Below are 124,167 nucleotides of genomic sequence, written 5' to 3'. Positions count from 1 at the left end.
GTTTCAGAGACTCTGTCGTATCAAGCTCCCTGAGATATATTGTGACGAGATATGAATGAAAATATTTATTGATTATTGATATACGTGGTCGATATATCTAAATATTGAGTTTAAGACCACATCAAGTGGTTCCTTTTTTCATGCAAAAAAATTGGAACTACGGATACAAATACAAAAATAAGTTTGCTAATAACAGGACGCAATTGGTACCCATGGGCATTCCAATCGTTGTAAGACTGCAATATCTACATTCGGCACTGCGTTTCATTGAGCAGTGTCAGTGAAGTATCAGGCCGGAAGATCATGAAGTATCTTAAGCATAAGTCAAAATCTTCATGTTGTACTTAAATATTGTGGAAGTCAAGCAGATCAAAATTAAAATATGTTTCAATATTGATTAATTATGATGTTGTTCAACTTATTTTTGATATTTACAGTAAAAATCGCGTGTTAATTTTTCTTTATAGTAGACTAAGACCTTTATGAGAAAGAACTGTTATTACATGTCAACAATTTATGGGGGTCATGTAGTCATCCAACTTCAAACTTAATGTTTCCTAAAAGTGTCAATCTCCACAAGCATATTTCTTAAAGCGGCAATACGGCTGCAAATCGTGTGCTTTTTCATTCAAATTTACCCAATATATCATTCAGGAATAAGGTAAAAAGTTGAAGTAAGCATTTTGAGAAAAATAAATATTCTCTCCTCATACAAAATTAACGTAATTAGAATCTGCCGGAAAATCAAGGGTCGTACAACTTAGATCTGTTTACTTTACCACGTGAATTCTAAAATGGCACGTGCATACAATATAGGGTTTACAATTATAAGGCTGTTTAAAATTAAAACTACGTTTAACGTCACCCGCGCGCGTAGGTTTCTGAGAAATTCGTCTTTGAAAAAAACAAACAATTCGGAATTCCGTATGTCCGTTTCGGTTTGGTTCTTCAATTAGCGACTGAATTCTGCTTCCCGTAGTGACAGAAAATGTGCTTTGAGTTTGATAGCCGCAGTTAAGGCAGTTGAGTTGGTCAACTTGGTGTCTTATTAGTGAAAAGTAGAGAATTAAAGAGTTTGGGACCATAAATGTAAGTAAAAAATAGATTATTTTATGATTATATGAATGACAAAGTCTTGTTTGTTGATTTTTTTTGTCAGTCTTCGAATCATATGTACAGACTGACAGTGACAGACTCTCAGTTCGTGATTCTATTGGCTGAACTTTTCATTGTATTTTGGAGAGAATCAAAAAACTTTTTTACTGAGTGGAAACTGTGTCAAAAACCAAGATTTATATACAGTGAAAAGCATCATTTAAATCTTACTAATATGTTTCATATTAATTAAACGTGTTAAAAATATTTCTGTGAAAATCGAAAGGAACAGTAATGAGTAAAGTAATTGATTTCTTCATAATTTATGTACCTACAAATAGCTACAATTTTTGGGAAAGATAATATACTTGTCATAACCTTTTGAGCAGGGAGAAGCTTACTGAAGATAGGGCCTATCAAGTGAAAGAGAGTAAGGAAAGTGGTTGGGTATTCCAAGATGTGAAGAATCCTGTCTTTTGTGTGGAATTCAAGGTATTAAAGATAATCTAACAGCTATCAGTATGGTCCAAATATTAGTATTCACACTTTCAAAACTTAATCTAGTAGATCTAGTACTAAGAAAAAATACGACATTATTCAATTTGAGGATATTTCAACATGAACACTTTTAAATATTGTCATCAATAATTTTGATTGTAGATATTGATCAACTTTTCCCACAAGAAGAAGCATTTGCCTCCAAGGTACCATGGACGTGTGGCAATATAAATCCAAAGGACAACTGAGGCCTAGTTAAAAGCCACTTTCCTGCACATTCAGTCTTACACTACATTGTTTGCTAACAATAGGACTCAAACTGATTTACATACTAAGGAAAAACTCTGCTAGGGAAATTAATCTTAGGTGTCATTTCAATTAAATGCTCTTATTACTTAATTGTAATGTTTTTAATGTACTGAATAGGTTAATTTGAATAAATTCACAATTGTTTGAAAATTTTGTTTGTTTATTTTTTTCCTCCCTCCCTCATAGGTTTTGAACTTTAGATGTGACGTTAAACGTAGAATTAACTTTAAACAGCCTAAAGGAATATTAGGTAAAAGCAATTCTCAGAATCAAAATAACTCTCCGGTATATTAATAATAGTTAACATTTTAGTCTGCATTCAGACGAATTTAACATTATTTAGTAAAAAACGTTTTGTGTATTGGGGTGCAGGAAAGGAAAATCCACCAAATCATACGTCATTGCGACAAAATGTCAAACAAAATATCTTTCTGCAGTTCCAATACAATTTGCACTTCAAATGGCAATAATCTTTATATGTCATAAGTGCATTTTTATGCTGAGTTTACACTGATTTTTTTTCCTTTGAAAGCCATGGAGATACGAGAAATGATAGCATGTATCAACAAACCTGTAGGGTAGAACCTTCGCGAGCCCCATATGAATGTCGCCGAGATCCCCTTTCTTCTTCATCCAATGATTATATTAATCTCCCAACTAAATTTTTGTGAGGAAACTTGCTTTTTAATTTCAAGCCCTATTTTTGGTTTTGTTTTTCGTTTTGGTCGACTTTGTCAATGTAGCAGGCCTACCGGGCTTCCCTCTCTTACCATGCTGTTTTGTTTATGAAAACTATACGCATGCGTGTATAGCATGGAATGTGGAACCTCAAACACGTTGCAGTGTATATATCTATGTACCATAAATAATTATTAATTTTAATGAAATAATCAGAATTATTTACTTATAAAATTTGTAAATTTCTGAAAGTGTATACATTTATGAGTATGAAAAATATTCCAAATCCTATAGGAAAATTTTAACAAGTCTGTTTTTGAAGAGATGCGTCGTACTGTCACTTTAAGTTTACTAGTATCAATCACATAAAAAGAAATCGATCATATAATTGTTTTTTGTTTAAAAAAGATTTCAAACAAGAGGACCATGGGCCACATAGCTTACCTGAGTAAGGCCATTCTGTCTTTTAACAGATTTCCCCCTTTGTAATACCTATCTTTACCTTGACAATCCTACAAGTAAAGTGTCATGATTCAAACAATTTTGAAACCAACCGAGGATGCTTCCACATAAGTTTCAGCTTTTTTGGCCCAGTGGTTCTTGAGAAGAAGATTTCTTTAAAAAAAAAATTCCTATATATTTCTATTTAAAACTTGAATTCCCTATTGTCTCCACGCCATACCCCCGGGGTCATGATTTGAACAATTTAGAATCTAAACTACCCCAGGATGCTTCCACATAAGTTTCAGCATTTTTAGTCCATTTGTTCTTGAGAAGAAGATTTTTTTTTAAAAATTTCCCATTATACTTCAATGTAAAATTTGGATTCCCTACTGTGACCCCGCCCTACCCCCGGGGGTCATGTTTTGAACAATTTAGAATCTACACTACCCCAGGATACTTTCATATAACTTTCAGCTTTTCTGGCCTAGTGGTTCTTGAGAAGAAGGTTTTCAAAGTTTTTTCCCCAATATTTTTAATTTTTTTCCATATACTTCAATGTAAAACTTGGATTCCCTATTGTGGCCCCGCCCAACCCCCGGGGGTCATGATTGTAACAATTTTGAATGTACACTACCCCAGGATGCTTCCACATAAGTTTCAGCTTTACTGGCCCAATGGTTCTTGAGAACATTTTTTAAAAAATTCTATACATTTCAATGTAAAATTTGGATTCCCTACTGTGACCCCGCCCTACCCCTGGGGGTCATGATTTGAACAATTTAGGATCTACACTACCCCAGGATACTTTCATATAACTTTCAGCTTTTCTGGCCAAGTGGTTCTTGAGAAGAAGGTTTTTAAAGATTTTTCCTGTATATTTATATGTAAAATTTTGATTCCCTATTGTGGCCCCGCCCAACCCCCGGGGGTCATGATTGTAACAATTTTGAATGTACACTACCCCAGGATGTTTTCACATAAGTTTCAGCTTTACTGGCCCAATGGTTCTTGAGAACATTTTTAAAAAAATTCTATATATTTCAATGTAAAAATTGGATTCCCTATTGTGGCCCGCTCTTCCCCAGGGGTCATAATTTGAAAAATTAAGAATTTACACCACCTCAGAATGCTTCCACATAAGTTTCAGCTTTTCTGGCCCAGTGGTTCTTGGGAAGATTTTTTAATGACCCCACCCTATTTTTGCATTTTCTTGATTCTCTACCCTTGGAAGGAGACTTGGCCTTTTATTTTAACAATTTAAATTCCCCTTTAGCCAAGGATGCTTTGTACCGAGTTTGGTTAAAATTGGCCCAGTGGTTCTTGAGAAGAAGTTAAAAATGTGAAAAGTTTAAAGACGGGCGGACGAACAGACGGAAGGATGACAAACAGCGGGTGATCAGAAAAGCTCACTTGAGCTTTCAGCTCAGGTGAGCTAAAGACTAAAGAGACAATTTTTAGGCTTTATTAGCCCAATTCATACGACTTTATTTAATACAACTGGTGAAAATGATACATCATTAATCAACTACATATATAGCATTTTTCACATAATTTCACATAATTTGATTCAATAATCAAACCACAGGGACACATGTAATAGAATCCGTGGATTTTTGAGCAGCAGACCTATTCATAGATTTAAGAGAGGAAAATGTAATACTGCTCTCAGTAGTGTTACAAAGTAACCTCCATAACTGGGTCAACACAATAAAATCATTTTTTAGATTGCTTCTAAGATTATAGTAACAAAACCAGTATTTCAGTTGGAATGTAGCTTTCACTTTCCTCAATGTTAAGGCTAAAAAACAAATGACAAGACTAAATGAATAATTTTAAAAATATTCCTTATAAAACGATGCCGCACAGTAATTTTTATCAGTTGAATAAATAAAACGACTACAGTTGTAATATTATCATAATTGGCTTGGCTTGGTTATTGACTGCATCAATATTAACTGATTAAGTAGAAGGTATCTAAACTTAAGCTTAGCAAAACAGAAGCACTGCGTGCCACGTCCATGCATCACAAACCTGTTAATTCGCCAAAGCTTGGATGCGTAGATTGATTGATTGTATACCGTTTAACGTCCCTCTCCAGAATATTTCACTGATATGGAGACGTCACCATTGCCGGTGAAGGGCTGCAAATTTAGGCCTATGCTCGGCACTCAGGGCCATTGAGCAGGGAGGGATCTTTATCGTGCCACACCTGATGTGACACGGGGCCTCGGTTTATACTGTCTCATCCGAAGGACCGCCGCATTTAGTCGCCTTTTACGACAAGCAAGGGGGTACTGAGGACCTATTCTAACCCGGATCCCCACGGGGCTTGGATGCGTAGAATGTTGTAGCTTGGTTTTCTAATCAAAAGAAATCGTTTTTTTTCTCAAAAGTTTTAATAATCCAAAAGTAAAGACATGAAATCCATGATATGTTACGATGCACACTTTTCAGATATGCATAAACTATACTTGAAAAATATGAAAGATGAAAAATTCAATAAAGTTATTACTATTAGCTTGATATAACAAACAGATCTACTATTGGACGTGAAGATCTGTCTTTTACATAATACAGCATGAACCACGGTCCCATAGATGTTGTTGTTACGAGAAAGTTCCCTCGCTGCTCAAAATGACAATGGGTGCTGAATATACTTACTTTCAGTATAGACGTCTCCAATATGTCTAAAAAATTCTCGGGATGGACGTTAAACAATAAACAAACATAGCGTACAACAAAACAGATAAAGAATACAAGTTAATTTAGAAAAATTGTGTGTGTCCCCCGCTTAAGGAAAAAAAGACAGACCCAAATTAATATCCCTCCACTTCTAGTGAAAGTGGGGAAACACATACATCCTCTGTATACCCGTTATTTCACCGTGAGCCCTCTGTATAAGATAAACGATGCAATAATACTCAACAATGCTTTCGTTGGTTGTGGAACTGATGTTGGATGAAACGTGCATAAAATATTATTTTTCATAAATGTTAGAGCAAGTACATATCTAAGATTTATTTATACTTTATATTTTTTGAAAAGCGGGAGGGTATATAGTAATCGGGATGTCCTTCCGTCTTCCGTCCGTCTGCCTGTTACGCTTTGGGGTACCCATCCCTTATCCTCAACTTCTCTCATACCACTGAATGAAATTTGATGAAACTTTCACAGAATCTTTATTGCATATTGCCATTATGTGCTCCTATTTTACTTTTTGATCCGACACCTATTGTAAATTGTAGAGCAAAGTACATATCTAAGATTTTTCTTACTTGAAACTTGTGTACCCAGGGTCTCAAAAGATACTGTTGGTTATTCTTTTTTATGTTGGTATAAAGCACGGGCCTTCGGATCGCTTAACTTCAAACACTTTGGGTTGTTAAAGGTGAATGTTTTAATATCCTATACCTTTTGTATGTTTGATTAAAGCAATCCAAAGGTCTGTAATATAAAGCGTGATTTCTTCTTTCAAATTCAAGCAAGAAAACAATTTTACTCTGGCTGGAAAAAGAGAATGAAGGATATTTGATGTCAGGCTTCCACGGCCACAAGGGCAGCTCTAGATACACGTGTATTGATGGAGATCCGCAGACTCTACATGGAGGATACCAACACTATCATGGGAAGCTCTTCTACCCCGTGGAAGCAAGATGTGGTAGCTTAAACTGCCCTCCCTACCATGATGGATGGGAACTCACCTGTGTCGTTTGTTCTAAAGGATAAGACCAATAGGAAACGTTACCAAATAAAATTGCCTATATTTCAATATTGTTTAAACATTTTGTTTAGAGTCGTCCAAAGTGAAACGTAAACATTGACAACAAAACAGATTGCGTTTCACCAGATCTGTTCAATATTTTAAATTCTGCACGCACCACTGAGTACGTACTGACAATACTAGTGGGTTGGATTTTCTATCTCACATATTAGCTGTGATTTTTCTGGATTACAGATTTCATTAATACATAATCTCCACTGTGCAGGCCACTTTAAAACGTAAATAAGAACACTAAAATTTTATTAAAATATAGCAATTAGTATGGAAAACGTCTATCAGTATATTTGACTCAATGATAAATTGTATTTGCTGACAAGGTCATTGTATCGACCTTGGAACTTACGAAATTATAACTTTAAACGAGACTGTTGATATTCTTGTCTCATCAACTTGTTTGTCAATAATTAACCTCATTTTAGAAATTGTTCATACGTAGAGCATGCTCTTGTGAGTTGAATCAACTGAGATATATAAACTCCGTATGCAGATGATGAAGGTATATTGCTTCATAAGTAAGAGTAGTTGACGATAGAAAAGTTAAAGTCATCACGTTTAGGCTGTTTAAAGTTAATTCTACGTTTAACGTCACATCTAAAGTTCAAAACCTATGAGGGAGAGAGGAAAAAAATAAACAAACAAAATTTTCAAACAATTGTGAATTTATTCAAATTAACCTATTCAGTACATTAAAAACATTACAATTAAGTAATAAGAGCATTTAATTGAAATGACACCTAAGATTAATTTCCCTAGCAGAGTTTTTCCTTAGTATGTAAATCAGTTTGAGTCCTATTGTTAGCAAACAATGTAGTGTACGACTGAATGTGCAGGAAAGTGGCTTTTAACTAGGCCTCAGTTGTCCTTTGGATTTATATTGCCACACGTCCATGGTACCTTGGAGGCAAATGCTTCTTCTTGTGGGAAAAGTTGATCAATATCTACAATCAAAATTATTGATGACAATATTTAAAAGTGTTCATGTTGAAATATCCTCAAATTGAATAATGTCGTATTTTTTCTTAGTACTAGATCTATTAGATTAAGTTTTGAAAGTGTGAATACTAATATTTGGACCATACTGATAGCTGTTAGATTATCTTTAATACCTTGAATTCCACACAAAAGACAGGATTCTTCACATCTTGGAATACCCAACCACTTTCCTTACTCTCTTTCACTTGAAAGGCCCTATCTTCAGTAAGCTTCTCCCTGCTCAAAAGGTTATGACAAGTATATTATCTTTCCCAAAAATTGTAGCTATTTGTAGGTACATAAATTATGAAGAAATCAATTACTTTACTCATTACTGTTCCTTTCGATTTTCACAGAAATATTTTTAACACGTTTAATTAATATGAAACATATTAGTAAGATTTAAATGATGCTTTTCACTGTATATAAATCTTGGTTTTTGACACAGTTTCCACTCAGTAAAAAAGTTTTTTGATTCTCTCCAAAATACAATGAAAAGTTCAGCCAATAGAATCACGAACTGAGAGTCTGTCACTGTCAGTCTGTACATATGATTCGAAGACTGACAAAAAAAATCAACAAACAAGACTTTGTCATTCATATAATCATAAAATAATCTATTTTTTACTTACATTTATGGTCCCAAACTCTTTAATTCTCTACTTTTCACTAATAAGACACCAAGTTGACCAACTCAACTGCCTTAACTGCGGCTATCAAACTCAAAGCACATTTTCTGTCACTACGGGAAGCAGAATTCAGTCGCTAATTGAAGAACCAAACCGAAACGGACATACGGAATTCCGAATTGTTTGTTTTTTTCAAAGACGAATTTCTCATAAACCTACGCGCGCGGGTGACGTTAAACGTAGTTTTAATTTTAAACAGCCTTATCATAGAGCTTGGTTGTTAGATTACCATTAACGTCATTTTCAAGTAAAATAGCCAGGTATGAAAAAGATGTAAACATTTTTATGTTTGTCAATCTATTTACAAAAATTGTTCATGAGAGAGGAATTCATAATCTTGCTATTAGGAAACCCATGCAGACGCCATACTGTCTGTTGTAGCACGTTCTTCTAGCGTCAAACGCCGCATAAGGTGTACCTTTTTTCTGCGTTTTTAATTAGTAAAAATATACACAAATACAAAGGAAAAAATATAATTTTTTACTTCGAAAATGGGATAGACAAGATTTTAATTTTTTCTATGTATTGGTAACGCTTCAGTAAACATTTTAATTATTTATAAGGTTTAACATTTATCTGCTTTATTTTTTTTAACAAAGGTAACATAATTGCCGATATTTGTCGGTTTTGCCCCTTTGCAGAAATATAGGTGGCGCCACAACCGTTTAGGTTCAACAACACTTCCGGTAGCAAGTAAACACGTCAAATCTGTGAAACTGTCAATTATACATCGATGTTTTCTAGGATTCCCAAGTGTTTCAGCTGTTGTTAATTAAGCTTTTCCGTAGATAAAAAGTTGGTGAAACGCTAGGTATCAGCCATACAAAGAGCCGATCATGAATTTCGCTACAAAAACCTCGATGATTTCAGACACCTGTGGTGGTGTGCCACATGCTTACGGGGAGACGTTCATCACAGCAACAACCGGGGTATGTTCCTCATTTATTTTATTTTTGGTATTCAGAAAGTGTTTTAACTTTAAAATTTATATTTGCTCAGTAAATCCTGTAAATTATGTGTCGTTTTCACATGTTTACATGATGGGGGGGGGGGGGGGGGTCAGTGTCAAACGTATCCGTGCTGTACATTACAATAAATTATTAAACTATGAACAGATATCAATCAATAATGATTTAATTGTGAAAAGCTACAATGCGAGTGTAAATGACTTTGATTAGTTTTATTCTTTTATTATCTATTGCTCCATGTTGATCTAAGTACTAAACTAAATACACATGAAGTTAAAATATAAATTTCACACTCATGTAGCATATTATTTTAATCTGTAAATTTATATTTTTCTTAACCATTTATAGGACCAGTATAATTAAAGGTTTTACAAGCCTTGATACCAAGAGCCTGATCCTTCCCATATTTGCTTGGAATTGAGGAAGATTTACCATAAGGCAAAAGAAGTACAAAGTTGGAATGTATATTTAATAAGGTATGTAATTAGAATACGTGTAACAGTTGTCAAGGATTACCCTCAATTTAATTAGTCAGCAGTTTACTTGAAAATTTTGGGACAAAACTGTAATCTTGGGGTCTGAGAATTTAATATGTGAAGAATATTTTTTGGCTTGCACTTTAGCTTTCATGTTAGAATTTAAAAGAAAAAAATGTTTAAAAAACTGTTTTTTAACATTGCAGGCTTTAATTATTTTGACCCTCTGCAAAGCTTTTTAAAGTCCTGTCATTTATCTTTATTTGGAGATACAAGGGCATTATAATAAATAATCTATTTATAATTTATGACATAAAAATTAATAATTAAATCTAATGTAAATTCGGTATTTTTCATGTTTTAGGAATTGACTGAAATATCAAGAAAAGCAGACACTCCCACAAGGTGGCCTTTTGTCTGGACAGAGAATCCGAGATTGTTGAGGAAATTAACCATTGAATTAACTTAGACTCATTTTACATCAGATTAGCCTGGGCAGTATATTGTAATAAGAGATATGTTATGGATTTGAAATGCTGTCATGACAGTTTTCTACAAAGATAAATGGAAGGATTCCTTAAAAAACAATGGATGTAATTCTTAATTATGATTGAACATACAGTATAGGACTTGAAAGTCTAAGATGGCTTTAAAAATTAGGTACAATATTTTAAGTGTATGATTTGTTATTCAGCATATGCATATTTAGTTGTTTTTGCACATGTCATTATAATAAAACAATAATATACAATATAACTGTTGTCTAAAATTATTTGAAAAGTTTTTATTGGGTAAATTATTACCTTTGCAGAATGAAGATATACAGGTCATATATACAGTTAAGGTTTCATTATCATGTAAATTACTTAATATATGTTTGGCTGTCAATATAATATAGAGTATGATCATGTATATAAATGTATCACTATGGGAACTTCAATCTGATTAAAGTCAGATCTTTGTAACCCCATGAATTTCTGATGGTCGCTACAATCTTTGATATGTACAGCGACCATCAGAAATTCGGAACATAACAAAGATCTGATTTAAATTAGATTGTGGGCACTAATACACACTCCTATTTAGAATTCTGCAGTAATACATTTTTCAAAATTTGTATACAATATTCAGCAGAAATTACTTACAGGTAACCTGGTTGTTTGTTTTAGGCACACCCATGATATTTAGAAAAAAAAAATTTGAAGAGGTACACCGAGTATCAGCTGGGTAAAAATGTTTCATAGGAATGTCAATTATTATTTCCTTAAAATGTTGAAATTCTAATTGATTAAGGGTAATCGTGATAAAGTTGGTGGTAAGAGCCAGAGGAATATTGCATAAGACAGTTAGAGAAAGGGACTTAGATGTCCTTGTCAATATCTTTTCAAGTTTGACTAGTTTCACTGGGGACTTGCTGCAGGTGTGTAATATTTTATTTATTTAAAAAAATCATACTAGTATATGTTATAATAAAACAATGGGTTGTTTTATTATTAAAGTTTTTTTTTTAGATAAAGGGAAGCAAGCCCTGTGCTAGATCTGACAAATCTTTAATCTGGCACCTTCACGTCTCCCACATCTCTCTCTCTCAACATGTTCGGTTACTAAAGGTTTTTTTTTAATTCTATGAAATGCTGCAGCTCAGAAAAATGTAAACCAAGCGAAATATTTTTCCTTGTTTAATTTCATACACTGAGTACTCAGGTACTAGGGGCGTCCATGCTACACTCTGCGTCACTGTAAATCATGCGTCCCAGGCATTGCCAGCTGATTACTACGTATGTGTAATGTTCATGCAAACATCACTTGTTATTCCCGTTAAAAAATAAAGTAAGACGAATAAGAATATGTTACAATAACATTGAATTTAATTTCTAATGTTCATAAAATACTGTATAATCTTATACCCTTCATCAGTGTTTATTTTTATGGTAAACGCGATTGCCATTTGACTGTGGAAATTACGATTATAATCTCAAAATACGGAACAGACCTTTCCACAAGCTCCAGTTTCGATCAAAGCATCGTGCACGTCGCCGATGTTATTCCTTTATGATACTTTAAGACACCAAATACCGTAATCAGTCGTTTTATAGCGTTTATTTCCCAACAGTTGATACCTTCGGATATTGAAAGTGATCTCTAATCGCGGAGGTAAAAAGATAGTTGAACGTTAACGGTGCTTGCGCCACCTACATTCAGGGGCGGGTAATTTGAAGTTTTATCTGCAATTGTATATCAAATACATTATAAACAAGTTTTCAACGTAAAATATTTTTTTTTAGATGGTGCGTTAGCATTTGTCTAGTGTATCTTCTTTAAGAGAAAGATTTACAAATGGACTTTTACGCGAAGCGCTGACTTTTACGGTTGACGAATTACTCCCACACTAGGACAGTGTACGGAAGCTCTTTTACGATATAATAATTTAGCTCAACATTTAATTCAACGAAAATAAGAGGCTATTTCAAAGCACAGATAAGTTGTCCTTGAAGAAAATGACAACCATCTTATCCTCAAATCCAGGCCGCCGTATAGAAGTGCCCCAAACACCGTAACCATGACCTCTAGAAAGATTTTCTTTTCCATTATCAATTCTGTACCTCCGTAGATGTGAATGTTTAAATGTCCAAGTAAACAGACAAATGTAAAAGTCAGTGCTTCTCATAAAAGTCCATTAGTAGAAGGTCAAGCACACGGACTTTCTGTGTTTTCATTATACATGCATGGCTTCCTTTTGTGTTATCTTTATCTTGATTTGTTCAGATTTTTAAAACTAACACTCGTAGATTATTAAGAGCAAGGTAAGACACATTTTTTCATCACAATGTTCACATGTCAAAAATGTATGTCATTTATCATTAACTCCACAAAACCTGCAGATTGATTTCTCGTGGGATTTTTTTTTCAATTATAAAAAAATGTTTCCTACGTCTTTTTAAAAAATAGTGATATACTTCATTTTGCAGTACATGTAAAACTATTCTGTCATCACTGACCTATTTTTAACATTATTATGTTATTTTGGGCGAACATACATTCATACATAATAAATAACTGAAGTGTGCAATCAAAGGGGCATTATTAAGAGACGGAACTCAAATTTATAGATCTCCATTCCAAAAAAAACTCAAGAAGGCGATTTTATGCATGCTTCCAAATTAGAGGATGGGACTAAACGTTTTCAAATTACGGAAAGACGATATAGAGAACCAAACATTTAGAAAAATGTGTTTAGAAGGGTATCAGATGACAAATCTTCCCAATTAACATAATCAAACATTATTGGATAAATGTTTTCCTTTCCTATTTCATAAGAACCCGATACCTCAAAAGAATGCTAAAATTTCATGTGACAGATCAATGAAATTTGCACTTTTCAAGTGAATCCAGATGAACCCTAGTGAACCTTAATGCCAAATAAATTAGCAATAGTTTTTTTTGTTGGAAAAATTAATGCCCTATTTCATAATTATGCTTGCAATGAAACATATAGAGAAAACGAACAGTACTCAAGCTCAAAAATCCATTAAACAATACAAAATAGAAGCAAAGCAAACATGGACCTCCAAAACATCAGAGGTGGAATCAGGTGCCATAGATAATTGAGTATCCCCTGACGACCAGTCACACTCACCGTGTGCCCCTTGACATGATCGGGAAATAACGAAAAATCCGTGAACAACTCAATGTGTATAAAAAAGCCTAACAGAGAGTTTGAAAAACTTTAGTCAGCATTTGACTTAATGATAAATTGTATTTGCTGACAAGGTCATTGTATCGACCATAGAAAATGAAGACTTTAAACGAGACTGATGATATTCTTGTTTTAACAACGTGTTTGTCAATGATTTACATCGTTTATGAAAAAAGCTGACGGGTTATTATATAAACAAATTATCATTTTTTTTAAATTGTTCTCTTTCATCAATTAGGCACACATTTTAATGAGATATATTTAGCTATATATTAAAGGAGCTATTGAAATTATATTGGTGATTTTTCACACTCGCTGGCTCTACAAATTCACTCGCAAGTTCAATAACCCTATATTTTTTTTCAATTCATAAAAAAAGACAATAAACTGCCCAGTTTTATGTTGTTTTCATTTACCAAACATAAATATTATTTTTTAATACGTTCATATTTTATGGGTCGGTGGTTAATGACATATGTATTTTAAAAACATACGATGATTAAAATCTTCTGATGCAATGAGGTGCCTAACAAAAAATAACACATTTATAGTAGCCCCTCCATGACACCATGGTCTAGTTCAAAGACACTTGAAAGAATTTTTTAACAATTTTTGAATTTCTGTTCCTCATTTGATTTTATCTTATGTTGAAGGCATTTATGACTTTTTGCTTACCTTTCATCAGGGAGAGAGATTCCTGATAAAATAAGGTCACCACTTCCCAAGAATGGTCGCCAGAGGCTTGGACCATTGGTCAGACATTGTCGTAGTGGTTATTTATTTTGTGCTTGTGCTATCAGTAGGATTATGGGTAAGTTTTATATACAGTGTATAATATTTTTATTAAAAAAATCGGTTAGAACGGATTCAGAAAATAAATGGATATTTATTACATGTATATATAAAGAAGTCCTTTTGGATCTTAAATAAAATTCTTAACAAATCTTTGAAAAAATTTAAGGTTATAAAGAAATCACATGTTCTAAATTTACGAATATATCAAATTGATTATATGTCCTATAAATAATAAATGTAAATAACATATGATTTTAAAAAGCTTTGATTTTTTTAAAGACATCAACAGGTTAAAAGAACATTTTTGTCCCACAAGTATTTTCTTGATAGAAATTATGTGTATTCAAGATAGCTATATACAATGTAATAGCCAAGTTTTACCGTAGAGATTAAGACATTTTTTTTAAATTTATATTTATCTAAATAACCGATTGAAAGCAAGGGTGTATATAGTGATAGGGTGACTGTCCGTCGGTTTGTACGTTCGTCCGTTACTTTTTGGGGTATCTATCTCTTATACCACTGACTGAAATTTATCGAGACTTTCACATTTTCATTGACTCTAGTACCTTTGTGACCTCCTATTTTACTTTATGATTCGACACATATTTTGGGTTTCCCATAGCTAAAGAGGGTCGCTTCTATTTCTTCGTTAATATTGAAGGGTACCCATTTCTTCTCTAAACTAATCCGATACCACTTAATAAAATTAAATGATAAGTTCACACCTCTAATTTTACTTATTTATCTGACACTTATTTCGGGTCTCCCTACAAGAAAAGATGGACTTAGCAATTATAATCATATGGGAGGCAGGGATATTATTTTCTGAGCTTATTGCTCACAGTACCTCTATTTTTTTTACTATGATTCACACTTGCACCGACCAGCTAATGTTTCCTTTTAGGCTTTTTGGAGACATACACGAGGCACAGTGAACAGTTACTTTTTAGCAGGACGACAAATGACGTGGTTTCCGGTAAGATTTCCTAAATTTATCTATCTGTGTGTCCCAGCTGCAGCATTTAAAACTTAAATTCAGTGATCTTATATTTTTTATACTTTGTTGTGGTATTTTAAACTAATACTAAATTGATTATGAAAAAGCTTATCAATTACGGTTACGTCATCATACTTAAAGTAATTTGTGCATACTGAATACCGGTATTAACTAGTTGTGGGATTTAATATTAAACGGTCGCTAAAGCAATGTTTATAATCTTATGATGTTTGTGCAATAATTGCATTGTGGGTTTTCGTGTCGTACAAAAAGTTCAGAGCATGTTCACTGGTAACAGGAATACTTCCGATTTGCACAAAAGTTTTGGTTATCCACTCTGTCAATGTAAAATTACCCATAAGGCAATTATTGCACATACATCACAAGATTATTGAACATACATCACAAGATGTACGGTATGTCGAAGATTTTGAATACTTGTAAACATCACAAAATTTTGAATATACATTTAACAAGAAATTGCACATACATCTGAAGATTTTGAACACACATGACAAGATTTCGAACACATATCACTAGATCATAGAACATACATAACAAGAGTTTGAACACATATCACAAGATTATAGAAGATACATAACAAGATTCTGAACACTCATCACACACAAGATTTTTCATATACGTCACAAGATTTTGCACATGTATACATCAAAAGATAACATATCTCACGAGATATTAAACATATATCGCAAGATTTTGCATATACATCACAAGATTTTGCATATACATCACAAGATTCTGTATACATCACAAGATTCTGTATACATCCCAAGATATTGAACATACATCACGAGATTTTGTATATACATCACAAGATCATCGAATAAAGCAACGTTTTACATGCCATAAATAAATTCCTGAGATTTGAATGTTATATCCCAAAAAATGATACACTGAGTTGAAATATTAAGCATCAAGTACCTATATCACACTAGTTAAGAAACCAATCCTGCCTTTCCTTTCGTCTCCTCAAAGAAACCTACTCTTAAAGTAAGCATGAGCAGTACACTGAACCCAAAGGTGTTTAAAAATGGTCTTTGCTTAGAAGAGAAAAAACGAGGGCCTATGTAAGAACTTCATTTCCTGACAAAATTAATTTTCTTAACTTTTAAATGAATTAGGCGTCTTTCAGATCGGAGCCTCTATCTACTCCAGTAATATTGGGACTGAACATTTCATAGGCTTAGCAGGATCTGGGGCGGCTGCTGGAATAGCCATGATATCTTACGAGTGGACGGTAAAATTCCAATGCAATCTAATTTTACATTAAAATTAAGAAATGATACAGCATAACATTTTTATCAATTTAATTTTGCCCATAAACCAATCGCCTTCTATAAACAGAATGTGTTGTGTTTTCTTTAAGACAATCCTGTTGCAATATTCTAAAAATATCTTAAATTTCAGGGTCTTCCACTGATTGCCCTTGCTGCTTGGTTCTTTCTTCCCGTGTGTATTTCAGCAAAGGTAAAACTGAATTTAAAGCTTTAAAGAAAAATCAATAGAAATTAAAAATTAAAGAAGACAAACAAGTGTCTTCTATAGTACGTACATGTATGTCATTCTCCTACGATCACCGTTTCTGTTCTTTAGGTCTATACTTTACCTGAATACCTTGGGAAAAGATTTGGGGGTCAGCGAATACGTATCTACATGAGTCTGCTTTCTCTTCTTCTCTATATCGTCACAAAACTGGCGGTACGAGGATAGTATACTTTCTTCTGGTTGATTGTAATTTGTGATTAAGTGAATCTAAGATATTTGTAAAGGGTAGCATTGAATCTAATGAATGCTGAATATTTCATGCACATTTAAACAAATAAGAACTGATTTTCGAACTTGTCTTTTAAATCATTTACATCAGGTTCAATAAATAAGCATTTCCATTTATAACGTATTATTTTCTAACAATACCTACACTATTAACTTATTTATCATTAGGTCAGCATCTTTTCGGGGGCGTTATTTATACAGCTGGCCCTGGGTTGGAATAGCTACGCCTCCATCGCATCCCTCCTCATCATCACGGGGATCTACACAGTGCTAGGTACAAAGCTGGGCTGACACTTAAATAGTTAACATTTTACAATCAGTAGGCTTTCATTCTCGACTTGATGAAACAAGAATATCAGCAGTCTCGTTTAAAGTCATCATTTCGTAAGTATGGTCAAAACAATGACCTTGTCAGCAAATACAATTGATCATTGAGTCAAAAATGCTGACTGACGTTTTTCATACTAATTGTTAGTCCAATATTTATACACTGAATTGACGACGGATTTTAGCGTTATTTCCTGATCATTACATGAAGCACACGGCGGGTATGACCGGTCGGAGGGGATGCTTACTCCTCCATGGCACCTGATCCCACCTCTGATGTTTCGGAGGTCCGTGTTTGCTCTGCTCTTATTTTGTATTGTTTTATGGACTTTGAGATTGAATACTGTTCGTTATCTCCATATCCTTCTTGATGATAATGTTACTATTAAGTATGTGGGTTTTTTTTACAATTACAGGTGGCCTAACGGCTGTTATTTACACGGATGCCTTGCAAACTGTTATTCTGACCGTTGGATCGTTTGCTGTGGTTGGTATAAGTATGTAATTTTTTGGTGTTTATCATATGTTTACTAATTGTTGTGCGCATCAGTAGTTCAACTTCAAGATATAACGTTTTGGACACAAATTAAGTCTTTAAATGCAGGACATTTTAAAAGAACTAACATGTCATTGGTTAATTTATGAAAATTTTCTAAAGTACCAGAGGATTAACTTTAGAAAGATAGAATTTTTTCATTTATTTTGCTAACGATAGTGCTCCCAACTCCTCATATATATTGATAAGAACTACATTGAAGCTAAATTTTAGGAGTGGTAGGTTATTCATTTGCCACTAGCATGAGAAGGATATGGAAATAACGAACAGTATTCATTCTCAACGTCCATTAAACAATATACAAAATAAGAGCAGAGCAAACACGGACCTCCGAGACATCAGAGGTGAGATCAGGTGCCATGGAGGAGTGTGCATCCCCTGCCGACCGGTCACACCCGCCGTGTGCTCGTTGTCATAATCAGGAAATAACGGAAAAAATCCGTCGTCAATTCAGTGTATAAATAATGGACTAACAATTGGTATGAAAAACGTCAGTCAGCATTTCATTCAATGATAAATTGTATTTGCTGACAAGGTCATTGTATCGACCATAGAATTTACGAAATGATGACTTTAAACGAGACTGTTGATATTCTTGTTTCATCAACTTGCTTGTCAATAATTTACCTCGTTTAAGAAATTGTTCATAAGTAGATCATGCTCTTGCGTATCGAATCAACTGAGATATATATACTCCGTATGCAGGTGATGAAGGTATATTGCTGCATAAGTAAGGGAAGTTGACGCTAGAAAGTTAAAGTCATCACGTTTATCATATAGCTTGGTTGTTAGATTACCATTAGTGTCATTAGTATTCATTTAATACTTCGTGCAAAGAAAAAAATCACGGAGGTAGCGAGGAATCTAACAATCAAATAAAAATGAGATTAATTTCCCCAACCCTAAAAGCTAAAATAAATGATGAAATTGAAACGATTAAAAATTATTATTTATCATTTTATATTTTTAATACCTTAAATCTGGAAATTTTTGCTGTAGATAAATTTTTAGCAAATTTGCGAGTATATTGCATTCGCAAAAATATTTTTCTTAAAAATAAATTACCAATAAGAAAGTGTAAACAAAGCAGTGGTAATTCGCAAAATTTTGAAATGTAAAAATTAATCAACACCATTTTGACCCGAATTCGCAAAATAAAATCGACGTAAAAATTTCCAGATTTACGGTAATAATAAACCCACCAAAATAGATTCCAGTCTGTCTTTGTCGCAGTGCCAGTCTACTACACACGGAGCTCCTCGGGTGGCTCGTTCCAACCTCGGACGTAGAGTTGTTCTACCGTTTTGTTCATACAGTCAGATGATCTCATTTGAAATTCCTCCTGTTTATACTTATACCTTTGAAATCTCAGTTACTTTGTGGCACGCCCAACACTATATATGTTCTTGCTTTCAAAGACGACTAACTTATGGGTGTAATCAAAAACCAATACACAAGGAAGAATAAGACAAGTTAAAAAAAGATTTTTTGAAGAACTTTTTATATGAAGGATATGGAGATAACAATCTGAAAGTCCATAAAACAATACAAAATAGGAGCTGAGCAAACACGGACCTCCAAAACATCAGAGGTGGAATCAGGTGCCATGGAGGAGTGAGCATCCCCTGCCGACCGGTCACACCCGCCGTGTGCTCCTTGTCATGATCGGGAAATAACGGAAAAATCCGTTGTCAATTCAGTGTATAAATAATGGACTAACAATTATATGAAAAATGTCAGTCAGTATTTGCCTCAATGATTAATTGTATTTGTTGACTAGGTCATTGGATCAACCATAGAACTTACGAAATGGTGGCTTTAAACAAGATTGCAGATAGTCTTGTTTCATCAACTTGTTTGTCAATAATTTACCTCGTTTTAGAAATCGTTCATACGTCGAGCATGCTCATGCGTATCGAATCAACTGAGATATGTAAACGCCGTATTCAGGTGAAGAAGGTATATTGCTGAATAGGTAAGAGAAGTTGACGCTAGAAAGTTAAAGTCATCACGTTTATCATAAAACGTGGTTGTTAGATTACAAGTAGTGTCTTTTTCAAGTAAGATATCCAATTATGAAACAGATGTGTCAGACTCTGTGGTATCTTTTATCTCAAGCTCAACAGGATATATCGTATCGACATATGAATGGAAATTACCATTGTTAATTGACAATACGTCCTCTTTTCACGCATCAGATTTTGCACAAATTCTGCTTCATATGAATACAAAATAAGTCTGCTAATAACAGAGCGTAATTGGTATTCATGGGAATTCCAATAGATTGCTGGAAGACCTGGTCTCCAAACACAACATAGATATTGTCAATCAGAAACTCAAGCATCTTTTTGATGTCAACTTTAGAGTACTTGTGTGTGCAATCAGAATGTGTTTGAACAAAATAATTTTGCAAATGACCAATGACGACGTACCTATGTAAGTAAATTTACGAGTTCCATTTTTATTGGAAAAGCAGCTGTCAATGATATCAAAAAGCCTTGACTTTAATCTATCGTGGAGAGTGGTTGAGTATAAAGATGTAAAGTCGTAAGTTTTAAGCTTTTGATTTTGGTGAAATCTTTCGATTTCAAATTGTCCAAAGTTCCTTGGAATTTTTTAGTATCCACATCTGATTCACACCACTTCTTGAATATATATAAAATCTTCTTCTTCCTTTGAATCACAAGCCACCTTCTGGTCGTAATTGTCACCATGTACACAAAGAATTAAAAATGTTGGAGTTAGGTAATTGCGATTGCTCCAGTGCTGTTCTTGAAACCCTTCAGGCTACAGGCGTTGACAGCAGTAGATGGTAAATTGTTCCATAATGTTATGGCTGATAGAAAAAAAAGACTACTGTTGACCCTGAATTTTGGAATAAGGGAGCAGGAACCTGAAGTTATGACCCCGTGTTGTTAAGTTAGGTTCCCTTGGTACAAGTTAGGTTTGCAACACGATGGTGAACAATACTGTAAAGCATGATGACCTTTGCTTTATGTCTGCGCTCTTTAAGTGATGTCATTGTAGATCTTCGAGCATCCTAGTCACACTTTTAGCTGTTCTTTAATTCCCAGTAACGAAGCAGGACACCGGCCTGGTGAACTGTGATGTCTGGAACAAGTGAGTAGGGACTGTGGGATTTCTCAGGTAAGTAAGAGTTGTCCTCTTGTGTTAATACTGAAGTTAACTGTTCTTTCAAGATATGGGCTTTAGTCGTAGTGTCTCTATAAAGTATCCCCTATTTAAGTAATGGAGCCACTCCGGATGTTTCCGTTCTCTTGCTTTTGATGAATCCCCCAAAACTTTTTGGATTGCTGGCATTATCCTCGCTAAGTATATCAGAGATGTAGGAGTTGTATGTTTCTTTACATTTCCTCTGGGTTTCTTTCTTAATTTCCTTAAAGTTATCCCAATGCTGTTGTTTTCCACTTCTTCTAGCTTTGTTGTAGCACCTCTTTTTCCTTTTGATATTTTTTTTTACTTTCCTGGTACTTGGTTTTCACGATACTTGGTTAAACTTTTCACTTGTGTTTTTGATGGTACGTGTTTCTCCAAAAAGGTAGCAAAATATGAAAATATGAAATGAGGTACAATGCAGAAATGCATTGATTGATGCATATTCCTCCACCGATCACATTCAAGGTTTGTATGGAGCGAAGCTGAGTCAGTAAAGGATTGTCATTTGAAACTTTTTTTGAAACATTTTGTTTCACTTTAATGTCTCATATGAGGCATAAAAGCACAAACAACGTATAAAACAATAATGAACAGGTAACAAAGAAAAAAAGATTTGACATGCAGGTAAACACACGTAAAATATTAATTTAGAGGCAATGGAATGGATTTTAAGAGTGAAATTTAGACAATACAATTTTACAATTTTTTCCCAAACCAGTTAGAGTAAACTATCATCACTGTTAAACAAGTCTGCAAAACTATTAAAGATTTTCAATTTGTAAATGTAAACTTTTTCATGTGCGTACTTTATTTCATCACTTAAAAATTGCAATTTAAAGAAAAGTACAATTCAAATCCAATTTCTCCAATATGACACTAGAGATATCACCCGACATGACACTAGAAAGATCACATAATATATCTGCTCCATCTAATTTAAAAACATTACATATTAAATAGGTAATCTGTCACTAACTACAGTCAGATGTTTGTCTTTAAAGATAAGGATTACTGTGGATTTTGCTCAGATGAGTGAAAATCCTCTCTCCATTTGTACTGGAAGTTTCAATTTTCCTTCTGAGTCTACTACGACGCATTTTGAAATACCGATCTCGATGTTTTTATATCATATTTTAAATTTCAATTCGTGTGGTTATTGAATACTATTCAGTTGTAAATGAGAGTCATGAGCTCACAAACATGTATAAAAATTTGCCTCGTATTTGTGAATTGAATATTTGGCTTACAAGTATCGGTAGAAATATTTATTAGAAGCCATCTTTTCTCATACAGTAGGGTCGACGAATGTCTTGGTGCCATGACAAGACCTTTATAAATGACCTTCTTGCTCGAAAATTAATATCCCGAGATGCACTTCGTACCGTTTTTGCAGAATTTGGTGATAACCAAAGAAGGCCATGAGGATGCGACAGAAGCATTATCCCAGTTCAAATTTAAATAACTGACAGCGATTGACTATCACTTCTTCTATAGTTATCCAGTGCCTTGGTGTCTATATCCAGTCCACCTAACCTCCGGTTGTCCCAATTTTGCGGAAAATTCTTGAAAAATTAAAACAAATTCCTCCATAAAAAGTGATCCCATATTGTCGTCTGCTCTGCAGGCGACACAATTAAGAAAAGAATATGAACACTGCATTGCAGAAATAATCAGTGGAAAGTTGTTTTCGTAGGCTTTAACAAAATTGGTGGATATGGGGAGTTTCAAAAGAAATATATGGAAGCCTATCCTTCGATAAGGAATGAGAACACTACTTGCGGATTGCCTCGGGATGATGCGTTTCACATTTTCCGTGACCCTGTGAACTCTGATAACCCTTGGCCTGGTTTGCTTCTGCAATCGAGTATTGGTTGTTTATGGTATTGGTGTTGTGACCAGGTAAACTGGCGAATTAATTTCAATTCCATTTGCTTAAAATATTGATAAGCTACAGAATATTGAATTAGCTACAGACAATTTATATAAAATCCTGTATTTTAAACAACCACTTTTTATTTTTCCATAAGGTTATAGTGCAGCGTTCTCTGGCTGCTAGGAATCTCTCCCATGCCAAGGGTGGGGCCCTGCTGGCGGGCTACCTGAAGATGCTTCCTCTTGTTATGATGATCTTCCCCGGAATGATCAGTAGGGCTCTGTACCCAGGTACACCTTTCCTCTTCTAACTAGTTAAAACAAAGAAACTTTAGTTTAAAATATATTTTATTCATAGAAATGGATTGAACAGCAGGCATAACTGCCTATGATCGTTCTCTCCATAAAACTTTGTTTTCATAAGTAGTATTTACAATTTACTTTGTAAAGAAGTGAAATGCAATTCTTTGTACCGGTATATAGGGTTGTCCCAAAAAGTCGTAGACAGGGAAACATAGTTTATTTTCTCTATGCTAAAGCAAATTTCTTTTCTTGTCAGAGCAAAGAGTAACATTTTATGATCTTGCATTTCAAGTTTCATGACGATACCACATTTAATAAGAAAACTATGAAAAAATAAAGAAACCATGTAAGTGTACATCGGCGCACGAGAGCAAGCGTAATTTACGTCTCATAACGTCATGGTCCCTTTTTCTGCTTCACATCAGGCTATTACATGTAACATACAAATGAATATTCTTTTAGTGAAAAACCACTCATTACTACGGGACTAATTTAAATTCACTACTGTCCGTTTTCTTAAGCAGATTCAAATTTTTAGACAAGATTAGATTAGTTGAAAGATCACCTTACATTTTAGGCAGCAGAGAATACACATTGTTTGACGACGTTCATGGCCCAGAACTTTCCCAAATGTCTGCGTTAAACGATCAGTACTCTACTTTACATGCAATAACTATTTTTTTTCGATATAGAGAAAAAACGAATCTTATGCTATTCAAAAACACCTTTTCTATTAAAAAAAATAGTGTGTAATCTCCTTCCTGTACTCTTTTCTCCGGTCGCTGGTGAATATAAAACATACCAAAAGCAATTTATTACATTTCCGTGCGCCGGGTACGCGTTCGACGACGTCATTTTCATCAATCTCGATTCGAACAACACTTTGAAAATCATGTCACCAGTCGTCTGTTTCTAATGCTATTTAAATGAAATTTTGAAATATTATTAAGCTTTTAGTTCTGGTTTTAGTGATTTAAATTTTAGTTCAATCTTTTACATAGTACCAAAGAAATAAAAGCAAAATAATATAATAGTCATATGCGTAAATTATTCCGGATTTTGGTCGTGCGCCGACAGACCATATCGGCCTTCAAATAAATCGTCCCAATATAATTAATATGAAAGATATTTATTTAAGAATTCACAGTTTTAAAGAACATTGAATGTATTATGTCTATGCAAAATTTGCTTAGTATTGGTTACGTGTTTAAAAAGTTATTAACATTGTCTACGACTTTTTGGGACAACCCTCGTATATAATTAGAAAAAAATGCAATAGTTCATGTGCCTATTGCCTAATAATCATGTTACAGACGAAGTAGGATGTTCGGATCCAAAGGAGTGTACAAAGTACTGTGATAACCCTGTTGGCTGTTCCAATATAGCTTACCCAAAACTTGTGCTTGAGCTTTTGCCATATGGTTCGTATTTTTATTATCATATATTCCTCGAAAGTGGTATATTCTAGCCATCCAATGGAATTTAACTTTTAGGTGTTTTAGATTTAGTGATAAGATGTCTTCTACCTATAAAACGTAAACTGTCCCAACAACGTTTAAACCGAATAAATTGGATAGCTATTTTTAATTCATTCTTTAAGTAATGTGAAGTATAAATTTAATAGATAAGAGACCAAAATTGAAACTTTAGCCGTAAGTCCTTAGTCTTTAAAATTGTTTTTGATAGGTGTCCGTGGATTGTTAATGGCCGTAATGCTGTCTGCCAATATGAGCTCACTAACGTCTATCTTTAATAGCGCAAGTACCATCTTTACAATGGACCTTTGGAGGCGCATGCGCCCAACAGCACGACAAAGGGAACTTTTGATTGTTGGGAGGTATTCGATGATATTACAAATATAAGTTAGAATTAAATCTCAATCTTTAACAAATATCTGTATCAGCATATTTTATTCCAGAGAATTAGATTTGAAAGAAACTTCTTGTATCTTGCATCTTTGATCAGCAATTGTGTGTTTATTAAACATGGCAAAAATCACGTCAACAGATTTAACTAATCATCAGAAATAATTAATAACAAGTAAGGAAGATAATACTATGATGCTTTTTCAGAATCTTTATCGTTGCTCTGTGTGTAGTAAGCATTCTGTGGATACCACAAGTGAGGTCTTCACAAGGGGGACAACTCTTTGCTTATATCAATGCAGTACAGTCTTATCTCGGAACACCCATTGGAGCACTGTTTTTTCTGGCCGTTGCTTGGAAACGAATGACTGAACAGGTATACAATTTTTAGTTGTTAAACTTACTTTCCTGTGCATTGCATTTGAATACAATAAAACCATTTGACGATCAATTTAGTTGTTGCATATTTTCTCCATAGGGGGCTTTCTGGGGGATAGCTATTGGTCACATGTGTGGGATCATCAGACTAGGTCTGGATATGGCCTACCCGGCGCCTGGTTGTGGTGAAGAAGACACGCGACCTTCAGTTCTCGCCAATCTTCATTACACGTACTTTGGGGCTCTAATGATAGTTATCACGTCACTATCCATTGTCATCATAAGCCTCCTCACAGAGGCACAAACAGAGGAACAAGTATTTAAAACCATACATTATTCAACGTACAATATACACGAATGTTAGAATATTTCAGCATGAAAGTACATCACAGATTTACAACTTTTTCATCTTGTTTAGATTAAAGACCTGACATGGAAAACTCGAATAACAACAGAGAAGAACAAAGAAGAAAGCGATAACGAAATGTTCACCGTAAACTCGGCAATCTCTGTAGAGAAAACAAACGGTAAAATAAAACATATTTTACAGCCGTCAAATGTTCGCCGTAGTTAACTCGACAATCTCTTAAGAAAAAAAAACTAACTTGAAATTAGACATACCGGTATTTTACAGCCGTCAAATGTTCGCCGTAAACTCGGCTATCTCTGTAGAAAAAACAAACGGTAAAGTTAGACATATTTTACAGCCTTCAAATGCTCTCCGTAAACTGAACAATCTCTGTAGAAAAACCAAACGGTAAAGCTAGATATAGATTATTCTGAAAATATAGGAGAATTGTTTGGTAATTTTGTGATTTTATTTTCCATTTTAGCATCAAATGAAAGTCTCCCGGCCGTTTCTGAGACTTCCCCCGACTCTCGCACTCTGTGGAAGCGCTGGGTAACGGAAATCTGCGGACAGTCATCCAAGAAAGACGCAAATGAGGACCTGGTTTTTGACGACAAGCAAACAAATGCATTCCTCTCTGAGAATCCAAAATGGAGGTCTACTCTGAATATCATATTTATCTTAGGAATGGTGGTGACTGGCTTCCTATACGGCTTTTTCAATTGAACATTAACCTCATTACATGTAGTATATTGCACTTAATAAACAAAAAATATTCTATTGTTTTCTCATATAGATATTATATGTTTAGAAGATAAAATCATACATTGTTGATCAGTTTCACTGTTGTCCCTGAATTTACAACAACGAATGGGAAAATGTTTACCGAGATCGTGTAAGACCAGACACATCAGCTTTTAGCGTATGTGCTATGTACTATTAACAGGTAAACTAGACGACTTCTGAAATAATTTATGCACTGTGTATAACATAATTTTACGATTCTTCAGAAATATGAATTGTGCTTTCATTATGACAAGAAAGGACAACCATAATTTAAGGAATGTATAAAAACGAAAAACTATATTTAAAATCTGTATAACATGTCTGATGACAAAGATTAATGATCACCATCTGTTTAAATTCTGAGGTCAAAAAAATTCCTCTACATAAATATGATTAACCCCAGGCACATGAACAATTTAACAGAGCTATATTTACAGAGCAAGTTACAAAGTTTGTTTTAGCTGGAAATGTATACAATTTTCATATTTATAAAAAATTTGAAGAAACTAGAAGGGTCTTAAGATGTTCTTAAGATACCGTCAAGTTTCGTCTTATTAATAGTATCCTACATTGTTCTTAGGACGTTCTTTATCTCCTTCCTTAGTCATATCTTAAGAGCAATCGTAGGATATATCTTAGGAAAGTTTTGTGAATATGCCTGCTGGTCCTCAAGTTAATTTTTTTTTGATTATGTGTGGATATAGAAAATGCTCTCAATCCTCTAAGAATGTTTAAATACCTAAACCCTACTATGCACCAATGTGGCAACGCACTTTAAAGGCAGAGATTTTTTACGAGTGGTAAATTCCAGGTGAGGGAGGGGCTTATTTTGTACAAGTGTGAATACCTTTATATGTATCAGTCGAAAAAGATATATTTAAAAACGGCTTGTAGAGACAAAAGGGTTATATTAACGATGCAAAGTAGTGCATATTAGACTACCAAAATAGTAAAAAGGTGTTTCAACCCTATATGAAAGGGGGGTCCAGCCCCCAAATTCCTGTTTTTTCGTGAGCTTCGCAGTATCAGTAATTCTTAGAGTTGTTGAGAGCAGTTCTGGTCGATACAATGACATTTTCAGGAAATACAATTTATCAATGAGTCAAATGCTGACTGACCAGAACATTCGAAATGATGACGATTGCAAAGTTAAAATCACCACGAGCTTGGTTGTTAGATTACCATTAACGTCTTTTTCTGGTAAAGTATCAAAATGTGATGATGTGTCAGAGACTCTGTCGTATCAATCTCACTTAGATATATTGTGTCGAGATATGAATGTTTTCTTCTTTTCATGCAAAAGATTTTAAACTAATTCTGGTTCATTTGAATACAAAAATAGGTCTTCTGATACGAGGACGCAATTGGTACCCATGGACATTCCAACCGTTGTAAGGCTGCATTTTCTATGCAGTGGGCCTACGTGACCTGCGACGTAAAAATCAACTGCTAAATCCACGACTCTAGAGCAAACCTCTAAACACTGTGCCAGGCGGGCCAAAATGAATTTTCATGCTTATACTCAAACCTCCGGAAAAAAATCTTTAATCAAATTTCTAGGTAAAACAAATTTTCTATAACAAAAATATTAACGGCTGTGAAGTAGAAAAATCAGGTGTGTTTACTGTACGACAACATATTCGAAACGTGTTCATCAAACGTTACCTCCAAGATTCAAAAGAATTAGAAATTTTGAAATCATATAATTTTGCCAAAGTCTTAGTCTCAAAATGTAGTAAGAGTTTACAATATTTACTGTGTTCAATATCCACTGATGATCACTTAACACTCTGAAGAAAAATATGAGATAACAATAAAGTCTTTTGAACTCATTAATTATTTTATATCGCTTGGCTCCTTGTTTCCTTACTGTTCAAAAAGCATCAGTTAATTCCTCTGGTTTTTATTTATTTATTTATTTTTAAATGTTTGCAACAGTGAGTCCCTACCAGTCAAAGTTGATTTTTATCCTCGTCCTCCTAACATTGAATGAAAGGTGTTACATCGACACACACGCAAAAAAATTTAATTTTGAACACGCACTAAATGCACATGTATATCACGCAAAGATATTCCTTGCAGCTTTCTCAAGCGATGAGGATTCTAATATTACATATATTATGTGACATATTTTGTCTTTATCTGAAATCCTTTTTCAAATATACATGTATTACTAATAATGAGGACTATTTCATAGTCACTCATCTCTTTCAAATCTTAATTATGTTACAAATATTGATTTCTATTTTCTTTTGCCAATATTTTTATTAATTAGTTATACATAATAGTTTACTTAAAACTTTTATACCAGTTCTTTAAACTGTTAAAATTGAGATATTTCTATCGTTTAACATAAAATCCTTTGAATAGAGCACTACAGAAATTACAGATGGGAGATTTCTGTTGAAAATATCTTTAAAAATCTTCTTCTGAAGAACAGCTAAGCCAGTAGTAGTCATATTAATATAGAAGTATCCTTAGGTAGTGTAAATTAAGGTTTGTCCAAATCATGACGCCATGGCGGTTCAAAGTTTTACATTGTAATCTATAGGTGTAATGGTTACGGACATCGTCGAAAACCACGGGTGATCTCGTCTTTACCTGGATCACCCGTGGGTTTCCAACAATTAATGGGTTACGGGGCATTTGCGTAAAACACGGTCAAGTGAATATTTGAGTATTGTGTGATTTACTCTCAGATGGAGCTTTGTTAGTAATCATTACAATCATTAACTCGGACAGAGTAAAACTAAAACCTACCTTTCCCTTGTAAGAACCTGATCATACATGTTACATAGGAAATATCATTAAAAAACTTTTCAGGACAACCAATTCATTATGTTGATACAGAAAACAATTTAGGTATTTTCTAATTATAAACCCCGGGTGTTGAGGGTTTTGGGCACAACAGAGGGTCAAAATTTTGCATAAAAATATGTAGGAATCATCTTGAAAAAAATTTCAAGGTTATATATATATATATATATATATATATATATATATATATATATATATATATATATTGTCAGACAAAATCTTTCTTTGGGTACCATTCTTTTTTTTTACCTTTGACCTTCATGGCTGACTTACTTTGTCCACACTTTAGAATGGATGAAGCCAGAGCTTTCTCATTTCAAAGGTGTTTTTTATGACAAGGCCTTTCTTTGTGTATCATTATTCTTTATCTTTTGACATTGACTTTGCAATTTGATTTGCATTTAAAAAACTTACCATACGAGGGTCATCAGTGTTTCACAAACACATCGTTTTTTCAAATTGTTTTAAAATATTCTTTACGGGCGAAAACTTTGTACAAATTAAAATATTTTTACAGATTATATTCTTCAATATGATTTCTTTGATCCTCGTCGTATTGGAAACAGTTCTAAAAGAAGTTTTGACTGTCCCATCAGGGGGAACTGTGTATACTCGCTGGGGTCGCAAAGATTGTCCCAGCAGTGCAAAATTAGTCTACTCAGGTAGGATATAAATGTACAAGAATACGATATTTATGTAGTATGTTATGAATTTGCTTAAGCTCATAGGAGTAAGATAATTCCAGATAAAAGTTAATTAAAGATAATGTAACATTGATATATATTATTGTGTTAGGTATACACAAGACATATATTCTTTTCGAAGGATATGCTGGAGTAGAACCACTTTGTTTACCAAGAGACCCACAGTGGGAAGGCTACAGCAGATATAACCCCTTTAGAGGGAGTGTGTTTGGGGCTGAATACCAAGTTGATAATAGTGATATCATAAACTCTAAATTGCATGACCACGATGTACCATGTGCCGTTTGTGAGATTGTCAGTGGATCACCCGTCATCGTAATTCCGGGTAAGTAATTCAAGAAGCTGTTTCAAACATATCTGGCTTAGTTGCTCAAATCACAATTACACGTTTACTGTTTCCATCAAAAGTAACATGTAGCAATTCTCCACATAGCAAAATTATACAATATCATTTCTTCATATTTTTCAAGTTTAAATTCAATTCTTCAAATTTTAAAAACATTAAGTAAGACTATCAAGCTACAAAACATAAGGGCGTATTGTGATAGATATACTGTACTGCGATTTAATTATTCCTGTTTTTATCTATATTTATTTACTTCTTGGGGGGGGGGGGGTAACAGAGTAGCCTCATCCTTGGACAATAAATTCTTATATCAACTGTCAAAAAATTGACGTCAAGTGAGATCTTTATGGATATTCACTATAAATAGTGGCTAAGATACATAAGTACCTGTATTTAAATCTATTGAATAAAAAGCACCAAATAATTAAAGTATCAACGAGGACACATCAATAATGAAGTAGAGCTTTGATGTATTCCTGTGAGCATGTAATTGAATTTAAATATTTACATCTCTTTGGGCCTTTTGGATATTGGTGATCAGAATACAGTTATTTTTTTCTTTTTAACTTCAAGCAAGAATACGCTGCTACCCCGGTTTGAAAAAAAAGTATGGTGGATACCTCATGGCAGGATATTGGAATCATAAAGCCGGCTCCACCTACTCCTGCGTGGATAAATATCCTCAGGCTCTGCATGGGGGATACCAAAATCATGATGGTAAACTGTTCTACCCAGTGGAAGCTTGGTGTGGTACCTTACCATGTCCTTCCTACAGAAATGAATGGGAGTTTACCTGTGTCGTTTGTTCCAAAAAATAGCATCAAAACACGTTACCATCTTCAACATTCTTTACAAAGCATCTTAGGGAAAAGCTAGTCAAGGCAGTGCCATGATTCGGAGAGAGGTAGGCGGAATGACTTAGTAGTAAAGTGACTGTTTGACTCTCGTTATTATGCCCCCGTAGTCAAAGATTCGGGAGTATATAGTTTTTGTCGTGTCCGCCCGTCTGTTTGTCCGCAAAAACTTTAATCTTGCCTAAAACTTTTGATTTAGTGGAGCTATAACTTTCATATTTTACTTGTGTATTCCTTGTTACAAGACCTTTTTTGGTACCACCAAATTTGACCTTTTAACTTTAACCTTGGCGTTTGACCCATTTTTTCACAAAAATTCAAACTTTTACTTTGGTCATAACTTTTGAATGGTAGATACTACGACTTTCATGCTTCACATAGGTATTTCTTTTGGCAAGATCTTTTATTGGATCCCAACAACTTTAATCCTTTGACCTTGACCTTGGAGATTTCTGTACTTACATATACGGAAACACTTTAACCTTGGCAATAACCTCTGGACGGTAAGAGCTAGGCTTTAATATTTCACATATGTAATTGTTGTGAAAAGACCTTTTATTTGATATCAAAACTTTGACCCTTTGAAAGTATCATTAAATTTTATTCATTGGTACAAGAGGAATTGCGGATAGGAGATGAGTACCCTTCAATATCATAGATTAGAAAGAATTGCCGTGTCCATGTTTTGCTCTGAGAAACCCAAAATTTGTCTCCGATCAAAAAATAAAATGGGAGGTACACAACTGCACTTTATTATAAAGAATCTGTAGAAGTTTCAATAAATTTCAGTCAGATGTATAAAGGAAGTTGCGGATAAGAGATGGGTACCCCAAAGCGTAACAGACGGACAGACGTACAGGCAGACAAATGGACTGACATCCCCATCACTATATACCCTCCTACTTTTCAAGTGGGGGGTTAAAATGTAACTTAAAATTGTGTCTTAGTTTGAATGACTTGTTTTATATCAATTTTTAGACCCTTTTATGCTGAATTGATTGAGGAAGGTTCCGTTTACCTTATCATTACATAGGGCCCACGGCGAGTGTGACTTGTCAAGAGGGGATGGTTACTCCTCCTATGCATCTAACCCTACCTCTAAAATTTCCAGGGGTGTGTGTTTATGTCTACTTCACAGCTTTGTATTTTTTTTAAATATAAATTTTTAAGATATATCACCCTTCATAATTTTCAATCGTAGGATACCAAGGAGGGTACCCACGAGTGATCTTGTCTTAAAAGACGTGGATATTCAAAAATTCCAAAGAACTTTTGGACAATTTGAAATCACAAGATTTTACAAAAATCAACAGATTAAAAAATTACGACTTTTCAACTTTATACACAACCATTCCCCACAATAAATTCAAGTCCATGCTTTTTGATATCGTTGACAGCTGTTTTTTCAATAAAAATGAACTCGTAAATTTACTTACCTGGTCATCGGTCATTTGCAAATCGTTTTGTTAAACACATTCTGATTGCACACACAAGTACTCTGAAATTGACATCAAAAAGATGCTCGAGTATCTGATTGACAATATCTATGTGATTTTTGGAGACCAGGTATTCATATGAAGCAGAATTTGTGCAAAATCTTATGCTTGAAAAGAAGAAAACACTTGTTGTGGTCTTCTACTCAATATTTAGATATATCGACGACGTATTGTCAATTAACAATGGTTATTTCCATTCCTAGTCGATACGATATATCCTGATGAGTTTGATATAAAAGAGACCACAGAGTCTGACAAATTTGTTTCAGACTTGGATATTTTACTTGAAAAAGACGTTAATGGTACATGTTATGTAACAACCAAGCTCTATGATAAACGTGATGACTTTAATTTTTCTATCGTCAACCTCCCTACTTATGCAGCATTATACCTTCATCATCTGCATACGACGTTTATATATCTCAGTTGATTCAATACGCAAGAGCATGCTCAACGTATGAACAATTTCTTAAACAACGTAAATTATTGTCAAACAAGTTAATAAAACAAGAATATCAGCAGTATCGTTTAAAGTCATCATTTCGCAAGTTCTTTGGTCGATACAGTAACCTTGTCAGCAAATACACTTTATCATTGAGTCAAATGCTCACTGACGTTTTTTCATACTAACTGTTAGTCCATTATTATTATACCCCCCGCTTGAAAAGCGGAAGGTATATAGTAATCGTTAATTCCGTTCGTCCGTCTGTTACGCTTTGGGGTACCCATCTCTTATCCGCAACTCCTCTCATACCACAGACTGAAATTTGATGAAACTTTCACAGAATCTTTATTACATATTGCCATTGTGCACCTCCTATTTTACTTTTTGATCCGACATATATTTTGGGTTTCCCGGCCACAGCAAAACATGGACTTTGCCATTATAACTATATGGCAATCGTAACTACTCGGCCATTTCCGTGAACGATAAATATTATTTCTCTTTCGGAAAATGGCCGAGTAGTTACGAATGAACTATATGGAGGCGGGGGGTATCATTTAGTGAGCTCATCGCTCACAGTACCTCTAGTTTACACCTGAATTGACGACGGATTTTCCGTTATTTCCCGATTAACAATGAGCACACGGAGGGTGTGACCGGTCAGCAGGGGATGCTCACTCCTCCATGGCACCTGATCCCATATCCGATGTTTTGGAGGTCCGTGTTTGACCTGCTATTTTTTATTGTTTTATGGACTTTGATATTGAATACTGTTCGTTTGCTCCATATCCTTCATGCATTTATGAATTTTCAATGTACGTTTACTCATTCCTCCTTTCCATACTATACTAGTATCAACTTCATAGTTGTTGTGTGTATAAAAGGATTGGTTTAACAGACTAATTTAGGAAATGGTCACTGACATAATGAGTAAATTTACAAGGTCTATTTTCAATGAAAAGACAGCTATGATGTCAAAAGCCTGAGACTTTAAATTTATCGTCAGATTGGTTACCGGTATATAAAGTTTTGAAAAGTCGTACGTTTTGATGATTTTTGTAAAATTGTGTAATTTCATGTTACTTTTAAATATCCACATCTAATTTATACCACTCCTCGAATGTATTATTGTACAGTACTCCTAAAGTTTCTCCTTCACTGCTTTAAGCATTATAATGAGGAGTAAAGAAAGAGGCTTGATAGAACATTTACTGGAAGCCGCTATATACTGTAGCATTTATCATGTTTATGTCTCTAATGATTTTATGAAGCACATTCATTATAACCCCCGCTTGAATAGTGGGAGGGTATATAGTAATCGGTATTTCCGTCCGTCCGTCTGTTACGCTTTGGGGTACCCATCTCTTATCCGCAACTCCTCTTCTACTACTGAGTGAAATTTAATGAAACTTTCACAGAAACTTTATTAAATATTGCCATTGTGCACCTCCTATTTTACTTTTTTATTCGACACGTATTTTAGGTTTCCCGTAGCAAAACATGGACATTGCCATTATATCCTTACCTATGACGTAACATATAGAAGCTTCTGGATAACATTTGATAAGACGAGTTATTCCTGTTTACACATTACTGTAAAACAATATATAGCAAAACATGGACATTATGGGAGGCTAAAATAAGTGATTTAAGGTTTTAATTATAAACTGATTTTTCAATTTCTTATTCATTTTTATCTGTTTCGTACCATGCGTTTAATATTACAGATTTTCTTTATGCAATCTATTTATGAATTTGTTAAATTTCCATCACAATACAATTTAACCATATATTTGAATAACTAAAACATCCAAGTATTTTTGTGGCAGATTTCATTGGTTAAAATTGTCCTCGAGAGGTCAATAAGGTGAGAAAATTATAGATTGAAGCCGGACAATTAATAGTTTATATGTATTCAAACTTTCGGCTTAGGTGCGCTAAATGAATTAGTTTTTTTCTGAGGAAGAGCAAAACCATATAATGATAAATATGCAAACATTTATATGATTGCTTAATTCCCAAATTATTTAATACCCAGGAATTAGACCAACATAGTGGATTACATTTTGGATACTGTTCGTTTTCTCCATATCCTTCATTGTTGCCCAGGGACCACTTGTTCTTCGACAAGACGAATCCAGCATAGAGAAATCTCAATTTTGAAATCATGTAACGGTGAAATACTTTTATGAAAAATGACATTTTTAAGCATATTAAATAAAATATCAAGTAAATCATCGTATTTGTTGAGTAAAATGAAGATAAAACTTAGATAGAACAGAGAAGACAGTGTGAAATTACGATTCTAAAATCGACTTCACTCAGAAATGATGACTTTCTCATGAATATCACGATGTGTTAGCCAGAGATTTTACATTTTGTCCGTCTGTCTGATCACATGAATCGTTCTTCTCCTGAATTTCCTTGTCTGGCTGTCCAGTAGGTTTTTCTGTCTGCATAATCTGGATTAAAAGAAATGAAAAGTAAGTATTTCAGGGAACAATCAAACTTAAAATGCCTCATTTAAGTTGAGGCGAACCATTATTCTTAAGGGTAAAACATGAGGAAAAGAAGGTGGGGGATAGGGCGGAGGAAGTGCCTATAGTGCGACAAACATGAAGCGAAAAATTAATAAAATCTCAATTATATCCAATTTTTCATATTTCATCTAACATTAAAGTATAATTAATGTAAAATCTTTTTAATTTACAAAAATCTCACAAAGAAATTATTTGCCTAAGAAAAAGCACACACACACTAAAAAGAACAAAAAAGACCACTTTCTCATACTTTTTTTTTCAATATGAGTGGATCTTCGCTCCATTTTTTTTTTTTTTGAAAGATAATCCTAAGCTTTTGCAATAAAATATACCTTTTGGGTTTACAAAAACATGGACCAAAACACACTTTACCTTAAAAGTACACTTTTGTGACATTACATTCGCATACAATGTATTTCCGAGACATACTTCGTCCATTATGTCAAGGGTCATAATACAAACATGATTTAATGCCCCAAAATATCATTAGCCATGTAGCGTATAGTGGTTAGCGCGTTAGTCTCAAAGCAATATGATACCCCGGATTTTTTTATTGTTTAGAGGTCGAATCTCTCGAATATCATCTGATATTTTTATAAAATAATAATTTTTTCCGATATTTTTTTTTCTTGCAGAAAAGGTTTGTTTCTCATAATTTCATAAATTTCAACAATGAAAACATAATTTAAATACTCAATTCACAAACTGAATATGATTTCTTACTATCTGAAGTTATAGGCATTCCTCCACCTTCTTACCAAATCTCCAATACAATTTCAATTTCAATTCTTTATTGCAAAAGACATACGTCTTATAGCATTTATACAATATGAACAAAAGAAATAAAGGAAATAATGGCTGGACAGTCTTGTAAACCCTTATGAAACATGCACATATATACATATAAACTCATTTTAACAGTCTTTACAGTTCATATGGAGAATGACATGTAATAAAGCAGATATAATCATATCAATCATATAATAATATATAGGAGTAACAAATCAGCAAATGACACACCATTACATTATTAAATCATTTCTAAGCGCGAGGGCTTTATAGATAAACTTCCCTAAATTACATAGTTCTTTTACATTATTCACACTTAGCAACTGTATTAATTTGTACATAGATGGCCTATACCAATAATATTTTTTCAAAAACTTTGTCCGCAATGTTGAATAAATTGGGCAAACAAGTAAAAAATGGTATTCATCTTCAATTTCTGTAGTACATATTTTACAGAATCTTTTGTCTCTTGTTATATTTTTATGCCTACCAGTTTCAATGAACAGATTATGCGAAGACAACCTCATTTTAGAAATACATTTTTTGTACACCTTTGGTATCGATTTTTCTAAATAATATTGCAAGCAAAAATTGTCAATTAAATGTTTATAAATATAACATTTTGATTCTATTTGCATTTTGCTATATAGGGTCTGTATAAAGTGATCATTGAGTCTTTGACGAATGATTGGCAGACAGATCCGACTATTCAAATTCCTTTGTTCGTTCCACATATACCCAAGGCCCAAACAATGTAATTGCTCCTTGATAAATTTTGCCCAACTTTGATAATTTTGCTTATCATTTTCACAACTACAATAAGACCAATCATAAGCAGCTCTTAATATACAATTTTCAGACTGTAATAATTTAAACCAGAATTTAAACATTCGATAAATACGAATAAGGTACATGGGTAGACGGCCTGTCTCAAAGTACAACATGGACGTGTTTGTAGTTTTACGAACACCTAGTACATATCGTATAAACTCAAGATGAACCTTTTCAATGTCTTGGCCTTTGTGGGATCCCCAAACTTCACATCCATAGTTTAAGATACTACACACAAAGGTATCAAAAATGGAAAACAAAGTACAATGATTTAAATAAAGCTGCTTCATTGTTGATTTAAGAGCGAACATAGCCTTGCGACCTTGTGCCGCTAATTGTTTTTGGGCATTAAGGAATTTACAGTTATAGTTAAGCACAATGCCTAAATAGACAAACTGGTCCACTATTTCTATATTTTCACCATTATAAGTCCATTTTTCATTTGCGCGGACTTTCCCACCATTTCTAAAAACAACAACTTTAGTTTTTGATGCATTTACATCTAGACCCCACTCGTGCGTATATATTTCTAGTGTATTTAACATGCTCTGTAATTCATCAATTGATTCTGAAAACAATACCATATCATCTGCATACATTAAAAGAAAAAGGCTTAATAGCTGCAAATCAGTAGGCGTGTTACCCTGCTTTATGAACTCATTCTCAAGATCATTAACATATAATACAAACAGCATGGGCGATAAAACTTCCCCTTGTAAAAGACCAACATGACTTTCAAAAAAATTTGATATACGATCAGAGGATTTTACACAGCTTCTAATTCTAGAATACATGGAACGAATAATTGTAAGAAGTTTCCCTTGTATACCATAATACTTCAGTTTTCTATGTAATTTTTCCCTAATGATGGAGTCAAAAGCCTTCTTATAATCAACAAAACAACAATAAAACCGTTTTTTAGTTTGGATTGCTTTTGATACAAGACAATGTAGAGCAAATATTGCTTCTGTAGTACCTAACATAGGTTGAAAACCAAACTGTGCATCTGTAATAACACTATTAGATGATGCCCATAATATAAGCCTTCTATTCAGTATTGAGGTGAACAATTTACAAAAGCAACTAATAAGACTTATACCTCGATAATTATTGGGATCGTCTGGATTACCCTTCTTAAAAACTGGCACAATAATTGCATCAGACCATTGTGTTGGAAAATAACCAGATATTAATATACGATTAAAAATAATATGCAAACATGGTAAAAAAATATCCTTGAATTCTATAAAGTATTCATTCAAGATATAATCAAGGCCATGAGATTTTTCTCGTTTAAGACAATCTATAGCGTCCGATATTTCTTTTTCAGTGATTTCAGTATCTAATTCTTCAAACACGGTATTTCCTGTGTCAACGGGGGATTCGTTATCCATATTGATAGAAGATGTTGATAAATCTTTGAAATGCCTTTGGAATATTTCCAAATCAATTGATGTATGAATTTGTTTTCTTTTTCGAAAATGCTTATAAAATATTTTTGGGTTATCTTTCCGGAGATGATCCAATAAATCGCCTTCTTTCCGTAAATACTGGCGTCTAAGTTTTGCTTCAGAATGCTTGTAATTTCTTTTTGCCTCGGTTAAATTCAAATGGTTTTCTCTGTTTTTCTTATTATTAAAACGGGTGAGTGCTGAGCGATATATCCTATACTTTTCTTTTAGTTCTACATTGAACCAAGGTTTGTCTGGTAATTTCACACATGAATGAGAGCTTGTTCCACCTGGATTTTGAACCGGTTTTGTAGGCCTTTTGTTAACTTCAAAATAAGGTCGCATAAGGTCAGTCAAACGTGTTGTAAACAAATCGATCGATACATCTATACTAGACTGGGACTCCGACGGGGTATTTTGTAAGCATGACACAAGATCTTCAGAATTCTCAATTAAATCTGACCTGGCTTGGGAAATCAAATTTTGATTCCAGACGAATTGAGTAGAAACTTGATGTTCACTTTCACTATGCACAATTGAGTTACATATAATATTTTTTGATTTCAATCTAAGATGAAGAGGTGCATGATCTGAATACATGTTAAAATTTGCAACAATAAACTGATCAATTTGCGGAAATACATCAGGGGTAGTTATAACATAATCTACAACACTCATGCCCCTTGGGCCAACAAATGTATAATCTTTGTCCATACCCAACTTATGACGCCCATTCAAAATTCTCAGCCCACTACTTTTACAAAGTGATAATAATTTGTTACCCAGATCATTAACAACCATATCAGGATTTGTTCTACTTTGTATATGTGTATCCACGCCATAAAATAAAACTTCACTCAATTCTCTCAAAACATCATCATGTAATATATCATGCATTATGAAATCATTTGCGCTTGCTGTTCTTGCATTAGTGTCACCAATCAACATAACTTTCCCAAAATTCATATATTCAACAATTTGGTTTTCGAGATCACTAAATATATCGCAATCATACGTTTGGTAGAAATTAGAACTGCTTGGTGGTATATACACACAGGCCATATACATATCTACAGGGCTTTGTAATATACATTTATCAAGCTTAAGCCATATAACAGTGTCATACATATTTTCAAGAACAGATACATATTGCTTAATATTTTTACGAATAAGAATAATACAACCTCCACCTTGCTTAGATTTTGAAAATTTTCTAGGAAAAACAAAACTATAAAACCCTTCCACCTCAACAGAGAACTCCTTTTCAATCCAACATTCTGTTAAAAGGATTATGTCATACGAAAGGATAAAACAACGGAAATTTTTATCGTTGAATTTAGACGAAAACCCTCCGTTTATGTTCCAACTTATTACTTTTACACTAACACAATCATTCTCCACTATCCCCTAGGTATCCTGTGTTTGGCACTCCACGGGCTCGTCTTCATCATGTTCATCTCTGTCACCCTCAGTTTCCCCTATGGTCCCTCCCTTGTACAGTTTACCGCTGATGTAGAGTTTATCGTACTTCAACTCTGCTTTTTTATTTTGTCCCAACGCTGCATGCAAAATGGGCATCAAGGCTTTTCGTTTCTCTACAATTTCCCTTGGGAATTGTTCACGCACACTGTAGTCGGTATTTTTAAGCTTGTATGCAGATGCCCTGACATTTTCCCTGATCCTGAAGTTGGAGAACTTTACAACAATAGGTCTTGTTTTGTTGTGGAGATATCTTCCGATCCTATGGGCACGCTCGATATTGGCCTTAATTCCATAAAGGTGTAATTCTGCTTCACAAAATTGATCAATGAGACTCGCGCAGTTCTCTCTGTTGTTTCCACGGTACTCGGCCAGACCGAAAAAAAGCAAATTGTCTCTCATACTCCTTGCCTGCAAATCTGTAATTTTACTTTGTAATTGTTCATTCACTGACTTCAGTTCCCTAATTTCCTTCACCGTTTCCTCAACATCACCTTTAAGACCCACCTGAGTTTTCTTGATTTCGCCTATCGAGTTCCCCAAATTTCCGGTAAATTTTTCCAGATGACCGACTTTAGACTGAATGTTTTCTATACGGTTACATAACAAGGACAAATTTTCACTTACTTTGTCTATTTTCGAAATTTTGGTGTCAAGGTCGTTGATTCGCATCATAAGTTGATCCACCCATGCAGGCTGCATAGTACTCGTGTTCGAATGTGCAGGCGGTGGAGTGTTTACGAATGTGCCTCGATCAATCATGCTATCTTGGTCGGCCATTTTGGTATTCTTCGACAACGGCTTGGGCGTTTGACCATCCGAGGACAGTCTGCGTTTATTTTCACCACTCATATTCACTCATTGTCTTTAACTGTTCACAATTTCAGACAATTACTCGCTGCTTAGACTTCAGAAATTAATAAAATATTCACAAATATTCACAAATATTCACATTTTCACATCACTGAAAAAATACCAACCATTATTCCCACGCATTAGAAACATCAGCTATGTATTTTCTAATTGAAAGATATTTTAGGTTAAACTAGAGGTACTGTGAGCGATGAGCTCACTAAATGATACCCCCCGCCTCCCATATGGTTTTAACTGGTGAAAAAGTCCATGTTTTCCTGTGGCCGGGAAACCCAAAATATGTGTCGGATCGGATCAAAAAGTAAAATAGGAGGTGCACAATGGCAATATGTAATAAAGATTCTGTGAAAGTTTCATCAAATTTCATTCAGTGGTATGAGAGGAGTTGCGGATAAGAGATGGGTACCCCAAAGCGTAACAGACGGACGGACGGACGGAAATACCGATTACTATATACCCATACATTGCCATTGTGCACCTCCTATTTTACTTTTTGATCCGACACATATTTTGGGTTTCCCGGCCACAGGAAAACATGGACTTTTTCACCAGTTAAAACCATATGGGAGGCGGGGGGTATCATTTAGTGAGCTCATCGCTCACAGGACCTCTAGTTTTTTATTTTATTTTCTTACTTTTATAAGCTACACATGACAATTTTTTACAAGACCCTCTCTAATACTTCAAAGAACCTTGAATCACATTAAGATGCAAAAAATGAAAACTGTTGCATGAAAAGTTTTCATTTCAAGCTTCATGTTGAGACATTTTAAATTAAATAATAATTTGAAGGACTATCCTTGGCCACTGACTGAGGATCAGATATCCTTTAAAAAATAAAATTATAAAATGCTGATCTGACTTCTCTTGATATGTTTTATAACATATTTAAATTGTGCAAAATTTAAACGCTTAATTATTTTATTTGCAATTAAAACAATTGTTCCATTTTCTCCAAATTAAAAAGCCCCAATAGTTTATTTCAAAAAATCAATTTAAGCTAATAGCATCCATCACATACTGAAACAATTTTTCAGAAGAGATGTGTTACAGATTTCTTAAAATTTTTAATTTCTTTTCAAGTAGCATTCCTTCAAAAACAGAAAACAAATCTATCAACCATATGTCATTTTCATTTTCAGTGTACATGCATCTTATTAGATTAGTAAATTTTGCTTTAGATAATTTTCATTCCAATTAAGCTTAACCAATCTTTTAAATATTATAACATTAAATGATACAGAAATCATTATACCCACGCTTGAAAAGTGGGAGGGTATATAGTAATCGGTATTCCGTCCGTCTGTACGTCCGTCCGTCTGTTACGCTTTGGGGTACCCATCTCTTATCCGCAACTCCTTTCATACCACTGAAGGAAATTTAATGAAACTTTCACAGATTCTTAAATACATATTGCCATTGTGCACCTCCTATTTTACTTTTTGATCTGACATATATTTTTGATTTTCCAGAGCAAAACATGGACAGTGCCATTACATTCATATGGGAGGCGGGGGGTATCATTTAGTGAGCTCAATGCTCACAGTACCTCTAGTTTTAGTTTGTATCATAAAACTCAACAAGAATTAGATCTAAATTCGGTTTGAAAAATAAAATATTTTGAATTTTAACCCCCATCCCCCACAAAGTAGGATTTTTTTTTAGAGACAAGTTGTCTTTTTTTTCAGGCTCCCTCCTTCAGAAATGATATTATCTGTCTGAACTTTGACGTAACTAAAACAGTGCTAACTTCCAACGAAAGATTCCGCTTAGCAACTTTTTTTTTTCTTTTTTGAGTGAGGGAAAAAAATTTGAAAGCAAAAATAAATTTAAAAAATAAAATAAAAATTACATATTTTTGTGTGCGTACATATATATCTCTTTAGGTTAATGAATACTGGTATTTTTATTTTGTTTATAAAACGATATTTTAAAAGTGATGTTCTCTCTTTTTCAATTTTTTTTTTGTGTGTGATCCGATGTTAGTGTCTGAATGCGAATGAGAAAGTGTGGGGCGCAAATATACTCTAAGCCGATGTTTTTGTAATTTTTTTTATTATGTACACATGCATGGTTACTTTAAAATCTTCGGTGTGACTTAATGTTTTTTTCATTACTTAAAAATGTCAAGAAAGAAGTATTTCATTAATTTCTTAAGAGTATCTAGATAAAACGTAAAAGGTAATCATGTGCTTTTAATAGACTCTATTTAAAATCCAAAAAATTAATATCAAACATTCTACATGGTCATATGTGAGAAATTGCGAAAATTAAATATGATTTTGCTTTTAAAATCACTTGATATGCAAAACAAATATTCTATATTTACATTCTAATTTACTTGTATATATATTACGTAGATTAAATCTCACATATCAGTAAATCTAAAGTTATAGCTATCATCTGACTTTTTGTGAATGCGTCTTGTTTATGAAATCTTCATTTCTTTATTTCCTCTATCTATTTATTTATTTATAAAAAATTCAAATCCTGATTCTTTTAGAATAGCAACCAAAATATTTGAATATAAACTCACGGCTTTTTTCCACTTCATGCGTCGGTTCTGATACCAGGTTTTGACCTGGACCTGTGACAGCCCGAGGGAGTCGGCCAGCTCTAGCCGGTCAGGTGTGGACAGGTACTTCTGGGACTCGAACCTCTTCTCCAGACCTATCAGCTGCAGCTCGGTAAACACCGTACGACTCCGCCGGCACTTCTTGGGTTTCAGGAATCCCGCGGTCTCCCCGGGGGAGCGGGATCGGATGTAGACCGGAAGCGGAATCGGTAGAGAGCTCGTGTCCTGCAGGTCCAGTAACGATTCCATAGGAAAGCCTGGGGTAAAAAATAAATCTGTAGTAAATTGTTACTAAGTTTCCTATATTTGTTTATTTATATATGTATGATTTTTTTAGCATACTGTAAATTAACGTATCCGCAATAATATTTGCAATCTATATTGTAAGTGATTACACGGAAAGTAGAAATTTAATTTATAAAGAAATGTTATATTTGAAAATTTACAAATTTGTCGGTCTTTCAACCTTTATAATAAAAGTTCAAAATTGCAAAATATTACATTCTTCCAGTAGTCTTTAGAGTTAATCTTTATTTAAAACATTACAAGAGATGACTATGATATTAAAATATATAAAATTAAGGTGAAGTATAATCAAGCGCAAAATTCCATTAAAAAAATACAAATTGTAGGTAGAACAAACGCGGACCTCTACGAAATCGGAATTTATTTCACATTCTAAGATTTTATATTTTATTCATTAATTTTTATTTCTTTTAATGCAGATTTTTCGGTGTCATTTTCTAAATAGAAGATTTCATACTTTAGGTAATTTTTATCTTTAAAAAAGAAGAAAGAACTTGATTTATTTTTTTTTAACTTAAGATTTTATTAAAATTTTCTGTAAGAAAACTACATGTATAGATTCATCAGCTTTTTTCATATCAATTATTGCCAAGATTAAACTAAGAAATTTCACACTCCAGGGTGTTACAAAATGTTTTAACAATATATCATCATTCAAAAAAAAAAAAAAAAAAAAAAAGAATAAATGAAGAAAAAAAATCTCGTAAGTTTTTTAATCTTACAATTGTATAAAATTGTATAAATGTGAAGATATAAATAAATTCAGTTCAGCGATAGATGGATATTAATTTGAAATTTCATGATTTCTTTTTATTATAAATGGAATAAATGGAGATATTTAATGTAATATTTAAATAAATGTTGTTCTTTCAAAATATATAAAAATTTCATATACCGGTATATAATCTGATATTGAAATTATTTCTTACAATTGAGAGGGTTTTTTTTCCTAATAATTTTTAATTAATAAGTTTCTTACTTTAATTTTAAAAAAGCATCAAAACTACAGAAATATGCTAGATCAAAGCTTTTAGATTTAAATGTAAGAGTATAGTTTTTGAACAAAGATATTTGATGAATGTACGTCTCTAATATGATAAATTACTCTTTCAAATTATTTTTACAAACTTTACTTATTCATTATTTATTATAATAAATAAAGTCAATAAATAATGGATTCTAAATTAACTGGAGTGTTACCCAAATTTTAATCTTGTTACACTAGTTGGAAAACTATCATACAAAAATACTACATGTATAATTTTTTTTAAATGCAGTGTAGTCATAAAAAATTGGCATTAAATTATTAAGAAAGAAATGTATATGCCTTTCTTTTTTTATTGGTGAAATCAATTAAGAAAACAATCAGGTTTTTAAAAACGAACTTCAGCGATTTATTATTCCGACCTTTGAATAGCATTCCCCTCAGTTGAGATATTACTTAATACAAAACCTATATTTTACAAAAAAAATTCTACTGAAATATTAAAATTTGATGTTCAACTACAAACCTTTCATATCAACTATTTAAATTTTGGGGACAAATATATATAAGAAAAAGAAATTAAAAAAAATAAATTCGCATAGTTTGTATTGCAGAAATTATATCAATATAACGCTTTGTTTGCATATTTATTTATTTAATTTGGAAATTCACTATTTACTGAAAAAATAATATCCTGATTTTTGTTGTAAATTACCTCTGTAGGCCAGAGAATGTGCCCTGGAGGAGGGGACCAGGGGTTGATGCTGCATCACGTGACTAGGGTAAGGGCCCGGGGGGTAAGTGGTCATGGACTGGTCCCTGTGGAGGTGCTCATATTCCGGGAACTTTTCCGCCGTCCCAATGGGCCTGGAATCAGGTCCTAGAATGTCCCTGATGTAGAAGGAGGAGTTCGGCGGTTGTCGTAGTGATTGTGAATTTTGACCAAACATCACGACATGGTTAATTATGCGATTATTCCAAAATATTAAAAATTATATTTCCTTTGCCAGGAATCATGAAAATTTCTCAAAAAAAAAACTTCGTTAGGACATGAAACCCCGCTAAGTGTATAATGCGGCACTAAATACATAAGCGATATTCTTAAACGCCTCCTAATGGCCACTCAGCGACTCAAAGAGGTGCTGCACGATGTTGGAACTACGATAAAATCAGGCGATCATATGTAATTTTCTCAATATTTGCTGACTTAATTCGCCAATCAAGAGTGATTAGTGTTAAACAAATAAAGAATGTGCAATACATTCCAGATGTGATGAGGATATGATTGTAAATGTTTATCTACATCTAATGATGCCCAGCTCAATCGGCAAAACAAACTAACGGGCACATGTCTTTTCCAGAATAAAGGAGGATCAAGTAGCCACTGGAACCACACACGGGGGGCCGCCAGGAGTTCCCACGTTCAACACCCCTCTTTTTGGGTTTTTGTCATGAGGTTTTACCAAGATTTTTTTGTCTTGTTTGTTTGTATTGCAATGGTTCAAACGAACTGGTTGACAGGTTGCCATTTCCCATTCTTAAAGCTTTTTGATGTTAGCTTTGAACATGGGAAATAAGTTGCGTTTTTAGAAACAGAAATGAGCTATTTACGTTTCCACAAAAAAATGTAATTTCATTTTCAATATAAAGAATAGAAGGTGTGGGCTTCGCGGCTAATAGTAATACATTTTCAATGACAGTGACTTTATACATGTAACATCATGTTATGTTAGTGTTTGATCGCTCAGCAGGCATGTACGTAACATTAAGGGGGTGGGGCTGCCTCCCCTTTTTTTGGACATAACTTTTTACTATAGAAAATGTAGTCCATTTGATCCCTTCACTTTTTGTTGCAGTATAGTCATGTAAGAGTAGTTTGGTATGTTTCTGTTAAAAAAAATTGGCACTGCAAGAAATTGAATTCCAACAAAAACATCCCCCACGAAATAGAATTTTCGAGTTTTGACAATTTTTTTTTTTTTGGGGGGGGGGCAATTTTTTTTCATGTAAGTTGATTTTTTTTCTCTGACTGCCTCCCTCCTCTTTCAAAAACGATACTTCTTCACTTATCAGGTAAAGCACATATATAAAACAAACAGACAGTTCACCTACAATTATAACCTCCAATCAAAAAGAATCCAATAAAATGTTCATTAAAGCTTCCGAAATACCATACTATTCTACATTTTCATTTCTTCAGAACTATAATACACACACGATTTCATTAAAAGATATGTATATATAATCACAATATCCATGGATTGCCTTTTTCCTAATATTTTTGGGGGCTCAAATTGTGCCGTTTCCAAAAATAGAAAATTGCTGTTGTTTTTTTTTTAGAATAGACAATTTAATGAAAATTCAACGTTTATGTGTTTTCTTTTTTTTTTTAATTTTAATTGATAGCGTATCCAGCAAAACCCCTTTAAAAATTCGCGAATTGAAATAACCTCCAACATTTTACTTTCGCAAGTAACTCCTGGTAAAATAAATCCTTTATTTTTGGCCAAAAAAGAAACTATATTCTGAAAAATATTTTTCCAACCTTAAATACAGTTTATCAAAAAGTTAAAATTTACTTCAAATACAATACTTTTCATATGAAAGCTCTGAAAAGAAGCAATGAATTCTGTACATCTTATGTTTTTTTTAAAAATGCACCCTTTTAAGTTTTTACAATCCTTTCTGAAGAATTACTCGAGGAATTATCCTTGGATACATTACCCCCGGATAAACACTAGCTGTTTAGATGAAGTTGATACTCGGCCAATTTGCCCAGTAACAAGCTCTGAGCCTGATTGTAAATATTGGAGTCGACAGGGACAAATTCTACTGTCAGTCAATGCTACAACCCGACACTGATAAAATAACGTGCCGCAACTTATACATGTATATCATAAATAAGGGGTCAGAGCTGGAGATTTCTCCATGTGTTTTAATAACAAATCCAATATTATATGGATACCATTAATTCACCTTACTTAGGACTTAAAAAAATTTAGGAATTGATTTCCACGTGGAAAATATCAGTTTCATACATTGCCTATCATGATCTAAACAAATACAATGTATAATGTTAACAACAATTAATATATTCTAAACCCTAGTTAGGTCTGAAAATGTTATTTAATGCTGCATGACATTTCAAACTGTTTTAAAACCCTAATGTGTCTCTCCATTTAGGTAGTTTCCAAAGTTTGAATACTTGGTTTTAATCTTTCACTTTACAAACTGCTATTTCGTGATTTTTTTACTTCCAAAACATTTTCATTTTTTTTGTAAAAAAAGAGCCCCATCCTAAGTTAGTTGATAAAGCCTGAAAATTGGACATAGGACATCAAAGTAATTTTTGTTTTCACTTTCCTCCACCATTCACAAAATTACTGTTTATATGTAATCCCTCCTCAAAATGATTTAACTGACCATTAACACCCCCAACTTCTTAGGATAACACAGTATATAAAATATTGTAATATAAATAATATTTATTAATAATACATTTTATGTACAAAAATTGTTCTGCATAGATCAAGACAGGGGCGATAACTTTTGTAGAAGCTTGTCAATGTGCCTGAAAAAAAGAAGCCACATATGTAAAATACTTGTAAACATTGTAAGAAAATAAAACTGATGCATGCAGATCTATATTTTTTCATACCATTAGAGTACAGTAGTCAGAGTTTTTAATGACTTACCCTAGCTGTTGTTCAAACTGTGATCGCTGGGCACGAAGGATCTGTAACAGCTGATCCTCAGGGAATTCCCCATCAGATTCATAACTCTCCTCTAAAACAGAAAAAAGAATTTATGAATGCATTTCAATACAATAAGGATATTATCTATTTTAATAATACAGTAAAACAAGACTCACTTATTGTTATCTAAAAGATACTTTTGACAGGAAGGATTTAAAACTTGCTTTAAACTTAAATTTTAGAATTCATTTAACTTCAAATATTCAGTTTATAATTTTCTGAAGTCTAAACTTTTTTCAAATTTTGTATTACAGTTATATTAATGTTGATGGATATTCGGCACATGTTATATGTATAACTATATCCTCACCATTCTCTAGCTCTGCCAGATTCCGGCCCCTCTTTGCCTCCTCTGCCAGATTCTGTCCCTTCCCTGCCTCCTCTGGGACTGATCCTGTCTTCACCTTTCTCTCTTTCTGTGTCCCCGTCCTTTGTTTTTCCTTCACTCTGGAATCAGGGGCAGACAATCCTGAGGGAGGCTTGGGATCAGGAGGAGATAACTCCGGAGGGGATATTCTGGTGGACTCTGTGATTTCTACACTCTGTCTATTTTGGTCTAACAAACTATTGTCCACACTGTCTATCACAGTACTCAGTGAAGATGTGAACAACCTGTCCTTGATAACCTGTTAACAACAAAGGACGACAATGGGTTATTATCAAAACATACAAAATCATATTGATTCCTTAAAACAAATAGATAGAATAGATAAACATGTATCTAAGTGATATACCTGTCCTATAGCTGAGTTAACACTCTCAAATCTCTTCATAGAAGGACTATGGCACTCTCTTGGTCTGGGAATGTTTTCTTCTCCTTCAGCTTCATCCTCCTGTGCCCTACTTTTACTTGAATGTTTAACATCAGACTTTACATGTTGGCTTTCGTGGTTTTTCTTTCTCTTTGGAATGTCACTTGCACTTTCTTTAGTTCTATTTTCACTTTCACTAGTTTTTGGTTTGGTTGCCTCCACATCTGGTCTCTCTGCTTCTAGGTATTTATATCTCCCTGTCTTTTCTTCAAGGTCAGATGATTCAGATTCACCTTTACAATTGTTGTCTTCTGACCTTGAACTTTGACTTATTTTTGACTGCCTCCCCTCCTGTTTTGACCTTTCTGTTGTAGGTGACCTTGGTGTTTTACCTACATACTGTTGAGAGTGCTGACAGGGAAGTAGGTCACACATTAAATGTAAATGAGGTTCCACTCCTGTCTGTTTCCCTCGCCTTCCAAGGGTGGGGCTTGCTATTGGAGGTATGTTATTTCCATATTTCTGCTCCAACTTTGGCTGTAAATAAGGAAACAATCTTAAAATGATATCCTCCTTAAACAAATAAGGAGTGTAAGTCAAATTGGGGAGATAATGTGACCATTAGATGTCACTACAACAGTAATTAGAAGTCAGATTTTTCTTAATTTATTGTTGACCAATACTATAAATTCCTAAATATATGCTAGGAATTAATTGTGTAATTTCGCGAGAAATATGACTGGCAAAATAAAATAACTCGCCTTCATTTTTATAATGCTGCAAAATCTCTTGATCAATTGTCTCCTCACCAATTCATGTTCTCATGATATGACATTAAAGTGCCATTTTGCAATAATAAATACTCGCGAAAAATAAGAAATATAAGGTAACTATATTATTAAAATTTTCATACAATCTTAAGATGAGTAACAAATAGTTTGACTATGATATTTTGATTACAAAAAGATTCTGAGTGCCAGTATAATTTTATTATAAATTTAGTCCTTTCAGTTTCAGTCAAAAGAATTTTAAACAAGAGGCCCATGGGCCACATCGCTCACCTAAGAATCTTTTGTCATATTGTTCTTTACCAGATTTCCCCCTTGTAATACATATTGTGACACCGCCCTACCCCAATGATCATAATTTAAACAATTTGAAACCTACACTACCAAGGATGCTTCCACATAAGTTTCAGCTTTTCTGGTCCAGTGGTTCTTGAGAAGAAGATTTTCAAAGATTTTTCCTATATATTTCTATGTAAAATTTTGATTCCCCATTGTGGCCCCGCCCTACCCCCAGGGGTCATGATTTGAACAATTTAGATTCTACACTACCCAAGGGTGCTTCAACATAAGTTTCAGTTTTACTGGCCCAGTGGGTCTTGAGAAGAAGATTTTCAAAGATTTTTCCTATATATTTCTATGTAAAACATTGATTCCCCATTGTGGCCCCGCCCTGCCCCCGGGGGTCATGATTTGAACAATTTAGAATCTACACTACCCCAGGGTGCTTCCACATCAGTTTCAGCTTTTCTGGCCCAGTGGTTCTTGAGAAAAAGATTTTCAAAGATTTTTCCTATATATTTCTATATAAAACTTTGATTCCCCATTGTGGCCCCGTCCTACCCTCAGGGGTCATGATTTGAACAATTTAGAATCTACACTACTCCAGGGTGCTTCCACATCAGTTTCAGCTTTTCTGGCCCAGTGGTTCTTGAGAAGAAGATTTTCAAAGATTTTTCCTATATATTTCTATGTCCACCATTGTGGCCCCGCCCTACCCCCGTGGGTCATGATTTGAACAATTTAGAATCTACACTACCCCACAATGCTTCCACATCAGTTTCAGCTTTTCTGGTCCAGTGGTTCTTGAGAAGAAGATTTTCAAAGATTTTTCCTATATATTTCTATGTAAAACTTTGATTCCCCATTGTGGCCCCGCCCAACCCCCGGTTTTAACAATTTAGAATCTACACTATCCCAGGGTGCTTCCACATAAGTTTCAGCCTTATTGGCCTAGTGGTTCTTGAGAAGAAGATTTTTTAATGACCCCACCCTATTTTTGTCTTTTCTTGATTATCTCCCCTTGTGAGGGGACTTGGCCCTTCATTTTAACAATATAAATTCCCCTTCACCCAAGGATGCTTTGTACCAAGTTTGGTCAAAATTGGCCCAGTGGTTCTTGAGAAGAAGTCGAAAATTTGAAAAGTTTACAGACGGACAGATGGACGGACGACGGACAAAATGTGATCAGAAAAGCTCACTTGAGCCTTCGGCTCAGGTGAGCTAAAAAGAGCTCTTAGCTAAGACTAGCAAGGCTCTAATCCATGATAACAAATTGACCTCTGACAAGATATGGTACCTGATACTCGGAGCTCTGATCAGCAGCGAAGTTTGGACTAGGGACAGGTGAGGGAGTGAACTGAACAGAACTGAGGACCCGCTGAGGCTCCTTAGGGGGCCTCTTCCCCGACAGTCTCTCTTTAAATTCTGATAACTTTGTCTTTACTTCCTCCTAGAAATAAGTATTTAAATGATTATTTACTCTTTCATTCAACTGCAATTAATTCAACTCTTTTGTTGAATTATGGTAATCATTATAAAAAATATCAATATTTTATACTTATTTCTTATGTTACAAACCTCATCAGGGTTTTGAGAAAGGAATCCAAACGTGTTTTTATTTGCCGGAGCTTTGTCGGCTTTGTCTCGAGCGGACTCGAGTCGTCGTTTTACTCTCCACTGATGTAGGATATCGTCTTCAGGTCGAGCAGGTTTTGTAGGACGAGGGAAGATGGGTGCCGTGTCAACGTCACGTGAATAACCACCTGGTTCCCGACTCAATCCAGGGTATTGTGTTCTAGGGGGACCAGCATCTAAATATTTTAAAATTTATATCAATTTGTTTAATGGTTTTAGGCATATCTTGCATAACTTTCTTTGTGTATTAATGTTTCTAAATGAAATTTTAAAAGGCATCATCATCAAAATCTCTGTACCAAAATTTTTAGCAAATGCTGGGCGGTATGGTTGTTCTTCAAAACTGGAAATGGTTCCGTCGTAAGAACTCCCAAGTCCATCTGTACTAACAATGGGCTCGGAAGAGGCAACAGTGCTAACACTGAAAAAAAATATTACTATCACCAAGTGATTCTATAGAAAGATAAATAAAATCTCATTAGATGACAGAAAGGTGACCTTCCTGACCTTCTTTCCAGTAATCTGTCGGCCCTGTCCTGTAGCTGCTGGGTGAGTTTGTCAGAAGGAGACCCCTCAGCCACCTACAACAGACAGCTTCATCATAAACAGATGTGACTCTCAACTTATTCTAAATGGTAAACATGATTAATTGTATCCCCTTAGTCCTTACATGTTCAGCAACAGATAATTTATATTGTATTAATGCATACTGTAAACGTATTACGTTTGGCGGTGTATTCTTTTTAGCGCTCTAGGTGGAAAGATACTTCCGCTAATTCAAGTACATAACTAAATGTCTTAAACAATGATACATGAATAAGAACAACAAGAAATGCACTAAATTAAATTTAAGCTAACTTTTTTAAAAATCATTTTCCGCTAAATATAGTACACGCTAAATAAAATACATTTACAGTATTATTTTAACATATGGCATTCTCTTTAATTTTTATAAAGAAATACAATGAGCGTACCTTTCCGACAGTAGGTGTCTTTCTATCGTCATTGTCTGATTTTGATGGGTCAATCCACCAGAAGTCTTTAGAGCTGGCTGCCGTTTGTCTCTCTCTCTCCTCTCTACTCATCGGCTCTCCCCTCCGAAATCTCTCCACATACCTGTCATTCATACAAACTTTTGTTTATAGGCCATTTTACTTCATGCTTACTTCATGTACCTTCAAATATCTAATGAAAAAATCCATAATACATTTAACTATGCTTTACTTAAAATAAGGAAGCACTTTAATAAAATTGTGTAACTGACCTCTGTAGTGTGGATGCTCCCTCCCCCGGGGGACCCTTCAGATCTGTCTCTGTGAATGACAGGGTCTGTTTGACATCGGAGTAATCTTCCGTTCTCTTCCCATATAGATCTAACATTTTGTGAAGTGAATATGGACTCCTATCATCTGTGCCTGTCAGACTGAAATCGATTTATTTTCCAATATATTGGTTTTATTCAAGACAAGAAAAAGACATCAATTTTTAATACTATCTTCAAGCTATTACAATACTTTCTTGTTAAACATGTTAAAATACAACAATTGAATTGAAGAAAACAACCCACAATGATGAAAATCAATTATAAACTATCATGTTAGGTATCACAAGACAGTCAGTACCCCACAGACGATGGTCTCTCGCTGCTCGGCCAGGATTCATCAAACTTTGAGGAAGCGTTATCATCAGGAGGAGGGGTCTTTGTTAAGTACCGATTACCTCCCTTGAGGAACACTTCATCCTCGACACTGGGTTGCTTGTCTCCTTTATCTTCCTGCTTTAATGGACTACCCAAAGCTGTCTGTCAAATAAAACATGAATATTTTATTTAAATACAATGAATATACTATTTAATCAGTAGTTATTGGTGAATAATTTAATTTTATTTGTATTCTCGCCTCTCATTGGTTGATTTCCAAAAAGGAACGCATAACATTTTGTATAATCTGGTTTGGTATGGGGACACACCCCCTTGACGACCAGCTTAATCATCATATCCATGCAATCCCCTCATTTCCAGTCCTCGGAATCCATGGAAAATTCCAGATTTAATAAATGTACCTTCAACTTTAATCAATTACTCGTTCTTACCTCATGTAAACAAACATCATGGCTGCTAGATCTATGAATCAGTCATTACCTCCCCTCGCTTCAAATCACTTCCGTTACTACGGTTGTATTATTGCGCGGTAAATTTGAACTTATAAAAAGCAACACAATTTTACATCAAAAGTTGTTTAATTATCTTAAAATTAAATTATAAGGAATGACTTTAATTCTTGGCCATATTATCGAGTATAATCTGGTTTGGGTCAGTTTACGCTTTTTTATAATCCGCTTCGCGGATTATAAAGCGTAAACTGACCCAAACCAGATTATACTCGATAATATGGCCAAGAATTAGAGTCATTCCTTAAAAAAGGTTGGTCTGCAATATATATCATCGTAGGCCATATATATTTGTTATGTATCAAGTATTTATCCCACATTTACCTCTTTATCCCGTGGATATGACTCATTGGATATTTTTTTTTATATCCCACACTTAAGTGCAGTTATGACATCACAATGGTTTTTGCTTTAGCGAGATAAAGTAAAATTAAGTGGAGTATTACATAAAACACAGTAAAACATCGGTTGTGAAGTATTAAACATGGGATAAAAAGAATCTCCCATGATTTGTAGCTGGATATGATTTTTTTTCCAACTCGTTATGTGTTTTTATCCCCTCGTCAAGGATCGGGGATAAAAAAAAAACACAACTCGTTGGATAAAAACCATATCCAACTACAAATTATTAGAGATCCTTTATTCATCCTGCCTCTGATAAAAATCATCAAACTTCATTGGTTGAGAAAAATACTGTATCAATCAATAATATGCTGTCTACCCACATCATATTACTACTGACCCCCCTCAACATGACCTACCCACCACACATCAAATCAATATGCCCCCTCCACATTTTTCAGCAGAGCACTAATTAGAATGCAGCAATCAATGTGAACACTAACTGGATATCTCTCACTTTACTCAAACATAATAATTAGGATTTTTTTTATGGGACTGAACCTTGATCTATTCTCTTACATGTACATTTTGTTTACCTTTCTTTGACTTTTGGAGAGATATTTGTGTTTGCTTGGATGATAATGTGCTTTTGGTAAAGGTTTAACTGCAAACGGGTCCCTGAAAAGAAATAGGCCTATCATGCATGAAGAAATGAGTTCAGAAAAAACCTTATCATTCATTTAAAGCATTTTTTAAACGTCTAAACAACGATTTCACCGTCAAAATAAACGACTATCAGGTTCATTCATGTTTTTATCTGCAAAATCATATTTCTAACATGGTCAGAAAATACAGTATTTCGAAAATATCAAAGATTTAAACTTTTTACACACCTATTAACTTTCTGAGTCTTTGATTCTAACACCATATTCTATATTTTGCTCCTCCAAAGAAAACCAAATTCACATGCACGAACAAAGTTTAACATTTTCCGCCATATTTAAACAAACGCGCACTGTTATATGAAAGAAACGAATAAAATATTTTATAGATTTTTATTGATTTTTTCAGACAATTGCTTCAAGATGAAAAAAATATTTGAAAAAAATACCTTTTTAAATTAACTAGAATAAAACGAATTTCTTCTCTTAATTATCCGTACAAGATATTTTATTTTCGTTTTGTGAAAAATTATGATCTGCGTTTTGTTTATCAAAATGGCGACTAACATTAACAAGTCGAAGGAACAAATTGTTGCTGGTTTTCAGGAATTAAGACAGCAACAGAGAGCCATAGCAACAAAAATATCGGAATTAGAAATGGATATGAAAGAACACGAGTAAATATTTCTTAAAAATCTCTAACGACGGCTCTTTTGTAACTTTTGATACATGTATTTGGAAACCACGTTGTTCTGGCACGCATTAGATAGCAACAACTTGTAATGGCAATGGAGTTTGATTTGAATGTGGGTGGTTATGTTGATTACTTGTTTGACCCGGGTGGTATCGACACGAATCCATGTTCGACCCGAGTGATTTCGTTCCAAAGCAATTTCACACTTTCACCAGTTTTACATTTTATTTTCTGTCTACATGGGATTTCTTTATATTTTAATCATTTGAATAGTGTTAGTTATTGTTTATATATTCTATGCAATTTAATTAATTAATACGTAATATCGCGACTACCAATAAGTACCTCACAGTTATCTAACTTACTACCGCTCTTTTGCGGGGGAGTCGAGGAAGGTCAAAATTTCTGGGGCACATGACATTGTTTACAGTAGTGACAATCGACTGATTCCAACAATTTAATGCCGAAATCATAATATTTGCCAGATATTGAACTCCAGATAGTAGATTGTCAAATAAGGAAAGTTTAGAATATTTTATATGCTTTAAAATGTGACGATTTTCAGTGAAAATTTAACGAGAAGAGTACGCTTACTTAAAAATATCGTTAAAAATGTAACAATTTAGGATTGGCTCCTCTCAAAAATTTATTAGGCTGGTTTAGCGATTGTTTAGCAATGTATTCCACCAGGATTTTTTACTTATCTGTCCTTATGAATGAAAAGAACAATGATCGATCTTGCATTGTATTAAATAGCACATTTGCCCCCACCCAACAGACATTTCCTACCTCCATCGCGAAAGAGTTCTGCTAAGTTAAGTAATCGCGATATCAAGTATTAGGAGAAACGTACATTTCTTAGACAGGGTATGTGATAGCGGTGCATTTGAAGAATTATATTTTTATGGAAAACTGTTCAAATATATTTCATTTCTAAATCAATTTTCAACATCCTAATGTTCTGCGGTAGTAGATCAAAATGTTAGGAAACCATCGTTGACTACACTATAGTACAGATACGGAAACAATCATCTCTGAAGTCATACAATATACAGCTACCAAATATCTTTTTTTTTTACCACATTGTGTACTCCTATAAGTATACTCAGGTACGCACCTGTAGGGTCATATACATAAATGCAGATCAAAACCACTTGGGTCAGAATAACCATGTGGGTTGAACACGGAATTGCAAGGTAACCACCCGACACCCTTGATGTATTCAGGATTTTTAAACATAATACTTTAAAAGAACAATCTGTATATTTAGAATACTTTATTTACCTTTGAAAGTTTTATGTTTATTGATATTTAACCTGATCCCTATTTACAAAATCATTCATAGGTATTACTAAGCCTTTTTTTGAACCATTGGGACTTCAGAAAGGTGCTTAGACAAGAACTGTGAACAGATATTCTTATTTAATGTTATTTTAATATTTTGTATATATTAATTTACTCACATTTATCCATGTTAAATTTCCCAATCTCAACAAGGAGCACATGACGTGTGTGATAGGTTGGCAGGAGATGCTCACTCCTCCATGGCACCTGATCCCACTTCTGACGTTTTGAAGGTCCTTGTTTGCTCTGATCTAGATTTGTATTGTTATACGAGGGGTGATCAAAAAGTTCGCAAACTAATTGAATAACTTCCATACAAGAAACAATATTTGGTTTTAATGTTGATTATATTTTAAATTAATCCTCCCCGATTTTAATGTACATCAAGCACCGTTCTGCGCATGCGCGAATCACGTGATATTGGCGGTCACGTGACCCCCTCTGTAGCGTTCTGTCACAAAAGTTAAAAGATTTTTCCGATTTTTATATTTCTTTCCATGTGAGTTAATTTTTATGACAAGAACTGTTAATTTGTCAGAAATGGTCATATCTCGGCAACAGAATGGGTGGATAATAACATCCTTTCCAAAAATAAGCATGGCGACCATTAAAACACAAATCTTCTGTCTCAGGAGAGACCTTTATTCAAGGTGGATAGAGAATGGGTGCATCCTTTTTATCATATCTAATATGTTTAAAATCTAAAGTAAACGATATCTTAGGTATTTAATACTTATATCATTGTTCAAATATTCAACTATTTTTCAAAGTGCTAATTGGAGGTCTTTGATAGCAAATTGCTTAATTAAAAATACATATCTTTTCAAACTTGCTTTCACTGGGTAAGATGACAAGTATCATTTTTAGCCATCAGCCTTCCTTCACTAAAACGATTAATCCAATCATTAATTGAATTTATAGGAACTCATTTATCTCAATAAACTGTGTACAAATTATTATATGATACTGTAGAGGGATTTCTAAGATATTACAATAAATTGTACAGTCGTTTGTTGAACGAGTCCACTGAGACAACCATTTTTCGTCACAAGTGACCTAAATATTGACATCATTTTCACATTGTGACGTCACAAACAAGGAGAGAAACTTTATTCAGCATATGCTATTTATAGACCTTGTGTATGGCTATGTGTGTACCGAATTTCATTCTAATCTGAATTGTGGTTTTGTAGATATAGAGATAGTTTGCGAACTTTTTGATCACCCCTCGTATGGACTTTGGGCTAGTGTGATGTTCGTTGTCTGACTCTCTATATATACTGAAAGGAAAAAGAAACACAGGGTAACATAATATTCGAAAAAAATTTGACCGCATGACCGATAATTACGAAAATTGGTCAAATGAGAAATTTAGTTATTATGCACCAGAATCAGTGTTCAGAATTACCCAACCGTAAAATGTATGACGTCATGTAGGGAAAATGCTAAAAAGCCCAAAACACGTGCAATTTGATGACGACATGTTTGCCAACAAATCCTGTTGCACTAATTGATGCACCTGAGGTATACACATCGTTTTTCAATATTTTGAGACGATATGAATTTCTTGCAATCTTGGTACAGTTTACGGACGTTCCTTGGGGTCTCGTTTTCAAATTGCCTAATTAATGAAAAAGGCAACAACGGGTTACTAAGCAGTTTCTTGTAAATTTTCCTCCATAAAACCATAGACCTAAAATGAAGGGTCCCTTCGTTTTAGGTCTATGATAAAACTTGTTATCCGTTGTTAGAGAGGGCCTGCAATGCTTTTCAATCAACCGTGACGATGACGTTAACGTGAAACAGAGTCATGTTGCGAGCGGGTTCTTCATCCTGCCATCTCTTAAATTTCCACCTTACTACCACAAAAACATCCGTTTATACAGTAGACTGTTATAGTCATTACATTTACATGAAAATTTAAAGAAAACAATTCCGCAGTTTGGTTTTCTTAGCCGATAAACTTAGTGTTGTGTTCCTCTCACTGGCGCATGCGCGCGTCGTATGACTAATTTTTTGACGTGGTTACACATGCCCAAATTAGTCAGTGATTGAAAGATAAAAACTCTAATGAATTCCATGCAAAGGAGAAATAAGGTTCCTGACAGATGCGCGGGAGAGACATTCAACATAGTGAGAATTTTCAATTTTCACTTTTGGGGAGTATCGTCAATATGAGCTTCAATAATTCATGAATTATTAGACAAAATCAAATGGGATTTTGGTTATATCTTTTTGAAAGATGATTTTAAAATTTAGATAGGAATACTGAAAAAAATTAAAGAGAAAAATAAATATAATTCACCTCAAAAGTTTACCCTGCGTTTCTTTTTCCTTTCAGTATATGTCATTGCAACTAGTATCTACTTGCCAGTTGGGCAAGCACAGTTGTTTTAGTTATTGGAAACCATAAAAAATTATAATACTATTTTAACTTAATTCTGCCTCTGTGCTTTGTCATATGCTTCATTGAACAACAAAAGATCAAGACTCTGTTTTCAATAAGTCATGATTGTCTAAAACAGATCATAATACCTACCAAAAATGATTGTCAAAATCTGAGTATCTTGATTATCTTATTTTAAAGTCTTTACTTGCTGCTTGTTTTAGGTTGGTTATAGAGACATTGAAAGACGTAGACCCGGATAGGAAGTGCTTTAGAATGGTTGGGGGTGTCTTAGTTGAGAGGACGGTCAAAGATGTTCTGCCAGCCTTAGTAAACAACAAGGAACAGGTAAATGCTGATTTACTTATTTCTATATTTTGAAAAACTGTAAAATCACATATTTTTGTAGGGTCAAATTTTCAGGGTTTGAGGAAAAAATATGGGTTTGTGGGGATTTAATTTTGTGGATGAAGAATTATTGAGTTGAATATCTGTAAAAAATTACATTTCATGGTGGACAAATTCATGGGTTTCTTTTAACCTCGAAAACCATGAAAATTAAACCCCCACAAAATTAGTGATTTCACAAATTCACAATATACAAAAACTGATTCTAGTCTTTAGTTAAGAATTTGCTGCTTCAGAATGTTTTGGAGGGACAGATTCACTTGAAGAATTTTTATGACTCATATTTATTATCAGTAAATGCAATTTGTCTGATATTAAAGCCTTGGCTCCAAGCTTACTTGAAACTTCTAGTTCTAGTGATATATATATGTATACATGGAACAAAACTTAATATGCTAAATTCTTCTCAAACTGTCTTTTACAGATGGGTAAACTTGTAGAATCATTATCAAAACAACTAGAAACTAAGGGAAGTGAGATCAACAAATTCAGAACAAAGTATAATCTAAAGATAAAGGGAGAGGAATCCAAGGAGATGGAGAAATCCAGTAAAGACGTGAAAACGGGGGGTGTTCTAGTGGCCAAGGAGAGTTAGCAAAGGGACACAACTCTAGGATGGAATGCTTCTGGTATAACTGCATAGTGTTCTGTTATTTCTACATCAGTGTAACACTGTAAAGAACTTCAACAAGACATAAGTGCTGGTTGTATTCATGAAAACAATGACATTGATCAGAATGTAAATTTAATCTCTCTTCACTTAAAAATGTTCATATAATTTTTCATCTTTTGTTTAATGGTGTTCAAAAAGACTGCACATATCTGTTCCAAGAGATTAGCACTTGTAATTCAGTGAATGTGTTCCTGATTAACTTACCTGTAATTAGGTAGATAATGTACACTTTTTATGTTGTCATTTTTTATTTTTTGACAGAGTGATACCTGTATATATTTAATACTTAATTATAGGGAGAAGAAGAAAAGCTTCATGTTCTAACTTTTTGGATGGCCTTTTTTTTTTTTTTTTTGTAAAACCTCATGTTAAAAAATTTATTCTTGTTTTAAGGAATAAAGAATGACATGTTGTTTTTGTAATGTTTCTAATTTGTTCTGTACTTGCTCAAGAAAAGAAAATAAGGAAATATGCTAATTATTAAAAGATAACTCCATGTGAATTTTAGGAATTTTATTTTAATACATTGTAGCTAATGTGCTCCGTTTACAAATAAACCCTGTATCTACAAATTCTGTTTTACATGGCTTTTTCTGCTTGTATTAATGTATTTGATAGTTAGTTTTATAATAGTTGAATGACTCTAATGTGGGTGTGGGGGGTTTTGAGGTATATTCCAGGCAAATAGCATTGGGGGAAAGGGGGGGGGGGCATTTTTTCCAGATACACCTGTATAAATTTTACCTATAGAAAATGTTCATTGAGAGTTGCCCCCCCCCCCCCCCCCCCGCCGTACTTCTTATTGCAAGATGGTCATCTAAGTGTATTGTATGCTTGAGTAAAACATTTGGTAGTGAAAAAATTTGGAACCTTACCCCCTTATTATGGCCTTTTCTGCTTGTGAAAATATATTTCATCATTATGATGCCTCACAGTGAAAGAAAAAGACGGCAACATGGGGCATTTTCTACATGAATATTTCATCGGAGGGGAGATCCAAACCCCCTGTCCCCCTCTAGGTCCGCGTATAGAAATTCCTAGACCTTGGGTATTTATCTGAGAGTAAAAGATGAAAGGGAGTTACGGAATTCGGATAGGACCATGTAATTCAACATCGCACCAAAGAGGTTAGAGTCGAAAGTACGAAGTGATTGCGCGATGATAATGATGTGGTGGAGGAACGATACAATGACGATGACGATGATGCTATAGCAGGATGAAGCGATATTCACCATCGTCATCGCGCCATGGCATTTTCTTTCTCGACCCCTTACGTACCCTTAGTCTTTGCTTGATGGTGTGATAGTGAGCTACGGAACACTAACATTGTGAATGTAACAAAAAGTTCATTTAAAGATAGATTGCTTAAGGTTGTTTCGTTCTAATCATCGGATTAAAACATCGGGTCCTTATAAATGCTTTCCTTGTCTTCTTTCTATTATTAATTATTTTCATGACGTATCAAAGATTTAATACTGATTTACACTAAACTTACAAGATATTTACGTAATATCATAAACATAGCAAAGTAAGATGTCATTATTAAAGAGCTGGGTTTAAAATCCAGCCTTTCCTATTGAACATAGTATCTGGTACCAAATCGTTTACGATAAATATTTGTCTGTTTAACACCAAAGCAAGAAGACACCGTGACCCCCGGAGATAGCGATCAGTTCATGTTGTACCAGGTCAATAATAAAAAACAAAACAACGGAAGACTCCTCGTAACAACTTAATTAAGTAATTAATGGCTTGAAGTAAGCAGTCATTGGACATATAATGATTGAGAAATGGATTTTAGCGGTGTTCTGTCTGGCTCTAAATGTCCATCTCTCAGGTATATTTCTTTTGTAAAGCAGCAAAGTCTAGGGTGTTTTTTAATTGTACATTTTACAATTAAATACTAAATCATTATTTAAAGCACATCGCTGAAATAAAAGATATTTCCTTATTTTTCTGTACGGTGTGTATATTTTCTTTAATTCATGTACGAAAATTGTGTAATCTACAAAACTCAAACCGTTAAACTTAAAAAATATTACCCTAGATTATCCGTAAAAATACAGAATTTTCTGGCAAATAAGGAGTGAATTTGCTAAAGAGTAGAGAAAATTCGTTTGGAAAGTATTTTGCTACATGTAGTCTGTAGCTGAATATCGTTTTGGTTACGATTATGTTTTAGGATAAGGAAACAAACGAGAAAGAAATACATGTATCTTTTTAGATTCAAATTCCTTTTTTAAAACATCTCGAACGCTAAAATATAGAAAGTTTATCATAATTTATTCAGATAAATAAATCATTTTAAAACGTGTAAAATATAAAATTTTAAAAATCTTTTCAGAGAGTACTACATTGTATTTGTAACGACATTCATAATATTTGTTTTCTACAAATTGAATATCAAGATTTTTTTTGTATTTGAATTATATGCTATACGATTGTGGAATCCAGGGGATGGGAATGGGGGATACCCTATGTTGAAAAAGATTAACTCAAAATTTTAATTTTTTTTATATATATTTCTCGAATCTGGCATTAAAAGAACATCGGTGCGCATATGTTGTGAGTAAATTATCTATTGTAGGCTTTAATTCTTTGTTTGCCTTCTAACACACCTTCCGAGTGTTTCCACTGAAGTATTTCAACTCTCCCAATAAACAAGTTGATTTAATAATATACGATTCCATTGTTAGGTTGATATAGCCAGATACGGAACAGCCACGCCTGATATTCATACGTGATAGAATTAATGAAAACTAACCCACCGTCAAGATTTTAACACGTCGTGAACAATGTTTGTAACCGTTATACTGTATTTAAGTTTAAATAGCACCGAATAATTTCAAAGTTTATTATCAGTGCAGTTCATCTTTAGGGAGGGAGTTTATGCATTAATTAGAAGATCTACATGCTTGTACAGATGGAATTTAGAAATAAGGTGTGTGATTTATAGATAAAGGTTTTAACTTCTTTTATCCAGATATATGTTTCTGTGTTTTCAATGTCATTGGTAGAACAGACAAATATAAGAGAGGTGCATTGTAATTGTAAACTTTTCAATCGACAACTTCCCTTACTTATGCAACAAAATACCTGAAAAACAAAATGTGTTTGTGAAACACCGATGCCCCCGTATGCAATCTGATTAAAATCAGATCCTTTGATCCGCTCACATAGATCGCTACACAAGGATCTGAAGGAACCCCATTCAGGGTCATCTCCTGGTGACCTTTGAATTATCCAATCAAATGTTCACTTTTGGAAATTGGAAAGTATCTCGGAATTCAGTTACAGAGGGGAAAAGCCCGGTGATGCACGAATGGAAAAACCGTGACCTAGTTCCTGTAGCCTGTCAAGAGAAGAACCAAAGTCTTTTCTGTACAGTAATATAATAAGTACTTGCTTTTGTCTTGTTTTTTAGCTCTTTGTTTTGTACGAAACGATAAGATCTTCTCCGCAGCTACTTTCACTTCTATATTCGTTTTCGCGAATGTCGCTTAAGTACGATCTCTCTGATTGGTCAAAATTTTCATGAATATTTTTTTTAGAAAGGTCACCAGGAGATGACCCTGGATGGGGTTTCTTCAGATCCTTGTGAAGCGATTTATGTGAGCGGATCAAAGGATCTGATTTTAATCAGATTGCCCCCGTATGGCAACATAGCGAAGGTTAAGCTTTTTCAAATGCATATCAAATATGTTGGTATCTAAAGTAAGACCTTTTCAGAACTACAAATGAGAAATATAAAACCCTAGCATCACCTGTTGGTTATGACTATGGTTAACATTTCTAAAGGTAGGAAAAACTCCGGGGTCAAGGTCAAAGGGTCAAGGTTGTTAGTTTCTAAAGAAAGGCCTTGTCTCAAAGATTATATATGGGAAATATGAAAGGGCTGGCCTTTACCGTTCAAAAGTTATGACCAAAGTTAAAGTTTGTAAAAAGAAAGTCGAACTCCAAGGTCAAGGTCAAAGGGTAAAGTTTGTAAACAGTAGATCAAACTCAAAGGTCAAAGTTGTTGAAATCCAACGAAACGTCTTCTCACAAGGATTACATATTTGAAGTATGAAAGCCATAGCCATTACCGTTCAAAAGTTATGGCCAAGGTTTAAGTTTTTTCGTAAGTACGGAAATCTCCAAGGTCAAGGTCAAAAGTCAAAATTCTTGGTTTCAAATGAAAGGTCTTGCCAAAAAGATTTGATATTTGAAATATGAAATTCCTAGTATCTACCGTTTAAAAATTAGGGCCAAAGTAAAAGTTTGCAATTTTTGTGCAAAAGTGGGTCAAACTTCAAGGTCAAAGGTCAAGGTTCTTGGTAACAAATAAAAGGTCTTCTCACAAGGATTGAAAGCCCTAGTCCTAACCTTTCAAAAATTATGGTCAAGGTTGTATTTTTAAAGTAGGTCGAACTCCAAGGTCAAAGGGTCAAAGTTCTTGGTATCCAATGAAGTGTCTTCTCACAAGGATTACTTATGTGAAGTATGAAAGCCCTAACACTTTCTGTTTAAAAGTTATACCAAAGGTCTTCTCACAAGGATTACATATGTGAAGTATGAAAGCCCTAGCACTTTCTGTTTAAAAGTTATACCAAAGGTTAAAGTTTTTTCATAGGAACTGAAATCTCCAAGGTCAAGGTCAAAAGGTCAAGGTTGTTGGTATGCAATGAAAGGTCTTTCTACTAACAATAAATATCTTAAGTATAAATGACCTGGTGTCTACTGTTCAAAAGATATGGCCAAAGTAATAGTTCAAAATTTTTGTGTAAAAATGGGTTAAATTCAAAGGTCAAAAGGTCAAATTTGGTGGGACACAATGAAAGGTCTTGTCACAAGGAATGCACATGTGAAAAATGAAAGTCATAGCTTCACTAAATCAAAAGTTATGGGCAAGGTTAAAGTTTTTGCGGACAAACAGACAGACGGACAGACAGAGAGACAGCTAGACAGACGGACGGACACGCTAAAAACTATATACCCCCGAAACTTCGTTTACGGGGGCATAAAAAGGCAAAATAAGCAAAAACTACTAGCAGAATTTGCAAAGTTGATACATTGTAAACTATTGTGAAAACTTTTAAGCTTTGATATAATGTAGTGAAAACTGAGAAACTTTGACCAAGTCTAGTAAAGACTGTAAAACTTTGATTTACAGGTACATTAGTGAAAACTTTGGATTTTTGAAACTTTGTTTAGTTTTACTATAGTAAAATTCTTTGATTTACAATAGTGAAAACTTCGGAACTTTGATAAACTATAGTGAAAACTTTAGAACTTCGATAAACTATAGTGAAAACTTTGATTTACTCAAGTAAAAACTCTGCAACCGTTTGTGCTTCTATGTTGGGCATAGCAAAGTTCTTAGTCCACTTAGTAAAATAGTCAGCGACTACCAACAGATACCGGCTACCTCTCTCTGTCTTTTTGTAATTCTCCTAGAATATCGGTAGCCACTCTCGCCATAGGAATCCCAGATTCCATTACCTTCATGGGAGCTTTGTTTGAAGCATTCGGACTTTTTTCCTTAAACATTTTTCACACCCTGCAACCTATGCTCTTACATCCTTTCGGCAACCAGGCCAAATATACTTACTTCGCACTTTTTCCAATGTCTTCTTGCGGCCTAGGTGTCCAGCCACATTAAAGTCATGGCAGAAAGAGTACCTTTCGCCTCTCGCTCCATGGTATTATAGCTTGAAAGACAGGACTTCCTTTTCCAGTTATCCACTTCCTGGCGTTCTGTACAGTTACCCATCTTTAATCAGTAACAAATTCCATTGTCCAACAATATCCCGAACATATATAATTTTTTTCCTGCTAGTTCTATGAAGTTTAGTTTTATCCAATCTTTTAACCATTTGACAATCAATGCAACATCTGTATCGTTTTCTTGAATACTTTTAAGGGACAAATCATCTGACATTTGGGCTTCATCCTCATTGTTCTTAATTGCATGTAGAGACTTGATTCCTCTTCTTGATCCCAACCAGTAAAGAAACCACATTGCTTGCAGGGTATCCTACTAAGAGCATCAGCATTTTGATGTTGCGCTCCTGGACGGTGTTCAGTCAACATATCATAGTAAAATACGTGTTCAGTATTTCCAGCCATCTGGCTAGTTGGCCCTTCCGGTTCTTGCTCAATAACCACTATATAGGAAATGTCTGAAAACTTTTACCAAATGAACAGCTGCAAGGAGCTCCTTCCTAGTGACGCAGTAGCTTCTTTCACTCTTAGACAAGATACGGCAAGGTAAGCAATGACTTTCTCATGACCTTCTTGTTCCTGAGAAAGTATAGTCCCAATAGTAGAATCTTTTTTTACTAGTACAATCGGGGAGGCTTATGGACTTGTCGAAGGTTCTATAATATTGCACTCTAACATCTCATTTATATTAAACTTTCAGTTTCTTTTGACAGTTTTTCTGTTTGCTGAAATGTTCCAATCTCTGTGTTCTTGTACACCACCTTTGGTTCGGACTCCACGTTCACTGGCAAAACATTATTCTTCATTATATTTCTTGGTTGAAAACAATTTTAGCAGTCAAGGGCCTATTTGCATCTTCTTTTCTTTAGATTCTACAATGCCCTGTGTTTGTCGATGTTCCTCATCAAAGATACATATTTCCCCTGATATAATAAGTTCACTCCGGGGTGGTATGCTGACCGTTTCTTTTTCTTAGCTGTCCATTGAAACTCTTATCACTGTTTTTCATTTTTGGGATCGCTACCCTCTAAAGTCTTTAAAGCCTCTAAAGTCTTCTGGCTACAAGATGTGTGTCTCTTGTTTTTCTCTAGATAATTTCGCTTAAATTGTCCATTTTATGACAACCATAGGATTCTATCATACTTTTATCTGGAAAGAGGTGACTCTTTGTAAGACTTTCTGTCCATTTGACCTCTGCCATGTCTGAGCTATCGAATTTCCTTGTTTATGGAAATTGTCAATTTTCTTTTTCACTGATGAGATCCAGTTTTTCATTTCCATTATGAAAGTCCCGTCATTAATGGGTACCTCTTCCTTTAAATGATATTGATAACCTTTTTAACCCCTCTTTTCCTCTGCTCTACGATAGCCTCTAGTTCTACTGCATGTTTAATGGCATCATTTAGATCTTTTGGACGCGCTTACTTAATCCTTATTCGCATGTTTAAGTAAGGTAAGCCATCTAGAAATTGTTCCATGGCCAAGGTTTCCCTTACCTCATATGGTGCTTTTGGATACGCCAAATTTGCCAATCTTTGAAAGCCTGTCCAAATTGAGGTATTGACTCTGTGGCCCTTTTACGCCTCTCCTTTAGCTGAACTATGTATAATTCAGTTTGGTTGGTAGATGCAAAGCGCTGTTCGAGGGCCTGCACAAGGTAATGATACTGGTAATCAGTGTTGTCACATGGCAAGTTTCCAAGAACTCCTTGAACCTGAACCCGAAGGGAAGCTGCGAGAAATAAGGATTTCTCCTGTTCCGCTCCATAAAATTTGCTGACTTTGTTAAAATGAGTCTTATAATCCAACCACGATCCATTGCCATCGTAGGTTGCGGCTTTGACTTCCCTTCTGTTTATTTTCTTAGCTGCATTTTCTGGGATACTTGGTCTTCGGTGACGCCTGTCTGTGATATTACCAATATCTTCTCTTTTCCGTAGGTCCTCTCTGTTGGTTTCATAATTTCTGGCCTCCATTTCCTCATGAAACCTTATCCCTGGCTGACAACTAGTACTCGGTCCATTTGCCTCAACATCCGAAAAATGGTCAGCCAAAGGACTCTTGGGAACAACAGACGATAGACCACTAGCAATTCCAGTGCCATATCTTCCACGAGTCTCATATCCACGAGGCCTTGGTGTTGAGTGTATGACACTCTCATGCTGCCGAATACTTGACTCTAGTCAAATGCAGAGATAAATAAGTATAATATAAAGAAAAATCGCATATATACTTACTAGTATTTAGAAATGATAAATGCAAATAGCGTCTTCATTTACTCTTACACCTTAACAATGCCAACAATGATGTACACTCTGTGGCATTCATAGACTAAATAATAATGAGTTTCTTTTGTTGCAGAGTCTTGGTGCCGACCGTTCGAGAGAGCGGACATATTTTTCATCATGGAAGACTCGTACAGCACTGACTATCAGTATAATGACTTTAGCACACAAAAGGCTGTTCTCAACAGAATCGTAGACAAACTTTACATTAACAAAGACAACGGGATAAGAATAGGCCTCGTCACTTATAATGTAGACGCTAAGTGTAAATTTGATTTAGACGACTACACGACAACTTCCACCATCAAAAGTGCAATCAACAGTGTCAGTGCCTCAAAGAATTCTTGGACCCACGAAAACGACACAGATTTAATTCACAAGGGCATTGTCGAGGCCCAACGTCACTTCACTTCCGGTAGGGGTGACCGATCTGACGCCCCCAATATCTACCTTTTCACGACAGATTCTATTTTTAGTGACGAGTTAACTAATAATAACCTTTATGATACAGCGTTGAATTTGCGAAATGCTGGTGAAAATTACATCTGGGCAATCGGCGTGCGCAGCGCCACTAGTCAGGTGGGCAATATCGTGGGGTCCGACGGGGGATCTCACACAGGAAGTACATGGGCAACTTTAAACTCAGAAACCGAAGCAGAAGCTTTTTACCAAAAGTTCTCCGGGTGTCCCACTGTGGATCCAGCTCTGTCAAAATACTGTAAGTAACAAGATGCCCAAGAAAAGCTGCTAATAGCGAAGTTTAACATAATTTCTCAGATGTAAGTCAAAATCAAAGGTCAAGGTCGAGAGATAAAAAATGTCATGGTTAAAGGGTCAAAATCGCTCGTTTTGTTTATAACATATGTCCTTGAGGGGATCTAGATTTCTAAGATCTCGGTTTTTTTTTTTGGCAAAATTTTATACTATACTTTTACAGGAAAAATGGGTTGTTACATGCAAAACATCTCCATTGTTTATTGTATATTTGCAGATTGTTTCCGACCTAATTTTTTATACTTTGAAGATCCGGCCCAGGCATCAGCTACCACTGAAGTTTGTGAAACCGAAACAAGTATGTTAAGATAAAGATTTTACAACCATTGGACTTTTCTTATCTAGTTTGTCCGTCGTCAGTCTGTCTCATTCTTAATATTTAACATTTTCAACTTTTCCACTAGAGATACGAGATATGTTTAAAATAAGCAGATTCGATGAAGCGTGATCCTATGCTTTCGCTATGTTGTATCAAATACGAACGTCCTATTATATGTCATTCAAAACATAATCACCTATGTTAATTTTTTATAAAAAAGGTCAAATATGAAGGTCAAGGATCAAAGATTATAGCATGCTTACTGGCAATGTTCATGTCAAATATGAAATTCCTTATTTATTCTAATCAAAATTTTGCAATTTAAATTAATGTTACAATTTTTGAATAAATAAAATCCAAAGTCATTATTTATATAAAGTAGGTGTGATGTTATTTGATGTGCAAAATGAAAGCCGCTGTCTCTTCATATTAATTGTTATTACCAAGGTTATAGTTTTATTGACAGATGGAATTCTACCCTTGCGCTGTAGGGAAAGTGGAATTCAAAGGCGAATGGGAATGAAAGATAAATAATTGTGATGAGCCATGGACCTCTTGTTCTTTTAAGGGCATAAATGTTGTAGAAATCATAGGTAATTCTATATAATATCCTGGTGTGATGTATTTGATGGATGATCCGCTGTTCCATATTAATTGCTGTGTTTCTCTCCCCTCGCCACATATCATTATAAAATGATTATATATATATCATTTTAAAGTTTAAAAAATGTATTGTAATGCTGAAGAATGTTCCAGTCTTAAAGATCTAAGTCAGCTTGAAACATATATCTCTCTTCTCATACTTTTCAAAGCAATTCTCAATGCCACATATCATTATAAAATGATTATATATAACATCATAGGGTTAAAAAATGTATTGTTAGGTTGAAGAACGCTAAGGATTATTAGATTTTTTATGTTTACATTTCCTGGGTATACAAAAATAAGAAATAATCTGATGATTTATTTCAGCATCTGATTTGAATGGCACCATCAAGTCCATCAACTACACGGTACCAGAGGAAGAGAGAATCTCCATTGTAGAGCATGACAGGATCGGATGGTGAGTATCAACTTAATCACGTGATATGTCGGTAAAAATAAAAACTGAATAAAAATGAGTAGGATGAAATAAATGACCACCCGACGGTGAATTTGTTAGAACAAACGGATATATAATTAATTATTCTGAAAAAAAGACAATTGATCAAAAACGATGGAAAACATTTATTATTTAATTTTCAGGCGCGTTTCGACACAGAACATTATATCTTATCAACCATGTGACCTTCTTAAAGACCGATTTTGTCCTCAGAATATCTACGCTACCATCCAATCGGATGATATTTATGAATACATGCAATTTGATTGGTCAGCTAGGTACGACAATGAAACCAATGAAAATGTCACAAAATTAACCAACAGAGGATATACTTTAAAAGTATATGCAAATAACAGTGAGTATTTTAATGGGTTTCTCGGATATTTAGAGTTATTCTAGTGAAAATAAGATTTAAAAAATACACAAGCAGAAAAGCGACACTAACTCGGAATACTTCCGGTCAGATACCCAGCTACAGTTTGAGGAGTCGTTGTACCTGACTGCCGCTGCAGATCATTGGCCAATAGGAACCAGTTTCTCATCGTATGAATTGACAGGTGTCGACTACAAAGAAAATATCACACTGACCTGGCAACAACCAAACGCTTATATTGACCTCAACGAATCCTATAGTATGTATATTATCAATTCTGGAGCTTCTGGTTTGCTATTGGTAACTAAAGTTCACTGTAATAAAATAAATTGTCTAATCAGTTACGGGGTCTATATGTCTTCAAGTTGATATTCTTTGACAGAAAAATATAAATTAACCGATAGAGAAAAAATAAATCTAAATTTTACCCAATGCTGCTGTGATCGTTTCAGGTTTTGTACAAGTGGCCCGACAGTTGGAGCCATCCGAGTCCGCGCAGGGAATGGCGGGATACAAGGCCATCCTGAGGGCCGTGGACACCTGTCGCTGGACCGCCTCTACCACCTTCTCTGTAGAAACCTTTAATGGGGTAAATTATCATGTATCAAGTTTTATTGTCCCTGAAACACAAGAGGTTATCAACACTAATTATACTGTAGCCTAAAACTCTTTCTTTAACGTTTTACTCGGGTATCCTTTTTTGAAGCTCAAACTCTTTATTGATACAATCTGCATTCTTGGATTTTGCATTGATTTAGTTTCTGAACAGGACCTTTGTGTTTATTCAGTGTATGTTCCGGTGTCTAAAGATGTCTTACTAGGTATAAATCCCCAAAAGAAAAGAATTTATACGTGAACAATGACAGAACTTCTATATCAATATTATTAAGAAAATCAAGTGTATAATTATTTGGACTTCCAATTAAAAAAACAAAAGTTTTTATAGTATTTCACTAATCAGCATGTTGATTTTGACTTCCTTTTTTAAGCCCCCAATTATTACAAATTTCCCCAAAGAGATGTCCCTCTTGGAGAACACAGGGGGTAACGTGTTCGTGTACCCGGTGGCTGTTTACGACCCGACGGTACCCCCGGACCCAGTTTGTTGTACCCTGGAGAGCGTGCGTCCCCAGACCCAGAACTTTGAGATTAGACTCGTCAACAATACAAACTTTCTCCTGTACACCACGGAGAAGCCGGTGTTTGACTACAACTCGTGGAACTCCTACATGTTGACCGTGTGCTGCGAGGACGGGTACGGGACGGTGAAAGGTATACTGAAGATAGACGTGGAGCAGATCAAGGAAAAGTTTATATATACACCACCAAGTATGTACTCAACTGGAATATAATGAATAGGACTGGATATATTGCAAACACTATTACATTTAGGAAAAATAACCACTTTGACTTAATTAATGTCTTTCTAGAATATACTTTCAGATTTTAATTTAGCAGGCTCTTCTTATACTTTTACCATAAAGTTATTTTTGCAATAAGAAATTGACCTTCAGAGATTCGCATTTACAATAATTCAGTGAACTTTGATATATTTTAGCCTGGTTCTACACCTCCATCATTGCCAGTCTGATACCGATAGGAGTCATGTACCTCACAGCCTGTATTCTTCTCATCGATACCATGTTCTTTGTAAACATCAAACACGTCGATAAAGATGACGAAGATGAGGAAGTCTCACATGTTCGCCTGGACATGGTTTAGCGAATAAAATATGAACCTATCATTGAACACTTCTATAGATGCATATTATTACTCAGGAACCATTCGCCAGCTTCACTGATCATATTGATGGGTTCATTTACATGATCCACCCGCACTGAGGTGAACAGATACTTCTGTAGATTGCGCAGTAAAAGAAATAACGATGTGTTAAAAAATGACACTGATATTAAATGTAACATGATTCATGAGAAGTATGTATAGTAAACCAAAATTGCTCAAATAATTATTTTTTTTTACTATACATGTATATTTTTATTGTTCATACCATTGTTAAAGGCAATACATATCCTGAAAGTACTGATATTCTTGTCATTTTGCACTAGTTTTGCCCCATTTTCATTTTTTTTTTTAGCTCCTGAGCTTTTCTGATCACCCGATGTCCATCGTCCGTCCATCCGTCCGTCTATAAACTTTTCACATTTTCAACTTCTTCTCAAGAACCAATGGAGCCAATTTTAACCAAACTTAGTACAAAGCATCCTTGAGTGAAGGGAAATTTAAATTGTTAAAATAAAGGGGCAAGTCCACTTACAAGCGGAGATAATCAAGAAAAGACAAAAATAGGGTGGGGTTCTTCTCAAGAACCACAGGGCCATAAAAGCTGAAACATGTGAAAGCATCCTTATTTAGTGAAGATTCTAAATTGTTCAAATCATGACCCTCGGGGATAGGGCGGGGACAAAATATGGAGTCCCAAGTTTTACATAGAAATATGTAGGAAAATTCTTTAAAAATCTTCTCAAGAACCACCGGGCCAGGAAAGCTGAAACTTGTGGAAGCATCCGTGGTTAGTGTAGATTCTAAATTGTTAAAATCATAACCCCCCTGGGCCAGAAAAGCTGACACTTGGAAGCATCCTGGGGGTAGTTAATATCTTTTATTATTAAAATCATGCCTTGGGAGGGGGGGCATAAAAGGCATAAAAAGAGGGGAAATCTGGTAAAGCAAAGTTACTCAGGTGAGCTGAGCGATGTGGCGCATGGGCCTCTTGTTTTAAAAAAGTCTATAATGGCTGTAAGTCATTCCATTCCCTTATAAAAAAAATCACGTGTAGGTATATTCGAAGGTCACTTGGTTTGATTCCACCATTTGCAGCCACTATGGAATACATGAAAGATATCGTAAGGCCATTCCAAGTTTTTTCTCTGTTTAGCGTCCACCCAACTTTCAAAAACCTACCTACCTATTCGCAAAAAACACACAAACCAAAACATAAAACACAGGCTTAAAAGTCATAAAAAAGACGCCCTTCAAATAATTTGATCTAACTAAACTGCATTAATAGAAGAAATATCTATTCTTAAGCAAAAACAAGGGATTAAATGCATAGAATACACCCAGTATAACTTACTGTACATAATTATTTGGAGAAATTGTTAAAAAATTTCGATATATTAATCAATTTCAAATTGTTGCTTCTTCTTAAAAAAACCAAGGCGCACGCGGACGCTCAAAACCCCCTGTACCTGAAGATATTTTCCAATTATAGAAGCACGTAGAAACACAATTCTTCAATTTCGCGTCAAAGGTTCTTCATATGCGTTAACAACAACGTTTGCATAGGTTGAGTTGACCCAAAAATACCCCGGTAAGAGCTAAAGAATTCTAAAATTATGTCCTTATGACCTTCGCACCTTCGTCCAACGATGCATTAACGTACACAGATAGGTCACTCTAGGTTTTACACAGAGAAATATCTGATCCAAACATAACTGGTTGATTGTATGTTGTTTTACGTCCCACACAAGTATTTTTCACTCGTATAGAGACGCACCTCCCTATTTATACCAGCGAACGGCTTCAAATGTCGACCTTTAATAGGCACCAAGGGCCATTGAGCAGTGAAAGATCTTGATTGTGCCAGCGTCTTTGCAGCAGTTACCCCATATAATACTGTTGGTTATGTGCAGATAACCCACACTTTTAACAAAAGAAATCACGGCTAACTATGGCACAACTTGCGATGGAACAGTTGCTACCTATTTTTTTTTATCGACTTAGGTCAGTTGCAGTCGGGGTCTTCTAATCACAAAGTGAGTGATCCGAAAATGATTTGACATGACATGTACTCTGTACAGAATATCAGAATTAGATTATGATGGCTTTCTCTTGTCTTGGCACTGGATATAAAACATTTCCCTTCAGATTTATCAACTGATCTGGTTTAATGGCTTTAGACCTCATATGTAAAACATGTGATACAGAATCAATTGGACTTTCATAGCAAAAAAAAACTCAAAAAGGAAAAGCCGTATACCCTAATGGATCCTATCAAAAGACGGATGTATTCGTGAGTATAAAAAATACTGATAGCTTAATAAAACCGACACTTGTGCATGTATTCTTATCTGATGTGACTTTTGCATTTGGTAGGCTTTATATTTACGACAATGTCCAATCTTTTTTTTTTATTTCGAAAACGAAGATGTAGTTAAACTCAATTTTTTTTTATCACAAAATACTAGTAGTACTGAGATCGTCAGCTATACATGTTTATAATATTTTTAAAAATACAGGACGCACAGCATGTTAATTGTAAAAAATACCAGTTTTGATACTCATCACCGGTATTAGTACAAACAAAATTTTATAAAAATATATTATCAGTGATGATTATATTATCCTAATTAAAGGCCTTCTGAAGCTCTGTGGCGAGAAACCTTCTCTGATAATCAGAAAGAGAGAGATTCAGACTAAGGACACGGTTCTTTGACCTCAGTGACGACAGAAGTTGATGACGTTCTATGGAAGTCAGTCTGCTGTGGTAAAGAGATTCTCCCGGAACTTCCTCATCTCTGACGTATAACACAAATACGTCACCTGCAAAGTTTAAAATTTGAATAATTTTATATATATGTAGACAAGTATGCATAGATTCTAACCGACAAAATTTATTAAAATCTGAATAATTTATTATCATTTTATGGACAGATTTTCTCAATCTTCCATCCTGTACAATTGGTTTTAACAGAATTACATATCAAATATGATAACTGTTTTTATCAGTTTATTTTGGTTTATAAATTCATACTTACATCCCATTCCGAGGATTGCCTCGGTGCTCTGCCTCCGGAAATCGCCGATCTCCTGATCCGGGTTCTCGAGGATAATATGGCGGCTATTGGCGTCCACAAAAACAAAAACTATCTTTGAAGGAGGAATCGTCGAGATTTCGTCTTCTCGTCTCACTTTGGTATGTCTAAACTAAATATAAAAGTTCTGAAACATTTACCTATATCAAAAATATAAATATGAACTTCTTATTGCATCCTAATAACGCATAGGATTTTCTGGTATTTAGTCAGACTTACTTTTACTGAAATCTTGGCTTTCGATGTAACAGAGTCAATAATTTCTCTATGGAGGTCACTTCCGGACTCGCCGAAGCTAACAATGCCCACTGTATTATCTAGTACCCGAGAGACCGGAAACCTTCTCGGAGTGTGCTGAAATATTTATTTTCAAAATTTAGTACATCTGTAAAAGATTTTGTTACTGTAAAGAATGAAAACATCCTGTATGCTTTTAATTAGCAATCGTGTGCCTAAAAGGTACTTATGAATTTAAGATTGTTGTGCTTAATTAACCGAACCGGAGAACAAATATTTACCAATCCAGCCTTGCTTTGTCTTAATGAAGGCTCTGGCGGGACGGCATTGCTTTGTGGAACTGACGTTGTTGTCTCTTTTACTTGATATGTCCTTTTTCTGTACGCATATACGCCTACTATGAACAACGCCCCGATAATAAAAACAAATCCTGCACCTAAAATGATATTTCAAAAAAATAAAATTGTTTTGTTTTAAATGCAAAACTTTACAATGTACAAAATAAGACATCCAGTTTATCGAATTAGAAACTTAACTCACATGCGACAATATCCTGTATGTTGAGGTCAGTCAAGGCGACCTTTCTGTCCAGGTCTGCTGTTTTTCTTTTTAAATACTCCGTATTCTTCGTAACCTCTGATAAATTAGTCGACAGGTGATCTACATCTTCCGACAGCTTCGAATTATCCCTTTTTAAACTTTCTATCAGTTCTCTTTGATGATCAATTTTCTTTTGATTGTCGGTGTTAATTTTTTGTAGAGTATTTAAACTCTCTGTCAATCTATCGTTTGCTTGCGAACTCTGATCTAAATAAAAACAGATGATAATCCCTTTATGTTCTTGAATACACATCAGATCAGAAACATCTATTTTTAAAATATAACACTAACTAAACTTAATTTAATGCAATAAGTATGTGTGATTAAAGACCCAGTCCGTTTTTCGAAGATAAATACATTTAAGTAATTACCTAATTTCTCCATAAATTTTTTCTCCAATTCCTGTGTCTTGGAATGAAGGGAAGATAAATTAAGTTTTAATTTATCACACATTTCTCTGGTTCTATGGTCCTTGTCTTTGTAACTCTTTGCCGTCCCTTCCAGCTGCTCAATATTGTTTCGAATTTCTTTTATCTTTTGCCTTTCTTCGTTCAATGTCCTTTCTAAGGCGAACAATTTTTGTTCGAATTGCTGTATATTGCTCTCCCTTCCAAAATTACAATCTTTTATCGTGCTTTCCAAGTCTCTTTGCAACTTGCTCAGCTTGTATTCCATTTCTACGAGTCTAAGGTTTTTATGTTCACGACTGAGTTTTGTGTGTGAAGATGGCGTACACTTCTCCTCAGCAGAATAAATATCCCTTCCGTGTTTTGTGTAACAGTCACTAGACTTTTTGCCATTTGCCGATCTGTAAATAAATGCATTTTACATGTAAACTAGAAATGTATACGTGTGGCTTGGAAGTATTATTTTAATTCAGAGTACCAGCAATTTGACAATGTTTCAGCCAATTTGGGAAAAAAATAACAAAAAATTCGATACGATACAATGAACGAAGAGAAAAAAAAAATAAAATTACTAGGAGATTTTAGTATCATTTTAGTACATTGTATATCTACTACATTGTATATATGCTCCATTGTCGACACACTAGTTTGTTTGGTTTTTTTTTTTTACCTATTTAAATTTTCCGGTCTTTCATCCTAATTTGTAAGATTCATTATTGTAATTCTGAATTGACAACGCATTAACAAGATCACACGACGAGTGTGATCAATATTCAGGGGATGCTCACTCTTCCATGGCACCTGATCCCACTTCTGATATTTTCAGAGATCCGTGTTTGCTCTGCTAAAAATCTGTATTATCTTATTTACTTTTTGAGCATGATTACTGTTATTTGTTTGTATAATAAAACTTCTTATAGAACATACATGTACTCTCTTTGTATAAGCTTAACTATTAATAGGAAAATTACTAAGCTTGTGTCTTTATATTACAGATCATTGAAAGCTTTCAATGCATTAAAAAAACACCGAAGACATAACTTTATAAGACAAATGGAAACCTACATGTATTTAAGTCAAAAAAGTTGAAAATAAAGATGTTGTAGCTTGTTCGTTTATGTGTTCACTTCTTAAAAAAAGACCTGTCAAGTTGAATTTTGGTTCTTATCACCAAAGGAAACAATTCCAGTGATGAAATATTTAAAAATTAGCTGTCGATGCATCGTACAAATCGATAAACTGTGGACATAATCAGATAATCATGATTCATCTATTCATAATTAAGGTTTCGTCAAAGGTCAACATGTCCAAAAAATTATTTTTACAATAGCCCCAGTATGTAAGGTATAAAGTTAAAACTTTTACAGTTTATAATTTTTTTATTGATTAACAGATAGAAAGTATCACTTGATAAAAAAAAATTACTTGGAATAATATTAATTGAGAAAAATTCTTCTTAAAAATGCATATATTTTCAAAAAAATACACTTAATTAATTCCGTGCTTTTAGTGAAAACACTCATTGCAGAAACAAAATATGTTTATCAATGAAGGGCAAGTTGGACTTGGATAGCCTCTGGAAAGTTGTTTTCCCTGTTCTGTTAAGACTTGAAAGTGAAAGTACACTGCAAATGGCGGATTCTATAGGGGTCTTGTCTTTATACATGTCATGCTTTCAATAACAGCCTTCCAGAGACCATTCACGTTCAACTTGCCCTTCAATGATAAACATATATTATTTCTACAATGTTGGTTTTCACAAAAAGGACAGAATTAAGCAGGTGCATTTTTTAAAATATGCACATTTTCTGATAAAATTTTTCATAAAAAAATATCTTTTTAAAATATTTGTTATCAAGTAATACTTTCTATCTATTAATCAGTGATATATTTACAAAATGTAAACGTTTTGACTTCATACCACACATAGTTTTGGAGCAATTGTAAAAATAATTTTTTAGACATATTGATCTTTGACGAAACCTTAACTGCTTAAATGTACACGACATGAAACCTATAGACAAAAACAGGATTTTTATAAACTTTCCTCCTAGCTTAATTATTATGAGATCTTCACGCCATTACCTGAATATTAAGAACAGAATGAAAACTGCTGCGACACAAGTTTTAATAAAATCCAACGTTCCCGTTCTCGCCATTCCCATAACAAAGTGTTCAAACCCCCACAATCTCTAAGAACAGCATGCACATGAAAAGATAGAAAGTGTGATTTTCAGATTAAATCCATCTAAAAACAATAACGACGGATGTCAATGCAACCTAATTCAATTTCATTACAACTTGTCAATTTCTCAGTGAGTTAAAACGAAAGTCGCAAAGAATTTTTACTTTCGGTTTAAAAGTTGAATCCCAAACCCGACTCTCAGTATCGGATTAGGTCAGGCCCCAAGCTGGACCATAAACTGAGAATAGACTTGTGTATCAATGAATCCAAATCTTTCGTTGGGTACCGAACATATCCCACCTTTCGACCCAGGTTCATTACCGTTTAACCATTATAAAGACTAATATGGATTTAATAATTCTACAAGTGGCAATCCAAATTATACTCATATTCATACGTAATCGAATTTATACTCACAGTTCCCTTTCTAAGAAAGAAATTCTTCAAAATCATGCGTCAGTTTTGAATATTTTTAATATCCCGAAGAACAAAAATGAATTTGAACTACCATATTTATATATATATATATATATATATATATATATATATATATATATATATATATATATATATATATATATATATATATATATATATATATATATATATTTGATTCCAAAACTTCATAAGAATCATTACAAACAAAGATACATTGAGGGTTCAAGTAGATGCACATAGTTATGATAAGCAAGAGTGCCTCTACCAAAATTGTGAATTTTATGACCCTAGGGTCAGGGGTTCTGGTGTTAGGGCGGGGCTCTATTGGTTATATAGTGAAAATGCATTTATTCTTTGAAAATCTTCTTCTCTACTTCTGGGTATTAAATAAACTAACTAAGTACATAGTTATGTTGATCAAGAGTGCCTTTTTCAGAATTGTGAATTTTTTGTCCCCAGGGTCAGGGGTTAAATGTTAGGGTGGGGCCCTATTGATTATATAGTGAAAATGCATTAATTCTTTGAAAATCTTCTTCTCTGCTCCTGGGTATTCAATAAACTATCCAAGCACATAGTTATGACGAGCAAGAGTGCCTCTTCCAAAATTGTGAATTTTATAACCCCAGGGTCAGGGGTTCTGGTGTTAGGGCAAGGCTCTATTGGTTTTATAGTGAAAATGCATTTATTCCTTGAAAATCTTTCCTTTGCTGCTGGGTTTTATGCCAATGATCCAAGTATATATATTTATGATGAAGAAAGTTGCATCTAGCAAAATGGTTTTTTATGCCTCCCCCCGCCCCTGGGTCGGGGGTGAGGGGGGGGGGTACAAAGTCTGAAAATAAATTAATGCTTTGAAATCTGCTCTTTGGTATTAATCAACCATTTTATGATAAAATTTGCACAATTTTGAAATATGTGGCCCCAGGTTCAGTGGTTCCTTTGGGATGAGGTGCACAACTTGTTATAAAGTGGAAGTGCATTTTCTCTTATGTTACTCTGATCTTCCTCTGGATATTACGTATTACAAAATTGTGAATTGTGAATTTCATGGCCTCTGGTTTAAAACACGAACCAAATTTAATTGTTTGAAAGTTGTTGCACAATACTCAGGTGACCTATAAGGCCCGTGGGCCTCTTGTTATATTCATATGTTCTAAGCGGAATTTGCGCAAAATCTTATGCGTGAAAAAAGAAAACACTTGCTGTGGCCTTCATCTCGACATTTAGATATATCGACGACGTATTGTCAATTAACAATGATAATTTCCATTCCTATGTCGATACTATATATTCTGGTGAGCTTGAGATAAAAGATACCACAGAGTCTGACATATCTGTTTCATACTTGGATATTTTACTTGAAAATGGCGTTAATGGTAATCTAACAACCAAGCTCTATGATACATGTATACATGATGACTTGTAACTTTTCTACCGTCAACTTCTTATTTATGCAGCAATATATATACCTTCATCACCTGCATACGGAGTTTTTATATACATCTCAGTTGATTCGATACGCAAGAGCATGCTGTACGTATGTACAATTTCTAAAACGAGGTAAATTATTGACAAACAAGTTGATGAAACAAGAATTTCAGCTGTTTCGTTTAAAGTCATCATTTCGTAAGTTTTATGGTCGATACAATGACCTTGTCAGCAAATACGGTTTATCATTGAGTCAAGTGCTGACTGACGTTTTTCATGCTAGTTGTTAGTCCATTATTTATACACTGAATTTACGACGGAGTTTCCCGATCACGACAAGGAGCACACGGCGTGTGTGACCGGTCGGCAAGGGATGCTTACTCCTCTATGGCACCTGATCCCACCTCTGATGTTTTGGAGGTCCATGTTTGCTCTGCTCTTTTTTGTATTGTTTCATGGACTTTGATATTGAATACTGTTCGTTATCTCCATATCCTTAATGGACCAAACGTGCATGGGTTATGCATCTACGGGTATACAGTGCGGGTATACAGTGCCCGACTGTTTCAGATGCTGGATCTGGCCCATATTTTCTAAATGATTGATCTGGTTGTAGTTTTTGGAGCTTTTCCATTTCAAAGTAATATTACTGCCTTTTAAATTGTCATATCTATATTAAATTCCGAAACTTTATTTTTTTTTTTACAAAGATACATATCGATTTACAATGAAATTATTGTTCTACCAAGCTCTTTCTTTACTTCTCACTGAAATATTTACAGGCGTGTATACAGGTGTGTATACTAAAAAACGCCAAGGAACTTAGGAAAATTTGAAATCACATTTTTCCCCAAAAATCAATAGCATAAAAACTCACGACTTTTCAACTCCATTTACAACCAATTCCCAGGGTAAATTTAAGTCCAGGCTCTTTGACAGTATTGACAGCTGCGTTTTTCAATAAAAATCGAACTCATAAATTTACTTACCTTGGCATTAGTCATGTTAGTCATTTGCAAAATTGCTTTATAAAAAACATTCTGATTGTACACACATGTGAACAAAAATTGATATTTAAGATATGCTTGAACTTTTTATTTATTATACTTTTACTGATGTGGTTTTGTAAACAAGATCTTCCAACAATTTGTTGGAATTCCTATACTACATCCCGTTAATAAATAGCAAACATTTGTGTATTTATATCAATCAAAATTTATTCAGAATCTTATATATGACACGAGAACACTTGCTATGGTCTTCAATTCATTATTTAGATATAGTGACGACGCACTGTCAATAATCATTCATAAATTGACTCGATGTATCTCAGTAAGCTTTAGATTAACCAAAGAGTGTCAATTCTGTTTCGTATTTTGAAATTTAAGTAGAAAAAAAAATAAACGGCGACCTAACAACAGAGTGTTATGATAAATGTGATGACTTTAACTTTTCAATCGTTTAACTTCTCTAAATTATGCAGCAATATATACTCTTATCACCTGCATATATACAAAATTTATGTCTCCCAGTTGAGCTCTACGTTTGAATACTTTCTAAAACATGACGAGGAACATACGGAGGAATTGACAGGTTATGTTATCTCCTCCATGGCACCTGATCCCATCAGAGGTTCGTGTTTCTCTGGTCCTGAGTTGTTTGAATGGACTTTTGAGTTCTTATACTGTTTGTTTTCTGAATATATTTCATTAATTAAAATAAATTTTCTTTTATTTGGATATATTTTTGAACCAATCTTAGGATTTTTGTCACTTTTAAGACCTTTTATGAATGAGTTTTATTGTCCTATTGTAAATGGTGTTAAAATTATACGATAACATTGGATTTAATCAATTGCAATTATTCAAAATTAACAACTGAACATTCATTGTTTTTACTGTAAATTCGATTACGGATCTAGATATAACCCTCTTCCCCGATTGCTTTGTGATAAGTTTAAATAAAATATTTAAAGGGAGTTGAAAGAATGAAATTTACGGAAATAACAAACAGTATTCAAGCTCACAAGTCCATTTATCAATACAGATTTTAGAGCAGAGTAATTATGGACCTCTAAAACATCAGAGGGAATCAGATGCCATTGAGGATTTAGTTTCCCCTGCCGAACGATTATATCTGTGATGTGCTCCTTGCCATGATCAGGAGATAGCGGAAAAGTGCGTCCACAATGCAGTGTGTAAATTATGGTGTAATAATGAATATGAAAAACGTCAAATATTCATATATCATCAAATTGTTTGTCAATAACACCTCTTTTAAGAAATTGCTCATATGCACAGTATGCTCTTGCGTAACGAATCAGCTGAGAAAACTCATCGAATAGTAAACTCCGTTTGTAGGCAATGCAGGTATATTGGTGCATAAGTAAGAGAAGTTGATGATTGAAAAGTTAAAGTCATCATGTTTATCATAAAGCTTGGTTGTTAGATAACCATTATGAAGAAGCAAAATAAAATTGACAGACCTAAAGAGACGACAGGCATATTCATTAGGAAAGTTTCCGTACATGGTTCGAATGATTTTAAAATTAAATTATTATACCTTTTTTTTTAAAGAACACCAATTCAGAAAAAAATTGGTTTTAGTTGTAGGAAATAATCAACCATCCGTCAGTTAAATATTTAAAAATTCTAAACCATATAACAGTAATTTTTTTATTATCTGAAAAAAAAAAACCTTTGCTTAGATAAAAGCATCACAATCCAGAATTCTTCAGAAGCTGCTTAATATGTTCATTTTGATTTTGATTGAAATTGTCCATCACAGAGAACACACGCCCCTTTTCCTGTAATTCCCTCAATACGGGATGTCGTTTGACTGACTGTAGGAAGGGATTATACAGGTCACGCCCATCTAAATTCCGAGACTTTCTGTCATTAACATAAACTACCACAACAGTAGCTGTAAATAAAAGGATATTAATCAATTTCAAGATAGTGACATGCCGGTATTATATACATGTAAATGACTTTTCAATATTTTAGAGTTTTTTTTTTTAATAAAAAAAAATACCCGGTATATGTCTTCAGAATATCTAAAGTTTTATTTCTTAGAAATAATTTACAGTTGATGCTTGAGAAAAAAAAATGCAATAAAATGTTTTTTATATTTATCAATTTAACTTTACTAGTATACTAATATACCGAAGGAGATCAAGGTTCGACCAGGAACTTTCTTTTTTACTTTTATAAACTTACATCCCATCTTCATAAAACTTTGTGTTGTTATACGCCTGAGGTTTCCAATCTCTGATTCTGAGTCTTCAAGAATAATATTTCGATCATTTCTATCCACAAAAATAAACACTAAACATGAAGGTTTTATCGTCAGAATTTTATCCTCCCGGTCTACAAGTACCGCATCAATCTGCTTATGAAAATGAGTCTATAAGGAACTGATACATAATTATTATACATGCTAGTTACAAAAAATATAATTTTTCTGTAAATCAAACTTCAAAAGTCAATCTTAAAATCACCTCAGTATTTATATCCATCGTATCTAAAGCGCGCTGGAGCATTTCCTTGTGGATTTTATGTGTCTTATTGTTGAAGCTAACAATACCAATTGTTTTTTTTAATCCATTGGGATGTATTTGATCAAGCACAGAAGTATTCTGTAAATACAAGGTAATATAATTTTATTATATCTTGATGAAGCGATCCTACTATAATGACCGTGTTTCTCTCAGTGCACACATGTAACCAAATCTTACCGTTCTGCCACCCACTTTGCTTTGGAACTGAACAGAACTTTGAATTCGTCCTGTTGAGATACTAGTAGGTTGTGTTTCTCTGCGACGCATAATTAGAACCATTACTCCAAGGAATATCAGCAGGAATACAAATAGGAATAATAGAATATAGTTACCTATCAAAAACAGAAAGAATTTTTTTTTTACAAATGCAAACAATCCTTGTGTGAAAATACTAGTACACATGTACAAAAGTGTTTCTTTTTTTTTTTTATAATTCTTTATATTTGTTTTACACATTCTATTATTTAATACAATAAAAGATTAATAACAAATACAGAAGGTGTAATTTTTTCTTTTTGGAAAGAAGAGAGAGAGGAGGGGGAAGAAGAGGGGAGAGAAAGATAGAGAGGTGGAGAAGAGAGAGAGAGAGAGAGGAGTACGTGCATGCATTCACAATATTTATATTAATCTAAATATTCATTGAAATAAAAGCTTCCAGTAGTTCCAGCAGGTATCAAACATATCCTTTTCACCATTTTTGTATGCAATATATTTTTGAGTTTCATAAAATGTATTCATAAGCGATATCGCAGCAGGTACATTAAGTGTTTTCCCTGTGCACCTCATTGTGTAGATATAATATTTAAGCCATAGAACGAGTGTTTCAATAAATAATGCAAATATACGATATAAAAACAAGAAAATGCATGAGAGGCAGTCTTGTTACACTTATAACAATAACAATTACACCCCCAAGTATTCCCTTTTAACCTTTTACCATGATAACAAATCACCTAAGCGTACTTTTTTAAGGAGGTTCAATTGACACCAATAAAAAGGTTTTTCTAAGGCATATTGAAATGCCATATTTTGTCCTTTTTTCTTTAGTTTTTTTTAATAAGATCTTCTAATTACCGATATTTAACAAACAAGAGGCCCACGGGCCTTATAGGTCACCTGAGCATTCTGCAACAACTTTCCAGTTATTGAATTTGATTCATGTTTTAAGCCAGATGCTATATGGCATTCACAATTTTGAAAGAGGCACCATTGATCATCATAACAATACACTTTGCAGTTGCTTAGGTTGGTTTATTGATTTAAATATGCCCAATAATAAGTTCATAGGATCTTCATGAACGTTTCATGAACATTTCATGAATAAAATGCATGAAAAATTCAAGGAAATTCATAATCACCTCGCAAGGGTACTGATACCCATACGCAAGGTAGGGGGAAAAAATGCATTCCAACTGATCAGTAATATTCAGCAATAATCAGTAATGCCCCTAACACTGTGAAATAAACCCCTGACCCTAGGTCCACACATTGCACAAATTTTAAAAAGGCACCGTTAAAATTGTTTATCAAAAAATAAATAAATGTTTTATAAATACAAGGGAGCAGATTTCAAACAATTAATTCATTTTCAGTATATAAGTAGAGCCCCACCCCCACCCCTGACCCTGGGGCCTTGAAATTCAAAATTTTGCAAGATTAGGGCCCTTGCTCACCATGACTATTTAGGTAGTTCATCTGCTTCATACCCAGTGACAGAGAAGAAAATATTTCAAAGATATAATGTATATTCACTATATAATCAATAGAGCCCCCCCCCCCCCCCCCCGAACCCCTGACCCTGGGACCATAAAATTCACAGTTTTGGTAGAGGCACTCTTGCTCATCATAACTATGTACTTAGTTAGTTTATTTAATACCTAGGAGCAGAGAAGAAGATTTAAAAAAATTCATGTATTTTTACTATATAATCAATAGAGCCCCGCCCTAACACCAGAACCCCTGACCCTGGGACCATAAAATTCACAATTTTGGTAGAGGCACTCTTGCTCATCTTAACTATGCACTTTGTTAGTTTATTTAATATCTAGGAGCAGAGAAGAAGATTTTCAAAGAATTCATGTATTTTTACTATATAATCTATAACCCCCCCCCCCCCAACACCAGAAGCCTTGACCCAGGGACCATAAAATTATTCATAATTTTGGTAGAGGCACTCTTGCTCATCATAACTATGCACTTAGTTAGTTTATTTAATACCTAGGAGCATAGAAGAAGATTTTCAAAGAAATCGTGTATTTTCACTATACAATCAATAGAGCCCCCCCCCCCCCAACACCAGAACTCTAGGCCCTGTGGCCATGAAATTCACAATTTTGGTAGAGGCACTCATGCTCATCATAACTATGCACTTAGTTAATTTATTTATAAATATCTAGGAGCAGAGAAGAAGATTTTCAAAGAATTCATGTATTTTTACTATATAATCTATAAAGCCCCCCCCCCCCTACCAGAACCCCTGACCCTGGGACCATAAAATTCACAATTTTGTTAGAGGCACTCTTGCTCATCATAACTATGCACTTAGTTAGTTTATTTGATACCCAGGGGCAGAGAAGAAGATTTTCAAAGAAATCATGTATTTTCACTGTATATAATCAATAGAGCCCCACCCTAACACCAGAACCCCTGACCCTGGGGCCATAAAATTCACAATTTTGGTAGAAGCACTCTTGCTCATCATAACTAACTACTTAGTTGGTTTATTTAATACCCAGGAGCAGAGAAGAAGATTTTCAAAGAAATAATGCATTATCACTACCTACTTATTTAGCCCTGCCCTAGCACTAAAACCCCTGACCCCAGGGCCATGAATTTCACAATTTTGGTAGAGGACTCAATGCTGATTACAATCATGCAAACAGTTTGACTGCTTGATGTCCAGGAGTAAAGAAGAAGATTTTTAAAGATTGCATTAATTGTAGTGGTTTTGGCCCCACCCCTCAGGCCCCAGGGGGGCAGGGATCATGAAATTCACAATTTTTGTTCCCCTTCACCCATAGATGCTTTGTGCCAAATTTGGTTGAAATTGGTTCAGTGGTTGCAGAGAAGAAGCTGAAAATGTTCAAAAGTTTACGAACGATACAAATACGACGTACTACTATAAAACAGATAGCAATAGGTCACCTGAGTTTACTCAGGTGACCTAATAAGGAGGATGGCCAAGATTTATTAACGTTCCTTTCTTCAAAAGTTCCTTATTCCCTTTATATTTCATTTGCTTATTTGCAGCACGATTGTCGAGCAAAGTAAAGTTTACTCGCGGACCAGTATTTGAACTTATGTTACAGAAAATAAAAAGTTAATAGTTGAAGGTCGAAAACGAGTGGTTTTCTTTATCTTCCTATTCAAATTAATTAGGAAATATTCAGGATTCAAATCTCGTTCTTTATAGTTGTCAGAAGCAATGCAGTAATTATCTTTGGTAATTGAAATCATTTTACAGGTCATCAAGAACGATGTGAGACTCACCATGTTCTGTCTGTTCCTGCTCCATCCACTTTAGCTTCCCGTCCAAAAAAGGCAGTTTCTCCCTCAAATACTCTACTATTTGTTTAAGGCCTTCCACTGTTTCATTCAGTTTGTTTATCTTGCCTTCTATTCTCTGTATATCTGTTTCTTGATTCTTAACTCTTTCACTGAGCTTCAAATTTTCCAGTTTTAGGGCATCCAATTCAAAACTGATAGCAGAAATCTTCTTTAATACTGAAATTGTCCAAAGAATTACTACTTTATCTAAATCCCTTACCAAACTTGTTATACTAATATCAAGGTTATATTTGAGAAAACCATATAGAAAGACTCGATGAATAAGCAAACACTAGGATTAAAATTTGAGGAGGATATTGTTCTCATTAGTTAATTTACCTTTTTCGGGTGTTGGTGGTATTGGAATCGGGGAAGAAGGTACCCGTGAATTCATCACCATATATAACAACAGAAGAATTAAAATGCTGAAAAAGTAAATATCGATCTTTAATGAAGGATACATACAAACGAAAATTAAATCAACTTTATGGATTGATTGTAACCCTTACCCATACATGACCAATACTACTGTAACTGCTTGTGTTTTCATTTTATCATTCCAGGAAGATTTGCTTTTAATATTGCCTTCTGGTGTTTGTGGAACTCTAGACCCATACTCTTGATTAGAAAAATCGTCACTATTTTTGGAAACTTCTGTATTCTCAATGGGCTCTGTGTCACTATTTGACTTTCCTGCAGTGTCCTTACTGTCATTAATTTCATCCATTTCTCCCGGAGAAATTTTCGCATTGTCTGGGACATTGGTAGGACTTCCATCACCATGACATTTGCTCTCACATATTGTCGTAGTGCCTTTATCATCGGTACTACTTTCTGAAGTATCCTCATTATTTTGAATATCTTTGCCAGAATAGTTACTTTGGATACTTGTATCATTATGTTTGTGTTTAGCATCATCATTGGGACTGTCTCGGTTCTTTTCAGCAGTACCTGTAGCATTTTCAGTATCTCTCTTGGATTGATCGTCTGGGACGTTAGGAGTAATCATCTCAACAGGTTTGTGTGTTGCGTCATCATTGGGACTGTTTCGTTTCTTTATAGTAGTATCTGCGGCATTTTCAGTATATCTCTCAGATTGATTTTCTGGGACGTTAGGAGTGTTCATCTCATCAGTTTTGTGTGTTGTGTCATCATTGGGACTGTCTCGTTTCTTTTTAGTTGTATCTGCGGCATTTTCAGTATATCTCTCAGATTGATTTTCTGGGACGTTAGGAGTGTTCATCTCAACAGGTTTGTATGTGGTGTCATCATTGGGACTGTTTCGTTTCTTTTCAGTAGTATCTGCGGCATTTTCAATATCTCTCTCAGATTGATTTTCTGAGGCGTTAGGGTTGTCTGTGGCCCCATCACTTACTGGGTTATTATTACTGCTTTCAGTTGCACCTACAACATTTTCATTGTTTCTCCCAGACTGATTGTTCCTGATGTCATTAGCAGCTCTAACATCCAGGGCATTATTGGTAGTTTTCATCTGCGACGATGGTCTAGGGGATTTTTCAGATTCTTTGTTATGTTCTTGTCCCAAGCCTTCTTTTAATTCCACATCGTTATTTCCAGTAGACATTGTCAATCAAATTATCTTCTGTAGTTTAATGTATAATAGACCTTAGACCTAAGATGAAAGTAAAGTACGAGGTAAGATTCTACTTTAAAATGAAAAAAATCACAAAATCAATAAATTGTTATAATACAGGGTATTACATCTGTACCAATTAGAAACTGGTATTCAAAGAATCAACTTTAGAATCTGTTAGTGTCCTATCTACATGATCATTATTGGAGCTTTTACTCTAGTATGGAAGGTATAAACACCAAATACAGGTGATAGCGGGATATTACTACATAAATATGAAAATTTGACATTGGAAAAGTTTAAGTTACATGCATTTCATAATTTTTAAAATAATTGTTAGTTGGCCTTAGATTGTCATCTAAAGTCAGAGAAACATTGATCATAATATAAAACAGATGTGGCAGACACCGATATAAAAGATATTTTGTCACATAAAAAAACTAAATAAATATCTAAAAACTACCAAAATACACCTTGAATATTTCAAAGATACATATAATGCGATTACATACACTTTAACTATATATATATAGACGTAGGATATACATGCCGAATGTACAGCTTTTGCCATACAGTACTATCAGTACTTTGATTTTTCACCCTTTGTATTATAATTATGATGCTCATGCAGGTGCAAATTTTGGCAACATAATCTTTAAGATATTTACATAATTAAAAGTATAAAGAATCTACAACATAATGATAATAATATAGAAATGTATTAAACAATGTGGGAAAGGCTTCATTTGTTTATCGAAATCGAAAGTAAAAAAAAAAAATAAAATATGAAGTTCAACAATCTCATTGAAGTGATTGACGGCATAATAATCAATAAATAATTAACTACCCCGGTAAGTAACCTTTCTATTCCTTGTAAAGTATTTCTTTAAAAAAAAACTATGGAAATTTTACTTACATTCCAAACGCCACATAATAATTATGTTAAACTAAGTAACTCTTCTTTCGTTTTGTACAGAGTACCGAGCCCGATTTTCTAATCTATCTACACCTTTCGTCTTTGATGAACAGTCCCGAAAAAACGAAAAGAGAGTACATAGGTGGATACGGTTAGCTGAAATATCTAACCAAATCCTGATTTGCTTTTAGTAAAACGGGGGAAATAAGTTTTGGTAACTGTACAATTAATCAGGCCAAATATTTCAAGCCATTAATTGATTATTTAATCTATTTAAAACATGTAAAATAAGGACCATAATTCGTACCCATGTATTGTTATTGTTGCATTTTCTTTATTCAACTTTATTCAACTTTTATTGAGAAAATGGTTTCAATATGTAAAAAAATATATGTATCAATATTTCAAGTTTGAATTAACTTAGATAGATACATGATCAGCGTCCCTGCTGACGAAGCAGGTAACAACATTTTTTTTTTTTTGGTAAGGCTCATTAAAATATAAACTGTATTTAAGTAGAGCTACGATTGAATTCTACAATGGTAATCCAACTTATACTCATAGTTCCCTTTCTAAGGAAGAAATTCTTCAAAATCATGTGTTTTGAATATTTTAAATATCCCAGAGAACCAAAATGAATTTGAACTACCATTATATATATATATACATATATATATATATATATATATATATATATATATATATATATATATATATATATATATATATATATATATATATAAGATAAGATAAGATGTTTATTCGGTACTTACAGGCCGTTGCCCACTGTACATATATAGGCATCATATACATATGTGACATAAACATTTAATACAAAGTGCATCGCAGGAAGAAAACAAAAACAAAGAAAAAAAAAGGAATAATACTAAGTTGTGTTACCAAAGTTCATCATAGATCATAAGGTTAACATTTCTTGTCTCATGGACAAACCTTTCTTTATGAAAACAGCTGTACTTTTGAGAACATTTTTGTCTTTGCTATTAAAAAGCTGATCAATACAAACTGATACATCTTTTGTTTGTGATGGACAATATTGAGACAAAAAATTTCTTCTCAAATCTCCCAACATCGGACAATAAAAAAGAAAGTGTAATTCATTTTCAATTTGTCTCAGGTTACATAGTTGACATAGTCTATCTACACAGTCAATGCCTTCAAATCTACCCTCTTCAATACGTAGTTTGTGTAAGGAACACCTAAAAGAAGCTAATACCTGTTTTAGGGGGTAGCTTAGAGAGGAGAGGTAGCTCTCACATGCAAGCTGTTTTTTAAACATAGTATAGAACGCACATTTTGGTGAGTCTGATAATTGTGTATTCCAGTTTTGTAGGGCGCAATCTCGCATCCTTTGTTTTAATTCCGAGAGAAAGGCCTTTGGATATCCAGGTCCACCACTTAGCCAGACATCCCCGAAGCCGTAATGATTTAAAACTGATTTCAATTTAGATACCCAGTTTGGTGTTAAACGATTACTGTACGAATCCAAATTGCAAAGCATCTGAAAACACTGCCTTGGATATCTCGAAGTTTCCATTTCTTGTAGTTTTAACCAGTATTTCACTGGTTTCATCATGTACGTCACACACAATGGAAGTCTTCCACATTCTCCTCTTGCCATTATATTAGTAGCTCTTCTGTTTATTCCCAATATCCACTTGCAGAAGTCGTTCTGTACAGCTTCAATCTCTTCGATGACATCTGTTCCCCAGACTTCTGCCCCGTATGTTAGGATCGGAACAATAATACTGTCAAAGAGTTTGAAACACACACTAGGTTCACGATTATTCAAATTTTTCAAGGTGTGCTTCAATATATTTAACGCTTTTCGTGCCTGTAGTGCTAGTGACTTGCAGCATTGGGACCATTTCAGCCTACAAGAGAATGTGATACCAAGATACTTGTAGTAAGATTCCACTTCCATAGGTTGTCCATTAAACATCCATTTTTCTGCACCTGCAACTGCTCCGCCTCTCTTGAAAACCACTACTTTTGATTTGTCCATATTTACTGTTAAGTTCCATTTTGAGCAAAACTTTTCAAGTATATTTAGTTTTCTCTGAAGACCGTTAACTGTATCTGATATCATAAGAAGATCGTCTGCAAACAGGAGGGCAATTATGTCCAATATTTGGTCTGTAATGTATATCCCTTGACACTGCGAATCACGTAACATCTCAATGAATTCATTTATGTACATTGAAAATAGCCATGGGCTTAGTATGCAACCTTGACGAACACCGACATTACATGTAAAGTATTCAGTGATTTTGTTTCCAATCTTAACGCAGCTCAATACATGCTGGTAAATCGACTGCAGTGTTGTAATCATCTTTCCATGTACACCTTTATTGATAAGGCAGTAAAATAATTTTTTACGGTCGATAGTCAAATGCTTTTGAGAAGTCAATAAAAGCACAATACACTTTCCCACGTTTTTTTGTTAGGTATTTCTGCACTATCGATTGTAGTGTAAAGATATTATCAATTGTAGAATATCCTTGGCGGAATCCAGCTTGTTCCTCAGGGATAAGTCCCTGGGTCTCCGACCATAAGTTTAGTCTTTTATTTAAAACTGATGTGAATATTTTACTACTGGAATCAAGTAGTGAGATTCCCCTGTAGTTATTGGGATCTTCTCCGTCTTCTTTTTTGAAAAGAGGAATAATCACTTTTTTATTCCAAGATTCTGGAAACTGACCAGAGTTGAAAACTTGGTTAAAAAGTTTCCGTAGGAGGTCTCTCACGTTTTTGTTGGAATATTTGTAAAATTCATTTGGTATTCCATCTTGTCCCGGACTTTTGTTATTTCGTAATCCCTGAATTTCTTCTTCTGAAATTTCTGCATTAAGAATCTCATCAGTGTTACAAGAACATAAATCACAACTTTCCTCGTGTCGTTTTAGTCTGTTGTTGACATGTTCGGTAAAGTCATCTATTGTGGTATCAGCTTCTTCCTTATGGAATAAGTTGCTGAAGTATTCCGCCCACTTTCTAGGGGAAATAACTGATTGTCTTTTTACTATTGATTGGCTTGACTTCAGCAGCTTTATAGTTTTCCAGAACTCGGTAGAATCTTTGGTTGCTTCACACAATATGTTTTTCATAAGTTCTCTGTAGTCTTTTTCTTTTTTTACACATAGGTCCTTAAATCGTTTCTTGTATTCAAGGTATTCATCCAACTGTTCTGGTGCGCGTGTTGTTCTGTATTTATTAAGAAGTTCGCACTTTTTTTTCTTAAGTAGATCACACTCTTTGTCGAACCACTTTTGGTTAGTTTTTTCTGTGTTTTTCTCAGTGATTTTTTCTTTTACTTCCATGTGACTACCACACCTCTCCAAGACACCCCTCAATTTACAGACAGTTTCCTCTGTACTTAAGTCATCTAACTCAATTATACCATTGATTTCTAATACCACATCTGTACTACAGATATTTTGTAAATATTCAACAGATTTGTTCATATCCCACTTGAATTTAGATAAATGCTCTAGTTGTACATCAACCTCCATGACCTCCGTGCTATATTTGACTACACTTAATGTACAATGTATGGGTAAATGGAGGGAAATATCTACATCTAACACTTTAAAGTCACTAATATATTCGAACATTGCAGAATCAGCTATACAGTAATCAATTGTGCTACACCCTCTGTTAGAAACAAATGTAAAGTTTCCTGATAAATCACTATTGGTCCTACCATTTACAAAATGTATACCCTCTACTGCACACAATTCTAGTAATTGTTTACCAAAATGATTTACCTCTTTGTCTTGATTCTTTCGCTTTTTAGAAAATTTATCTGAATTATACAGTTCATCCTCACAGTCTTCTAACACAGGAATGTACTTAACTGAATCATCAATCACATAATCTACACTAACACCTGTTCTTGCATTGAAGTCTCCAGCCAGCAATAATCTACAGTTGCTGTATCTTGTATCGTTTTTTATTTTAAACATATCCTCAGCTAAAAGATCTACTCCAGATTCGCTATCTGTAGAGCTATAGTATATAGATCCTTGTGGGGGTAGATAAATAAAGCCCATAATTAAATTGGGGTGCTCTTTATCACTAAATATATTCTTAAAACACAAATACAGTCTATCATCAGCACCAAATATTTTTGTCACACTGTGTTGCAACACCAATGATCTCTTAACTAGAGCTGTTACACCCCCTGCTGGTTTACTACAGACAGTACGCATGGCTGAAAATATTGTCCACTCATTACTATCAAATTCATGATCAAATTCATTGTCTCTTGTTTGAAATGATGCAATGAAACCAATGATATCAAAATGCTGCATCAAGGAATATATCTCGCTTCTGTTAGAGCGTAATTTGCTTGCTAAGCTTTCTATATTCCATGAGACAACATTAATATTCATCATGGGTTGTACATTTACATCAACATTTACATCAACAATTTCATCATTATTTGTAGCATCAATTGTCATGCAAGTATTTACATTCACATTATTTACAGAAAGTTGAGTTGACAGTGGGCGGCCGAATCCCTATTTGTGAGCACTAAAGTCCAAATCCTCTAAATCTTCAACGGAATACATCTTGCTATTTATACGCAGCTTGTCTTTAATAAGCGAAGCCTTTTTACCATTATTCTTTGCTTCTATAAGGTATGGTATTAGTTTTTTCCTTGTATCTCTTAGTTCAGGAGGAAAGTCTTCTGATAGCTTTGGACGCTTTTCATACTCTGCATTTGTTGATTATTGTTTCCTTGTCTAGTATACTTGTGAGCTTGATCAAGATTGGGCGAGGTTTTTGCGAATTCTGGTCTATATTTGGTTTACCGAGTCTGTATACCTGGTCTGTCTTGATATTATCAAGCTGTAGTTCCTCGAGGAGTATGTGGACCTTCTCGTGAGCTTCTTGTGGTTTGGTGTCTTCTTCAATTCCATGGTAGATAACGTTATATTTTCTCTTCTGGTCTTCATTTGATTTTAATTTCTTTTCCAGCAGTAGCACCTTATCTTCTAGGTCTTTGTTTTGCATTATCAGGTTTTCTACTGTTGTTTCATAATAGCTTATCTTTTTCTCTAGAGACTCTAGTTTTATATTGATAGAACGAATGTCCCCTCGTAAGTCTTTACCTAGTTCTCCAATGGCTTTAAGAACTTCCGATTCCCCTCGGCTTTCGAAAGTTAGCCTTTTTTGCGTTTGTCTTGTGGTTCTACTTTCATCCTCATTTCCAGGTCCAGGTCCTGGATTCGTCTCAACATCCCCGCACTGTTGAAGAGCTATGATGAAGATTATAGCGATCAACAATCCGAAACGGATATATATATATATATATATATATATATATATATATATATATATATATATATATATATATATATATATATATATATATGTTCCAGTAAATGTTCAACCAAGCCTCTTTCTTTAACTCCTCACTAAGGTATTACATGTAATAGTATAGTGAAAGAAAAACCTTCAGGAATATAGTGTGCAACAATATAAAGAAGAGATGTACATCAGATGTGGATACTCAAAACTTCCAAAAAATTTGAAAAATTTGAAATCACAAGATTTTACCAAAATTAGCAGCCTAAATACTTACGACTTTTCAACTTTATACACAACCATTCCCCAAGATAAATTAAATTCCAGGCTTTTCAATATCATTGACAGCTGCTTTTTGAATAAAAATGGAACTGGCAAATTTACTTACCATGTCATTGGTCATTTGCAAAATTATTTGTTAACACACATTATGATTGCACACACAAGTACTCTAAAGTTGACATCAAAAAGATACTTGGGTTTCTGATTGTCAATATCTATGTGGTATTTGGAGACCAGGTCTTTTTTTTTTCTTCTAAAAATCTATTGGAATTCCCATAGGTACCAATTGCGCTCCGTTATCAGCAGACCTATTTTTGTATTCATATGAAGCACAATTTGTGCAAAATCTATTGAGAGAAAAGAAGAAAACACGCAGTGGCCTTCGACTCGACAATTAGATATATCGACAACGTTTTGTCAATTAGCAATTATGGTAATTTCCATTCCTATGTCGATACGATATATCATGGTGAGCTTGAGATAAAAGTCCCACGGATTCCGACAAATCTGTTTCATACATAGATATTTTACTTGAAAAAGACATTAATGGTAATTTAACAACCAAGCTCTACATGTACGATAAACGTAATGAGTTTAACTTTTTTCAGTCGTCAGCTTCCCTTACTTATGCAGCAATATACCTTCATCACCTGCATACGGAGTTTGTATATCTCAGTTGATTTGATATGCATGCGCAAGAGTATGCTCTACGTATGAACAATTTTTTAAACGAGGTAAATTATTGACAAACAAGTTGATGAAACTAGAATATCAGCAGTCTCGTTTAAAATCACCATTTCGTAAATATAAGTTCTATGGTCGATACAATGACCTTGTCAGCAAATACATTGTATCATTAAGTCAAATGTTACTGACGGTTTCATGCTAATTACTAGTCCATTATTTATACACTGAATTGATGACGGATTTCTCCGTTTTTCCCGATCATGGCAAAGACCACACGGCGGGTGTGACCGGTCAGCAGGGGATGCTCACTCCTCCAAAACACCCGATCCCACCTCTGATGTTTTGGAGGTCCTTGTTTGCTCTGCTCCTGTTTTGTATTGTTGTATGGATTTGATATTGGATACTGTTCGTTATCTCCGTATCACTTTAAGCCTGTTTTTCGGTCATGCTGATAATGATGTTTACCAAAAAGTAGATAATTTTGTAACATATATGTTTCTATTTACCTTTGTGTCATATCTTAAGGTCAGAAGACTTTCCTCAAATGTTATGTTTTGTATCTGTTAGAATTATATAAAAAATTATTCATATTTGTCATTCTGTTCTAATTTCTACATTGTTTTCAAAATCTTTTTAAATGTAAGTATACCAAAAATTGTGGTAAAGGCCATTCAGAAGAATACCCAGAATGATTACATAAGAAATATGACCCTGTATTATCTTGTCCAAATGCCTGGTAAGGTACCCTATTTTTTGTGAGGATACTTGTTTAAGTACATTTACTTCAATGACAAATCCTTAGGAAAAATTATGATATTTTGAGGAACATGTTGTCTGACCTTGAAAGTGTGTACATTTTTGTGACCATAAATTTGAACCATGTTCAAAGAAAAATTGTGTCTTTTTTCGGCTTTTTATACTGTGATCTTGACTTAGAAGTTTAAGATAACCTTCGCATATTTTAACATTGAAAGTATTATCTTTTGAGTGAGAGTGGTATAAAGGACATTGATAGTTGACATGTGCATTACCTTTGAAGTTTCTTAGAACTTTTCTAAGAAAGCGTCGTTACTGACTTGCAACTTTATCTCACTAATGAAACAGATGATTTAAACAACAAAAAACAATGTTAGGGACGTAAGATTTTCTGATTAAAACAACTAGAAAGTTTGAATAAATCATTTAGAATAATACTTGGAACAATACAACTCTTGCATCAACTTATTACAATGTTAACCATGCACTATCGATAAAGTATTCAAAAACAATAAACTATTGCTCTTATTTTGAATGAATGTATATTTTAAGAAAATCATAACAAACATACGGAAATTTGTTTCAATATTTTTAATTGTATACCAATAAAACAATGACAGAAAATAGATTATGGAAAATAATTTTTCATTTTTACATATTACACTTAAATAATGAGAGATCATATTCGTCACAACTACCATATTAAGAATAGTATCGATTAAATATCTCAAGACTATAAGACAGTTAGATATTTAAGTACTATCATGTGCACATTACGAGTGTTTGAGACATTCCTCTAAGAATTTCACCTGTTGTGGGTGGAACCTGTCGTAGAGAGACAACACCCGGCGTTTCTCCTTCAGTTTATGAAGTACAGCGTGCTTCTCCACTGAGAAGAGGCTGGGATTGTACAGCCCATCCCGACCTAAATTCCGAGATCCCTTGTCTCTAACGTAAATCACAAAAACATCACCTGTACAAAAAATAGTCATCAATAGGTGAATTGATTTAGACCACATATTTATAAATAGTATCTCGTGCTCTGACTTCAAATATATGTTTTAGATCTTTATATTTTATCTGAATACGATCGATGCTTTTAAAAGTTTTAAAATAAACATGTGTCACAAACAGTTTGGAAGTTAAAAGCCGAAGGGTATTTACTAAACTGAAGAGAATATACTAAACTTCATATTGAAGATCACTTCCATATGATATTACGCTAATACTGTAGACGTACTTTTTTCCGCTGGGTCATAATTCTGCGGAATCTCAATTTCTGTTTAATCTGCGGGTAGAAAATTATGCGGATTTTTCTATATTGTTACTATATGCCTTACATTTATATTAGGTACGCTTGGACAAATTTCCGCGGAAAATTTGTGACCGCGTACATAGCGTAAATTAATACCACGTGGAAAAAAGTACTTCTACAGTATATCAAAAATTTTAAAGATAAATTGGGAAAATATTTTCGATTTTGTTATACTAACTCTTCATTTTCCATATAAGCAAATAACTATCTGTCGAAATTCCTTTGTTTTTTTGTGCGTTAAGTTCAACAAAAATATAGATGTTTAGAATAATTTGTACAGCAAACATTCCTAAGAAACCCGTAACTCGGGTTTGGATGGAACTCGTAAATTTAATTACCTTGTCATTGGTCATTTGCAAAATTATTTTTAAAAAACATAAACATTTTGATTGTACACACAAGTACTCTGAAGTTGATATAAAAAATGCACGAGTTTCTGATTGACAATATCTATGTAGTTCAGGAGACTAGGTCTTCCAAAAATTTATTTGAATTCCCATGAATACCAATCGCGCCCGGTCATTAGTAAAGCTATTTTTGAATTCAAATGAAACAGAATTTTTGCAAAATCTTATGCGTTAAAAGAGGAAAACACTTGCGGTGGTCTTTAACTCGACATTTAAATATATCGACGATGTATTGTTAATAAACAATGGTACTTTTCATTCTTAAAAAGACTTTTAAAGATTGGTTAAACATATTTTTTGTATATATTACTTAACAACTTACTGGAAGTGATACTTAAAATAATTTAAATTGAATTCGACCCCCCATTTTTCCCTCCCTACCCCCATTGTGACCCTACCCTATACCTGGAGGTTATGATTTGAACAAATTAGAATCTACACAACCTGAGGATGCTTCCATATAAATATCACTAATCATGGCTTAGCAGTACATGAAAATGTTGAAAGATTTCCATATATATTCCTCATTTTCTTACAAAAAACTTTGATCAGCCATTGTGGCCCCACCCTACCCCCGGGGGTCATGATTTGAACAAATTTGAATGTACACTACCTGATGATGATTCAACATGAGTTTCATCTTTCTTGTCCCGATGGTTCTTGAGAAGAAGATTTTTAAGAATTTTCCCTATACATTCTTATGTAAAACTTTGATCGGCCATTTTGGCCCCTTCCTAACCCCCGGGGGTCATGATTTGAACAAAATGGAATGTACACTATCTGAGGATGATTTAACATGACTTTCATCTTCCCTGTCCCAATGAATACTGAGAAGAATATTTTAAAAGATTTTTCCTATATATCCTTATGAAAAACTTTGATCGGCCATTGTGGCCCTACCCTTGGCCTTAGAGTCATAATTTGAACAAAATTCAATGTACACTACCTGAGGATGATTCAACATGAGTTTCATCTTTCTTGTCCTTATGGTTCTTGAGAAGAAGATTTTTAAGGATTTTTCCTATATATTTCTATGTAAAATTTAGATCGGCCATTGTGGCCCCACCCTATCCCTGGGGGTCATAATTTGTACAAACTTGAAAGTACACTACCTGAGAATGATTTAACATAAATTTCATCTTTCCTGTCCCAATGAATACTGAGAAGAAGATTTTAAAAGATTTTTCCTATACATATATATCCTTATGAAAAACTTTGATCGGCCATTGTGGCCCCACCCTTGACCTGAGGGTCATGATTTGAACAAACGTAAATCAAGAATGCCTGAGGATTATTCCACATAAGTTTCATCTTTCCTGACCCTGTGGTTATTGAGAAGACGATTATTTTTTAAAAGTGCCATTAATTTTTCACTAATTCATAATTATCTCCCCTTTGAAGAAGGGCCTTCATTTGATCAAACTTGAATTCCCTTTACCCAAGAATACTTTTGTGATAAACGTGATTACTTTAACTTTTCAATCGTCAACTTCCCTTACTTACATGTATGCAGTAAATATTTTCATTACATGCACACGGAATTTATGTATCTCAGTTGATTCGATAGCATGCTCTACGTATGGGCAATTTCTAAAACCAGAAATCTCTGTCAAGAATGTAGACCTACTGGTTTGTACTTATAATAAAGGAAGAGAAAAGTAGCAGTTGGGAATTAAAACTTAACAAAAGCAATAAATAGAATAATGATCTTTTTGTGGAAGATTGCAATAAGATACTGTATACAGGGTTATTTTCGTCCCGTCTTATTTTCGCCATTTAACAATTGAAAACAATTTCGTCCCATTTTAAATTCGCCCAGCCATAGTTTTGTTTAAGAAATTATACTGTATTTTTTTAATTCGCTTCATTTTAAATTCGCCCAAAGGAGGATAGGGCGAAAGGGGCGAAAATAAAACGGGGGCGAAAAATTCTCTGTACACAGTATAACTGTAGGAGTAGCTCTTATATTTTACAGAATTTTCAATTTAATTCACTATGGCAACATCAATCATCAAAATAAAAAACACAAAACTGATGATTATGTATCTCAGTGAAGTCTACTTGCATGCCAAATTCTATGATAATCAGACTCAAACTGTATTTGGAGTAGCATTTTGAAAGTATTTCGCATAATTTTCTATTTTTTTAACCGCGGCAACACCATTCCTCGAAGTCAAAAACCTATCCATAGAATTATGTATCTTAGTTTAGTCTACTCGTGTGCCAAATTATATTGAAATCAGACCAAAACTGTAGGAGGAGTAGCATTTTAAAAAAAATGTTTACAGACGGACAGACAGACAGACAGACAAACGGACGATGGACGCATTAATATCGCATAAGCTCTTCTGGTCTCTGACCAGTAGAGCTAACGATATAAATTGTTGACAAACAAGTTGATGAAATAAGAATACCAGTAGTCTAGTTTAAAATCATCATTTCGCACGTTCTATGGTGTACTTGTCAGCAAATACAATTTATCATTGAGTTAATGCTGACTGTTATTTTTCATACTAATTGTTAGTCCATTATTTAAACATTGAATTGATGACGGATTTTTCTGTTATTTCCTTATAATGACAAGGAGCACACGACGGACGTGACTGGTCGGGAGGGGATGCTCACTCCTCCACGGCACCTGATCCCAAATATGATGTTTTGGAGGTCCGTGTTTGTTCTGCTCTTATTTTGTATTCTTTCTTGGACTTTTGATCTTGTATACTGTTCGATACATTCATATGTTTCATTTGGATAAAAGGTATACCATTCCAAATAATCTTTTTTTGTAAAACTTACAGCCCATCTTGAGGAGTCCTTGAGTGGTCATTCTGCGGAGGTCACCTTTTTCTGTCTCTGGGTCCTCCAGAATGATATTCCTCTCATTAAAGTCAACAAACACAAACGCAATCTTGGTGGGCATCGTTTGTTTGACCTCATCGAATTGATTGATGTTGCATGTCTATTTAAAGTAAGAGTACATGAAAATTATAACTATGTATGTTTTTTTAGAGTGAGACTGTAGCCTTTATGCTACATAGTATAAAAAGACCCTCCCCCACCCACCCCCAAAAAATAATCAGACCATTGTTTATAGGATGCACACAATCTTGATATAGTAAAACTCAATACATTTCTGTAGGGTATCATAGGCATTCGAAGAATGTCACTCTAAATATTGCAGGCCTTAATTTTCCTTGCATGAATACCATGAGTCTCGCTTATGGCGGCGGTTGAAAGGAATTTTCATGTATATCTTTTAACTTATCACTCATTGGACACATGTGTAGAAATAAATTAATACATTTATAAGGAATTATAAATTTATGTCCATAGGACTACTAAAGAAAGAAGGATATGATAACGAACAGTATTCAATCTCAAAGTCAATAAAACAATACAAAAAGAAGAGCAAACATGGACCTCCGAAACATCAGAGGTGGGATCAGGTGCCATGGAGGAGTGAGCATCCCCTGCCGACTGGTCACACCCGCCGTGTGCTCCTTGTCATGATCAGGAAATAACGGAAAAATCCGTCGTCAATTCAGTGTATAAATAATGGACTAACAATTGGTATGAAAAACGTCAATCAGCATTTGACTCAATGATAAATTGTATTTGCTGACAAGGTCATTGTATCGACCATAGACTTACGAAATGATGATTTTAAAAAAAGAATATGTAATAGAAAAATGAATTTTGATTATTTTTCGTCTGTAAGAGTGATCAAATAGAAGTCGTAAAATTCATATGCTCGAAAATAATCTGTAAAACACATTTGCATTTCATAAAACTAGTAATAAATTACAATAATACATACATGGACTTTTGTAGAACCAGGCATAGGGATTGCATCTATAAGGTCCTTGTAAAACTTCTGTGAGGTAGAGTTGAAGCTTATGAGATTTATGCTTAGCTCCACAGTTTGTCTGGATATACTAGTACTGGATATATTAGTACTGGATATACTAGTACTGGATATATTAGTACTAGATATACTAGTACTAGTACTTTCAACAATTTTAGATGAAAACTGAAAGGAATAAAAAAAATTGATTAACGGTAACATAAAGAATATATAACAGCAGTAAATATAGGCATATATCATGTTATAAATTTTGAATTTACCGTGTGGCAGTACATTGTGAGTTTGAAGTACATAAAACTAGTAAAGATGACACTGGAAATTTTTTGATTGTAGATGTGACTATTGCGGGTTCAATTTTTTTTTTATTGGTAAATATTTATTGTCCAAATTTGGTTCTATTTAATTATAATCTTACCGACAAAAAATAATAAAAATTCATTTTCTATTACATATGTTTCACGAAGCGAACGCTCTACCACTAGGCTACCGTGAACGGTAATAGGCATTGAAAAAATGTATATAAGAATGCCATTTACCATAAATATAGAGAAAATCTGTGGAAGAAGTGGAAGAAAGAGTTGAACAATTATGTGACATTTAATTTAATCCCTGCATATCTATCAAATCTCTACCCTACCCTGTTTTCGTCTTTTCTTGAAAATCACCCCTTGGCGGGGCTTTGGTTCTGTATTTTAACAATGAAATATATGGAGATAAAGAAAAGTTTTCAAGCTCAAAAGTTTATTTAATAATTCTAAGAAATGGAGCAGAGCGAACATGTACCTGCAAATATTCATAGGTGGGATTAGATACATGGAGGAGTGAACATCTCCTGCCGACGAGTCACATATTAACGTATTTTTCAATTGAAATATCTAAATATTAAACAGATGTGTCCGCATCTATGAAACCTGAATCATTTCTTAAATCCATTACATGAAAATTGTTGATGGAAAAGGTTTCAATTTCAAGCTTCATGGTGAGTCTTTTTAAATTAAATAAAAATTTCAAGTTTTCCTTCCTGACTTTGCTTAGGATTGATTATCCTTTATTACACCTTTTCTATTATATCTGAGATTATACTTAAGATTTTTAAAATCCATTTAAAAATTTGAATTATGACATTTATCACAGGTGACTATTCATCGATAGAGAATTCGAGTATATATATAACATGCATTACCTTAAAGTTTCCTCCTACCCTTGGTTGCGGAGCAGATGTTGCTGTTGTCGGTTTATAAACAGGTACTGGCGATGGCCTTAGTATCAGGAGTTTGTATACAATGAAAATGACAGCCATTACCACTAGGACTAAGAATCCCACAATGAATAGATCTTAGAAAAAATAAATATATATCAAACATACCAGTGTCTTATGATTGAAAAGTGAATTAAGTGTATATTTAACTAATTGAGATTAGGATTAAAGAATAATGAGACTTGTAACAACAAGATTCTTTCCAGCAGTTTGTGTCACCTGCACTATCACGGATATTAATGTTCCAATCTTAAAATCAAAGTAAATTTGAGGTAAGGGTGAAAAAGAAACTAAATGAAGGATCAATGTCAAGGAAGTAAAATTCTCTGAAGTTCCGAAATTGTATGCATTCAGAGACAAAGACATATGTTGAGCTCTTTATCAAAGGATAAGTTATCCAATGAAATATATATTTTAACAAGACATATTCCATTTTATTAAAAAGTTGAATATTGATTTTAACTCAACTGGTCAGATGTTAGGCTTTGGAATTGAAACATTTGGAGATAACGAACAGTATTCCAGATCAAAATTCCATAAAAACAATTTAAAAATAATAGGAACAGAGAAAACACGAACCTCCAAAACATCAGAGGTGTGATCAGGTGCCATAGAGGAGTGAGCATCCCCTGCCGACCGGTCACACCCGCCGTGTGCTCCTTGTCATGATCGGGAAATAACATAAAATTCGTAGTCAATTCAGTGTATAAATAATCGACTAGCAATTAGTATGAAAAACGCCATCAGTCCTTCTTCCCTTTATCGTATACATATTATATATTCGTTCAAAAGATAATAGTCGTAGGGATATCGTCTGATTTTAATAAAACTTAATGTTTTAAAGTATAAGAAAAAAATCTATTTGGTCTTTTAAAAGTTAAAGAAAATAAAGATCAATGAACATTGTCTTTTTCAGAAATGTTTTGAATGTGACACAGATGTTGATATATACCTGGTATATCCAAGCCCAAACTATCAAACATGAAAAGCAAAGTACTAGTATCATATCTTATGCCTTGTACTGTTCAAATTATAGGACAAGAGACAGAAACCGATGAACAGACAGCGGGTAAAGTGATCCCTAATAATCAAACAGTTAAGCTGAGGATACAGTAGTAAGGATAATCACTGTCATCATTTAGTTCAACAGAAAAGTAGTCCAACTGCCCATGCAATCCAGCCAGTGTGGATTCTAATTTCTCCTTTTCTGCATTGACTTTATCCAAAATCTTTTTTACTTCTTTTTCAAACTTTTCATCAACTCCAATGACAAATGCCACTAATAAATTCAGTCTTCCCTCAATGCTATTAAATTTTTCTTTTACTTCTTTTTCTCTTTCTGTGGTATGATTGTATAATTCTTTTATTCTATCATCCAGTTCTTTGGCGTAAGCCGCTGTGGATTCAACATTCCTCTTTTCGGTATGAACTTTTATGTTAATCCTCTTTATTCTTTTTTTTAATTTCTTCATCATTATTTTCGATTCTTTCAATTTTTGATCGATGTAACTAAATTTGTCTTTGGTGTGCTCATCTTTTTCTGTATTATTAATGTTTAAATGGTTCATGTTTTCCTCGATGTTTTTGATATCAGTCAAAGTGGATTCAATTTTCTTTTTTTCGGCATCAACTTCTTCCTTAACCTTCCTCGCTTTTTCATCAATTTCCTTGAGCCTTTTGTGTGATTCATTTATACTTTGAATAACTTCACTAAATTGTCTATCAATTGTCTCTTCTTTCTTCATCAAAGTTCTGCTGTATTCATTTAAATTCCTGTCAAGCTTTGTAATTTTTGCAATGATTCTTTCAATATCAACAGATATTTCATTATGGTGTTCACCAAATTCCCCTTTCTGTTCATCGATTTTCATGTCAATGTCAGCATACAGACCTCTTAATTTCTTCGATGATTTATTTTGAAGTATTTCTACAATCATAATTAAACATATAAAAAATTACTTTGTGTTAAAGGATAGAACACTTACAAGCTCCTATACATTTTCCGTAAAAATACATGTACATATTCGCGAGCTACTCAAAATACAAATTGCATATATATTTGTATTAAAAATTGTATCCTTCAATTCACCTAAAAATCAAAGCTGAATAATTATACTTTGTTTGATATGTACATGCATGACCAAAAAGGATCTAAGAATCAACTTTCTTTGATTATGGTGATTTTTTTCATAAAGTCTCTTACGTGAATTGCTATACGAACTTATCATAAAGTTTCCGAAGTGAATTCATATAAAATTGCAGGTGTATACAACTATGCATTCATTTCTTTTGTAATATGAGGTAATATGAGGAAAAAATACTCCTAAACACCTTCAGATAATCTTTCATTAGTTATTATTTCACTGTTATTCTCCAAGACCTCTGCATAAATACGACTTGTACCTTGCTTCATTGTTAGCATCTTTTCCGTGAAATTGGCCTCAAGCTGCTTTAAATGTTGCTTTTCCTCTTCCGTTTTGTTAGTATAATCCTTTTGCAAAACGTTAATAGTTTGGAACATTGTATTCTTGTCTTCTTCCAAATCAGTTATATTTTTAATCATGCGCTCCAAATTTTTGTTACATTTCGACAATTCATTCACCCATGCCTCAGTTTCCTGTTGTCTGTCTTTGACATAACTGTGGAATTCGTTGTGTAATAGATTTAAATCATGAACAACATTTATGATTCTTTCTGACACATCAGCCTCTTCCCGGCCACAGACTAACGAGGAATCCCCGGGATCTGTTTCTAATGGAACAGTTGGATACGATTGATGTAAGACGGTGAAGTTTTGTTGCAATAAATACGTAATCCCGCATATCTGAAAACTGTATAAATTAGGTTTTAGAATGTACAATCCGTATAATTAAATGACAAACACATCTTGTTTCATCATCTCATGTCCATTCGCTTAGCTGAATGATAATTCCCAAAAGAATTTACAAAAAATAGATGATAACAATTTGTTTTACTGTACTAAAGTTTTCTTTATCCATCATTTATTTTTTTTCTTTTCAGTTTTATGACTCATTTATAGTTATCTATTTACAATGTAGGTTACGATAATTGATTTCATATGCTGAACATCTTAAACAGTCAAATAAATCCAATGATTTGAATATTTTCTTTATTATTCAAAACCTCTGGCTTGAGATATATTTTGTACAACACTGCTTTAGAGGGTATTTTTTAACTTGAATACATGCACTTACACATGCAATACTCCTACAATGAAAATCACTATTCGTAACTTTTTGTCTTTCCATATTTCAACAGAGGTTGTTTTTACTTCTTCCTCCTTCTTGTCTGCTGAATTTTCATTGCAACACAAATCATCATTAGAGGTTTCAGCGTTTGTTTTCTTGTCATCCTTTTCACTGCGCACTTTTTCTTTCTTGCTCTTTCCATCCATTCTTGAATAAGTACATGTATTACTTTCCCATATGTTCCTTATCTCATTTAAAAGAAAAATATATAAACACTGTATTATAGTCGTGAATTTTAATTGTTCGATTTTATACCATTAAAATTTTTCTACAAATCAAATCGTCCTTTATGAACACTCTTCGCACATAAACAATAGTAAAAGGAAGACTTTTAAAAATGATTAATATTTTCACTGATATATGAAAAAAAAATGTATGCTTGAATAGAACGATGCTTCAGATGTAAGATGCTCGGGCTGCTCATGAATATGTTAAAGGGCGGGAAATCGCCGATTACAACTTTTAAAAACGTAAGGCTAGTGTACAACAGCGAATCAACTTCACATTGCCTGAACCTTTTAAAAGATAAAATTATTATCACATGCAGTATTATCGGTAAAGTTAGTTAAATGTTGAATGCATATCACTATAACACTTCATCAACTCTATAATGCACGTTCTTTGTATCAAAATCATTTTAACAACATTTTCTAACAGCTTTTCCTATTGATATTTTAGCAGCAAAACATTTTATCATTAAAAAAAAAACTTGTTCAACATGTCCATGTTCTTGACTGAAAGTGTCACGTATCTTTTGAGGAAGAACATTTTCGATTTGTTTTCTGTTGCAAAATAAGATTGTTTTAACGTCCTTTCATTAGTTACTGTGAAATTAATTCCAGTTTGTTCAGAATTGATCAGTATTATCTGGGAAATTTTAACATGAATATACTTCGGCCAAGTCCTAAGCATAATTAATGAATACAAATATAACAATTACTACTCTATGAAGCTTATGTATTCATGATTAATTTAATATATTTTAAGCACTCGAAGTCTTTATACTTCCCCAAGACAACTATTTTATATTTAAAAAAACCTAGCCCTCCTCCGATTCAGAATACCTGATTTGGTGCAGTGTGGTAAATTTCCAAAAATCTAATCAACTTTCAGTTTAGTCCTTTCAACTATGAAAGATAACAAAAGATAAATAAAAAAAAAGAGCTCGATGTATATTCCCCGTGAATAATTAACAAGAGACCTAGGGGCAACACTGCTCACCTGAGCACATCGGCTAGGAAAACGCACAGATCAGATCAAAATTGAAAAGTTTACTGAGGTGTTGGGGGAAGGGGGGCTTGAATTCTAATACTACTTGAGAATGCCTTCATATCAATTCTGCATATAAATTCTTGAGAAAGTTATTGAGAAAAAGATTTTTATAGATTTTTTAACATTTTCTTTGCATATATTACCTTGTAATAATCTGAATTTGACTCCCCATCATTTCCCTTCCTACCCTAAAGGGTACTCAGGATTTGAAAAAAAAATTAAATCTTCAATACATGAGGATGCTTACATGTCAAAATGACTTAACATAGCTTTTCTGTTATTTAGGTTTTTCCCATTATTTTCTTATGTAACACTTTGATCCACCATTGAGACCACTTCCTACCCTTGAAGGTTATGATTCGAACAATTTAATTCTACACTAGGTACCCGAGGAAGCGTCCATATAAATATAATCATGGCTTTGCTATTCTTTAGAAAAAGATTTTTTAAAAATACATTTTATGTAAAACTTGGATCCCCCATTTTGGCCCCACCCTATCCCTGGAGGTTATGATTTGAACAAACTAGAATCTACAGTATCCAAGGATGCTTCCATAAAAATATCACTTATTATGTTTTAGCAGTACTTGAGGAGAACAGTTTGAAAAATTTCCCTATATATTCCTCTGTAAAACTTTGATCGGCAATTGTGGCCTAACCCTAACCCGGGGACCATGATTTGAACAAATCTGAATGTACACTACATGAGGTTGATTCAACATGAGTTTCATCTTTCCTTTCCCAAAGGTTCTTGAGAAGATTTTTCCTATATATTTCTATGTAAAAGTTTGATCGGCCATTGTGGTCTAACCCTACCCCTGGGGGTCATGATTTAAACAAACTTGAATGAACACTATCTGAGGATGATTCAACATGAGTTTCATCTTTCCTGTCCCAATGGTTCTTGAGAAAATGATTTTTAAAAATTTTTCCTATATATTCAATTATTCATATGTAAAACTTTGATCGGCCATTTTGGTCCCACCCTACCCCCTGGGGCCCTGCTTTGAACAAACTTGAATGTACAATATCTATGGATGATTCAACATGAGTTTCATCTTTCCTGGTCCAGTGGTTCTTGAGAATAAGATTTTAAAAAAAAATGCCATTAATTTTCACTAATTCATAATTATCTCCCTCTTGGAAGAGGGCGTGGCCCTTCATTAGAACAGATTTGTAATCCCTTTACCCAAGGATACTTTGTAGCAAGTTTGTTTGAAATTTGTGCGGTGGTTCTTGAGAAGAAGATGTAAATGTGAAAAGTTTACGACAATATCAAGGACGCCAACGACGAAAACGACGACAGAAAACGGACACATTTTGATAAAAAAAAAAAAGCTCACGAGCTCAGGTGAGCTAAACAGAAATTCTTCGTAATATTAAATGCGCTATATGTTGATAAATCAAGAACGAAGGTATATTTGTTTTAAGGTTTTGATTCATAATTTCATTTGCTGACAACGTCATTGTATCGACAATACAATTTTTTAAAAAAGTCTCCAAGAGAATAGTCTCCCTATGGAGGAAATTCTTTACAATCATGTGTCAGTTCAATAAATATTTTTAATATTCTAAACAATCATAATGAATGTGAATTACCATACATATACTGGATTCAGTAACTTTAAAATCCCTTACAATCACCCACGCATAACAGGTTCCAGTAAATGTTTACCAAGCCTTTCTTTTCTTCTCAAAAAAAATTGACACCAAAACGTAAAACTTTTCACTGACATTTTACACAACCATAGCCCAAGATAAATCATCAAAGCCCTGGATTTTCGACATCAATCATAGACAGCTGTTGTTTTTTTTTTAAATAAAAATAATACTCGTAAATATACTTACCTGTCACTGGTCATTTGCAATATTATTTTGTTAAAAAAACATTCTTATTGCACACAAAAGTACACTGAAGTTGTCATAAAAAATATACTTAAGTTTATGATTGATAATAACGATGTACTTTTGGAGACAAGATCTTCCAACAATCTGTTCGAATTCCCTTGGGTACCACTGCTTCTAAGGATTATATGGCTCTCAGTTGATTCAACACGCAAGAACAATGACACATATGGACATATCAAACGGTATTCAAGATCAAAGTCCATAAAACGATGCCAAATAATAGCAGAGCAAACACGGACCTCCAAAACATCAGAGGTGGGTCAGGTGCCATGGAGGAAAGAGCATCTTTTGCCGACCGATCACACCCGCCGTGTGCTCCCTTTCATAATCGGGAAAATTCGTCGTCGATTCAGTGTACAAATAATGGACTAACCATTATTACGAAAAACAACTCAATGATTAATTGTATTTGCTGACAAGGTCATTGTAGTGTTTTATCGACAAAAAAACTTACGAAATGATGACTTTAAACGAGACGGCACAAATTCTAGTTTCATCAACAACGAAATTGACAAAACAAGGATAATTACAGTCTTTTGAAGTCATCATTTCGCTAATTTTATAGTGAACTTGTCGGCAAATATATTTACCTTTTATGTGGTCAAAGGCTTGCTAAAGGTTTTCATTGTGAGACTTAGGTCATTATTAACACTCTGAATTGTCCACGAATTTTCCCGTTTTTTTTTTCAATCATGAGGAGAAGCACATCGAATGTTAATCGAAAAAGTAAAGATTAACACCCTAATGCAGACAATGTTAAAATATTAGTACATAAATACAGGATTTTGAATATAACAAAGCTAAACTCCAGAGTGAAAAAAGTTCATAATCAGTTTGCTCTTTGTCGTGATCCAAAAAAAAAAAATAATAAATTAGAAGCATTGATGCAGATTGTTATGATATACATTTTTGCTTCATTCAAAAATTGATAAATGAAGAGTTATAGATGGTCACAAGATATCAAATGAAAGAAAATCTAATTCTGCACAACTTTTATTATATATCTTATAACAAAATAGCATGGCAAGATATTTCTGAGCCCATTTTTCGAGTCCAGGCGAGCTTCAAATCCTTTTGCGCTGGAAAGATTTGAACTTAAAAAAGCAATTCAGCAATCCTTCCTCTACCTTCACTGAAAATCTTTAGTCAATATTTTCATTTTTTTGAGTGATTGCCCGGACAAGCCGACCCTCTAAAAATCAGTAAATCGTCCATATCTCACGACCGGAAGTGACGAACTTATAAAAAATTTCCCATAAATCGGTAAGAAAAAAAAAGAATATTAAATTCAAAAAAGAACGAAAACAATAAGGTCTTCCGTTGGAAACGGAAGACCTTAATTAGAAGACAATTCGATGTGGGGAAAAATGGCCTAACAATTCGTATGAAAAACGTCAGACACACCAGACTTAGAAAAAAAAATTATTTGCTGTCAAGGTCCTTATATCGATCATGGAATTTGCCAATGTTAACTTTAAACGAGAATTTTGACATCCTTGTTTCAGAAACAAATGTCAGCAGCTTGTCTTGCACTCATTTCAAAAATTGCACTGCCGCAGAGCATGCTCTTAAAGCTGAACACGATTCGTAAAAAGAATCTGTCCGCCATTTGCTATACAGAGCTCGGTAGCGAGAATAATAACGTAATACTTCGTCTAATGCAGGAAAAATAAGGTACCAAATAAGTTTACAATTACAGCTATATAAGTCAGTGTAGTATCCAAACAACACAAATATACGTAACTGCAATAAAATATAAACAAAGGTAATGCAAGATAACCAGCACGAACACGGGTCGCCATTCCACGCCGATACCCGTGACAATAAAGCAGTCAGGTGTAACGAATGCGACGAGTATACCCTAGTATTGATGTATCGTAGATAATGCTATCGAAAATGGCGTATGCCTATTTACGAGTCGTGTTCAGCTTTAAGTATCAAATCTACTGGGAGACAACAATTTTAAATGCAGGTTACCGGTATAATGATTGAGAGCTGGATAAATAAGAGAAGTTGATGATAGAAAGTTGAAGGCATTGTAGCAACCGCTAATGATATATTGTCGCTTGCTGCTGCAACGCTTAATGGCATAAATTATTGCACTAATGGTAGACCTTTTCAACCACTAATGATGAATCACCGCATAATGAAAGAATTATATCATAAAGCGGTGGAGCATGTCAATAGTTTATGACATTAATAAGCATTGCATTAATCAACTTTTTTATATGTTGTTGTCTAATCCTAGGAAAGATTTGAGAGATTGTAAAATGTGTACAGGGACAGCTACATTAGTTTTGGTCAAAGAGGAAATAAAAATTTGATCACCCAACATGCACTGGGAGACAAATTTTGTGTCGGAATAGACAGGGTGTCATATTACACAGTGTTACAATAATGGAAAATAGTAAAAAGGGAAAGAAGTAGAATGTTTTAATGCACAGTGTGTCGGACTGAAAAGGTGTCGGCTTTGACAGTTTTTACTTATCTTCTTTCCTATAAATTCTGACTTCCCCTGCCTAGTGGTAGCTAAAATGATTAGGAACTAAACGAATTATTATTAAGAACTTTCCATGCCTAGTGGTAGTTAAAATGATTAGGAACTGAATGAATTATTATTAAGAACTTTCCATGCCTAGTGGTAGTTAAAATGATTAGGAACTGAATGAATTATTATTAAGAACTTTCCATGCCTAGTGGTAGCTAAAATGATAGGAACTGAATGAATTATTATTAAGAACTTTCCATGCCTAGTGGTAGCTAAAATGATTAGGAACTGAATGAATTATTATTAAGAACTTTCCATGCCTAGTGGTAGCTAAAATGATTAGGAACTAAATGAATTATTATTAAGAACTTTCCATGCCTAGTGGTAGTTAAAATGATTAGGAACTGAATGGATTACTGTAGACGTATTTCTTTCCCCGGGGTTATAATTTCGCGGAATCTCATTTTCTGTTTATTCCGCGGGTAGAAAATTACGCGGATTTCTAAGACTTTCACTATAAGCCTTACAATTATATTAAGTATGCTTGGACAAATTTCCGCCGAAAATTTGTGATCGATCGCGTACATAGCATAAATTAATACCACACGGAAAAAAGTACTTCTACAGTATAATGAAGAATTATCACCATAATCAGAAACATTTACAGCAAATTCAATTCAAACAACAAGGAAATAATATACCGGTATTAAACATATCTAATTGCTCAAAATTTAATGAGTAGATGACTTTAAACACAAAGCATTTTATTTGTATTTCTCTAAGTAAATTACCAAAATAAGAAAACCACATCATTTGAAATGTAAAACAAGGGCACTGCAGAGCGAAGCGTCCTCTTGCAAAAAGAATACATGTATCTTTAAATCAACACAGCATTCAACATTCATTCCGATGCAAATTACATCACTTCTATTTCGTACATCAATAACTCACTCACAAACGAACACATTATTGCCTTACTAAATCCCCTCCAACTTTGTTGCGATTGGATAACAAATATATCACAGCGGTGAGATGGAACTCGGAATCACAACCTTTTGAGAGAGTCCTCCAGGAACTTGACCTGGTGTGGTAGGAAGCTGTTATAGACAGACAACACACGGTTTCTCTCCTTGAGCTTGGAGAGTACAGAGTGATGTCCAATAGAGTGAAGCTGGGGGTTGTACAGCTGACCTGGTGCTAAAGTCTCAGAGCCTCTATCTCTCACATACACAACAAAAACATCACCTGTATAAATAGAGTTATATAATTATAATGAATTTCTTAGATTCCTTGAGGTCTATTAACCAGAAGTCTCTGAGAAGATTGTAGCTCTCCTGATTTGTAACAAAATAAAGGGCGGGAGAAGGGGCACTTGGAAACTATGCAAAGCAATAATCCTTCATTTAGTTTATTTTTTGGTAGGATTTATTGCAATGAATCTATAAATGTATAGGAGAAGTAGTATTCTTAAAAAATTTTAGAAAAATTTTTATTTTATTAAGTAACCTTGACAACATTCCTCATAAAAGTAAAAAATGCTGTAAATATAAAATAATGTAGCATTTTGAAAGAATTTCACAGAAATTTCCATTTAAGTAACCAAGGAAACAGCACTCATTTAAAATGAAAAAAAAACAACAGCTGGTCCTTGATCAGTAGAGACTGTAAAGTTCAAATGTACAGAAACTTACATCCCATGTTGAGGAGTCCTTAAGTGGTCAGTCTGCGAGTGTTGTCGAACAAGAACTAGATTTTTTTTCATTCAAGCACAGAACTTTCTGTCAATTTTTTGTGTGCATGGATTCCAACAAAAAATGAATATGTTTATAATAATTTGTACAGCAAACATTCCCAGAAACTCGTTACACGGGTATGGATTAAAGGTATACAATTTCCAATAATGTCTATATTTTTTGTAAAACTTACAGCCCATTTTGAGGAGTCCTTCAGTGGTCAGTCTGCGGAGGTCACCTATTTCTGTCTCCGGGTCCTCCAGAATGATGTTCCTCTCGTTAAAGTCAACAAACACAAACGCAACCTTAGAGGGCTTAATTCTTAGGATATCATTCGAACATTGGATAGGGCAAGGCTATATAAAGATAACGTGAAAATCATAACCATGAATGTTTCTTTTGAGGGTGAGATTGTAGCTTTTATGCTACATAGGTATATATTATAATAAAAAAGTCTTTTTTAACTAGTCCATTGTTTATAGGATGCACACAATCTTGATATAGTAAAACTTAACAAAATTCTGTAGGATATCATTTTTAATATTACATTACAACAACATCGCAGTAAAATCTGAAATTACCGTTAATCCTTATATATATGAATAAATATGTTTAAAAGGAACTATGAATTCTTGTCCAAAGGACTTCTTAAGAAAAAAATGGTAATAGAAAATGAATTTTAATTGCTTTTTATCGGTGAGGTAAACATATTGACCTTTCATTAAACAATTGATAAATTACAACAGTACATACATGGACTTTTGTAGAAGTAGGCTTAGGGACTGCATCTATAAGGTTCATGTGAAACTTTTGTGAAGAAGAGTTGAAGCTTATGAGGCTTATCCCTGGCTCCAAAGTTTGTCTAGATATACCTTCAACAATTTCAGATGAAAACTAAAAGAAAAAAATGTTTGATTTGTCAGAATTGAATAGACAAATGATAATATAATGTTAACAGTAGAAAATAGTGGCAGATATGCAATGGTCAACAGTGTCTTTAATATACAAAGCGCCTGCAATGACCAGAAAGATCTCAGTATACATGTTTATCACATATTTCCCCCTTTATCCCGTTGATATAGCTCATGTGATATCGTTTTCGTATCAACACTATGTATTCCTACGCCGCGTGACGTAATATAAATAAACAAATACATGTGCATGATGGAGAGAATGACTTAATTTGTAAAGAAGAAGGTATGGTTTCCATACAAATTTTGCCCTGTGATTTTCTAAAAAATGAAACTGATGTAAAAGTTGAAAACTCATGCTTTTTAAAAAATTGAAATTCAATGCAGAAAAATCACACACGTCATTTTTCTCACATGTGTTTTTAAATGGTAATTATGACGTCATAAACAAGTGCATTTTCCCGTATTTTCTTAAAAAGTTGCAGAAGACACCAATTTTCAATGGAATTTTTTTCAGATAACAATGTCCACAGGCATCGCCCACAAAGATCTTGAGATATGTGATTTGTTATTGAATTTTGCACAAAATATCAAAAAATTAACATGGGCGACGGCTGTGGACACTGCTTTTTTTTTTTTTTTTTTTTTAAGGAAAATCTCCCTTGAAATTTGCCATTTTGAGGCTTTTTCTGTTGAAAATAGAGAAATGCTTCACATTAATGACGTCATATTTGCAGAATGGTAAACCCTCATGCCATATCCTTCCTGATTTATCAGAGTCATTTATTTAACTAATATTTAAGCCAGTTTCAAAACTTTGTGATGTCATTACATTTTTAGGGCGCAATAAAGCTAAAACCATACCTTCTTCTTTCACATTATTACGTTACTTGGTCCGAGGTAACCGAAAGGGAACTTTGAATTAGAAATAAAGACAAAATACACATTTAAAGTGAACAAAAATATGTGATAAAAAGAATCTCCCATGGTTTGTGGTTTGATATGATTTTATCCAACTCGTTGTGTTTTCTATCCCCTCGCCAAGGCTCGGGGATTGAAAAAACACAACTCAGTGGATAAAAATCATATCAAACGACAAACCATGGGAGATCCTATATATATGTATATTAAAATTCAAGCTTTAGTCTTTTTCTTAAAAACCTTCATTTAAACTTCAAAATTATGCTCAATATTGTTTTAATATTACCATTTCTTAAAACTTAGGTTAAAAAACCAACAACTTTGATAATATTCTCTTTATTATTTGCCCTTGGAAGGGCGCTTTGGTCCTTATTTTTTACAATGAAATATATGGAAATAGCGAAAATTGTTTAAGCTTTAAAGTCTATTTCAGCATTACAAAATTGGAGCAGAGCAAACATGGACCTCTAAATATTCTGAGGTGGGATCAGCTGCCATGGAGTGAGCAACCCCCGACATGTGCTCCTTGTCTTCATCGGGAAAAATCCGTCGATAAATCAGTTTGTATATAATGGCCTAACAATAAGTATGAAAAATCTCAGTCAGCATTCGACATTTTTTACTTGCTGACAAGGTCTTTGTATTGACAATGGAACTTACGAAATGGCGATTTTAAACGAGACTGCTTATATACTCTTGTTTCAGCAATTTCTTTGTTGTTAGAAATTGTGCATACATAGAGCATGCTCTTGTGTATCAAATCAACTGAGAGGTATAAACTCCGTATGCAGATGATCAAGGTATATTGCTGCATAAGTAAGGGTAATTGACGATACAAAAGTTAAAGTCGTCATGTTTATCATAAAGCTTAGTAGTTAGATAACCAATGATGTCTTTTTCAAGTTAAAAATCTAAATATGAAAGATGTGTCCGACTTTTTAAAGCATGAAACATATTATTTTTAGCTTCATGTTGAAACTTTTTAAATTAAATAATTATTTTAAGAGTTATATCCTTCCTGACTTAGGATCGGATGTCCTATTATAGCTGAGATTATAGTCAAGATTTTTTAATTTCTGAAATAATATGACAATAGAAATGTTGAAATCATCACGTTTATCATAGAATTGTGTTGTTAAGTAACTATTTATCTAGAGTAGTCAAGTACATGTATGTTCATTACCTTTCCTCCTACCCTTGGTTGCGTAGCAGATTTTCCTGCTGTCGGTTGATAAGAAAGTACTGGTGATGGTATCAGAAGTTTGTATGCAGTGAAAATGACAACCATGACCACCAGGAGCAAGAATCCCACAATGTACAGATCTTACAAAAAATAAACATATACTATTATATATATCTTATATTTGAAAAGTAGATGTAAAAGTGAATTTTGATAAAAGGGCATACTGATTGAAACTGGGATTAAAGAAAAGATAATAAAGAGACTTGTAGTAAAAATATTCTTTCCAGTAGTTTGTGTCATGTGCACCTGCATCATCACGGATGTTTAGAGCAAAGTAAATTTAAGGTTATAAAGAAAAAGAAGCTAAATGGAAGATCTATGTCAAGGAAATAAAATTACGTTTTAAATCTAAAAGTATTGTTGCAATCAGTATGCTAAGTTTGAAGTTCCGAAATTCTATTACTTCAGAGACACAAAAATATATGTCGAACTCTTTATCACAAGGTCAGTTATCCTTGTAACGTATGTATATCAACATGCCAAATTCCATATTGTTTAAAATTTGAATTTTGATTTTTAAACTTAAATGGTGAAAAATCATAAAAATCTTAAGCTTTGGTAAATAAATGTATCGTTCGTCCGTCTATCTTCTGGATGTTAGTTCAAAAGATAATTCTCGTTGGGATATTGTCTGATTTCAATAAAACTTGATGTATAAAAATATTAGAAAAACGTTATTTGTCTAAAACAAAAGACTTATAGCAAACATTCAAAGATCAATGGACATTGACTTTTTCAGAAATGTTTTGAATGTGACACTGATGCTAATATATACCCGGGTATATCCAAGCCCTAACTATCCAAGATGAAAGACAAAGTAGTAGTATCATATCTATAGCCTGATACTTTTCAAACTATACACGTATAGGACAAGAGACAGAAACTGATGAACGGACAAAAGGTAAAGTGATCCCTAATTATCGCACAGTTTAGCCGAGGATACAGTAAGGAAACTCACTGATATCATTTAGTTCAAGAGAGAAGTAGTCTAACTGCCCGTGAACCCCAGCCAGTTTGGATTCAATTTTCTCCTTTTCGTCATTAACTTTTTCTATAATTCTTTTCGTTTCTTTTTCAACCATTGTCACTCTTTCCTCGGTGCTATTAATTCTTTCTCTGACTTCCTTTTCTTTTTCTGTGGTATGCTTGTGTAATTCTTTTATTCTATCGTCCAGTTCTTTGACGTAAACCATTGTGGATTCAATATTCCTCTTTTCGGTATTAACTTTTCTGTAAATCGTCTTTACTCCTTCTTTAAATTTCTTCATCGTTATTTCTGATTTTTTCAATTTTTGATCGATGTTACTAAATTTTTCTGTATTATGTACGTTTAAATGGTTTATATTTTCCTCGATGTTCTTAATATCAGTCATTGTGGATTCAATTTTCTTTTTTTCGTCATCAATTTTTTCCTCAAACTCCCTCGCTTTTTCCTCAATTTCTTTGACCCTTTCGTGCCATTCATTTATACGTTGAATGGCTTCACGAAATTGTCTATCAATTGCCTTTTCTTTCTTCATAAAAGTTCTGTTGTTTTTATTTACATCCTCACCAAGCTTTGTACTGCTTGCATTAATTCTCTTAATAACAACAGATATTTCATTCTTGTATTCAACAAATTCCCCTTTTTGGTCATAGATTTTCTTGTCAATCTCATCATAGAGTTCTTTTAATTTCTTCGATAAATGATTTTGAAGAATTTCTAAATATATGAAAAAGAATTTATTATCAAAAGTTGTAACACTTACAAGCTCCATACATCAGTAAAAAGCATGTGCACGAGCTAGTCAATATAAAAAGTGTATATACTAGTTGTATTAAAAATCAAATCTTTCAATTTACAGGTAACTTGAAAATTACTTATAGTGATTTTTTTCCATAGAATAATGCATGGTGTGAATTGATATACAATTGCACATGTATATAAATGCAATTTGTTTTATGACATCAGTAAAAAAAAATCTCATTTTACCTTCAGATAATCTTCTTTCGTTATTTATTGCACTGTTATTCTTCTTCACCTCTTCATAAAAACGACTTATATCTCGCTTCACTTCTAGCATCTTTTCTGTGAAATTGGCCTCAAGTTGCATTAGATGTTGCGTTTCTTCTTCTGTTTTGTTAGCGTAGTTCTTTTGCGAAACGTTAATACTTTGTAACAATGTATTCTTGTCTTCTTCCAATTCAGTTATATTTTTAATCATACGCTCCAAAGTTTTGTTACAATTTGACAATTCATTCACCCATGCCTCCGTTTCCTTTCGTCTGTCTTTGACATAACTGTGGAATTCGTTGTGTAATAGATTTAAATCATTAACAACGTGTATGTTTCTCTCTGACACATCAGCCTCTTCTCGGCCACAGATTAAAGAGGAATCCTCGGAATCTGTTTGTAATGGAACTTTTTGATACGATTGCGGTAAAATGGTGATGTTTTGATGCAATAAATATGTAATCCCACATATCTGAAAACTGTAAAAATGAAATTTGCGAATGTATTATGCGTATAATCAAACGACAAACATATCTTGTTATATCATCTTATACATGTACCTATTCGCTTAACTGAATAATGATTTCCAAAAGATATTACAAAAATGGATGACAATAATTTGCTTAATTGTACTTAATTTTTCTTTAATCAACAATATTTTTTTCTTTTCAGTTTTATGCCTCGTTTGTATTTATTAATTTACAATGTAGGGTACGATAATTAATTTCATATGCTGAACATCTTAAACAGTCAAACAAATCCAATGATTTGAATATTTCTTTTATTATTCAAAACCTCTGGCTTGATATATATTGTTGAGCACCACTTCTTTAGAAGATTTTTTTTTAACGAGAATACATGTACTTACACATGTAATACTCCTACAATGAAAATCACTATCCGTAACTTTTCGTCTTTCCATATTTCAATAGAGGATGTTTTTACTCCTTCCTCAGTTTTACTTCTATTGTCTTTAACCGCAGACAGTTCCTGAAAGTCCTTCCTGTCTGCTAAATTATCATTGCAACACAAATCATTACTAGAGGATTCAGCTTTTGTTTCTTTGTCATCCTTTTCACCACGTACTCTTCCTTTCTTGCTCTTTCCAACCATTTTTGAATAAGTATTACATTCTCATATGTTCTTCTTTTTTAAAAGAAAAAAGTATACACTTCAGTCGTGAATTTAATTGTCAGATTTCATATCATTTAAAGATTATTCGAAAAATATTGGTAGTACTAGTATCGCCCTTATTGAACAATCTTCGCACATAAACTAATCTTATGTGAAAGGTAGACTTTTAAAAATAATAATGTTTTACCGATCTATGAAAATAATGAATAATGTATGCTTCAATCGTCGGAAGCTCCCGATTTAATACAGTATGCTCGGGCTGCTCATATGTTAAAAGGCGGGAAGTCGCCGATTACTACTTTTAAAAACGTGTGTACAACAGCGAAACAACTTCATTTTGCCTGAGCACTTTAAAAGCAAGATAACATTATTATCACAGTACTGTATTATCGGTAAAGTTTGTTAAATATTGAATGCATATCACTGAAAGTTGGTCAACTCTATAATGCACGTTCTTTATCGATATAAGAGAATAAATCAAAATCATTTTCACAAATCGATTAAAAAACATGTTTAACATACGTGTGCATTTTCTTGACTGAAAGTGTCACGTACCTTTTGAGGAAGAACATTTTCGACTTTTTCTCATGCAAAATAGGTGTTGTAACATCCTTTCATAAGTTACTGGTGAAATTAATGCCAGTTCAGAATTGGTCCGTATTTTCGAAGAATTTTAACATTTTAACATGAATAGACATCGACCAACTCATAAGTCGTAAGCATATAGTTAGTGAATACAAATATAACAATTAATAATCTATGAAGCTTACCTAAACATGCTTAATTTAATACAATATTTTAAGCCCTCAAATTTTTTATCCTAAACGACAATGATTTTATAAAGAAGAGCCCTCCTATTCAGAGTACCTGATTTGGTGCAGCGTACGTGGATCTAATCAACTTTCAGTTTAGTCCGTTGGGGGAAGGGGGGCTTGAATTCTAATACTACTTGAGAATGCCTTCATATCAATTCTGCATATAAATTCTTGAGAAAGTTATTGAGAAAAAGATTTTTATAGATTTTTTAACATTTTCTTTGCATATATTACCTTGTAATAATCTGAATTTGACTCCCCATCATTTCCCTTCCTACCCTAAAGGGTACTCAGGATTTGAAAAAAAATTAAATCTTCAATACATGAGGATGCTTACATGTCAAAATGACTTAACATAGCTTTTCTGTTATTTAGGTTTTTCCCATTATTTTCTTATGTAACACTTTGATCCACCATTGAGACCACTTCCTACCCTTGAAGGTTATGATTCGAACAATTTAATTCTACACTAGGTACCCGAGGAAGCGTCCATATAAATATAATCATGGCTTTGCTATTCTTTAGAAAAAGATTTTTTAAAAATACATTTTATGTAAAACTTGGATCCCCCATTTTGGCCCCACCCTATCCCTGGAGGTTATGATTTGAACAAACTAGAATCTACAGTATCCAAGGATGCTTCCATAAAAATATCACTTATTATGTTTTAGCAGTACTTGAGGAGAACAGTTTGAAAAATTTCCCTATATATTCCTCTGTAAAACTTTGATCGGCAATTGTGGCCTAACCCTAACCCGGGGACCATGATTTGAACAAATCTGAATGTACACTACATGAGGTTGATTCAACATGAGTTTCATCTTTCCTTTCCCAAAGGTTCTTGAGAAGATTTTTCCTACATATTTCTATGTAAAAGTTTGATCGGCCATTGTGGTCTAACCCTACCCCTGGGGGTCATGATTTAAACAAACTTGAATGACTTGTACAACATATGAGGATGATTCAACATGAGTTTCATCTTTCCTGTCCCAATGGTTCTTGAGAAAATGATTTTTAAAAATTTTTCCTATATATTCATATGTAAAACTTTGATGGGCCTTTGTGGCCCCACCCTACCCCCTGGGGCCCTGC

General features: G+C 34.0%; 11 protein-coding genes and 1 long non-coding RNA gene across 13 annotated transcripts; 5 read left to right on the top strand and 7 right to left on the bottom strand.

Moving 5' to 3' along the window:
* Positions 1 to 9,102: 9,102 nt before the first annotated feature.
* LOC134256715 (uncharacterized) lies at positions 9,103 to 10,715 on the top strand. The gene is made up of 3 exons (XR_009989773.1): positions 9,103 to 9,395; positions 9,783 to 9,910; positions 10,275 to 10,715. It is a non-coding gene; the product is annotated as an uncharacterized LOC134256715 (long non-coding RNA).
* Positions 10,716 to 14,300: 3,585 nt separating this feature from the next.
* Positions 14,301 to 26,761, top strand: LOC134256720 (sodium/mannose cotransporter SLC5A10-like). Its single transcript, XM_062739398.1, has 15 exons — positions 14,301 to 14,418; positions 15,310 to 15,381; positions 16,556 to 16,660; positions 16,831 to 16,890; positions 17,017 to 17,121; positions 17,365 to 17,470; positions 17,940 to 18,020; positions 22,950 to 23,155; positions 23,284 to 23,419; positions 24,745 to 24,852; positions 25,118 to 25,268; positions 25,504 to 25,672; positions 25,775 to 25,990; positions 26,093 to 26,240; positions 26,508 to 26,761. The coding sequence occupies exons 1-15, from the start codon at positions 14,335 to 14,337 to the stop codon at positions 26,747 to 26,749; spliced, it is 1,989 nt and encodes a 662-aa protein (XP_062595382.1). The 5' UTR covers positions 14,301 to 14,334; the 3' UTR covers positions 26,750 to 26,761.
* A 3,397-nt stretch (positions 26,762 to 30,158) lies between these two features.
* Positions 30,159 to 31,494, top strand: LOC134256719 (short-chain collagen C4-like). The gene is made up of 3 exons (XM_062739397.1): positions 30,159 to 30,288; positions 30,452 to 30,655; positions 31,250 to 31,494. The coding sequence occupies exons 1-3, from the start codon at positions 30,159 to 30,161 to the stop codon at positions 31,492 to 31,494; spliced, it is 579 nt and encodes a 192-aa protein (XP_062595381.1).
* Positions 31,495 to 41,444: 9,950 nt separating this feature from the next.
* On the bottom strand, positions 41,445 to 46,403 carry LOC134256718 (homeobox protein BarH-like 1). Its single transcript, XM_062739396.1, has 3 exons — positions 46,009 to 46,403; positions 43,971 to 44,268; positions 41,445 to 41,468 (listed from the first exon to the last, which is right to left on the bottom strand). The coding sequence occupies exons 1-3, from the start codon at positions 46,248 to 46,250 to the stop codon at positions 41,445 to 41,447; spliced, it is 564 nt and encodes a 187-aa protein (XP_062595380.1). The 5' UTR covers positions 46,251 to 46,403.
* Positions 46,404 to 48,786: 2,383 nt separating this feature from the next.
* Positions 48,787 to 56,025, bottom strand: LOC134256713 (protein IWS1 homolog). 2 transcript variants are annotated; one of them, XM_062739392.1, is made up of 14 exons: positions 55,914 to 56,025; positions 55,617 to 55,698; positions 54,132 to 54,310; positions 53,774 to 53,932; positions 53,484 to 53,625; positions 53,017 to 53,090; positions 52,809 to 52,930; positions 52,453 to 52,685; positions 52,172 to 52,324; positions 49,790 to 50,344; positions 49,419 to 49,681; positions 49,366 to 49,388; positions 48,996 to 49,086; positions 48,787 to 48,871 (listed from the first exon to the last, which is right to left on the bottom strand). In XM_062739392.1, exons 1-14 carry the CDS (start codon positions 55,946 to 55,948, stop codon positions 48,829 to 48,831), a joined length of 2,154 nt encoding a protein of 717 aa, XP_062595376.1. In that variant the 5' UTR covers positions 55,949 to 56,025; the 3' UTR covers positions 48,787 to 48,828. The 2 variants fall into 2 exon arrangements, with proteins under 2 accessions (XP_062595376.1, XP_062595375.1); XM_062739391.1 differs by having other exon boundaries at positions 49,366 to 49,681.
* A 203-nt stretch (positions 56,026 to 56,228) lies between these two features.
* Positions 56,229 to 61,759, top strand: LOC134256722 (prefoldin subunit 2-like). Its single transcript, XM_062739399.1, has 3 exons — positions 56,229 to 56,359; positions 60,331 to 60,454; positions 60,939 to 61,759. The coding sequence occupies exons 1-3, from the start codon at positions 56,238 to 56,240 to the stop codon at positions 61,107 to 61,109; spliced, it is 417 nt and encodes a 138-aa protein (XP_062595383.1). The 5' UTR covers positions 56,229 to 56,237; the 3' UTR covers positions 61,110 to 61,759.
* Positions 61,760 to 62,870: 1,111 nt separating this feature from the next.
* Positions 62,871 to 73,756, top strand: LOC134256717 (uncharacterized). The gene is made up of 11 exons (XM_062739395.1): positions 62,871 to 63,024; positions 69,251 to 69,892; positions 70,166 to 70,246; positions 70,650 to 70,714; positions 70,836 to 70,860; positions 71,240 to 71,330; positions 71,513 to 71,724; positions 71,834 to 72,001; positions 72,195 to 72,331; positions 72,732 to 73,071; positions 73,301 to 73,756. The coding sequence occupies exons 1-11, from the start codon at positions 62,967 to 62,969 to the stop codon at positions 73,462 to 73,464; spliced, it is 1,983 nt and encodes a 660-aa protein (XP_062595379.1). The 5' UTR covers positions 62,871 to 62,966; the 3' UTR covers positions 73,465 to 73,756.
* A 1,963-nt stretch (positions 73,757 to 75,719) lies between these two features.
* On the bottom strand, positions 75,720 to 80,183 carry LOC134256712 (uncharacterized). The gene is made up of 7 exons (XM_062739390.1): positions 79,907 to 80,183; positions 77,786 to 78,222; positions 77,355 to 77,621; positions 77,096 to 77,250; positions 76,797 to 76,931; positions 76,521 to 76,689; positions 75,720 to 76,305 (listed from the first exon to the last, which is right to left on the bottom strand). The coding sequence occupies exons 1-7, from the start codon at positions 79,984 to 79,986 to the stop codon at positions 76,109 to 76,111; spliced, it is 1,440 nt and encodes a 479-aa protein (XP_062595374.1). The 5' UTR covers positions 79,987 to 80,183; the 3' UTR covers positions 75,720 to 76,108.
* A 4,350-nt stretch (positions 80,184 to 84,533) lies between these two features.
* On the bottom strand, positions 84,534 to 91,608 carry LOC134256709 (putative uncharacterized protein DDB_G0282133). Its single transcript, XM_062739388.1, has 8 exons — positions 91,488 to 91,608; positions 89,487 to 90,610; positions 89,317 to 89,402; positions 88,921 to 89,154; positions 85,609 to 85,763; positions 85,372 to 85,509; positions 85,091 to 85,259; positions 84,534 to 84,794 (listed from the first exon to the last, which is right to left on the bottom strand). Exons 2-8 carry the CDS (start codon positions 90,560 to 90,562, stop codon positions 84,589 to 84,591), a joined length of 2,064 nt encoding a protein of 687 aa, XP_062595372.1. The 5' UTR covers positions 90,563 to 90,610; positions 91,488 to 91,608; the 3' UTR covers positions 84,534 to 84,588.
* Positions 91,609 to 93,880: 2,272 nt separating this feature from the next.
* Positions 93,881 to 95,968, bottom strand: LOC134256716 (uncharacterized). Its single transcript, XM_062739394.1, has one exon. It carries the CDS (start codon positions 95,966 to 95,968, stop codon positions 93,881 to 93,883), a length of 2,088 nt encoding a protein of 695 aa, XP_062595378.1.
* Positions 95,969 to 99,315: 3,347 nt separating this feature from the next.
* On the bottom strand, positions 99,316 to 109,775 carry LOC134256711 (uncharacterized). Its single transcript, XM_062739389.1, has 8 exons — positions 109,722 to 109,775; positions 108,604 to 108,804; positions 107,792 to 108,219; positions 106,518 to 107,315; positions 105,314 to 105,465; positions 104,083 to 104,295; positions 103,062 to 103,224; positions 99,316 to 99,516 (listed from the first exon to the last, which is right to left on the bottom strand). The coding sequence occupies exons 2-8, from the start codon at positions 108,801 to 108,803 to the stop codon at positions 99,317 to 99,319; spliced, it is 2,154 nt and encodes a 717-aa protein (XP_062595373.1). The 5' UTR covers position 108,804; positions 109,722 to 109,775; the 3' UTR covers position 99,316.
* A 5,382-nt stretch (positions 109,776 to 115,157) lies between these two features.
* On the bottom strand, positions 115,158 to 123,178 carry LOC134256714 (ankyrin repeat domain-containing protein 18B-like). The gene is made up of 8 exons (XM_062739393.1): positions 123,128 to 123,178; positions 121,995 to 122,272; positions 121,106 to 121,605; positions 120,092 to 120,835; positions 119,074 to 119,213; positions 116,812 to 116,952; positions 116,252 to 116,414; positions 115,158 to 115,570 (listed from the first exon to the last, which is right to left on the bottom strand). Exons 2-8 carry the CDS (start codon positions 122,237 to 122,239, stop codon positions 115,371 to 115,373), a joined length of 2,133 nt encoding a protein of 710 aa, XP_062595377.1. The 5' UTR covers positions 122,240 to 122,272; positions 123,128 to 123,178; the 3' UTR covers positions 115,158 to 115,370.
* Between the last annotated feature and the right edge of the window lie 989 nt (positions 123,179 to 124,167).

Source organism: Saccostrea cucullata, unplaced genomic scaffold, assembly GCF_032062105.1.
Source record: "Saccostrea cucullata isolate Sc308-1 unplaced genomic scaffold, CSIRO_AGI_Scuc_v1 ctg8792, whole genome shotgun sequence".
Lineage (NCBI taxonomy): Eukaryota > Metazoa > Mollusca > Bivalvia > Ostreida > Ostreidae > Saccostrea > Saccostrea cuccullata.
Note: the sequence above shows the minus strand (reverse complement) of the source record. Positions and strands in the feature narration are given on the sequence as shown.

What these genes read in the sequence shown, in the direction of transcription:
- LOC134256720 (XM_062739398.1), top strand. Translation starts at nt 14,335, where the DNA reads ATGGTCGCCAGAGGCTTGGACCATTGGTCAGACATTGTCGTAGTGGTT. An exon ending in ATATCGTCACAAAACTGGCG is followed by an intron (nt 17,122 to 17,364) that starts GTACGAGGATAG and finishes ATTTATCATTAG; the next exon opens with GTCAGCATCTTTTCGGGGGC. An exon ending in GGAAACGAATGACTGAACAG is followed by an intron (nt 25,673 to 25,774) that starts GTATACAATTTT and finishes TTTTCTCCATAG; the next exon opens with GGGGCTTTCTGGGGGATAGC.
- LOC134256719 (XM_062739397.1), top strand. Translation starts at nt 30,159, where the DNA reads ATGATTTCTTTGATCCTCGTCGTATTGGAAACAGTTCTAAAAGAAGTT. An exon ending in TGCAAAATTAGTCTACTCAG is followed by an intron (nt 30,289 to 30,451) that starts GTAGGATATAAA and finishes TTCTTTTCGAAG; the next exon opens with GATATGCTGGAGTAGAACCA. An exon ending in ACCCGTCATCGTAATTCCGG is followed by an intron (nt 30,656 to 31,249) that starts GTAAGTAATTCA and finishes TTTAACTTCAAG; the next exon opens with CAAGAATACGCTGCTACCCC.
- LOC134256718 (XM_062739396.1), bottom strand. Translation starts at nt 46,250, where the DNA reads ATGTTTGGTCAAAATTCACAATCACTACGACAACCGCCGAACTCCTCC. An exon ending in CTGGCCTACAGAGGTAATTT is followed by an intron (nt 44,269 to 46,008) that starts ACAACAAAAATC and finishes ATTTTTTACCCC; the next exon opens with AGGCTTTCCTATGGAATCGT. An exon ending in GCATGAAGTGGAAAAAAGCC is followed by an intron (nt 41,469 to 43,970) that starts GTGAGTTTATAT and finishes TAATTTCTGAAG; the next exon opens with TCTAAGCAGCGAGTAATTGT.
- LOC134256713 (XM_062739391.1), bottom strand. Translation starts at nt 55,948, where the DNA reads ATGGTGTTAGAATCAAAGACTCAGAAAGTTAATAG. An exon ending in TCTCCAAAAGTCAAAGAAAG is followed by an intron (nt 54,311 to 55,616) that starts GTAAACAAAATG and finishes TTTATTTGACAG; the next exon opens with ACAGCTTTGGGTAGTCCATT. An exon ending in TTTCTCAAAACCCTGATGAG is followed by an intron (nt 52,325 to 52,452) that starts GTTTGTAACATA and finishes ACTTATTTCTAG; the next exon opens with GAGGAAGTAAAGACAAAGTT.
- LOC134256722 (XM_062739399.1), top strand. Translation starts at nt 56,238, where the DNA reads ATGGCGACTAACATTAACAAGTCGAAGGAACAAATTGTTGCTGGTTTT. An exon ending in ATGGATATGAAAGAACACGA is followed by an intron (nt 56,360 to 60,330) that starts GTAAATATTTCT and finishes TGCTTGTTTTAG; the next exon opens with GTTGGTTATAGAGACATTGA. An exon ending in TAGTAAACAACAAGGAACAG is followed by an intron (nt 60,455 to 60,938) that starts GTAAATGCTGAT and finishes TGTCTTTTACAG; the next exon opens with ATGGGTAAACTTGTAGAATC.
- LOC134256717 (XM_062739395.1), top strand. Translation starts at nt 62,967, where the DNA reads ATGATTGAGAAATGGATTTTAGCGGTGTTCTGTCTGGCTCTAAATGTC. An exon ending in TCTAAATGTCCATCTCTCAG is followed by an intron (nt 63,025 to 69,250) that starts GTATATTTCTTT and finishes CTTTTGTTGCAG; the next exon opens with AGTCTTGGTGCCGACCGTTC. An exon ending in TGACCTCAACGAATCCTATA is followed by an intron (nt 72,002 to 72,194) that starts GTATGTATATTA and finishes TGATCGTTTCAG; the next exon opens with GTTTTGTACAAGTGGCCCGA.
- LOC134256712 (XM_062739390.1), bottom strand. Translation starts at nt 79,986, where the DNA reads ATGGGAATGGCGAGAACGGGAACGTTGGATTTTATTAAAACTTGTGTC. An exon ending in GACAAAGCAAGGCTGGATTG is followed by an intron (nt 76,932 to 77,095) that starts GTAAATATTTGT and finishes TAAATATTTCAG; the next exon opens with CACACTCCGAGAAGGTTTCC. An exon ending in GGCAATCCTCGGAATGGGAT is followed by an intron (nt 76,306 to 76,520) that starts GTAAGTATGAAT and finishes TAAACTTTGCAG; the next exon opens with GTGACGTATTTGTGTTATAC.
- LOC134256709 (XM_062739388.1), bottom strand. Translation starts at nt 90,562, where the DNA reads ATGTCTACTGGAAATAACGATGTGGAATTAAAAGAAGGCTTGGGACAA. An exon ending in GCAAAGTGGGTGGCAGAACG is followed by an intron (nt 85,510 to 85,608) that starts GTAAGATTTGGT and finishes TTGTATTTACAG; the next exon opens with AATACTTCTGTGCTTGATCA. An exon ending in AAGTTTTATGAAGATGGGAT is followed by an intron (nt 84,795 to 85,090) that starts GTAAGTTTATAA and finishes TTTTATTTACAG; the next exon opens with CTACTGTTGTGGTAGTTTAT.
- LOC134256716 (XM_062739394.1), bottom strand. Translation starts at nt 95,968, where the DNA reads ATGACAATTGATGCTACAAATAATGATGAAATTGTTGATGTAAATGTT.
- LOC134256711 (XM_062739389.1), bottom strand. Translation starts at nt 108,803, where the DNA reads ATGGATGGAAAGAGCAAGAAAGAAAAAGTGCGCAGTGAAAAGGATGAC. An exon ending in TGTTGAACTAAATGATGACA is followed by an intron (nt 105,466 to 106,517) that starts GTGATTATCCTT and finishes ATTTTTTCTAAG; the next exon opens with ATCTATTCATTGTGGGATTC. An exon ending in AGGACTCCTCAAGATGGGCT is followed by an intron (nt 99,517 to 103,061) that starts GTAAGTTTTACA and finishes TTTTTTGTACAG; the next exon opens with GTGATGTTTTTGTGATTTAC.
- LOC134256714 (XM_062739393.1), bottom strand. Translation starts at nt 122,239, where the DNA reads ATGGTTGGAAAGAGCAAGAAAGGAAGAGTACGTGGTGAAAAGGATGAC. An exon ending in ATTGTAGGAGTATTACATGT is followed by an intron (nt 121,606 to 121,994) that starts GTAAGTACATGT and finishes TCATTTTTACAG; the next exon opens with TTTTCAGATATGTGGGATTA. An exon ending in CGAAAGAAGATTATCTGAAG is followed by an intron (nt 120,836 to 121,105) that starts GTAAAATGAGAT and finishes TCATATATTTAG; the next exon opens with AAATTCTTCAAAATCATTTA.